The sequence below is a fragment of the Ascaphus truei genome, chromosome 11 (genome assembly GCF_040206685.1).
Source record: "Ascaphus truei isolate aAscTru1 chromosome 11, aAscTru1.hap1, whole genome shotgun sequence".
NCBI classification, from domain to species: domain Eukaryota; kingdom Metazoa; phylum Chordata; class Amphibia; order Anura; family Ascaphidae; genus Ascaphus; species Ascaphus truei.
This window is the reverse complement of record NC_134493.1, coordinates 57,930,464-58,057,963: the sequence shown is the minus strand read 5'-3', so window position 1 is coordinate 58,057,963 and position 127,500 is coordinate 57,930,464. Positions and strand designations below refer to the sequence as shown.

The window sequence follows — 127,500 nt, the reverse complement described above, 5'->3', positions numbered from 1 at the left end:
TTAAATGTCACAGGTGGGGGATGTGGTGGATATAAAATACGCCTTAAGCCTGGAACAGGGGAGATGCAGAATCGGGGGTTCAAGGGAATGTGAATGTGGGACAGATATCAAAGGGAAGTTACAAGCAAAGGGTGGGACAGTACTCTATAAGGATGACTATCAGGGCACACATACTCTTTTTGGGGGTAATTGGGGCTCACAGCCACATTTTCCTCCTGTGTCTCTAAACATCATTAAGGGTTACAGCAGGGGGGCGCAAACTTTTTTCCCTGCGCCCTCCTGCCGGCGGTCCCCTCACCTCCGCGCCCCCCCCTCATCCCCGCTCCGGCGTTATGACGTCAACGTGAAGTCACATGACCTTGCGGCGTCATTTGCCGCGTTGCCATGGCGACTCGTGTGAGAAGCCGCCGGAGCCAAGCAAGGTAAGTAAAGGTTTACAGAGGCCCTGCAGCTCCCCCGGCACTTAATTTAAGCGCCTTCGGGAAGCGCGCGGGGCCTCTGTAAACCCCGCGCCCCCCCGCAGGCAGTCTCGCACCCCCCTGGGGGTCACGCCCCACAGTTTGCGCACCACTGGGTTACAGTATGTACCAACTTAAACTGCAAAACTGTCCCAATATGTAATGTTTCTGTATGATAAATGTGGGGCTTTCTCTACCCCAATGTATAAAACAATGTGTAGTCTGTTTCTCTGTGTGTGACACAATGTCATTTTAGTTGTGTTGATAGGAGGAAGTAGGGAGAAGAAATAGATGCAGAAAATATTACAAGATGTATCACAGTCTGTGTCTGAGAACATCACCACAATCCCAGCTCTCCCTGTGACTTCTTTTCCTTAAATATCCATGTATTACATGTTAGTTTTTGTATCACTAATAAAACAAGCAGTAAGGTAGTCAGTCACAATGTCTTTCTACATAGAGAATGTGTGTGCAAGTATGTCCGTGTGTATCCATTTGTGTGTACACGCATGTGTGTTCATCACTATCTGTGTATGTGTGCATGTGTTTGTGTGCATGTGTGTGCATGTGTGTGCATGTGTGTGCATGTGCGTGCATGTGTTTGTGTGCATGTGTGTGCATGTGTGTGCATGTGTGTGCATGTGCGTGCATGTGTTTGTGTGCATGTGTGTGCATGGCTGCAGACAGTCTTCCCAGGGCCCAGGACTAGAGTTACATCCGCCCCCCCCCCCCCCGTGTCTGCGGTATTGCGAGCCCCCTACCCCCATTTCACACCTCACGAGCCCCCACTATTCCCCCTCTTCCCATGTCTTTCTCTCCCTCACCGCCTCTCACTCTCCCCCTCCCTCGCGTGTATCCCCCCCCCTGTGCAGAGGCGTAGCTATAGCCCGGGCCGCCGACATGCATGGGGGGACAGCCAGGTCTGCTGTCCCAGGCCCAGTGTGTTTAGGGGGTCCGGCCCCGGCTGCAGCCCACACATTGCGGGGCCTGACATGCAGTAGGAAGGACAGAGGGGAATCCCTTCCTCTGCGCAGCCTCCATAGGTGGGCGGGGCCTGGTACAGGGGGCGGGGCCTCAAGTAGTGCAGAGTGGGGCCTGAGCTGCAGTCTGAGAGACAGGCTGGGAAAGGGTTAAATCATGGGGGATAAATACAGACATGAAAAGGAAAGAACACAGAAAGGGAGAGAGACACCAAGAGAAAATGAAGAAAAAGAGAGAAATACATGAGGGGGAGAAAAGAAAGAGCGACATGAGGGGGAGCAAAGAGAGAGACATGAGGGGGAGCAAAGAGAGAGCGGCATGAGGGGGAGCAAAGAGAGAGCGACATGAGGGGGAGCAAAGAGAGAGAGACATGAGGGGGAGAAAAGAAAGAGTGACATGAGGGGGAGCAAAGAGAGAGCGACATGAGGGGGAGCAAAGAGAGAGAGACATGAGGGGAAGAAAAGAAAGAGCGACATGAGGGGGAGCAAAGAGAGAGACACGAGGGGGAGCAAAGAGAGAGCGGCATTAGGGGGAGCAAAGAGAGAGACATGAGGGGGAGCAAAGAGAGAGACATGAGGGGGAGCAAAGAGAGACCGGCATGAGGGGGAGCAAAGAGAGAGCGACATGAGGGGGAGCAAAGAGAGAGAGAGCCATGAGGGGAAGAAAAGAAAGAGCGACATGAAGGGGAGCAAAGAGAGAGACATGAGGGGGAGCAAAGAGAGAGCGGCATGAGGGGGAGCAAAGAGAGAGCGACATGAGGGGGAGCAAAGAGAGAGAGAGAGAGAGACATGAGGGGGAGCAAAGAGAGAGAGCGACATGAGGGGGAGCAAAGAGAGAGACACGAGGGGGAGCAAAGAGAGCGCAGCATGAGGGGGAGCAAAGAGAGAGAGCGGCATGAGGGGGAGCAAAGAGAGAGCGGCATGAGGGGGAGCAAAGAGAGAGACATGAGGGGGAGCAAAGAGAGAGACATGAGGGGGAGCAAAGAGAGAGAGCGGCATGAGGGGGAGCAGAGAGAGAGAGAGACATGAAGGGGAGCAAAGAGAGAGAGAGCGGCATGAGGGGGAGCAAAGAGAGAGACAAGAGGGGGAGCAAAGAAAGAGCGACATGAGGGGGAGCAAAGAGAGAGACATGAGGGGGAGCAAAGAGAGAGAGAGCGGCATGAGGGGGAGCAAAGAGTGACATGAGGGGGAGCAAAGAGAGAGACACGAGGGGGAGCAAAGAGAGAGCGGCATGAGGGGGAGCAAAGAGAGAGAGCGGCATGAGGGGGAGCAAAGAGAGAGAGCGGCATGGGGGGGAGCAAAAAGAGAGACATGAGGGGGAGCAAAGAGAGAGACATGAGGGGGAGCAAAGAGAGAGAGCGGCATGAGGGGGAGCAAAGAGAGAGAGCGGCATGAGGGGGAGCAAAGAGAGAGCGACATGAGGGGGAGCAAAGAGAGAGAGCGGCATGAGGGGGAGCAAAGAGAGAGCGACATGAGGGGGAGCAAAGAGACACGAGGGGGAGCAAAGAGAGAGCGGCATGAGGTGGAGCAAAGAGAGAGCGGCATGAGGGGGAGCAAAGAGAGAGAGCGGCATGAGGGGGAGCAAAGAGAGAGAGCGGCATGAAGGGGAGCAAAGAGAGAGTGCGGCATGAGGGGGAGCAAGGAGAGAGCGGCATGAGGGGGAGCAAGCAGAGAGCGGCATGAGGGGGAGCAAAGAGAGAGAGAGACATGAGGGGGAGCAAAGAGAGAGAGAGACATGAGGGGGAGCAAAGAGAGAGAGGTATGAGGTGTCACGGTAGCTTGCGACAGGCTGTAATTTACACCAAAAACTATATATAAATATATATATACCTGGGTTTGAACTGGGACGAGACTTAGATATGATAAATAGAATTTATTCCTTGATAAAGGTGAACACAACAGATTATACAATAACAGGCAAAATATAGACACTTACTTAAAGATTATGGCAAGAAAGTCAGCAGGATTACAGACTGCCACCTCTCCCATAATTCCGTTGACATCTCAGCAAAGCAGGCAGGTCATAAAAGACACAGGCCTGATGACATGCAGACATCAAGACATTTGCATCAAGACAATGAACAGCATGAACACCTGGGTAAAGGGTGGCTTTGACTTATATATCATTTTAACCTCCTCTTTCCCAGTTTACGGCCCCGTGCCGTCTAGTAAAATCCTCTTTGAAGCTTTTGAAGCTAGGTGGTCCGTGTGAAAAGTTCCACTTCCTCTGGTTAATTCCTTTTGTCCGTTGGGCCAAGCATAAGCAATTAGCCACTTAGTCTTTGATGATCAGGTTTGTAAATTCTAGCCTTTCCTGCTCATCACCACAGGGGTTCCTCAGACTTAACCAAAATTTCATATTTACTGCAAATCATTGCATAACTTCCGTTCCGTAATACACACAGTCAGGTGAGATATATTAATAGGGCCGGTGACACCTGACGCTCGCAGGAAGACCAAAAATTACATTGTAATATGAACATTAATAGAGATATTAATATCTGGCATTTAGCAGCAGGTACCTATACAGGGTTTAGACTCCCCAAGATCGGCTGACTCCCGCCAATACACTTATGTAATTCTTAGCCGGTTCAGCCAAGGACATCTCATAATATTCTTATATTTAATAAAGGTTAACACAGGTACCCAGCAAGCTCAAACTCCCACACCCACCACAAAGTGAATATATATTTATGTCAACCAGAGAGCTACTGAGCGTGGCAATTGTATATAACAAGAGACAGGGGGTGCCCAATGCTGCATCCAATTGACAAAACATATAAAGTAAAATACTTCAATAATAATAATTGGTTATTTAGTTAACCCTTTGGCCAAAGGCGTCATAAGCCTGCATACCAACGTCAAGGTATAAGGTTTTGTCAATTGGATGCAGCATTGGGCACCCCCTGTCTCTTGTTATATTTAATAAAGTTACTCACTTTTGATATCCTGTTGGGGTAGCCCCCCCCTGCCCCCATCAATAAAACCTTTTGAAGTGGGCTTTTGCTTCTCGCATAACCAATTAGGTCAGTTACCTATTGATCAGGGCGATGTATCACACCTCTCTGTTGATATACACTTCCAGTGAATAGACTCACGTGAATACTCATATGAGGCACCATTTGGTTCCTTACGCATTACAAAGACAGGCATTCTGCCTGTACATTAGCACACCATTAGCATTCTGCCTGTGTATTTCAAAAACTGCAAAAAGTCACTTTATCAAAAATATATGTCCCTCTTATGACAAAGTTATGTTTTTAATATGTGTGTACTTGGGGGGTGACCCGGAGGCTGTACCCCAAGGCTCAGAATACCTTGCTGGCAGGCAAGACAGGTTAAAATATTCCCCTCATGTTCCAGACATCCCTGCCCTGCAGCTATTCCTCATAAGAGGCCACCCATACAAGGCAATCCACTTACACGCTGACACAGGCAGTTGCAGGCCCATGAGGCAAAGGGAATACACAGATAACGCATTAACTAGCCCACTGGGTTTACACCATTAACCCCTGATGACCCAGTGTGTGTGTTATGCAGGTACTGATTAACCCAGACATTACAATGGGACAGGGACACAGGGGAGAATACATTTACAGGTTATAACAAGGGTAAAATCACATTTCTGGGCCTCAGCCCAGTTAACCCCTTGTCTCCCTGGCGATGTTAGAGGGGGGCCCTTGGGGGGTAACCCCGTTAATCCCGGGCCAAACCCTCCCTACCGCCACATGAGGGTGAGCAGAGAGAGACAGAGATATATGTGGGGGAGCAAAGAGAGAGAGGTATGAGGGGGAGCAAAGAGAGAGAAAGACACACACACACAAGGGGGAGAAAAGAAAGGGAGACATTAAGGGAAAAGAGGGACATGTGGGGGAGCAAAGAGAGAGAGAGAGAGGCATGAGGGGGAGCAAAGAGAGAGAGAGAGAGGCATGAGGGGGAGCAAAGAGAGAGAGAGGCATGAGGGGGAGCAAAGAGAGAGAGGCATGAGGGGGAGCAAAGAGAGAGAGGGAGGCATGAGGGGGAGCAAAGAGAGAGAGAGACATGAGGGGGAGCAAAGAGAGAGAGGGAGGCATGAGGGAGAGAGACACAAAGGGGAGAAAAAAAGGGAGACATGAAGGGAAAAGAGAGACAGACATGAGGGGGAGAAAAGAGAGACATGAGGGGAGAAAAAAGAGAGAGATATGAGGGGGAGAAGAGAGAGAGACAGAGACATGATGTAGGGGGAGGAGAGAAAGATTCTGTGTTGGTAGCATAGAGAAATACATGCTGGGGGGAGGAGAGAGACATGCTGGGGGGGAGAGGAGAGAGACATGCTGGGGGGAGAGGAGAGAGACATGCTGGCGGGACAGGAGAGAGACCTGCTGGGGGAAGAGAGATATGCTGTGGGTGGAGAGAGACATGTGGGGGGGATGGGAGACATGCTGGGGGAGGGAGAGGAGAGAAAGTGAAGTGGGGGAAGAGGGGGAGAGATGAGGAGGAGGAGAGATGATGAGGAGGAGAGGGAGAGATGATGGGGGGGGGAGAGGTGGGGAGAGGGAGAGATGATGGAGAGGGGGAGAGATGGAAACAAGGTATGGGAGGGATGAGAAGGTTTGTGTGTTTCAGGTAGTAGCAGAGCAGCGGTAACATCAGTGAATGGCAAGAAATGGCTGACACCCTTTGGCTTCTGGTTTTTGTGTGACTTATTTGTTCTCATCTCAAAGAGTCCTGAGGGGAAGTGATAGCAGCTGAGCAGGAAACCCACCCTCCCAGCACAAATGCACGGGGAGCAGGTGACTATCTACAGGTTTTTTAAGTTATGTTTTAAGCTGACAGCTGTCTGTCCTTTCTTGTTTAAAGTAACCCTGTCCATGCCACTTCTGTCAATCTCTGTCTCTCTCCCACACACACTTCTCTCTCAAACACACACTTCTCTCTCTCAAACACACACATACACACAGAGAAATTACCTTACACACACACATTTTTCTCTCAAAACCACCTACACATTTATTTCTATCTCTCTCAAACTGATTTGTCTCCCCCCCCCCTCTGCTGCGGTTCCCCCCTCTCTGCTACGATTCCCCCATCTCTGCTGCTGTTTTCCCCCCCTCTCTGCTGCTGTTTCCCCCCTTTCCCCTTTCTGCTGCTGTTCCCCCCTCTTTGCTGCTGTCCCCCCCCTATCTGCTGCTGTTTCCCTTTCCCCTTTCTGCTGCTGTTCCCCCCCCTCTGCTGCTGTTTCCCTTTCCCCTCTCTGCTGCAGTCCCCCCCACCCTCTGCTGCTGTCCCCCCCACCCTCTGCTGCTGTTCCCCCCCTCTCTGCTGCTGTTTCCCTTTCCCCTCTCTGCTGCTGTTTCCCTTTCCTCTCTCTGCTGCTGTTCCCCCCTCCCCTCTGCTGCTCCCCCCTCTATGGGGGGGGGGGGGGAACTATTCAATTCTATGAAACTCTATATAATGGGGAGAAGGTCACACACAATGTAAAGGGGAAGCAGGCTCTGAGAGACTTTCTGTCGGACTCGGATCTTCCTATATTGGGCAGAGAGGAGAAGGGCGACAACAGGATTTCACTAGAGAAGAATTAACATAAGTAATTAAGGAACTAAAACCATCAAAAGCACCAGGCCCTGATGGATTCTCTAATTTATACTATACACAAAAGTATAACATTTCTAGCCCCCACCTCCTGCAGTATGCAGTACAATGCAGTGCTGGAGGGGGCTTCGTTCCCGGAGCAGATGCTGCAAGCTTCTCTCTCATTACTCTCCCTCCACGGTGACTGGAGGGCTTCCGTGACTGCTGTGGTGCTGCTGTGACCCGCGTCTCTCCACACGGCTAACTGGGCTACTCACGCAAATGCTGCAGTGGTTCTATGACCCACCTATGCCCCTCACGTCTCCCCACACATCTGTCAAGGGGGTCCTCTGTGTCACGAGGTTTCAGTGGGGTGCTGCAGTGATGCTGCTGATGAGAAAAGAGAAAACTATCCCAAATTATTGCGAACCCTGAGAGGGGGACATTCAAACTTGGTCCAAATATAATATCTCGTGGATAGGTATGATCTATTGCATCAAGATGAATTTACTTCCCCACATCCTGTACCTATTCCAAACTCTCCCAGTACCGCTAGTGGGGAAGAACATACTTTCGCTACAATCCTTAATAATAAAGTTCATCTTAATTATAAAAGACCAAGTGAGGAGGAAGACCAACATTAGCAGGCGGACTAGCGGTAGCTTGCTTGTTAGCATACTACAAAGCGGCCCAATCATGTCACATTGCACAGTGGCATGGCGATCCTGCACTTAAACGTTGGGTGGCAGTAGACAGGGATATGTGTGCCCCTCTGGAGCATCATGATCTAATCTGGCTACCCAAACAGAACCATGAGTCCATACAAGAACCGCTCTCCTCTATGACCATTAGCAGTTTGAAATGAAAGTGCACATACCCAGCGCGACGCGCGCGCCCACAGACAGGAACTGCAGGGCGGCAGACCAGGATAACAGACCAGTCCCCTCTGGCTGCCTCCCGCCTGCAGATCACATGCCCCTTTGCCAGATCGCATTCATGTCACCAAAACGCACACCCATCATGAGCTGGTTTAATCGGAGCTTTAGTTCAATGCTAGCTCTGCCGACCTGGATGGCAGTGTTGTGGGTTTTAATCCTCTTGGGTCTGACACTGGTAATAATAGCGTGTTATTGTATAGCGCTGCTAGTTTTACATAGCGCTTTACAGAGACATTTTGCAGGCGCAGATCCCTGCCCCATGGAGCTTACAATCTGTGTTTGTGGTGCCTGAGGCACAGGGAGATAAAGTGACTTGCCCAAGGTCACAAGGAGCCGACACCAGGAGTTGAACCAGGTTCCCCTGCTTCACACTCAGTGCCAGTCAGTGTCTTTACTCACGGAGCTGCTCCTTCTCCCAGGTTCCCCTGATTCACACTCAGTGCCAGTCAGTGTCTTTACTCACGGAGCTGCTCCTTCTCCCAGGTTCCCCTGATTCACACTCAGTGCCAGTCAGTGTCTTTACTCACTGAGTCGCTCCTTCTCCCAGCTTCCCCTGCTTCACACTCAGTGCCAGTCAGTGTCTTTTTTTTTTTTTTTTTCAAAATTTTTTTATTAGGCAGTAGTAATTGTTAACAAATTGGCAAAAAACAGATCATATGTGGCCTAATACAGTTTTCATCATTTTTAGGAGAAAGAGAGATAGAGACTCCGCGTCCCCCTGTTCCTCCAGGGTCGATTGGGGTGGCGCGGAGTTGAAACAGAAAGAGGGTAGAAGGGAAGGAGAAGAGTGGGGGGGGGGGCGGGAGGTGGTTGTGTCACCCCCTTGTCCTGGTTTGTTCAAGCAGTTGTCGTCTCCTGTTAGGACCTCCCAGTCTATCTTCAGAAGGTAGTTCTATTGGCCTGGGTCATACGTGTATACCACGGATCCCAGGTTTTGTTGAAAGCGGTGGTGGACCTCTTCACGAATGCAGACAGTCTCTCCATGTCTTTGACTTCATTAATCCTGTTTATAACCGTCTGTCTGGAGGGGGGGATACTTTCTTCCAGGCGGCCGCCACCGCACATCTCGCCGCCGTTAGGATCAAGGAGACTAATTTGCCTGTTGGTCGGTCCAGTTTCTCTAAGGGCCTGGCCAATAGGTAGGTCAGCGGTTCAATCGGGATTGTGAGGTCTGTGACCTCTTTTATTAGATTATGTATTATTTCCCAGTATTTTTGGATTTCTGGACATGACCACCAGATGTGGGCCATGTCCCCCCGATGACCGCATCCTCTCCAGCATAGGTCGGAGGCCAGTGGGTAGATTTGGCTAATTTTAGCTGGGGTAAGATACCAGCGGAACAGGATTTTATAAATGTTCTCTTTTATTGTGGTGCATATGGAAGTTCCTGAGGCTGTTTCCCAAATACTTTCCCAATCCTCTCGGTCTATATCAATGCCCAATTCTGCTGCCCAATGCTGCATATAGTCATGTGTTGGAGCTTCTGAGGCTCTCTCCAGCTCTGCACATATTTGTGTTATGAGACCTTTCTGATGGTCAGGCTCCCTGCAGAGCCTTTCAAAGCCAGTGAGAGGGGGAAATTCCAACGTTGGGGATAATGTTTGAATAAAGTGCCGAATTTGTAGATATTTGAAGACGTTTAGGTCTCTTAGTTCATATTAGGTTCGTAGATTTTGAAAACTCAGGAACTTCCCAAAGCTCAGGAAGTCGGCAATTGCTCTAATGTTTTTGGTTTCAAATTGGTCAAGTTGTCTGGGCTCACAGCCAGGTGGGAATTTTGGGTTTTTGTGAATTGGTGTAAGTTGGGAGTGTGGTGATGTGAGCTTAAATTTATGTCTGCATTTCGTCCAAGTTTCCCAAGTGTGTCTCATCGGGCCTAATTGTAATTTGCTACTTGGCATGTCCTCCTTACTCATGGACCAAAGGCAAGCTGGTAGTGAAGGCGTCCCGGCATAATATGTTTCTATACCTAGCCAACAGTATTGTTTTGGGTTAGTGTTCCAGACCACTGCCTGTCGTAGTTGTGCGGCCAGGTAGTATTTTGACACGTCTGGAACTCCCATTCCTCATCTCCCCCTTGGGGCCAGAAGAACCGTTTTGGCGACTCTAGGTTTTTTACCTTGCCAAATAAAATGGAAAATTGATTTTTGAATATTCTTTAATTCTGAGCCAGGGATGTGGACCGGGAGTGTCTGGAAGTAATATAGTAACCTAGGGAGTATGTTCATTTTAACCAAAACCATCCTCCCGATCCATGATATTTGGTATTCTCCCCACTTGTCTAGGTCTTGTTTAATTTTTTTGAACAGGGCCGGATAGTTATGTTGGTATAGAGTTTGGTAGGTCCTCGATATCTTAACTCCCAAGTATTTGATACAGGAGGAGCTCCAACGGTAGTTAAAGTTTAATTGGAGGAGTTTCACCTCTGGCTCTGGCAGGCTTAGAATCAGGGCCTCCGATTTGTCTTGGTTTATCTTATAACCTGAAATTTGTCCAAAATCGTGGAGTTCTTTGTGAAGGTTGGGAAGGGAAATTTGGGGTTTGGAGAGGGTTAATATGACATCATCTGCAAATAAGGATAGCTTGTGCTGCCTTTGTCCAATTTCTATGCCTTGGATGTCACTATTGAGTCGTATTGCTGATGCCAATGGTTCTATGGTTAATGCAAAGAGGAGAGGAGATAAGGGGCACCCCTGTCGAGTACCATTTGTGATCTCGAACCTCTGGTTATTGCCGCCTGGTAATTTTACCGTTGCTGATGGGTTATGGTATAATCTACGGACCCCCTCTAAATATGCGTCTTTGAATCCGAATTTACGCATAGTTTGGTCCAGGAATTGCCAGTTTATTCTATCGAACGCCTTCTCTGCATCTAGGCTTAACAAGAGTGCTTTGGTCCCTGAGAGATGGACATGCTCAATTATATTGATTATCTTCCGAGTGTTATCTGAGGCTTGTCTGCCCATGACGAATCCGACTTGATCTATGTTTATTAGTCTCGGTAAGATGGGATTTAATCTGTTCGCTAAGATTTTACTGTATAGTTTGAGATCACTATTGAGTAGGGAGATTGGACGATAGCTTCCACACTGCATCGGATCTCTGCCTTCCTTATGAATGATGGCCAGATTAGCTAGAGACATTGATGCGGGAATCTGGTTCCCCTCCATGAAATGGTTAAATGTTGCTAGGAGGTGTTTGGATAGTGTGGGTAGGAATCTTTTATAGTAGACATTGGTGAAACCGTCAGGGCCGGGAGACTTGGTAATCTTTAGTGATTTGACCGCTATTTCCAGTTCCTCTTTTGTTATCTCAGCATTGAGGACTGTGTTTTCCTCCTCCGTTAAGGTGGGGAGTTGACATTTATTCAAATATTGTGTTATATTGTCTATAGTTATTGGCGTGGAGCGGTCATTCTTAGATCTAAGGTTATATAACTCCGTGTAGTATTTAGTAAATTCCTCTGCAATTTTATTATCACTATAGTGTATCTCACCAGACTTGCTTTTGATAGCCGTTATTTGGGATCGCTTTTGCACCCCTCTTAGTTTACTTGCTAAGAGTCTATCCGCCTTGTTCCCCTTGTCATAATATAATTGGTTTGTCCATTTAAGGGCTTTTTCCACATCCTCCAGCTGAATCTGCCTAAGTTTTGATCTAGCTGTTGTCAGCATTTTATATAATTTCTTAGTAGGGTCGGCCTTATGGGCTTGTTCTAGCGTTTTAATACTATCGGTTAGTTCCTTGATTTGTGTTAGGCGGGCTTTTTTCCTATAGGAGGCGATGGAGATGATTTTTCCTCTGATGTTTGCCTTATGGGCTTCCCATAGGATTGCTGGAGAGGAGACCGTACCTGTGTTGAAAAAGAAATAGTCCTTAAGTGAGGTTCTTATTTCCCTTTTTATCTCTGGGTGGTTCAATAGCGAATCGTTAAGTCTCCAGGAGTAGTTTATCGTTTTTTCAAAGGGGAGTGATAATGTCAAGGTGATTGGGGCGTGATTCGACCAGGTGATCGAGCCAATGTCTGATTCTATAGTTGCCGCCAGTACGTTTTTTGTGGTCAGGAAATAGTCTATTCGAGAGTAAGTCTGGTGAGGAGCTGAGTAAAAAGTATAGTCTCTCTGGCCCTGATGTTGGGATCTCCATGTGTCCACCAATGAAAATTCGTTTAGAATACCCCTGAACCTTTTCCCCTTGATCTGGGATTGGGTTGTACGGGGGGGACCCATTGTGGTTGATCTATCCTCGGCGGGATTCAATACCATGTTTAGGTCTCCTCCCACTATCATCGAGGATAGATATCCCGGGTCAACGCCCTCGAGAACTGTCTGCAGGAATTCATTTTGGTTTTCGTTCGGGGCGTATACATTGATCAGGGCAATTGTCGAGCCCGCTAGGGAGCCATACACCACTAGAAATCTACCCTCTGGGTCCGCTGTTGTTTTGATATGATTGAATGGGGTGCCTTGTCTGATCAGGATAGCTACACCCCTTTTCTTACTACTGAATGAAGCAAAAAAGCTTATTGGGAACATTTTTTTGAATAAATTTGGGGGGTCCTGAGATGTGAAGTGGGTCTCCTGCAGGAATATAATGTCCCCCCCTGTTTTTTTCATGTCCTGAAGGGCCAATCGTCGCTTTCTATTATTTTGTAGTCCTTTTACGTTTAAGGATCTAACTCTAATTGGGGCTGTCGTTGCCATTTTAATGTTTTAATTTTGTAGTGCGTAGGCCTGAGGTCTCGGCTTTCCCATTAGGCGAGACCTTGCTTCCATTTTTTGGCGAAATGGTGCGTTTGGGTGTATAGATCTTTTGAGTAGGGGGTATGGTTTCAGTATCTTTCTTTGGTTGCTTGTGTTCGGGCTGTTCAGGCGAGGGGGTGGTTGGGATAGGTTGGAGGGGAGGGGGATAGATCTGCTGGGACAGGATCAGCAGATAGAGGAGAAGAGAGAGTAGGCCTTGGAAGGGTCCTAGTGTGGTTTTGCCTTGTCTCCTGGAGACCGGCATCCGGGTAGGTTTACCCATTCTGGGGTGGGTTCGGGGCCCTAGGTCAGGGGTGCAACAGTGAGGTCCTGGCCCTCTGTTGTTTGTATGGCCCTTCGGCCCCTCGACCTTTGATTATAGGTATGTGGGGAGGGGGGGAAGGGATGGGGGTGGGTTACTCGGGGTGGGGGGGGTGGGAGGGGAGGGGGGGAGGGGGGGAGGGGGGTTGGCCGGGGTATGGAGGAAGGGGGAGGAAAGGAGCTGGTAAGATAGAAGAAGAAAATATAAGGCATGGTCTGTTATTGATCAGTAAAGCATAGTATGATACTGTTACGTCATCCTTTGCACCGTTATAAGACATGGTACATATTTTGATACCAACAATGCAGACGTTAATATGAACATGGGGAGCAACTTTTCACTTCAACATTTTGTAGTCCCGAGTTCCTCTGACTTTGCCTCGTCTGTGGCGTAAGTACCCTGTGGATTGATTCTAATGTGTCAGGGAGGTCACACTTCGTGTTTGGCGCGGCGCTAGTCATCTTATGCCTAATTTGCACCTCTTAAGGGTAATCAGCGTGTAGGGTAAGGCTTGTTTGAGGCGTGCGGTGGTTGTAGTTTGGTACTTGGTACATACCTGAGTGCGTTTTTAAGATATTTGTAGTGTTTAGGTGCTTTATTCAGAAGTGTTATAGTATCTTTAGGGTGGGAAATTGTACTTTTCGTATATTTACGCACACTCAGTTCTGTCATATAATATTTTACCTTTGGGCAGGTTCGGGTCCGCCATACATTGTTCCATGTTTATTCATGCTCACATCAGGGGGAGGTAGGCTAGAGTCTGTAAATGGTCAGCAGTGGTCCCTAAGGTTCTGTTGCCACATCGTTTGCATAGGTATGATATATGGTTTGCTATTTGGTTACAGCAGTACATTTGTTGACATAGCTAAGAGGATTCACTTTACAGTTTCACATTTGGTAGTGCAGGTTTCCTTGTTACACATGGTATATGCATTCTGTGGGTTAAGTCTTATGTGTTGAGGGGGTTGGAATTATGCCAGCTCCTATCTGGTCCCTCAGCACATAGTTAAACAGTTTCCAAAACAGTCACGATACGTTCAGCAATATACATTACAGTACTTCTGCCTTGTGGTTGTGGGTTTTAACCTTTAGGGTATACATTTGTTTATTGCATTTAATTTCTTTGTGTGGGAACAGCGGGACACTTTTGAGATGTACCAGTGAGATCGGGTAGGTTCACTTATGTTATCCTGGTCGTTATGGTTAGGGGCTAGCGCACCGGGGGTTGGGGGGTTAGTAGTTGGGGGGGGAGGGGAGGACAACTCCGGTGGGGGTGAGTGGGGTGAGGGAGGGGGCTGCCGTTCAGGTGAGAGGCTGACGGTGGGGACAGTTATATCAGCGTTGCTGGTGCCTTGTTTAGTTAACCCGCAGTGTGTGTATGTGTGATTGCAGTGTGGTATGTTGTTATACAGGTTACAGTCAGTTTCCTAAGACCCAGTGGGTCTGGTGTGTGTTTCTCTGACGCAGCGCTGTCTTTTTGTCGGCTGGTTGGTGTCCTCATAGGTGAGGCTGAGCTCTTGGGTCCGCGGGTCCAAGTACGTGTTTATTTAGGTTAGTAAGGGAGGGGGGGAGGGGAACAGTTGGATTGGGAGGGGGGGAGGGGAACAATTGGATTGGGAGGGGGGGGGGGGCCCATCGGGGGCTGACTGGGGGGAGTGGGGGCGAGGGGAGACGGGGTTGGAATGGGGTGAGGGAAACATTACTATTAACTCCTAATAACTGTTAACTTTTGGGGATTGGGAATTAGCACTTGTCACTTTCATTGCTGTCCTTACATTGAGCCTTGAGGCTTATAGCGGTTAGCACGGAGGGTGCGTATACCGCCAGCGCAGGTGGGGGTCACTCCGGTATGCATAGTAGTCATTGTTATAGCGGTACTGTACTCACGGTTGATGAGGGGGGGGGGGGCGGCGGCCCGAGCAGGCGGGTCCGTGTGGGGGCTCCGACAGACAGGACCCCATGAATGGGAAACCCACCCCCCCCCACCCGCCACTGCAAGTCCCCCCCCCCTCCCAACCCCAAAGGGAGCCTTATCGCAGGACTGGATGTTAAGCCGCGTGTTGGTCTCGTGGCTCTTCCTGGATGCGTGGGTGGCTCTTCCTGGATGCTTGTGCTGCATTCCGTGTTGGTCCCTCCGGTCCCGATGGTCGGTCTCCTCTCCGCGCTGGCTCGGGTTGGTATGGCGCCCCCTTCTGTCTCCTTCGGTGCGGTCTTCGCTTAGGCAGTGTTTGGGTTGGCATGCTGTCCCGTAAGGCATTTCGTGACGGTGCGGTGCTGGAACTGGGAGAACAGAGAGGTATTTTTTTTTAAATCTTTATTGTCTCTGTTTGCGGCCTGCCAGGCGTTCAGATGCCCTCACTGCCGGGCCATCATTCTCCTGCTCCCGGTTGTCCTCTGGATCGATGTTCCATGATGGAGGGGGGGATAGGCCCAGTGCTTTCGCCGTTTTTGTCATTTCAGTGGGGTGCCTGGTGATGTGGGTTCTCCCATTCCTGGTAACGACCAACTTAAATGGGAACCCCCATTTATACCGAATTCCGTTGTCTCTAAGGAGAACGGTTAGGGGTTTGAGTGCCATTCTTTTAAGGATGGTTTGTTTGGCCAGGTCGTTGTAGATTTCCAACAGGTCGTCCTGATATGTGAGGGTGTCTTTTTTTCTGCATGCAGTCATCAGCTTCTCCTTTGTGAGGAAATGGTGCATGCGGACTATTGTGTCCCTTGCTTTGTGTGGGTCCTCCGATCTGGGTCCAAGGGCCCGATGGGCTCTGTCCATTTCCAGTTCCTTGCTGTCTAAGTCTGGAGACAGGAATGAGAAAATCCCTAGAAGGTAAGTCTGGAGTTGCTCCGGCAGGACTGCTTCTGGGATACCGCGGATCCTCAGATTTTGCCTCCTCTCGCGGTTTTCTTGATCTTCTAAATTGTCTCTCAGGAAGCAAATTTCCCTTCCCAGCCGGAAGATTTCGTTGTCTGTTGTGGTTTGAGTTTGGAGGGATTCCTCCATCTTGGCTTCCAGCGTCGCCGTTCGTTCCGCTAGGCCTGAGATTTCCGTTCTTAATTCCGACACTGCGGCTTTTAAATCTTGCTGGATGGAGGCATGAAGTTTATCCAACATGCCTGCCATCAGTTCCTGCATAAACTGCCTTGTAGGGATGGTTTCTGGGGCTCGTGCTTGCTCCCGTTGCTCCTTTGCCGCGGCCTGCTGTTTGGGGCCTCGTGTTGTTGCTGGCCCGCCGCCATCTTGATTTTTCGGGGAGAGCTCCGAGCCCCGCTGCGATTGCGGGAAAAAGTTGATTGCTCCTTGGCCCGGTGGTGCTTTTTGCTTAGTTGCCATAACGGTGGGTTTATCTTGGTAGGAGTTAAGTTTTTTAGGGTCGGGGGGGGGATTAAAGGGTGTTTGTTTGCTAAGTTATTCGCGTGGGCCTGTGGAGCTCAGTTCTCACACGTCCATCTTCCTCAGCGTGCCGGACACGCCCCCGCCAGTCAGTGTCTTTAATCACTGAGCCGCTCCTTCTCCCAGGTTCCCCTGCTCCACACTCAGTGCCAGTCAGTGTCTTTACTCACTGAGTCGCTCCTTCTCCCAGGTTCCCCTGCTTCACACTCAGTGCCAGTCAGTGTCTTTACTCACTGAGCCGCTCCTTCTCCCAGGCTCCCCTGCTTCACACTCAGTGCCAGTCAGTGTCTTTACTCACTGAGCCGCTCCTTCTCCCAGGTTCTCCTGCTTCACACTCAGTGCCAGTCAGTGTCTTTACTCACTGAGCCGCTCCTTCTCCCAGGTTCCCCTGCTTCACACTCAGTGCCAGTCAGTGTCTTTACTCACTGAGCCGCTCTGTATCTCCTTCATCACAAGGGTCTTTAAACTGATTGGTCTTAAGGATATATTTTTGGATGAGTGACTCAATTCAATATACTTTGCATAGATATTAGCATATCTCCCATGGTACCTCAGGCATATTCATTTCTCAGCACAGGCATCTCTCCCTAATTTATTTGGAGAGAGGTTTGAACATCTGGAGATACTATTAGGTTAGGAAGTCCTCCTCCTCAACCAACACCGCCACCCTGCAAAAGCCCTATTCCAGTCTATGGAGGGAAATCGCACCTTCAGGTCATTTCGCTTATAAAGGAAGTAGGACATCATGCGGTTTGTCACGTTTTATATTTGCAATAGAGAATACCGTTTTTTCACACATATACCGTGAGTTCTGAACATGCGACCGTGACAAATTCAAAGTTACTAGAATAAGGCCCGAAGCGCGTTTGAGTTAAAATTTCAGATTGAGATGGTAATGAAATGTTTCTTTATATTTTCTGCGATATACTGTATTTCTTTAGTGTATATAAATATAATTATAGAACAGCTGATACACAAATCTAATATAGAACACATTTTTAGAGTACACATAAATTTATCCGGTGTCATTTTTTTTTTTAAAGAAATTACGTGTGTTATAAATACATACCAATTAACCAGCCATCACCTATTACACTGGAAGGTACGTGTGTTATAAATACATACTAATTAACCAGCCATCACCTATTACACTGGAAGGTACGTGTGTTATAAATACATACCAATTAACCAGCCATCACCTATTACACTGGAAGGTACGTGTGTTATAAATACATACTAATTAACCAGCCATCACCTATTACACTGGAAGGTACGTGTGTTATAAATACATACTAATTAACCAGCCATCACCTATTACACTGGAAGGCACGTGTGTTATAAATACATACTAATTAACCAGCCATCACCTATTACACTGGAAGGTACGTGTGTTATAAATACATACCAATTAACCAGCCATCACCTATTACACTGGAAGGTACGTGTGTTATAAATACATACTAATTAACCAGCCATCACCTATTACACTGGAAGGTACGTGTGTTATAAATACATACCAATTAACCAGCCATCACCTATTACACTGGAAGGTACGTGTGTTATAAATACATACCAATTAACCAGCCATCACCTATTACACTGGAAGGTACGTGTGTTATAAATACATACCAATTAACCAGCCATCACCTATTACACTGGAAGGTACGTGTGTTATAAATACATACCAATTAACCAGCCATCACCTATTACACTGGAAGGTACGTGTGTTATAAATACATACTAATTAACCAGCCATCACCTATTACACTGGAAGGCACGTGTGTTATAAATACATACTAATTAACCAGCCATCACCTATTACTGTACACTGGAAGGTACGTGTGTTATAAATACATACCAATTAACCAGCCATCACCTATTACACTGGAAGGTACGTGTGTTATAAATACATACTAATTAACCAGCCATCACCTATTACACTGGAAGGTACGTGTGTTATAAATACATACTAATTAACCAGCCATCACCTATTACACTGGAAGGCACGTGTGTTATAAATACATACTAATTAACCAGCCATCACCTATTACTGTACACTGGAAGGTACGTGTGTTATAAATACATACCAATTAACCAGCCATCACCTATTACACTGGAAGGTACGTGTGTTATAAATACATACCAATTAACCAGCCATCACCTATTACACTGGAAGGTACGTGTGTTATAAATACATACCAATTAACCAGCCATCACCTATTACACTGGAAGGTACGTGTGTTATAAATACATACCAATTAACCAGCCATCACCTATTACACTGGAAGGTACGTGTGTTATAAATACATACCAATTAACCAGCCATCACCTATTACACTGGAAGGCACGTGTGTTATAAATACATACCAATTAACCAGCCATCACCTATTACACTGGAAGGTACGTGTGTTATAAATACATACCAATTAACCAGCCATCACCTATTACACTGGAAGGTACGTGTGTTATAAATACATACCAATTAACCAGCCATCACCTATTACACTGGAAGGTACGTGTGTTATAAATACATACCAATTTACCAGCCATCACCTATTACACTGGAAGGTACGTGTGTTATAAATACATACCAATTAACCAGCCATCACCTATTACACTGGAAGGCACGTGTGTTATAAATACATACCAATTAACCAGCCATCACCTATTACACTGGAAGGTACGTGTGTTATAAATACATACCAATTAACCAGCCATCACCTATTACACTGGAAGGTACGTGTGTTATAAATACATACCAATTAACCAGCCATCACCTATTACACTGGAAGGTACGTGTGTTATAAATACATACCAATTAACCAGCCATCACCTATTACACTGGAAGGCACGTGTGTTATAAATACATACCAATTAACCAGCCATCACCTATTACACTGGAAGGTACGTGTGTTATAAATACATACCAATTAACCAGCCATCACCTATTACACTGGAAGGTACGTGTGTTATAAATACATACCAATTAACCAGCCATCACCTATTACACTGGAAGGCACGTGTGTTATAAATACATACCAATTAACCAGCCATCACCTATTACACTGGAAGGCACGTGTGTTATAAATACATACCAATTAACCAGCCATCACCTATTACACTGGAAGGTACGTGTGTTATAAATACATACTAATTAACCAGCCATCACCTATTACACTGGAAGGTACGTGTGTTATAAATACATACCAATTAACCAGCCATCACCTATTACACTGGAAGGTACGTGTGTTATAAATACATACTAATTAACCAGCCATCACCTATTACACTGGAAGGTACGTGTGTTATAAATACATACTAATTAACCAGCCATCACCTATTACACTGGAAGGCACGTGTGTTATAAATACATACTAATTAACCAGCCATCACCTATTACACTGGAAGGTACGTGTGTTATAAATACATACCAATTAACCAGCCATCACCTATTACACTGGAAGGTACGTGTGTTATAAATACATACTAATTAACCAGCCATCACCTATTACACTGGAAGGTACGTGTGTTATAAATACATACCAATTAACCAGCCATCACCTATTACACTGGAAGGCACGTGTGTTATAAATACATACCAATTAACCAGCCATCACCTATTACACTGGAAGGTACGTGTGTTATAAATACATACTAATTAACCAGCCATCACCTATTACACTGGAAGGTACGTGTGTTATAAATACATACCAATTAACCAGCCATCACCTATTACACTGGAAGGTACGTGTGTTATAAATACATACCAATTTACCAGCCATCACCTATTACACTGGAAGGTACGTGTGTTATAAATACATACCAATTAACCAGCCATCACCTATTACACTGGAAGGCACGTGTGTTATAAATACATACCAATTAACCAGCCATCACCTATTACACTGGAAGGTACGTGTGTTATAAATACATACTAATTAACCAGCCATCACCTATTACACTGGAAGGTACGTGTGTTATAAATACATACCAATTAACCAGCCATCACCTATTACACTGGAAGGTACGTGTGTTATAAATACATACCAATTAACCAGCCATCACCTATTACACTGGAAGGCACGTGTGTTATAAATACATACCAATTAACCAGCCATCACCTATTACACTGGAAGGTACGTGTGTTATAAATACATACCAATTAACCAGCCATCACCTATTACACTGGAAGGTACGTGTGTTATAAATACATACCAATTAACCAGCCATCACCTATTACACTGGAAGGTACGTGTGTTATAAATACATACCAATTAACCAGCCATCACCTATTACACTGGAAGGTACGTGTGTTATAAATACATACCAATTAACCAGCCATCACCTATTACACTGGAAGGTACGTGTGTTATAAATACATACTAATTAACCAGCCATCACCTATTACACTGGAAGGTACGTGTGTTATAAATACATACCAATTAACCAGCCATCACCTATTACACTGGAAGGTACGTGTGTTATAAATACATACCAATTAACCAGCCATCACCTATTACACTGGAAGGTACGTGTGTTATAAATACATACCAATTAACCAGCCATCACCTATTACACTGGAAGGTACGTGTGTTATAAATACATACCAATTAACCAGCCATCACCTATTACACTGGAAGGTACGTGTGTTATAAATACATACCAATTAACCAGCCATCACCTATTACACTGGAAGGTACGTGTGTTATAAATACATACCAATTAACCAGCCATCACCTATTACACTGGAAGGTACGTGTGTTATAAATACATACTAATTAACCAGCCATCACCTATTACACTGGAAGGTACGTGTGTTATAAATACATACCAATTAACCAGCCATCACCTATTACACTGGAAGGTACGTGTTATAAATACATACTAATTAACCAGCCATCACCTATTACACTGGAAGGTACGTGTGTTATAAATACATACTAATTAACCAGCCATCGCCTATTACACTGGAAGGTACGTGTGTTATAAATACATACCAATTAACCAGCCATCGCCTATTACACTGGAAGGTACGTGTGTTATAAATACATACCAATTAACCAGCTATCACCTATTACACTGGAAGGTACGTGTGTTATAAATACATACCAATTAACTAGCCATCACCTATTACACTGGAAGGCACGTGTGTTATAAATACATACCAATTAACTAGCCATCACCTATTACACTGGAAGGTACGTGTGTTATAAATACATACCAATTAACCAGCCATCACCTATTACACTGGAAGGTACGTGTGTTATAAATACATACCAATTAACCAGCCATCACCTATTACACTGGAAGGCACGTGTGTTATAAATACATACCAATTAACCAGCCATCACCTATTACACTGGAAGGTACGTGTGTTATAAATACATACCAATTAACCAGCTATCACCTATTACACTGGAAGGTACGTGTGTTATAAATACATACCAATTAACCAGCCATCACCTATTACACTGGAAGGTACGTGTGTTATAAATACATACCAATTAACCAGCTATCACCTATTACACTGGAAGGTACGTGTGTTATAAATACATACCAATTAACCAGCCATCACCTATTACACTGGAAGGTACGTGTGTTATAAATACATACCAAATAACCAGCCATCACCTATTACACTGGAAGGTACGTGTGTTATAAATACATACCAATTAACCAGCCATCACCTATTACACTGGAAGGTACGTGTGTTATAAATACATACCAATTAACCAGCCATCACCTATTACACTGGAAGGTACGTGTGTTATAAATACATACTAATTAACCAGCCATCACCTATTACACTGGAAGGTACGTGTGTTATAAATACATACCAATTAACCAGCCATCACCTATTACACTGGAAGGTACGTGTGTTATAAATACATACCAATTAACCAGCCATCACCTATTACACTGGAAGGTACGTGTGTTATAAATACATACTAATTAACCAGCCATCACCTATTACACTGGAAGGTACGTGTGTTATAAATACATACCAATTAACCAGCCATCACCTATTACACTGGAAGGTACGTGTGTTATAAATACATACCAATTAACCAGCCATCACCTATTACATTGGAAGGTACGTGTGTTATAAATACATACCAATTAACCAGCCATCACCTATTACACTGGAAGGTACGTGTGTTATAAATACATACCAATTAACCAGCCATCACCTATTACACTGGAAGGTACGTGTGTTATAAATACATACCAATTAACCAGCCATCACCTATTACACTGGAAGGTACGTGTGTTATAAATACATACCAATTAACCAGCCATCACCTATTACACTGGAAGGTACGTGTGTTATAAATACATACTAATTAACCAGCCATCACCTATTACACTGGAAGGTACGTGTGTTATAAATACATACCAATTAACCAGCCATCACCTATTACACTGGAAGGTACGTGTGTTATAAATACATACCAATTAACCAGCCATCACCTATTACACTGGAAGGTACGTGTGTTATAAATACATACCAATTAACCAGCCATCACCTATTACACTGGAAGGTACGTGTGTTATAAATACATACCAATTAACCAGCCATCACCTATTACACTGGAAGGTACGTGTGTTATAAATACATACCAATTAACCAGCCATCACCTATTACACTGGAAGGTACGTGTGTTATAAATACATACCAATTAACCAGCCATCACCTATTACACTGGAAGGTACGTGTGTTATAAATACATACCAATTAACCAGCCATCACCTATTACACTGAAAGGTACGTGTGTTATAAATACATACCAATTAACCAGCCATCACCTATTACACTGGAAGGCACGTGTGTTATAAATACATACCAATTAACCAGCCATCACCTATTACACTGGAAGGTACGTGTGTTATAAATACATACCAATTAACCAGCCATCACCTATTACACTGGAAGGTACGTGTGTTATAAATACATACCAATTAACCAGCCATCACCTATTACACTGGAAGGTACGTGTGTTATAAATACATACCAATTAACCAGCTATCACCTATTACACTGGAAGGCACGTGTGTTATAAATACATACCAATTAACCAGCCATCACCTATTACACTGGAAGGCACGTGTGTTATAAATACATACCAATTAACCAGCCATCACCTATTACACTGGAAGGTACGTGTGTTATAAATACATACCAATTAACCAGCCATCACCTATTACACTGGAAGGTACGTGTGTTATAAATACATACCAATTAACCAGCCATCACCTATTACACTGGAAGGTACGTGTGTTATAAATACATACCAATTAACCAGCTATCACCTATTACACTGGAAGGCACGTGTGTTATAAATACATACCAATTAACCAGCCATCACCTATTACACTGGAAGGTACGTGTGTTATAAATACATACCAATTAACCAGCTATCACCTATTACACTGGAAGGTACGTGTGTTATAAATACATACCAATTAACCAGCCATCACCTATTACACTGGAAGGTACGTGTGTTATAAATACATACCAATTAACCAGCTATCACCTATTACACTGGAAGGTACGTGTGTTATAAATACATACCAATTAACCAGCCATCACCTATTACACTGGAAGGTACGTGTGTTATAAATACATACCAATTAACCAGCCATCACCTATTACACTGGAAGGTACGTGTGTTATAAATACATACCAATTAACCAGCCATCACCTATTACACTGGAAGGTACGTGTGTTATAAATACATACCAATTAACCAGCCATCACCTATTACACTGGAAGGTACGTGTGTTATAAATACATACCAATTAACCAGCCATCACCTATTACACTGGAAGGTACGTGTGTTATAAATACATACCAATTAACCAGCCATCACCTATTACACTGGAAGGCACGTGTGTTATAAATACATACTAATTAACCAGCCATCACCTATTACACTGGAAGGCACGTGTGTTATAAATACATACCAATTAACCAGCCATCACCTATTACACTGGAAGGTACGTGTGTTATAAATACATACCAATTAACCAGCCATCACCTATTACACTGGAAGGTACGTGTGTTATAAATACATACCAATTAACCAGCCATCACCTATTACACTGGAAGGTACGTGTGTTATAAATACATACCAATTAACCAGCCATCACCTATTACACTGGAAGGCACGTGTGTTATAAATACATACCAATTAACCAGCCATCACCTATTACACTGGAAGGTACGTGTGTTATAAATACATACCAATTAACCAGCCATCACCTATTACACTGGAAGGTACGTGTGTTATAAATACATACCAATTAACCAGCCATCACCTATTACACTGGAAGGCACGTGTGTTATAAATACATACCAATTAACCAGCCATCACCTATTACACTGGAAGGTACGTGTGTTATAAATACATACCAATTAACCAGCCATCACCTATTACACTGGAAGGCACGTGTGTTATAAATACATACCAATTAACCAGCCATCACCTATTACACTGGAAGGTACGTGTGTTATAAATACATACCAATTAACCAGCCATCACCTATTACACTGGAAGGTACGTGTGTTATAAATACATACCAATTAACCAGCCATCACCTATTACACTGGAAGGTACGTGTGTTATAAATACATACTAATTAACCAGCCATCACCTATTACACTGGAAGGTACGTGTGTTATAAATACATACCAATTAACCAGCCATCACCTATTACACTGGAAGGTACGTGTGTTATAAATACATACTAATTAACCAGCCATCACCTATTACACTGGAAGGTACGTGTGTTATAAATACATACCAATTAACCAGCCATCACCTATTACACTGGAAGGTACGTGTGTTATAAATACATACCAATTAACCAGCCATCACCTATTACACTGGAAGGCACGTGTGTTATAAATACATACCAATTAACCAGCCATCACCTATTACACTGGAAGGTACGTGTGTTATAAATACATACCAATTAACCAGCCATCACCTATTACACTGGAAGGTACGTGTGTTATAAATACATACTAATTAACCAGCCATCACCTATTACACTGGAAGGTACGTGTGTTATAAATACATACCAATTAACCAGCCATCACCTATTACACTGGAAGGTACGTGTGTTATAAATACATACCAATTAACCAGCTATCACCTATTACACTGGAAGGCACGTGTGTTATAAATACATACCAATTAACCAGCCATCACCTATTACACTGGAAGGTACGTGTGTTATAAATACATACTAATTAACCAGCCATCACCTATTACACTGGAAGGTACGTGTGTTATAAATACATACCAATTAACCAGCCATCACCTATTACACTGGAAGGTACGTGTGTTATAAATACATACCAATTAACCAGCCATCACCTATTACACTGGAAGGTACGTGTGTTATATATACATACCAATTAACCAGCCATCACCTATTACACTGGAAGGTACGTGTGTTATAAATACATACCAATTAACCAGCCATCACCTATTACACTGGAAGGCACGTGTGTTATAAATACATACCAATTAACCAGCCATCACCTATTACACTGGAAGGTACGTGTGTTATAAATACATACCAATTAACCAGCCATCACCTATTACACTGGAAGGCACGTGTGTTATAAATACATACCAATTAACCAGCCATCACCTATTACACTGGAAGTAAATGTATCTCAGTTTATCGTAAAATATAAGAATGTGGTGGTGACCCAGGCAAAAGAGCAACTAAATCTATCATCTTACATGTACTGCAACTGAACTAACAACCTGTACATATCACGAGTGGAACATTGTCCAATTATGATACAAGTATTCCCTTCCTGCAAGTAGACACAATGCTACATAAGAATCCCCCATATGTGGAGCGTGCATCGGAACCTGGTCACGGTGTTATGTGAGCAGAAGAACGGGCGTTCTGAATTTCCCCACTCTACAAGTTGCTTATATTTGCCATTGTATTTATGCTTCACATTTTAATGGACACGGACTGTCTGTTATATTGTGGTTTTTCCCCACTATGCACTTCTGTGATGATTATTAATATTTTAATTTGTTTATGATGTGTAGTCTTGTAATGGGGTAAAGGTGGTGACTATGTGAGTGTTCTGGCTTAATTATTTAGAAATAAATTGTCATTTTCTAGATTTTAGGAGATGGTTTTTCATTATTTTTTGGGGAAGGTGAGTACTTAATAACATTTTAACTTTTGTTTCTGATAAATAAAAAGCCATTACTAGTATTTTTTTTTGTATTATTTTATTTAGCAGTTTGAGTAATACAGGACATCTATTCTGTAGCATGTCCACAAAGCTGCATTTGGTACTTACGTATACAGTAATGGTATATATATCCGTACATATTTCAGGTTCCAGCACAGATCAATAGGCTAATAAACAAAAGTATATTAAAATAAAGGAAGTGTAAATACAAGTTTTAACATTTTCTATAACATTTTGGGTGATTTAAGAAACCCAAATCTGACTGGAGTTCTCCTTATAGTCCCCATCGTTCCTCGCCCACTTTGAATTATTAGATATCCCACACCAAATGAACAGGACTGGACCTGTTTAGAAACTCCGTCGGTCTTCATAACAATATCTAATTATTCCTCCTTGCTTTTTCTTTCTGCAGTTTTTCCATCTCATCCTTTTTCCCTGCTCTCTCCCGATCACGTATAAATTTGAGCAGAAACATCTTCCTATCAGCACGTTCTTTCTCCGGGTTTCTTTCCTGCTCCATCCAAAAGCTGACATCTTCCAAAACATGCTGAAGAAACTGTAGGATCCCAGTGTGTCTCTTTCTGGTTTTCATTTGGTCCTCTTGAGTGTAATTCTCCAAAGCAAACACCACCTCTGCCCCCAAGCATCTGAACTTCTCTTCTATCTTAAAGTAATTTCCACTTGTTTTGTTGGTGAGGACAATGATGGGGAAGACTCCTGAGAGGATAAAAGTAATTGTTAAATTTACATGTAATCGCCCTCATAGAAACCGTGACAGCAGGATTTGAACCAGGAAGCTTATCTGCACCTTTTCATGACTAATTCTAAGTCCTAAGACCCTATTTGATCCGAGATTTCTGTTTTTATTAAATTTCTCTGCAGATTTCCATTCCAAAAAAAGTGCATATGCTTTTACAGGAATCTCATGCTAAGTCTTCCATACTGCGCACATTCTTCTAAGTATAACACATTATGGGGCTCATATTAGTAGGTTTGGTAACTAACTCATCGAGCATTTTGAGCACTTCTCGAACGAGTTGGCATAGGTAGCTATTCAAAAAGCTTGAATAACATGCCAAACTCGCTTGAGAAGTGCTTCTTCCCGATCAGTAGTTCTCCCGCTCAGACAAACCACGAGGGAGCTAAAATAAATGCTCAAACTCGCATTTTTAAGAAACCTAGTTATTCAGGTAGCTTCGATAATCACACCGCGGCTGCAACTCGCAGTTCTCATGGCCGCGGGCATCTGCGCAGGGCTGCGGGCCTCTGCGCATGCGCGCCACCAAAGAGAGGACGGACGGAGGGGGAGGAGAGGAGCTGGGAACAACGGGCAGAGAGAGTCGCGCCCCCTGAGATTTCGGTGTTGAAACAGACAAAGTAACACACACAGAGTCACTCAAACACCCAGAGTTACACACACTCAGAGACACACACAGTTACATCCAGAGACACACACACACACACACGAGGAATTCACAGTTAGTATAAATATATTAGTGCAAATAGCTAAAACGGCCAGTGGCCAGTAGTTAGAATTTTTTAAGTGAAACTTCTTTAGTGGCACCTATGAGATGAGAAAAATTCCCTGGCAGTAAATGAACAGCATGGTGACTTAAGTGACGTCACTGCTGGCAGAAGAGGTCATCAGCAACGTCGGCTTCCAACACCAGCAGTCATCTGAGAGGAGGAAGGCAGCGCAGGGAGGGAGGGGGCACACACACAATCCGGCCGCCGTCTCCGTACCTACGCCGGCAGGATGGGGGGGGGGGGGGTTGTGGGGGGGAGGAGGAGAGTGGGGGCTGATCCGGGCCGGGGGACTCAGACAGACCCTCTCTGTGTCCGCAGCTCCGCCGGGGGGAGACAGTGTGGGCTGCTCCGGGCTGGGGGACTCCAACAGACCCCCTCCATGTCTGCAACTCCGCTGGGGGGGGGAGGAAAGAAGGGGGGCTGGCTCGGTGTGCCTGCACAGAAGGCACCAGCAGCAGGACACAGAATAACACACACACCACACAAAGAGAGACACACTGACTGACACACACACACACACACACACACTGACTGACACTCACACACACACACACACACACACAAACACACACACACAAACACACACAGACACACACTGACTCACACACACACACACACACACACTGACTGACACACACACACACACACACACTGACTCACACACTGACACACACACACACACTGACTGACACACACACACACACACACACACACTGACTGACACAAACACAAGGAATTCAGTTACTATAAATATAGAAGTGTAAATAGCTAAACACACGTTCTAAGTCAAACGTCATTACGTTTTGGCACTGAAATTGTGTTTTGATTTTGAATGAAAAACAGCACCATTACAAATACAATTTCTGTGACAAAACAGTGACAAAAGACAAAGAAGTTTCACTTAAAATGCGCATGCTCGGCACAGACACTTTTTTTTATTGTAATGTTGCTGCACACTGAGGACGAGGAGGACACAGAGGAAGACCAGGGCGGCCTTCATCCTGGCAGGGGTAGGCAGAACTTTAATTTACTTTATGCAGGCTGGCTACTGTTTTATTTTTAATGGGCAAATGAGCTATTATCCAGATCTGTATGTGTTGGGGGAGGGAGGTGGGTAGTATGGTGTAATGTTTCTTGGGGGTAGAGGGGGTGGGTGAAGGGGGTAGTTGCCCCAGAGTGGGTGGTTAGGCCTCTCGGGTAGGTAGCGGGTTTAACCCCTTCATTAAAATAGCGGTTACCACAACGCCTCCTGCAAACTTCCTGGTAGGCCAAACCACCCACCCTGGGGCAACTGGCCCCTTCACCCGCCCCCTCTACTCCCAATAAACCAGTTACTTTGGCTTAACCCCTTCATTACCGTAGCGGCTAGCTACTAAGGTAATGAAGCTGTTTTCATTTTATTTTAAAAACACATTATTGAAGCAGGGGGTCTCCAGAGCTGAACCGGATTAATTTCAGCCTTGGGGACACCCTGCTTCCCGAGTTACAGGCCCCGGTATGGGGTGTCAGTATTTCCCTGCGTTGTTTAAATCTCCTGCATCACCAGGAGATTTAAACGCACAGGAAATACCGGCACCCCATTCCAGGGCTTGTAACTTGGGAAGCAGGGGTCCCCGGACCTGAAATTAATGTGGTTCAGCTCGAGACACCCTGCTACAATACTCTGTTTAATGTAACTAAAAACAATGTGATCGCCTGCAAGAGCTGTGCAGGGAGACGAAGCTCTCTCTCTCTGTGCAGTTCTTACAGACTGCAGGCAGATCGCACAGGCAGAGATAAGGTCCCTGCTATCCCGAGCTGTGCAGGGAGACGAAGCTCTCTCTCTCTGTGCAGTTCTTACAGACTGCAGGCAGATCGCACAGGCAGAGATAAGGTCCCTGCTATCCCGAGCTGTGCAGGGAGACGAAGCTCTCTCTCTCTGTGCAGTTCTTACAGACTGCAGGCAGATCGCACAGGCAGAGATAAGGTCCCTGCTATCCTGAGCTGTGCAGGGAGACGAAGCTCTCTCTCTCTGTGCAGTTCTTACAGACTGCAGGCAGATCGCACAGGCAGAGATAAGGTCACTGCTATCCCGAGCTGTGCAGGGAGACAAAGCTCTCTCTCTCTGTGCAGTTCTTACAGACTGCAGGAAGATCGCACAGGCAGAGATAAGGTCACTGCTATCCCGAGCTGTGCAGGAAGACGAAGCTCTCTCTCTCTGTGCAGTTCTTACAGACTGCAGGCAGATCGCACAGGCAGAGATAAGGTCCCTGCTATCCCGAGCTGTGCAGGGAGACGAAGCTCTCTCTCTCTGTGCAGTTCTTACAGACTGCAGGAAGATCGCACAGGCAGAGATAAGGTCACTGCTATCCCGAGCTGTGCAGGAAGACGAAGCTCTCTCTCTCTGTGCAGTTCTTACAGACTGCAGGCAGATTGCACAGGCAGAGATAAGGTCACTGCTATCCCGAGCTGTGCAGGGAGACAAAGCTCTCTCTCTCTGTGCAGTTCTTACAGACTGCAGGCAGATCGCACAGGCAGAGATAAGGTCACTGCTATCCTGAGCGGTATTGGCATTTTCCTATCTCACGGTTTGTGACATGCAATAATTCTTCTTAATTCTTTCCCAATACCGTGAAAACATAAATGTAATACCGTGAGGTAGGGTCATGCCAAACCGTTCCATTTGGCAGTGATTTTATCGAAGCTACTAGAATGAGCCACTATGTATCCTATAGTGTGAAGTGCCGAATTAGTGGGTTTAAGGTCTACTCTTTCTCTGTCGTTTTATAGTACATTGCAGAGAAGGGAGGACCTGATAGAGGCAGAGTTTCCTGTATATAAAGCACATATACCTGCGGGACACTTTGCTACCCTGTAAAGGACTGGGCAGACAGTGGGTTTATAGCTCTTCTCTCTCATTTTACTATATTACAATATACTTGACAGGCCTGATTTGTTGGGACAGTCGTTCTTTGAACTTATCGCTGTGAGCAGTACATCTTCTGGACTATGAATGATTTTGTCCTTGTCACTGTGTTCTCCTGCATTGGGAGGGATAGACTTGAAACCCTACAAGGGAGACGTGAGGATTTTCGTACTGTATGTTTGCTTTCCTTGCATAAAGGAAGCAGATACTATTCTTCTGTTATACAGTTTGGGGACCAATAATTCCCAGTGTATTCTTTCTTTTGCAGGAAATATTTACCTGTTAGGTCTCGGCAATTCTTAAAGATAGTTTTGAATTCTGCCTGTTCCCACTCTGCGATACGCACACATTCCCGCACGCTGCACAAGTGAAAATAAACCAGTATTAATAGATGGAAGGAAGCAGCATTTATTAGGAGAAGCTCGTTGTTCTCACATTAAGAAGCTATTTCAGTTAAATGAGACTTTAATATTCTCTTGTCATATGTTTCTTCAGCATCATCTTTGGCCTCATGCTCCTCTTACACATCCATTCTTCCTTCTAATAAATGCTAAGCTATTCAGATGGCTCCTGTACATGTGGGAGTGTGGTCCCCTCGCTTACCATCGCTTATCTCAGGAATACATGAGAGCAGATATTTCTTCAGCTTCTACTACTATCTATGCACCAAGTGATAAATGGGACAGAAACATTAGTCTAACACAGAACCCCCCTATTTGTGGATCAATTTGCAGTATCTACGGTTGGGCACTTTCATTCATGTCTTGGTTTGCCTTTTTTATTGGGGGCTAACAATAGATATTATAAGACGCTTCGGATGGTTCTCACTCTCCCTCAGGTCAGAAATAAGTATACAATAATAGAAACAGTTAGGACACTAAAGTAGCATAACTGCAAAACCCTATTTTTTTTTTAAATATGGCATGAATCACCTGCAGAAGGACGCTGGGTCTTCTGTTTTGGTTTGAAATCAATTTTAAGATTTTATTTTGGCTCTAAGGGGCCTATTCACTAAACTTTGATAAGCTCAGTGCATCGCCGAGCGATTTTGCAAGTTCTTACCGCACTTTAAAAAATGTGTGTCACAGCGGTATTCACCAAGAAAAATCACCATTTTTTTCAAGTTTGATTAAAAAAATGCAAGATTGCATCACTTGTTGTTTTATTTTTAGCCAAGTCTTATCGCACTGAAATTGTTTGCTTAAACTGCAGCCTGGAAGAGCTGCACAGAGAGAGCTACATCTCCCTGCTCAGCTCTTACAGGCGATCTCCCTGAAAGGGGGGGGGGGGGGGGGTGTGTGTGTGTGTGTGTGTGTGTGTGTGTGTGTGTGTGTGTGTGTGTGTGTAGAATAAATTATTTATTAACATTGTGCAACTTTGATAAATATAATCAAACACATACATCACACACACAAACACACACACATATACACACACACACACACACACCTCTGTGCTGCCTCTACTCTGGTGGCTCTGCTCACAGTAGGGAAAAAAGGCTGCAGCCCCATTGGATGGGAGCGGTCACGTGACCGCTCCTCCGCTCCCCTAAGCGGCAAAATGTCAAACTCTCCTGTCTCCTCTGATTTTCTCAGCCTCCGCACGCATCAGCACGCATGCGGAGGTAGAAACTATAGCCGCGCTGATTACAGATGCAGGGGCTTTCAGCTCAGCCCGGCTCAGCGACGCTGATTTCACTATGTCCTGGGCCTTACAGGCAATCTCCCTGCACACAGAGCTGCATCTCCCTGCACAGCTCTTACAGGCGATCTCCCTGCACAGAGAGAAGCTGCATCTCCCTGCACAGCTCTTACAGGCGATCTCCCTGCACAGAGAGAGCTGTGTCTCCCTGCACAGCTCTTACAGGCGATCTCCCTGCACAGAGAGCGCTGCATCTCCCTGCACAGCTCTTACATGCGATCTCCCTGCACAGAGAGAGCTGCATCTCCCTGCACAGCTCTTACAGGCAATCTCCCTGCACAGCTCTTACAGGCAATCTCCCTGCACAGAGAGAGCTGCATCTCCCTGCACAGCTCTTACAGGCGATCTCCCTGCACAGAGAGAGCTGCATCTCCCTGCACAGCTCTTACAGGCAATCTCCCTGCACAGCTCTTACAGGCAATCTCCCTGCACAGAGAGAGCTGCATCTCCCTGCACAGCTCTTACAGGCGATCTCCCTGCACAGAGAGAGCTGCATCTCCCTGCACAGCTCTTACAGGTGATCTCCCTGCACAGAGAGAGCTGCATCTCCCTGCACAGCTCTTACAGGCGATCTCCATGCACAGAGAGAGCTGCATCTCCCTGCACAGCTCTTACAGGCGATCTCCCTGCACAGAGAGAGCTGCATCTCCCTGCACAGCTCTTACAGGCAATCTCCCTGCACAGAGAGACACTGCATCTCCCTGCACAGCTCTTACAGGCGATCTCCCTGCACGGTGAGCTGCGTCTCTGTGCAAGGCTCTTACAGGTGATCGTGCAGTTTTAATGTTAATTTGAATAATAGGAGTCATAAAGCAGGGGGTCTCCAGAGCTAAACCGCAATAATTTCAGCCCCCACTGCCCCCCAAGTTACAGACCCCGGTATGGGGTGCCGTTATCTCCTCTGCATTTAAAATCTCCTGGTCATGTGATGTGGGAGATTTAAACATTGCAGGGATACCGGCACCCCATACCGGGGCCTGTAACTCGGGAAGGAGGGGGTCCTCGGGGATGAAATTAATGCGTTAAAAAAAAAAAACTTCATTCACACAGCTAGCTGCGTGGCTGTTTTTTTTAGCTTGCCCATTCATTGTCAGTGTGGTAATCCATGCCCATATTGGTGATTAAGGTGATTAAGGGGTTAGTGGCTTGTTTGTAGTTTGTTGTTTATTGTAATTTTGCTGCCCACAGAGGACGGGGAGGAAGACGAGGAAGGGCAGGGGTTAGTGTAATTTTAATTACCTTTATGTTGGCTGGGTAATGTTTTATTTGTATCCATATCTGGATAATAGGAATTGTGCCCATTACTGTACTGTATGTGTTGGGGGGAGGGGGTTGTATTTATTGTATTGCACTGTACAGGCATACCCCGCATTAACGTACGCAATGGGACCGGAGCATGTATGTAAAGCGAAAAAGTACTTAAAGTGAAGCACTACCTTTTCCCCACTTATCTATGCATATACTGTATCGTCATATATGTGCAGAACTGATGTAAATAACATGTGTAAAGGCTCTAGTGTCTCCCCGCTTGCACACAGCTTCGGTACAGGTAGGGAGACAGTATTGCTGTTCAGGACGTGCAGACAGGCGCATGCGCGAGCTGCCGTTTGCCTATTGAGCTAGATGTCCTTACTCACGGGTGTACTTAAAGTGAGTGTCCTTAAACCGGGGTTTAAGGAATTGTGATGGCTTTTTTGTGAATGGGGAAAGCACTATTAGCCATCTCTGGTTACTAGCACTTTTACCGGTGTAGTTGTGTTGGTACAAGGGTGAAACGTGTCGTTGCCCTAAGATGTGTTAGGCCTTGCGGGAGGGGAGAGCCCCTTCATTACCTTAGCTGTTGTAACCGCTACAGTAATGAAGGGGTTAACTTCTACTGCCACTCTCCCGCAAGACCTAAACCCTGGGGCAAATACAAGCTTCACCCATACCAACAACTATTGCTATTTCCCTTTCATTACCTTAGCATTACCGCCAAGGTAATGAAGCTGGCTGCTATTTTATTTTTAATGCATAGGGCCCCCAGTATAAAGCCTATGCAGTAAAGATAAAGAAACTCCTTTTATGCATATTGCTATTCCTTTAGCTGGCGAGTAAAGATTGCACGTTTGTATATTGTACATATAGTTTGTATATATATAATATATTGTAATATGTATTGTATAGTTTGCATATCGGACTTTAGTGAAAAGCAGTTTCTGGCAAAAAATCACACGGCTTGATTTAGCCAAAGTCTTATAATAAACTGTTTTAGTTATCGGAGCTGTGAATAGCTACACAGGTAATATCGCACTATCAGCATTATATTACTTTAAGTCACTTATCACATTTGAGTGAATCTTACGGATTGTGTTTTTGTTCTGTTTATGAAAGATTTTGGTTGATTGTTCACACAGTGTTGCCCATTTCTAACTTTAACTACTTTGATAGGGCAGAACACAAATAATATATCACCGTGCCGCTGCCTCTCCGCCGCCGGTGAGAGAGGGGGCAGTAATATACCTGTCACTGCACTAAACATTCAGCTCCCGCGTTACAAGTTACATTGCTCTGACCTTTGGACATATACTGGAACAATAAAGTCTGTGTAATTGGGTTCAGCATTTTCCAGCCTGCGGACCATCTCTACAGATGTGCTTTGCCGACGCACGTTCTCATTCAGAGGGACGAAGTTACCTGAAAATGATTCATACCAGTTTGTAATGTCTAGTTATCTATATATATATATATATAAAACTGAACGGTTGGTTGTGTTGGGTTTGTGAGGTTGCTCATTGGTTGCAGCGGCTCACGTGCTTGGCGGTGGCTCACGCTGTGATTGGCCTGACGTCAGAAACACACATATACACGCCCTCAACTTCACAGGCTCCTCACACCGCGTGAGAGCCTCACCGCGCCTCACCTCCAGCCGCCTCACACCCTCCACCCTCCCGCGTCCCCCCCGCTCCCAACATGGGACGGAGGGGAAGCGCCAACAACGCATGCCCCAAGCGCACCTCCTGCCAGAGACTGGCAGTCTCGCTCCCAACGTGGGACAGAGGGGAAGCGGTCCCGCACACGCCTCCTGCCACAGGCCGCCACTCTCGCCCCCCCCCCCCCCCCCACCCGTCAACTTCCCGCGCGCCCCTCCACCGAGCCCACCTCCTGCCCCAGGCTTCTCCCGTGGGGATATCAGGTGTCTAGAGGCAGGAAGCAGCACCCACCCGGTCAAGGTAAGTCACCCACCCCACCCAGTCACTGTCGCCCACCCAGTCACTGCCTCCCACCCACCCAGTCACTAACCCACCCAGTCACCCACCTTAGTCACCCACTCACTTAGTCACCCACCCACAGAGTCACTGTCACCCAGGCAGTCACCTGTCTTTTGTGGAAAATATAAAAATAAACAGGTTGCTGTAAATAGGTTGTAATGTTTTTATCACAATAAGAAAACAGTTAAGTAAAAGTTGCGCGCTAAAAAATATTTTTTCGTTGTAGGTTATGGGTTTGGGGGGCGCTGTGGGTTCGGGGGGGCGCTTTGGGTTCGGGGGGGCGCTTTGGGTTTGGGGGGCGTTGTGGGTTCGGGGGGCGTTGTGGGTTCGGGGGGCGCTGTGGGTTCGGGGGGGCGTTGTGGGTTCGGGGGGGCGTTGTGGGTTCGGGGGGGCGTTGTGGGTTCGGGGGGGCGTTGTGGGTTCGGGGGGGCGTTGTGGGTTCGGGGGGCGCTGTGGGTTCGGGGGACGTTATGGGTTCGGGGGCGCAATGGGTTTGGGGGGCGCTATGGGTTTGGGGGGGCGCTGTGGGTTTGGGGGGGCGCTGTGGGTTCGGGGGGGCGCTATGGGTTGGGGGGGCGCTATGGGTTGGCGGGGCGCTGTGGGTTCGGGGGGCGCTGTGGGTTCGGGGGGCGCTGTGGGTTCGGGGGGCGCTATGGGTTCGGGGGGCGCTATGGGTTCGGGGGGGCGTTGTGGGTTCGGGGAGCGTTGTGGGTTCGGGGGGCGTTGTGGGTTCAGGGGGGCGTTGTGGGTTCGGGGGGCGTTGTGGGTTCGGGGGGCGCTGTGGGTTCGGGGGGCGCAATGGGTTCGGGGGGCGTTATGGGTTCGGGGGGCGTTATAGGTTCGGGGGCGCAATGGGTTTGGGGGCGCTATGGGTTTGGGGGGCGCTGTGGGTTGGGGGGGCGCTATGGGTTCGGGGGGCGCTATGGGTTCGGGGGCGCTGTGGGTTCGGGGGGCGCTGTGGGTTCGGGGGGCGTTGTGGGTTCGGGGGGCGCTGTGGGTTCGGGGGGCGTTGTGGGTTCGGGGGGGGTGCTCCTTTCATTTGTCCTGGGCCCCAGGATTTCTGTTGGCGACCCTGCTCCCAACCGCCCCTGCAGCGGACAGCCCGCCCCACAGTAAGTCGGCTGCCGCCACCCACCCCCGTCACACACCGCACCCAAAGTCAGCCGCCGCCCCCCCTCACTAACCCCCCAGCCCCCGCTGTGAGCCGCCGTCGCACAACACGTGAGCCGTCACCGGACAGCTCTCAGGGGGGGGAAGGGAAATCACAACCCTCCCGCCCCCCAGAGAGCTGCCGCCGCCGAGCTCTGAAGGGGGGATTACAACCCTCACGCCCGCCCCCCCCAATGAGCCGCCGCCTGGCTGTGAAGGGGGGGGGGGGGGTAATTGGACATGTGAAGGGGGGGTGGGGGGGAATGAAGCTGTGAAGGGGGGGTGGGGGGGAATGGAGCTGTGAAGGGGGGGTGGGGGGGAATGGAGCTGTGAAGGGGGGGTGGGGGGGAATGGAGCTGTGAAGGGGGGGTGGGGGGGAATGGAGCTGTGAAGGGGGGGTGGGGGGAATGGAGCTGTGAATGGGGGGGTGGGGGGGAATGGAGCTGTGAAGGGGGGGTGGGGGGGAATGGAGCTGTGAAGGGGGGGTGGGGGGGAATGGAGCTGTGAAGGGGGGTGGGGGGAAATGGAGCTGTGAAGGGGGGGTGGGGGGGAATGGAGCTGTGAAGGGGGGGTGGGGGGGAATGGAGCTGTGAAGGGGGGGTGGGGGGAAATGGAGCTGTGAAGGGGGGGTGGGGGGAAATGGAGCTGTGAAGGGGGGGTGGGGGGGAAATGGAGCTGTGAAGGGGGGGTGGGGGGAAATGGAGCTGTGAAGGGGGGGTGGGGGGGAATGGAGCTGTGAAGGGGGGGTGGGGGGGAATGGAGCTGTGAAGGGGGGGTGGGAAAATTAAATCCTGGGCAACGCCGGGTATATCAGCTAGTTCTGAATAAAAAGTGCCCTGCAATAGACTGTAAAGCAATTAAACACAAACATTAATGAAGATACTCATATTCCATGTATAATGCCATAAATATGCCTTTGCTGGGAATGCCTCTCACACTGAGGGTCACTGCTTATGTTGGTATAGTTGGGTGTGAGTCTCACACTGAGGGTCACTGCTTATGTTGGTATAGTTGGGTGTGAGTCTCACACTGAGGGTCACTGCTTATGTTGGTATAGTTGGGTGTGAGTCTCACACTGAGGGTCACTGCTTATGTTGGTATAGTTGGGTATGAGTCTCACACTGAGGGTCACTGCTTATGTTGGTATAGTTGGGTGTGAGTCTCACACTGAGGGTCACTGCTTATGTTGGTATAGTTGGGTGTGAGTCTCACACTGAGGGTCACTGCTTATGTTGGTATAGTTGGGTGTGAGTCTCACACTGAGGGTCACTGCTTATGTTGGTATAGTTGGGTGTGAGTCTCACACTGAGGGTCACTGCTTATGTTGGTATAGTTGGGTGTGAGTCTCACACTGAGGGTCACTGCTTATGTTGGTATAGTTGGGTATGAGTCTCACACTGAGGGTCACTGCTTATGTTGGTATAGTTGGGTATGAGTCTCACACTGAGGGTCACTGCTTATGTTGGTATAGTTGGGTGTGAGTCTCACACTGAGGGTCACTGCTTATGTTGGTATAGTTGGGTATGAGTCTCACACTGAGGGTCACTGCGTATGTTGGTATAGTTGGGTGTGAGTCTCACACTGAGGGTCACTGCTTATGTTGGTATAGTTGGGTGTGAGTCTCACACTGAGGGTCACTGCTTATGTTGGTATAGTTGGGTGTGAGTCTCACACTGAGGGTCACTGCTTATGTTGGTATAGTTGGGTGTGAGTCTCACACTGAGGGTCACTGCTTATGTTGGTATAGTTGGGTATGAGTCTCACACTGAGGGTCACTGCTTATGTTGGTATAGTTGGGTGTGAGTCTCACACTGAGGGTCACTGCTTATGTTGGTATAGTTGGGTGTGAGTCTCACACTGAGGGTCACTGCTTATGTTGGTATAGTTGGGTATGAGTCTCACACTGAGGGTCACTGCTTATGTTGGTATAGTTGGGTGTGAGTCTCACACTGAGGGTCACTGCTTATGTTGGTATAGTTGGGTATGAGTCTCACACTGAGGGTCACTGCTTATGTTGGTATAGTTGGGTATGAGTCTCACGCTGAGGGTCACTGCTTATGTTGGTATAGTTGGGTATGAGTCTCACACTGAGGGTCACTGCTTATGTTGGTATAGTTGGGTATGAGTCTCACACTGAGGGTCACTGCTTATGTATGTATAGTTGGGTATGAGTCTCACACTGAGGGTCACTGCTTATGTTGGTATAGTTGGGTATGAGTCTCACACTGAGGGTCACTGCTTATGTTGGTATAGTTGGGTGTGAGTCTCACACTGAGGGTCACTGCTTATGTTGGTATAGTTGGGTGTGAGTCTCACACTGAGGGTCACTGCTTATGTTGGTATAGTTGGGTGTGAGTCTCACACTGAGGGTCACTGCTTATGTTGGTATAGTTGGGTATGAGTCTCACACTGAGGGTCACTGCTTATGTTGGTATAGTTGGGTATGAGTCTCACACTGAGGGTCACTGCGTATGTTGGTATAGTTGGGTATGAGTCTCACACTGAGGGTCACTGCTTATGTTGGTATAGTTGGGTGTGAGTCTCACACTGAGGGTCACTGCTTATGTTGGTATAGTTTTGGGTATGAGTCTCACACTGAGGGTCACTGCTTATGTATGTATAGTTGGGTATGAGTCTCACACTGAGGGTCACTGCTTATGTTGGTATAGTTGGGTATGAGTCTCACACTGAGGGTCACTGCTTATGTTGGTATAGTTGGGTGTGAGTCTCACACTGAGGGTCACTGCTTATGTTGGTATAGTTGGGTATGAGTCTCACACTGAGGGTCACTGCTTATGTTGGTATAGTTGGGTATGAGTCTCACACTGAGGGTCACTGCTTATGTTGGTATAGTTGGGTATGAGTCTCACACTGAGGGTCACTGCTTATGTTAGTATAGTTGGGAATGAGTCTCACACTGAGGGTCACTGCTTATGTTGGTATAGTTGGGTATGAGTCTCACACTGTGAGGGTCACTGCTTATGTATGTATAGTTGGGTATGAGTCTCACACTGAGGGTCACTGCTTATGTTGGTATAGTTGGGTATGAGTCTCACACTGAGGGTCACTGCTTATGTTGGTATAGTTGGGTATGAGTCTCACACTGAGGGTCACTGCTTATGTTGGTATAGTTGGGTATGAGTCTCACACTGAGGGTCACTGCTTATGTTGGTATAGTTGGACGCATGCTACATGTATTCAGTATGAGGAGCGTCATGTCATTTCTGTGACAGGATTGTAATTATTTGCAATACATTGCTTTCCATAGTGTCAGAGCGCTCACATGTTGTGGCTATCTCTCACTCACACACATACTGCTCAATGTGTTCAGTTATTCAGTAGTTAGAATATTTTACCTGGAAATATTTCATCTGGATATACATATAATTCCCAGGGCACTATCTCAAGGGGGTTAAAAGTTGGTAAAATACCTGCGTTTATACTCAAAAACCAACCAAACAGGATTGTGTTCTTCTCTTACTCACCGAGCTGGGCATAAACCTCTCCCATCTTAGCGTTGTCCATGGTACACGGTCTGTTGTCCACTATGGTGATGGTGTCAGTAAGGGGATAGGCTCTTCTCTCCATGGTGACTGAACTATGCCCTGCATTAGCCTCTGCATGCATTACATACTCTCTGTCCTCCAGGACGTACTTACAGGAGTTGATGAAGGAGGACTTGCCATGACCGGTGCACCCAAACAGCTGCAGGAGGACCCGGTTATAGCCCTGGTTCCCCAGAGCACAGTTATCAAAGCTGAATCTACGGATCTCCTCTCGGAGCCGTTTCGTTTCCTTTGCCGATGATTTCTCTTCCACATTTTCCATTGACGGTTTCTCTTTCATTGGCGATTTCTCTTCCACATTTTCCATTGGCGATTTCTCTTCTATTGACAATTTCTCTTCCATATTTTCCACTGTGGATTTCTCTTCCATATTTTCCACTGTGGATTTCTCTTCCATATTTTCCACTGGTGATTTCTCTTCCATATTTTCCACTGTGGATTTCTCTTCCACATTTTCCATTGTAGCTTCTCTCTCTTACACTCTCTCTTGTAGGATTAATCTTTCTCTCCCTCTCCTAAACTCTCTTCTCAGGTGTCTCCTTTTAAAACGTTTCCTTATCTCCCCCTCTAGCTTTGTTCTGAAGTCAGTCTCTCATTTCAGTCTTTCAAAGCTCTCTCTCCCTCCCACTATGTGTGTCTCTCCCCCACTGTCTCTCTCTCCCTCTCTCTCTCCCACTATGTGTGTCTCTCCTTCTGTCTCTCCCCCCCCCACTGTCTCTCTCCCCCACTATTTGTGTCTCTCTCTCCCCCCCTCTCTCCTCCAGTATTTGTGTCTCTCTCTCCCACTATGTGTCACTCTCCCCCCCACTGTCTCTCTCTCTCTCCCCCACTGTCTCTCTCTCCCTCTCCCACTATGTGTCTCTCCTTCTGTCTCTCCCCCCCCCCACTGTCTCTCTCCCCCACTATTTGTGTCTCTCTCTCCCCCCCCTCTCTCTCCTTCAGTATTTGTGTCTCTCTCTCCCACTATGTGTCACTCTGCCCCCACTGTGTGTCTCTCTCTCCCCCACTGTCTCTCTCTCCCTCTCCCACTATGTGTCTCTCCTTCTGTCTCTCTCCCACTATTTGTGTCTCTCTCTCCCCCCCCTCTCTCTCTCTGCCCTTTGTCTCTCTCCTCCAGTATTTGTCTCTCTCTCTCCTATCTCTCTCCCACTATGTGTCACTCTCCCCCCCCCACTGTCTCTCTCCCACTATGTGTGTCTCTCTCACCTTCTGTCTCTCTCCCACTATCTGTGTCCCTCTGTCTCTCCTTCTGTCTCTCCCCCACTATTTGTATCTCTCTCTTCCCCCTCTCTGTCTCTGCCCTCTGTCTCTCTCCTCCAGTATTTGTGTCTCTCTCTCTTCCTCCTCTGTCTCTCTCTCCAACTGTCTCTTTCCCCCCCTCTCCCACCTCTGTCCCTCTGCCTCTCTCTATGCTTCCTCTGTTTCTCTCTCTCTTTCCCCCTCTGTCTCTTTCCCCCTCTGTCTCTTTCCCCGTCTCTCTCTCCCCCTCTTGTCTCTCCCCACCTGTCTCTCTCTCCCCCTCTTGTCTCTCCCCACCTGTCTCTCTCTCCCCCTCTTGTCTCTCCCCACCTGTCTCTCTCTCCCCCTCTGTCCCTCCCCACCTGTCTCTCCTCCCCTGTCTCTCTCTCTCTCCCCCCCTGTCTCTCTCTCTCTCTCTCTCCCCCTCTGTCTCTCTCTCTGCCCCCCTCTGTCTCCAGTAACGGATTAAAAAAAAAAAAAAAAAAAAAACGGCCAGCGTAGCTCGCGCATGCGTAGCAACAAACGGCTAGCGTAGCTCGCGCATGCGTAGCAACAAACGGCCAGCATGGCTCGCGCATGCGTTGCAATAAACGGCCAGCGTGGCTCGCGCATGCGTAGAAAGAAACGGGTGGCGGCGCTCGCGCCTGCACAGAAACGGCTGTCGTTCGCGCCTGCGCAGAAACGGCTGTCGTTCGCGCATGCGCACAAGATGGCATTGTGTTACTACTGTCTTCAGTAGCTAGGAGCAGTAAGTCATTAATACACCCGGGTAACTCCTTGTATTGCAGAGCACACAGCAGTGTCTGTTCCTTGTATTGCAGAGCACACAGCAGTGTCTGTTCCTTGTATTGCAGAGCACACAGCAGTGTCTGTTCCTTGTATTGCAGAGCACACAGCAGTGTCTGTTCCCTGTATTGCAGAGCGCACAGCAGTGTTATGTTCTTTGTATTGCAGAGCACACAGCAGTGTCTGTTCCTTGTATTGCAGAGCACACAGCATTGTATGTTCCTTGTATTGCAGAGCACACAGCAGTGTCTGTTCCCTGTATTGCAGAGCACACAGCATTGTATGTTCCTTGTATTGCAGAGCGCACAGCATTGTATGTTCCTTGTATTGCAGAGCACACAGCATTGTATGTTCCTTGTATTGCAGAGCGCACAGCAGTGTCTGTTCCTTGTATTGCAGAGCACACAGCAGTGTCTGTTCCTTGTATTGCAGAGCACACAGCAGTGTTATGTTCCCTGTATTGCAGAGCACACAGCAGTGTCTGTTCCCTGTATTGCAGAGCACACAGCAGTGTTATGTTCCCTGTATTGCAGAGCACACAGCAGTGTTATGTTCCCTGTATTGCAGAGCACACAGCAGTGTCTGTTCCTTGTATTGCAGAGCACACAGCAGTGTTATGTTCCCTGTATTGCAGAGCACACAGCAGTGTATGTTCCTTGTATTGCAGAGCACACAGCAGTGTATGTTCCCTGTATTGCAGAGCACACAGCAGTGTCTGTTCCCTGTATTGCAGAGCACACAGCAGTGTCTGTTCCTTGTATTGCAGAGCACACAGCAGTGTCTGTCGCCTGTATTGCAGAGCACACAGCAGTGTCTGTTCCCTGTATTGCAGAGCACACAGCAGTGTCTGTTCCTTGTATTGCAGAGCACACAGCAGTGTTATGTTCCCTGTATTGCAGAGCACACAGCAGTGTCTGTCGCCTGTATTGCAGAGCACACAGCAGTGTCTGTTCCCTGTATTGCAGAGCACACAGCAGTGTCTGTTCCTTGTATTGCAGAGCACACAGCAGTGTTATGTTCCCTGTATTGCAGAGCACACAGCAGTGTCTGTTCCTTGTATTGCAGAGCACACAGCAGTGTTATGTTCCCTGTATTGCAGAGCACACAGCAGTGTCTGTTCCTTGCAGAGCACACAGCAGTGTCTGTTCCCTGTATTGCAGAGCACACAGCAGTGTTATGTTCTTTGTATTGCAGAGCACACAGCAGTGTTATGTTCCCTGTATTGCAGAGCACACAGCAGTGTCTGTCGCCTGTATTGCAGAGCACACAGCAGTGTCTGTTCCCTGTATTGCAGAGCACACAGCAGTGTCTGTTCCTTGTATTGCAGAGCACACAGCAGTGTTATGTTCCCTGTATTGCAGAGCACACAGCAGTGTCTGTCGCCTGTATTGCAGAGCACACAGCAGTGTCTGTTCCCTGTATTGCAGAGCACACAGCAGTGTTATGTTCCCTGTATTGCAGAGCACACAGCAGTGTTATGTTCCCTGTATTGCAGAGCACACAGCAGTGTCTGTTCCTTGTATTGCAGAGCACACAGCAGTGTTATGTTCCCTGTATTGCAGAGCACACAGCAGTGTCTGTTCCTTGCAGAGCACACAGCAGTGTCTGTTCCCTGTATTGCAGAGCGCACAGCAGTGTCTGTTCCTTGTATTGCAGAGCACACAGCAGTGTCTGTTCCTTGTATTGCAGAGCACACAGCAGTGTCTGTTCCTTGTATTGCAGAGCACACAGCAGTGTCTGTTCCCTGTATTGCAGAGCACACAGCAGTGTTATGTTCCCTGTATTGCAGAGCGCACAGCAGTGTTATGTTCTTTGTATTGCAGAGCACACAGCAGTGTTATGTTCTTTGTATTGCAGAGCACACAGCAGTGTTATGTTCCCTGTATTGCAGAGCGCACAGCAGTGTTATGTTCTTTGTATTGCAGAGCACACAGCAGTGTTATGTTCTTTGTATTGCAGAGCGCACAGCAGTGTTATGTTCTTTGTATTGCAGAGCACACAGCAGTGTCTGTTCCTTGTATTGCAGAGCACACAGCAGTGTCTGTTCCTTGTATTGCAGAGCACACAGCAGTGTCTGTTCCCTGTATTGCAGAGCGCACAGCAGTGTCTGTTCCTTGTATTGCAGAGCACACAGCAGTGTCTGTTCCTTGTATTGCAGAGCACACAGCAGTGTCTGTTCCTTGTATTGCAGAGCACACAGCAGTGTCTGTTCCTTGTATTGCAGAGCACACCGCAGTGTTATGTTCCCTGTATTGCAGAGCGCACAGCAGTGTTATGTTCTTTGTATTGCAGAGCACACAGCAGTGTCTGTTCCTTGTATTGCAGAGCGCACAGCAGTGTCTGTTCCTTGTATTGCAGAGCACACAGCAGTGTCTGTTCCCTGTATTGCAGAGCACACAGCAGTGTCTGTTCCTTGTATTGCAGAGCACACAGCAGTGTATGTTCCTTGTATTGCAGAGCACACAGCAGTGTCTGTTCCTTGTATTGCAGAGCACACAGCAGTGTATGTTCCTTGTATTGCAGAGCGCACAGCAGTGTCTGTTCCCTGTATTGCAGAGCACACAGCAGTGTATGTTCCTTGTATTGCAGAGCGCACAGCAGTGTCTGTTCCTTGTATTGCAGAGCACACAGCAGTGTATGTTCCTTGTATTGCAGAGCGCACAGCAGTGTCTGTTCCTTGTATTGCAGAGCACACAGCAGTGTCTGTTCCTTGTATTGCAGAGCACACAGCAGTGTCTGTTCCTTGTATTGCAGAGCGCACAGCAGTGTCTGTTCCCTGTATTGCAGAGCGCACAGCAGTGTTATGTTCCCTGTATTGCAGAGCACACAGCAGTGTCTGTTCCTTGTATTGCAGAGCACACAGCAGTGTCTGTTCCCTGTATTGCAGAGCACACAGCAGTGTTATGTTCTTTGTATTGCAGAGCACACAGCAGTGTCTGTTCCTTGTATTGCAGGGTGCACAGCAGTGTCTGTTCCTGGCTGCTGCCCTTACACCAGTGAAGTAATCTATCTATATATTTCTGAAAGTGTTGTATGCGTGTCTGGTTGTCCTGTGTCAAGGGGCAATCACATTGGATCTTTGGCCCGTCACTCCGCCTCAGGCCAATGAGATTGCTCCCTTGGCCCACCCGCCCCCGCACACCTCTCATCACCCCCCCTCCCCGATGCTCCACTCACTCCCCCCCCCCTCCCCGATGCTCCACTCACCTCTCCCCCCCCTCCTCGATGCTCCACTCACCTCCCCCCCCCACCCCGATGCTCCACTCACCTCCCCCCCCTCCCCGATGCTCCACTCACCCCCCCCCCTCCCCGATGCTCCACTCACCTCCCCCCCTCCCCGATGCTCCACTCACCCCCCTCCCCGATGCTCCACTCACCTCCCCCCCCCTCCCCGATGCTCCACTCACCTCCCCCCCTCCCCGGCGGGGGGACAGGCAGCCTGCAGCTGCCACGTGGCACCTAAGATGGCGGCGCACGGAAGGAACCCCTTCCTCCCTCGCGGAGTAACTAAGATGGCGGCGGCCGGAACGAGAGGTGACGTGTGTGTGTGTTACTGTGTGTCACTGTGTGTCACTGTGTGTGTGTGTGTGTGTGTGACAGTGTGTGTGACACTGTGTGTGTGTGACACTGTATGTGTGTGTGGGACACGGTGTGTGTGTGTGTGTATGTGTGTGTGTGTGTGTGTGGGACACTGTGTGTGTTTCACTGTGTGTGTGTCAGGCACTGTAGGTTGGGGACCGGAGCTACGGGGGGGGGGGATCAGGAGCGGAGAGAGAGGGGGGAGCGGAGAAACATACAGGGGGAGTGGAGAGGAGGGACCCGGAAATTTTAAGCAACCTACCCCCCCTCCTGTCCACTGCCCCCCCTCCTGTCGACTGTCCCCCTCTCCTGTCCACTGTCCCCCCCCCTCCTGTCCACTGTCCACCCCCTCCTGTCCACTGTCCCCCCCTCCTGTCCACTGTCCCCCCCTCCTGTCCACTGTGTCCCCCCTCCTGTCCACTGTGTCCCCCCTCCTGTCCACTGTCACCCCCCCTCCTGTCCTCTGTCACCCCCCCTCCTGTCCTCTGTCACCCCCCCCTCCTGTCCTCTGTCACCCTCCCTCCTGTCCACTGTCACCCCCCCTCCTGTCCACTGTCACCCCCCCCTCCTGTCCACTGTCACCCCCTCCCCTCCTGTCCACTGTCACCCCCTCCCCTCCTGTCCACTGTCACCCCCCCTCCTGTCCACTGTCACCCCCCCTCCTGTCCACTGTCACCCCCCCTCCTGTCCACTGTCACCCCCCCTCCTGTCCACTGTCACCCCCCCTCCTGTCCACTTTCACCCCCCCCTCCTGTCCACTGTCCTGCCCCCCTCCTGTCCACTGTCCCCCCTCCTGTCCACTGTCCCCCCCTCCTGTCCACTGTCACCCCCCCTCCTGTCCACTGTCACCCCCCCTCCTGTCCACTTTCACTCCCCCTACTATCCACTTTCACCCTCCCTCCTGTCCACTGTCCCGCCCCCCTCCTGTCCACTGTCCCCCCCTCCTGTCCACTGTCCCCCCCCTCCTGTCCACTGTCACCCCCCCTCCTGTCCACTGTCCCGTCCCCCTCCTGTCCACTGTCCCCGTCCCCTCCTGTCCACTGTCCCCGTCCCCTCCTGTCTACTGTCCCCGTCCCCTCCTGTCCACTGTCCCCGTCCCCTCCTGTCCACTGTCCCCGTCCCCTCCTGTCCACTGTCCCCGTCCCCTCCTGTCCCCGTCCCCTCCTGTCCACTGTCCCCATCCCCTCCTGTCCCCGTCCCCTCCTGTCCACTGTCCCCGTCCCCTCCTGTCCACTGTCCCCATCCCCTCCTGTCCACTGCCCCCCCCTCCTGTCCACTGTCCCGTCCCCTCCTGTCCACTGTCTCCCCCCCTCCTGTCCACTGTCTCCCCCCCTCCTGTCCACTGTTTCCCCCCCCTCCTGTCCACTGTCTCCCCCCCCCATTCTGTCCACTGTCTCCCCCCCTCCAGTCCACTATCTCCCCCCCTCCTGTCCACTGCCCCCCCACCCCCCTGTCCACTGTCCCCCCCCGTCCACTGTCCCCCCTCCTGTCCACTGTCCCCCCCTCCCCTTCCCCCCCCTTTTCCCCCCCTCTCCTCCCCCCCCTTTCCTAGCGGGAAATTTAACTCACGGGCAACGCCGGGTCTCTCAGCTAGTGACTAGTAAAATGTACCTGCCCTTGTACTATACTGTGTAACTGGGACCCATGTCTGCATCCTCCAACCTGAACACCATGTCCTTGTGTGTCTGTGTAACTGGGACCCATGTCTGTGTAAGGTCCGGGGGAACAGCTCTCTCTAAGGGGGTTCCTCCCGCGACTTTACCTACCCGACACGCTCCGTCTCTGCCATATCGCCGCCGCGAGCAGGATCCTCCTTCCCCTTCGCTCCCCGCGGTGGTTGCTGAACGCACGCATGCGCGTGCACGACCTAGGACTTTTACGTCCTCCCACAGGAGGAGTTCCCGCCCCCAGCTCAGGCCGCGCGTACCTGTCTTGCGCGGCGCACACGCCTGATGCGCGTGCACCGCCCACAAGCCTCGCATCAAGCGCAGCTGTGGCAATCTTTTCCTCACCAATTCCTATCTTCCATGGGGCCGCTCCCTCGTCACTCCCCCTCTTCCTATTGGTCCTTCCTCCTATTTATACCTTGCTCAGCCATTCCTTCTTTGGCTGAGCATAGCTTTGTGTGACCTGTGTTACCCACGGTCGTGCCTGTCTTAGCCCTTGTCTCTTTGTCTTCCCTAGTGATCTTTTGTGTACCGAACCGGCTTGGCTGTGGACCCGCTCTGGACTTCGACCCTTGGCTTGCCCTCTGACCTCCTGAACTCTCCGAACCTTTACCTCGGCTTACGGACTCCAACCAACCTCCCGGCTCTGGACCCCAGGCTCTCTGTACCAACTATCCTTCTGGAACCTCCCTCTTCGTCCGGCGAGTATCTAACTTCTTCTTATACTCCTGTACGGTTCCAGACGCCTATTTTCCACTTTCCAGGCGTGTCCCCGTAGCTGTGGGTGCAGGTATTACCCTTCTCACCTCAGTTTCGGGGTCCCTCCTTGTCCGTGGTGAGCACAGCGTAACAGTCTGCATCCTCCAACCTGAACACCATGTCCTTGTGTTTCTGTGTAACTGGGATCCATGTCCTCATGTTTCTGTGTAACTGGGACCCATGTCTGCTTCCTCCAACCTGAACACCATGTCCTCGTGTTTCTGTGTAACTGGGATCCATGTCTGCATCCTCCAACCTGAACACCATGTCCTTGTGTTTCTGTGTAACTGGGACCCATGTCTGCATCCTCCAACCTGAACACAAAGTCCTTGTGTTTCTGTGTAACTGGGATCCATGTTTGCATCCTCCAACCTGAACACCATGTCCTCGTGTTTCTGTGTAACCTGGACCCATGTCTGCATCCTCCAACCTGAACACCATGTCCTCATGTTTCTGTGTAACTGGGACCCATGTCTGCTTCCTCCAACCTGAACACCATGTTCTCGTGTGTCTGTGTAACTGGGACCCATGTCTGCATCCTCCAACCTGAACACCATGTCATCGTGTTTCTCTGTAACTGGGATCCATGTCCTCATGTTTCTGTGTAACTGGGACCCATGTCTGCATCCTCCAACCTGAACACCATGTCCTTGTGTTTCTGTGTAACTGGGACGCATGTCTGCTTCCTCTAACCTGAACACCATGTCCTCATGTTTCTTTGTTACTGGGGTCCATGTCTGCATCCTCCAACCTGAACACCATGTCCTTGTGTTTCTGTGTAACTGGGACTCATGTCTGCATCCTCCAACCTGAACACCATGTCCTCATGTTTCTGTGTAACTTGGACTCATGTCTGCATCCTCCAACCTGAACTCCATGTCCGCGTGTTTCTGTGTGACTGGGATCCATGTCTGCATCCTCCAACCTGAACACCATGTCCTCGTGTTTCTCGGTCCTCCACTCCACCTTTTCATTAAGAGGGCGGTAGTTACCAGGAAATAAGGATTCCTATCCGTTGGTAATATTAAGGCATTATAGACAGTTGCATATGATGCAATGTAAAGTAATTGTATGTATGGATGCACGTAATGATTCTTTGAAAAAAATCAGGTTTTATTAAGGATCTCCAAATATTGACTGCTCACTCAGCAGGTTTAATTAACTGTCAGCTCCTTATAAATCACCTCCAAATACCAATATTAACATCCCCATGGGGGTGAAGGACTCATGTTTGTTTCTTATTTATCTTTATTTGATTAAGAAAGAGATATAGTAACTGCTCTAATTCTAACTGATGGGATATTGACTGTGAAGGGGTTAACATCTGCATTTAACATCACAAACAAACAGGCTTGTGTTCTCCTCACTCACCCAGCTGGGCATAAACTTCTCCGTCTCAAAGCTATTCAGTGTTGGTTATCCTCTGACTGTTATCCACTATGGTGATGGTGTCAGTAAGGGGATAGGCTCTTCTCCCCATGGTGACTGCACTATGCCCTGCATTAGCCTCTGAATGCATTACATACTCTCTGTCCTCCAGGACGTACTTACAGGAGTTGATGAAGGAGGACTTGCCATGACCGATACATCCTAACAGCTGCAGGAGGACCCGGTTATAGCCCTGGTTGCCCAGAGCACAGTTATCAAGGTAAATTTAAGGATGTATTCTGTGAGTTGAATTGGATCCATTGTTGATGATTCTCTCTCTCTCTCTCTCTTCATGCTTATTAACGTTATATATATAATTTCACTTACTTAGCGCACTGCTTTCAATCTTTTTCAGAATGTAAAGTAATGCTGCGTATACTGAGCTTTTCTTTATATAACTGAGGCATTAGGATTCTACAAAATGTATTATGAATCTACTCTCTCACTTGGTGATGTTACATTGGTTTCCCTGATATAAGGATACAGAAGGGGGGGGGGGTTATTTATCAAACCTCCGGGCTCCAGATCTGGGGCAAACACAGGATTCATAAAGTAATATTTTCCTTCAGTAAATCCCATCGTGTCCGGCTCACGTACGGCGTGTCTAGGGCTGGAGCTTTGGGTCACCGATATTTACCTAGTTCTCCAAAGGGGCCACATCAGAAAACATTTATTTAAGTAGAAGGGTCACAAGCGTATTGTGATGTAATGTATTATTATAGTTCAACATGTTGCAAGTATTTATAACATCTGTATCTGCACCATATATATTTATATTCCCTTCCTTTACTAATGAGTGTAAGCTGTTTTAGCCAGGGATGAGCAGACTTTTTACGTTGAGCCCCCTTTTTTAATATTAGTCGCCCCCCCTGCAAATCACATGAGAGAATTTTTTTATTAATCGATATACAATATAAATGTGAATCCAAATACGGAAAAATACTTGCATATTTCAACATTTTTAAAACAGCAAAACATGGCAAATGATAAATGTTTTTTTTTAAATAAATCAGTAGAGTAGGACTCCCGTTTCTCCCCCCACTCATATCTTCTCCCCACCCCCCATTAATCCCTCACCTTATCCTCTCTCCCTCCTCCACATCCACTCTCTCCATTCTCCTCCTCACCCCTCTTCCTCTCGTATCCCGTTTCCCTTCCCTCACCCCTCTCCTCCACCTTCTCTCTCACCTCTACCCTCTCACATCTCTACTCCTCCTTCTCTCACCCCTATCCTCCTCTCTTATCCCCTCTGCTTCCCCTCTCTCATTCCTATGCTCCTCCTCTCATCACCTATCCTCATCCTCTCAGCCCCTCTCCTCCGCTCACCCCATTAACAATGCCTACCTGGCTTCGGAGGAGTGTGGGGGAAGAGGACCCAGGGAGTGGAGCAGGGCAGTGGCAGAGGAGGGCAGCTCCCACCTTTCAACGCCTCTGCCCACCCTTTTCCGCTCCCACCATCCTCCTCGGCCACCACACTGCTCCACACCACCATCCTTCTCTTCTGGCGCCTCCTTGAAAAATCTTGCAGCCCCCAGTTTGCGCACCCCTGGTCTAAGCAACTGGTATGAAATGTGTATGACATTAGTCCTGCTGTGTATTGTAATTTACATTTCAGTTCTATACTGTATCAGTGTGTGACTGGGTTTAGACTGTAGGTATCATTATATTTGTGTGTTAATGTGTGTATTAGGGAGTTAAAAGTCTGCCATAGGCATATCAGGCCACACCTAAACTTATCAAACAGTACAGATTAATACTTTAAATTACTAGTGAAATATTAATGAATAAAAAGTGAATGTTTGGTAAAATACAACTCAAATAATACTTAAAGATCTCCTTTGTAACCCAACGTATATATCTCCAGCACAATAAGTTTTTAATGATCATTAATTAAAAAGTATATTATTGATAAAAATAACATAAGGAGAAAAATCAATTCCTTCCTGACTCCAGTATATTTATTTTCCCTTTATTATTTAATTCATAAAGAAATATGGTTGGTTTCAGGCTGCTGTGAGGTTTGGAAAGCTCAGTACACTACAATGTCGTCTATGCATCTAGTCCTTTCAAATGTTTTCTCCCCGGTCCATACGACTACTAGAACTTTAAGCTACATTCATGAAATAAGAAAACAATAAGTGTATGGGTCAGATTACGGTCACAATACCTGATACAGGATCCTGTATCTTGCTTTGTACATATTTCTGTCTACTCAGCCATTTGCACCATGTTCAGTAGCTTTTATTTGTTGTATTTATTTCCCCCTTTTTTCTATTTAATAAATAAGGATATAAGGTCTGTTTCAGATGCATTTACAGATTATTTTTCTCTGCATAGATCCCGCTGTAACTCTAATGGGGCTTTAAAACCAATTTACTTTGATTGTGCGTTACCATACACAGAGATATTATACAGCTTGCGAAACCTTGAAATGGACCAAGATAAGAGTTTGTAGATGAAACTATAATGTACAGAGCTTTCCAAGTCTCTTCTTCAAGTGCATTAGCTTGAGACCCTTTGAGGTTTGGAAAGCTCAGTACACTATAATGTCGTCTATGTATCTAGTACTTTCATAAGTGTTCCCCCTGCCCATACAATGACTAGCACTTTAAGCTGCATTCATGAAATAAGAAAACAATAAGTGCTGTTTATATAATGGTTTATTTTCCATGAATTACTGAGAGCTGGCTACAAAGCTCATTACGAGGCAGTTATGGAAGGTCATAGGTTTCCAGGACAATGCAGCATCCTTAATAATGCAGATTTCTACATATCATCCCATGTAAGGATGTCCTTCCTCCCGCTCTTCACGTGTTCCCCGATTTCCAAACGATTATTGTTTGGTATCCCTGTTGTGTACAAATTTAAGTAGGAATTTCTTCCGTTCAGCGCGTTCCTTTCTTGGGTTCCTTTCCTCTTGCATACGGAAGTTGACATCTTCCAAGACTTTATGTATGAGTTTCAGGAACTGCATGTGTCTCCCCCGTGTTTTTACATGGTCCTCCTCTGTGTAATTCTCCACTGCTAATATCTCCTCGGCTCCCAGACCTTCAAATATATCCCGGAGCCTGGAGAAGTTCCCACTTGTTTTGTTGGTGAGGACGATAATGGGGTAGATTCCTGGGGGGGAGAGAATTGAACACTTATCAGTCTAAGGCCCTGATTCAATGTGCCGTGAAGTCACTTCCCCGTGCCAGAGAAGAGATGGGTTCTATTCATACGAGTGGGACTAACATCGTATGCAGCACGGAGAAGCGACTTCACCGGATAATGTATAAGGGCCTAAATCTATGTGCATCTCTGTGCCTCTCCCTCCTCCTGGGATTATTTTCACTTGGTAAAAAAAAACAAAAAACATCTCGTCTGTGTATTTGCAGTGTCCCGAAAACAAGGGTAATCCGGGCACTCCGGTATAATGATGCAACAAGAGAAATGCCTGTGCTCAGTGCTGCTGAAGGCTACCCAGAAATACCTCCAAACTAGCAGTACTCTATAGCAGAGTGTGCAAACTATTGGAGCTGCCCCCCCCCCCCTCCGCTTGCTCCCTCTGGTGCTTGTGCCCGCCTTACCTCGATTTCCAGCGTCAAATGATGCCGCGGGGTCATGTGTCATCATGTGACACTGCAGCGTCATTTGACGCCGCGTTGCCATGGCCACGTATCACACCACGCATCTGAATCCCAGTAAGTGAGTTACAGGGGCCTCACGTGATGGGGAAGAGCGCTTGGCCTTGGCAACCGCCCGCGCGCCCACCCCCCAGTAACATCTCTGCGCCCCCCAGTTTGCGCACCCCTGCTCTATAGGAGGTGATGGTACTGTACAACGGGCTTGAAAAAGATGAGTTTAATGAGTCAACAAATCCACTGTATGCAGACATATACACCTGTATGCAGACATACACACCTGTGTGCAGACATACACACCTGTGTGCAGACATACACACCTGTGTGCAGACATACACACCTGTGTGCAGACATACACACCTGTGTGCAGACATACACACCTGTGTGCAGACATACACACACACATACACCTGTATGCAGACATACACACACACATACACCTGTATGCAGACATACACACACACATACACCTGTATGCAGACATACACACCTGTATGCAGACATACACACCTGTATGCAGACATACACACCTGTATGCAGACATACACACCTGTATGCAGACATACACACCTGTGTGCAGACATACACATCTGTGTGCAGACATACACACACACATACACCTGTATGCAGACATACACACACACATACACCTGTATGCAGACATACACACCTGTATGCAGACATACACACACACACACACACACCTGTATGCAGACATACACACACACACCTGTATGCAGACATATACAGATCACCTTTGCCTAATAGAAACTAACCCTTATATATTGCAGCAAATGCATATCACACTCATGAAGAAATGTTACTAACCCGTGTGTTTTTTTTACTATTAACTAGATTTATAAAAGGAAAATATTAACAAGGATATTGGTTTAGTAATAATGTATTCATTTAGAGCTACAGATGTTTGTGACTATGACGAGTAAATATTGTTGACTAATGACCACTGTATGTAATGAATGGTCTACATTCATCATGTAATGTATTTTTACTTTTATTAATGTAGGCTTTATTTTGCCTTAGCAAAAATACATGTGTGTTTCCTAATATTTAAAAAATAATCTCAGTTTTGGTAACACTGCTAATACTTTTTGGAATTGTATTGAGCTATTTATTGTAATTAGTTAATATAATGAAGACAATGATGTAATAGGAAATATGCATACTCTTCCATAGAGCTTCACCCTCAAACATAGTATGACTGGATTGTGAATGAGTTCAGAATAAAGCTTGGAATAATTTAGCACTGTATGTACAGATGCTGTCTGTCCTATCCAGCAAGCGTCCGCGGGCATGGGACGGAGCGCACTGTGGAAATCGGGGACACTCTGCAGGACAGTCCATAGCAGTCCATAAAATAAAAGCAGCTTCACTACCTTAGCAGATAGCCACTAAGGCAATGAAGGGGTTAAGCCTGAGTAACTTGGCGTATTGGGGGTAGAGGGGGTGGATGATGGGGGTAGTTACCCGAGTGTGGGTGGTTAGGTCTATCGGGAAGGTTGCGGGAGGAGTTAACCCCTAGTAGTAACCACTATGGTAATGAAAGGGTTAACTCCTCCCACTACCAACCCGAGGCCAAACCACCCACCCCGGGGCAACTACCCCCTTCACCAACCCCTCTACGCCCAATAAGCATAAGCTTCATTTGTTTAACCCCTTCAGGACATTTTCACATATTTCACACAGTTTAGTCCACAGGAGCTAGTCAGTCCCGATTGCACAGGGATAGGCGCTCTGTTTGTAAGCAAATATTGCAAGTTCAATACAGTAAATGAAATGAATAAATATACTCCAAATGACAAGCATTACAACGCTCACTGCGGTGTGAGTGACGAAGCTGACCCAGAAGTTCTCTATGGTGAGAGGAACATTTGAACAGCAGAGAGGTGTGTGCATCCTGCTTCCGAGATACAGAGCGTTTACCGCGATCATCTGGTCCCTCCTGCACAGTGACAGGACAGTACCTACTCCGGAGTTTCATCTGAGCTCCTGCTACAGCTGTTGGCGATTGAGACAATATCTCATTCATGTGATTTTTATTCATCCGTTTGTGAGTGCGCAGTTTATATTTTATTCCAGTCCCATATAAAATTGTTAACCTTACTACACTATGAGTGCGCCTGTTTTCTGTTTGTTTTTCCTTTAGATATCTTCAAGGGAGTGGTGTTCCCCTCAAACAGGCTACAAAGACTCTGGAGGACAGTGTTCTGGGACTGGTTTTAGTATCGTCTATTTTTATATTCAATTTTTTTTTTTATACATTGTTTTTATATTTATTTTATTTTTTTTAAATATATATTTTTTAGTAGTTGATATTTATATTGTGTTCATATACTCCCCAACCTTTTTTTTGTGGTTTACTAGTTCATCACAGTCATTGCCTATTATATTTTGTCAGTTTAGCCATCAGTAGGCACCACTTCTTTGTCTCCTTTTTTGTAGAGATATATATATAGCAAATGGAAATATTACTGTATGCTCATTTGCATGTCTTTGGCAGGTCTGCAACCCTGCCTTTCACCATTATCACACAGCACTTCCACTGCAGCAAGGGATTCTGGGAAATTACATGCAAATGAGCACACAGTGCCACTTTTTGCTTCAAAAACCATTTTATACAGGGAACCATGTATAGAGTATATTTACATTTGCTATATGCTTGGCTGTGGAGGGTTTTTGTCACTTTTTTTACTCACCATAACTTAACTCAGTATATATACACACACACACACACACACACACGTGTGGTGCGGTAATATGTACAAATATATATGTATATATATATCACATACACGTGGTGCGGTAATATGTACAGATATATATATATATATATATATATATATATATATACATATGCACGTGGTGCGGTAATATGTACAGATATATATATACATATGCACGTGGTGCGGTAATATGTACAGATATATATATACACATCCACGTGGTGCGGTAATATGTACAGATATATATATATATATATATACATATGCACGTGGTGCGGTAATATGTACAGATATATATATACACATACACGTGATGCGGTAATATGTACAGATATATATATATGACTAAAAAGGAGGGAGAGTAGGGTCAAAAAGGTGCACTCAAATGCTGAATTATGAAAAATAGAAATGGACTTTATTAACAAAGAGTATAAAAAACACAAAAGACAGACCCACACAAATCACATGTCAGATCGCTATGCGACACAACGTAAAAACATCAAAGAGGTACAATTGGTCTGATAAGAGCCAAAGCAGGGTAACAGTATATCATTACAAATATAACATAACAGAACTAGGGGAAAAATATTTCTCCCCAAGTAATGTTTACTAAGATCGGCCGATCCAGAACAAGAGTAGCAATGAATATAAATGGTAAGTAGATACAGACCACAAGAGAAAGATTGGATATATATTGTAGTAAATATACATAAACCTCTTAATGATGATGAGAGATAATTAGGCACATAGCTAGAAATACATAAAATTGAGCCCTTTAAGAGTGTTTGTTTATGCTGACACTGTATGCTCCCGGAAGAAGCCTTTTTGGCGAAACGGCCGTAGGAGCAGAACTGTGACAGCACCCCTCCATCCTGTGACCCGTGTGCCTTACCATACTGCGTGAGACTTTCCTCCGTTTTACTGCTGATGTCCCACTGCAAGACTTTGGTCTTTATCATCTGATTCTCCTGCTGCCTGACTGAGTAACGCTGGTATTTATCACTGGATTTCCTCAGTGCTCTGTGCACACCACACACAGCAGTGCTCTATGTCCCTGTGTTATTCACACACCACCACTGCTCATTATTTTTGAGCTCTGTATCTCAGGGGACTTTATACTGTATGAGCGCTACCAGTGCACTTTATAGATTTACCACTGCTGCTACTTTTTTTACATGTGCAGCTCAATTTGGGCATCACTTTATTCAGCTGATTTACAGCACGTTTAAGGGTCACAATTTTATGTATTTCTAGCTATGTGCCTAATTATCTCTCATCATCATTAAGAGGTTTATGTATATTTACTACAATATATATCCAATCTTTCTCTTGTGGTCTGTATCTACTTACCATTTATATTCATTGCTACTCTTGTTCTGGATCGGCCGATCTTAGTAAACATTACTTGGGGAGAAATATTTTTCCCCTAGTTCTGTTATGTTATATTTGTAATGATATACTGTTACCCTGCTTTGGCTATTATCAGACCAATTGTACCTCTTTGATGTTTTTACGTTGTGTCGCATAGCGATCTGACATGTGATTTGTGTGGGTCTGTCTTTTGTGTTTTTTATACTCTTTGTTAATAAAGTCCATTTCTATTTTTCATAATTCAACATATGAGTGCACCTTTTTGACCCTACTCTCCCTCCTTTTTAGTCATATTATTCCCTTGGGTCGGTAGCACCACCAGAGGGTTACCTTTTACCCTGACCTCTGGTTAACTGATTATTTAATCACACAAGGGTGATTTGATTGCGGCATCTATTGTGTGTTCCAGATATATATATATATATATATATATATATATATATATATATATATATATATATATACACATACACGTGGTGCGGTAATATGTACAGATATATATATATATATATATATATATACATATGCACGTGGTGCGGTAATATGTACAGATATATACATATGCACGTGGTGCGGTAATATGTACTGTCTCCCAGAAATGATTTATTACCTGTTAAATCCCGGCAGTTTTTAAAGATTGTTTTCATTTCCTCTACTTCTTTGTCTGCAACGTCCTTTCTAGCGCTGCTTAAAGGGAACACAGATTATGAGATGCACAGATCCACCTGCGGGAGCACTTATTGGGTTTAGTTTAGAAAACAAAAACCCCCAAAATATTTCTCCTGCTTCACTGTTTACAAACGAATCATGTTATCGGGAGCAGTGAAGTCGGACACATTGGTACTACTTCCATTGTAAGAGGAACCATTGAAACGTTTCTTTCATCACACAGTAAGGACACTGATTCTTATTGATGGTATTCTATAAACTTCAAGTAAAAGTACTCTTTTCAGTTGTTTTTAGACAAGTATTGACACCTTTTCACTTCTACTTCCTACATCCACCAAAAACTTGGATCCTCCTTTTCTATAAATGGATTACCTCCATATCGTTTCATGGAGCTCAGTCCATAACATCCCAGATATCCACTGGAGAGAGATCCAGTCTCTCAGAGTTACTATTTCTTCAATTTAACCAAATGTCACAACTTTAATGAAAAATAAATGGATAGTGCTCCAATCTCTCAAACGTTATTGTCCGGTGGAACCATTGCAGGGCTGGAGTCCAGTGGCTGGGACAGGCTAGCAGGTGGGTAGCGATGGTCAGTGGACAGGCAGTGGTCAAAGGCAGGCATGTAGCAATGGTCAGGAATGGGGCAGGGGTCAGAGGCAGATGGCAAGCAGGTGGTAATGGTCAGGAAACAGAGGTCAGAACAGCAGAGGAACAACGAGTAAGATCCAAATACAGTCTGGTACGCAGCAACAGTAAATGAAACAAACAGGCAGTGAGCTTGTTTACTGAGGGAACCACAATCAACATGCAACAGGAAGCAGTAAGGGTAACGTCTTGGGCCTCGTTCAGGGTGCCGGCTTCGGAGGGAGGGCGTGCTTATGTGCGAGCTGCCGTCGGACACAATGTATTCAAATTAAATTGTGGTTGTCAGGGTAGCAGCTGCCCTGTCTCCGAAGTACGGAGTTGACGCTGGCTACAGTTTCAATAACAACCAAGGTTGTTTTTTGAAGTTGCAGCAGCGTCACTGGGACCTCGGCAGCCAATGAAATCATTCCTGAGAATGATTTCATGACTGCCACTTGGATCCCTAAGCTGAGGTCTGTAGCCCCCTCCCCCTCCCCCTCTGTAGCCCCCTCCCCCTCTGTAGCCCCGCCCCCTCAACTCTTGAAAAAGTCTGCTGGGGAGGATGTGCACACATCGCCCAGCAGACAGCCGCTCGCACACGCGTACGCCCGCCCTCCAACTGCTGCCTCTGGCACCCTGAACGAGGCCTTATAAAGGGCAAGCTGGAGGTGACGGACAGGTGCTGAGCATTAGACAATCAGGAGCTTTCAGGGAGTTCCCTTCAGGAATAATCAGCAGTCCCAGAAGTAGACGAGGAGAACTCCAGGCTGGGAGTGAGAGACCAGGGGTCAGGGACACACCTGACACGTGTAATATTGAGACACTAAAAGGCTGTCTCTTTCTCTGTACAACACTCACGCACCGCACTAACACCAAGTGGCTTATACATATAGAGAACCACCATGAACAGGCACGGCTTTTGGCATTGTTTACACAGATAACTGACTCTGTGGGCTGTGTTACCGATATAGGCACAATACTACTAACTTGTGTGTACAATACTCACGCACCATACTAACATCAGTGGTTTTTGTACATAGAGATCCACCACCAACAGGCATGGCTTTTGGCATTAATTACACAGATAAACTGACTCTGTGTGCTGTGTTACTGATATAGGTACAATACCACCAACCTGTACAAGTAACCAGCTATACCTGTATACTGCTACGTGTATGTGTGTGTACAACACTCACGCACCGCACTAACACCAGGTGGCTTATACTTACAGAGAACCACCATAAACAGGCACGGCTTTTTGGCATTGTTTACACAGATAACTGACTGTGGGCTGTGCTAGCGATATAGGTACAATACCACTAACTTGTGTGTACAATACTCACGCACCATACTAACATCAAGTGGCTTTTGTACATAGAGATCCACCACCAACAGGCATGGCTTTTGGCATTATTTACACAGATAACTGACTCTGTGTGCTGTGTTACTGATATAGGTACAATACCACTAACCTGTACAAGTAACCAGCTATACCTATATACTGCTACAGTCAGCGTTGATATCGACATGCTGATTTATGCCATACGACAGTACAAACTAGACACTTACCGTTACCTGTTTTGACCTATAACCATCCTTTGGATCTACTCTACACCACTAGTGTTATCGTGCGGCCATATCCCAGACTCTGGGTTTACAGTACAGAGGTTATTGTGGTTTGCTTTGCTCATTTTTAATATTAATTCACTGTACACTGGCTATCATTAGTATATTACTTGACCTATAGTGTTCCCCATATTATTTTATATTTAGAGTTAAGACTCAATTAAAGTTTCTGGTTTTAATTAATTCATTACTCACCCACCTTACTAGGTTCTGATACATTTTGGCTACACATTGGTAGAGTGCTCTCCTTGGGGTTCTACCTCTCTCTGTTTTTTCTATTTGACATTACCCCTGATAGTAGCACCTCCACATAGACACATCCAGCAAGCAGTAGCGAGGGTATTCCTTCCCCCTCCACTTCCCCTTTTCCCCTCCTTGTGTTTGGATCTTTCTCTGACTTATAAGGTAATGGGATTGGGGTTACAGAGCTCTCCACCCCTACACTGACCACATGAATAAATTAAGGAAGAACCAGATCTCCCTCTCACCTGTAGACAAATATTGGGACAATGAAGTCGGTGAAGTTTGGCTCCACGTCGGCGTCCTCCAGCTGACATATCATGTCCTCGTATTCCTTTGTCCACTCTACCTGCTCATTCAGTGGGAGGAAGTTACCTGCAAACATGAGTCATATCAGAGATTTAACATCCCAACTAATACCAACAAATTATTTTTCAATAATAAAATACAAGTCCAACAAACACAGAAGGAATTGTTTTCTTTCTAGACCAAGTGTGGCTGGAACGTTATCCAGTTGTAATTGGTTCGTTAATTACAGCTGGACAATTAGAAAAAAATACTAAAAAAAACATCCCATTTGTCACCTTTTATAGCCAATATCCATATGGACCACGTGGTTTCTCATTGTTAATGTACATCAAAGCGCGTGGAAGTTACTAGTTGGAATGAAGTTGACATGCAGATGTAGCAGATGCCAGCAGCACATCCCGACATGCGGGAAGGGGAAGTGGCCAATGTTGTAAATCAGCCACGTGTGAGGAGGAGGTGGAACAAGAAGTGGCCTCACACGTGGCACCGGGAGAAAGAACGACGGCAACATTTGTAGATTAAATAATAGTTTTAAACACAACCTTGGGAAACATTAGAAAGTAAAGAGATCAAACGTGAAGAAGTGGTTTGAAATTAGAAGACAACATGTTATTGATCCTAACAATGAGGTTACCATTTCAATGTATAATTGTCATGTAATAACAACATTTCCAGTGACACTACGTATTTTTCTGAATGAAAATCATTTTACAAGCTTTGCTTTGTTTCCTTACTCATTCTGACTGTATATTTGTACAGTCCAGATATATTATACTTGTATCTTATGTGTATATTATCAGATGTAAGTATAAGGCCCCGGACATGTTTCCTGCGTGCGTGCTGAAGCGTGCTGACGCGCGCTCCCGCTCAACACTGAGCTCCTACAGCCGCAATTAGAGCGGCTTTAGCAGGGGCTCACCTGCGCTTCCGCGCGCTTGCGGAAGCGCAGGTCTTGGGGGAATTTAAAATTCCCCCGCTTGCCGGCGCGCAGGGCCGGTCACGTGAGCGGTTCGCCCAATGAGGGCGAACCAGCTCCGTGACGTCACTGGCCCGCCCTCGGCCAGTGACGCGCCCGCCCCCGGACGGCCCCCTGACGGCTGCTGGGAGCGCTTGCGGTAAGCAACCGCAAGGCCAAGGAAAGCACCCGCTTTCCCTGCGCCTCAGCACGCCAGCAGGGACCATGGACTCGGCCTAAGAATACACTTTCACTGACCCCCAATCTCTGGATGGGTTTGTGGTATTATAATGAGACCTTTCAGTAACAGAGAGACAGGGTTATCCTTCAGAACCTCAGCAGATCCTGGTAGAACCTCAGCAGATCCTGGTAGAACCTCAGCAGATCCTGGTAGAACCTCAGCAGATCCTGGTAGAACCTCAGCAGATCCTGGTAGAACCTCAGCAGATCCTGGTAGAACCTCAGCAGATCCTGGTAGAACCTCAGCAGATCCTTCAGAACCTCAGCAGATCCTGGTAGAACCTCAGCAGATCCTGGTAGAACCTCAGCGGATCCTGGTAGAACCTCAGCAGATCCTTCAGAACCTCGGCGGATCCATCAGAACTTCAGCAGATCCTGGTAGAACTGATAAGGGAATGACAGCCCCCATTCTGATTGTCCCCGCGGTAACTCACCCAGCTGGGCGTAAACTTCTCCCATCTCAAAGCTGTTCATTGTGGAGCAGCCTCTGTTGTCCACCATGGTGATGGTGTCTGTGAGGGGATAGGCTCTTCTCTCCATGGTGAGACCCCCATCAGCAGGTGCAGCCTGAGCACACGGGGTATACGCCTTATCACCTAAGACATATTTACAGGAGTTGATCAGAGAGGATTTGCCGTGTCCCAGAAAGCCAAAGAGCTGCATGAGGACCCGGGTGTAGCCCTGGCTCCCCCGCACACAGTTATTAAGGCTGTAACTCGTGATGTATTCCTTCAGCTTATCCACCTCCATGTCTGGCAATTATTCTCCTGTCTCTGAACTGAAACCTCTTCCTCTTCCCGGGGCTTTTAGGGGAGTGTTAGAAACGTCATCTGGCTGAAAGGAAACCACGTATACAGTGATCCCCCTGCAGTGGCACACAGACAGAGCAGGGGGGGGGGGGCATGGCACACAGAGCAGGGAGGGGCATTGCACATAGACAGAGCAGGGGGGGGACATGGCACACAGACAGAGCAGGGGGGGGGGCATGGCACACAGACAGAGCAGGGGGGGGACATGGCACACAGAGCAGGGAGGGGCATTGCACATAGACAGAGCAGGGGGGGGACGTGGCACACAGACAGAGCAGGGGGGGGACATTGCACACAGACAGAGCAGGGAGGGAGGGGACTTTGCACACAGACAGAGCAGGGGGGGACTTTGCACACAGACAGAGCAGGGGGGGACTTTGCACTCAGAGCAGGGAGGGGGGGGACTTTGCACACAGACAGGGAGGGAGGGGACACTGCACACAGACAGAGCAGGGAGGGGGGGGGACATTGCACACAGACAGAGCAGGGGGGGGACATTGCACACAGACAGAGCGAGGGGGGACACTGCACACAGACAGAGCAGGGGGGGACATTGCACACAGACAGAGCAGGGGGGACATTGCACACAGACAGAGCAGGGGGGGGGACATTGCACACAGACAGAGCAGGGGGGGACATTGCACACAGACAGAGCAGGGGGGGCATGGCACACAGACAGCAGGGGGGGGGACATTGCACACAGACAGAGCGAGGGGGGACACTGCACACAGACAGAGCAGGGGGGGACATTGCACACAGACAGAGCAGGGGGGGACATTGCACACAGACAGAGCAGGGGGGGGGACATTGCACACAGACAGAGCAGGGGGGGACATTGCACACAGACAGAGCAGGGGAGGACATTGCACACAGACAGAGCAGGGGGGGGACATTGCACACAGACAGAGGAGGGGGGGACATTGCACACAGACAGAGCAGGGGGGGACATTGCACACAGACAGAGCAGGGGGGGACATGTCACACAGACAGAGCAGGGGGGGCATGGCACACAGACAGCAGGGGGGGGACATTGCACACAGACAGAGCGAGGGGGGGACACTGCACACAGACAGAGCAGGGGGGGACATTGCACACAGACAGAGCAGGGGGGGACATTGCACACAGGCAGAGCAGGGGGGGGACATTGCACACAGACAGAGCAGGGGGGGACATTGCACACAGACAGAGCAGGGGGGGACATTGCACACAGACAGAGCGAGGGGGGACACTGCACACAGACAGAGCAGGGGGGGACATTGCACACAGACAGAGCAGGGGGGGGACATGGCACACAGACAGCAGGGAGGGTGGGGACATTGCACACAGAGAGCAGGGAGGGGGGGACATTGCACACAGACAGAGCAGGGGGGGACATTGCACACAGACAGCAGGGGGGGGGACATTGCACACAGACAGAGCAGGGGGGGACATTGCACACAGACAGAGCAGGGGGGGACATTGCACACAGACAGAGCAGGGGGGGACATTGCACACAGACAGAGCAGGGGGGGACATGGCACACAGACAGAGCAGGGAGGGTGGGGACATTGCACACAGACAGAGCAGGGGGGGGGACATGGCACACAGAGCAGGGAGGGGCATTGCACATAGACAGAGCAGGAGGGGGACGTGGCACACAGACAGAGCAGGGGGGGGACATTGCACACAGACAGAGCAGGGAGGGAGGGGACTTTGCACACAGACAGAGCAGGGGGGGACTTTGCACACAGACAGAGCAGGGGGGGACTTTGCACTCAGAGCAGGGAGGGGGGGGACTTTGCACACAGACAGGGAGGGAGGGGACACTGCACACAGACAGAGCAGGGAGGGGGGGACATTGCACACAGACAGAGCAGGGGGGGGACATTGCACACAGAGAGCAGGGGGGGACATGTCACACAGACAGAGCAGGGGGGGACATGTCACACAGACAGAGCAGGGGGGGCATGGCACACAGACAGCAGGGGGGGGGGGACATTGCACACAGACAGAGCGAGGGGGGGACACTGCACACAGACAGAGCAGGGGGGACATTGCACACACACAGAGCAGGGGGGGACATTGCACACAGACAGAGCAGGGGGGGGGGACATTGCACACAGACAGAGCAGGGGGGGACATTGCACACAGACAGAGCAGGGGAGGACATTGCACACAGACAGAGCAGGGGGGGGGGACATTGCACACAGACAGAGCAGGGGGGGACATTGCACACAGACAGAGCAGGGGGGGACATTGCACACAGACAGAGCAGGGGGGGACATGTCACACAGACAGAGCAGGGGGGGCATGGCACACAGACAGCAGGGGGGGACATTGCACACAGACAGAGCGAGGGGGGGACACTGCACACAGACAGAGCAGGGGGGACATTGCACACAGACAGAGCAGGGGGGGGACATGGCACACAGACAGCAGGGAGGGTGGGGACATTGCACACAGAGAGCAGGGAGGGGGGGATATTGCACACAGACAGAGCAGGGGGGGACATTGCACACAGACAGAGCAGGGGGGGACATTGCACACAGACAGAGCAGGGGGGGACATTGCACACAGACAGAGCGAGGGGGGACACTGCACACAGACAGAGCAGGGGGGGACATTGCACACAGACAGAGCAGGGGGGGGACATGGCACACAGACAGCAGGGAGGGGGGGACATTGCACACAGACAGAGCAGGGGGGGGACATTGCACACAGAGAGCAGGGGGGGACATGTCACACAGACAGAGCAGGGGGGGACATGTCACACAGACAGAGCAGGGGGGGCATGGCACACAGACAGCAGGGGGGGGGACATTGCACACAGACAGAGCGAGGGGGGGACACTGCACACAGACAGAGCAGGGGGGACATTGCACACAGACAGAGCAGGGGGGGACATTGCACACAGACAGAGCAGGGGGGGGGGACATTGCACACAGACAGAGCAGGGGGGGACATTGCACACAGACAGAGCAGGGGAGGACATTGCACACAGACAGAGCAGGGGGAGGACATTGCACACAGACAGAGCAGGGGGGGACATTGCACACAGACAGAGCAGGGGGGGACATTGCACACAGACAGAGCAGGGGGGGGACATGGCACACAGACAGAGCAGGGGGGGCATGGCACACAGACAGCAGGGGGGGACATTGCACACAGACAGAGCGAGGGGGGGACACTGCACACAGACAGAACAGGGGGGGACATTGCACACAGACAGAGCAGGGGGGGGACATGGCACACAGACAGCAGGGAGGGTGGGGACATTGCACACAGAGAGCAGGGAGGGGGGGACATTGCACACAGACAGAGCAGGGGGGGACATTGCACACAGACAGAGCAGGGGGGGACATTGCACACAGACAGAGCAGGGGGGGACATTGCACACAGACAGAGCGAGGGGGGACACTGCACACAGACAGAGCAGGGGGGGACATTGCACACAGACAGAGCAGGGGGGGGGACATGGCACACAGACAGCAGGGAGGGTGGGGACATTGCACACAGAGAGCAGGGAGGGGGGGACATTGCACACAGACAGAGCAGGGGGGGACATTGCACACAGACAGAGCAGGGGGGGGACATTGCACACAGACAGAGCAGGGGGGGACATTGCACACAGACAGAGCAGGGGGGGGACATTGCACACAGACAGAGCAGGGGGGGACATTGCACACAGACAGAGCGAGGGGGGACACTGCACACAGACAGAGCAGGGGGGGACATGGCACACAGACAGAGCAGGGAGGGTGGGGACATTGCACACAGAGAGCAGGGAGGGGGGGACATTGCACACAGACAGAGCAGGGGGGGGGACATTGCACACAGACAGAGCAGGGGGGGACATTGCACACAGACAGAGCAGGGGGGGACATTGCACACAGAGAGCAGGGAGGGGGGGACATTGCACACAGAGAGCAGGGAGGGGGGGACATTTCACAACTACAGAGCAGGGGGGGACACTGCACACAGACAGAGCAGGGGGGGGACATTGCACACACGCACACACGTATACATATATGTAAATATTTTAGATAGATATATTGTAATCATAATATTTGCAAGGCCTGCACACCATTTTCTGTTAAAAAAAATGTGTACATGTAATAAATAAAAACTCTTGGCCCCAAGGTTTTTTTGTTTTTTTTTACAGTTTTTGAAAGACATGAGCAGGGGGGGGGACATTGCACACAGAAAGAGCAGGGAGGGGCATGGCACACAGAAAGAGCAGGGAGGGACATGGCACACAGAAAGAGCAGGGAGGGACATGGCACACAGAAAGAGCAGGGGGGGACATTGCACACAGAAAGAGCAGGGAGGGGCATGGCACACAGAAAGAGCAGGGAGGGACATGGCACACAGAAAGAGCAGGGAGGGGCATGGCACACAGAAAGAGCAGGGAGGGGCATTGCACACAGACAGAGCAGGGGGGACATTGCACACAGACAGAGCAGGGGGGGACATTGCACACAGAAAGAGCAGGGGGGGGACATTGCACACAGAAAGAGTAGGGGGGGGGACATTGCACACAGACAGAGCAGGGGGGGGGACATTGCACACAGAAAGAGCAGGGAGGGGCATGGCACACAGAAAGAGCAGGGAGGGACATGGCACACAGAAAGAGCAGGGAGGGGCATGGCACACAGACAGAGCAGGGGGGACATTGCACACAGACAGAGCAGGGGGGGACATTGCACACAGAAAGAGCAGGGGGGGGGACATTGCACACAGAAAGAGCAGGGGGGGGGACATTGCACACAGAAAGAGCAGGGGGGGACATTGCACACAGACATAGCAGGGGGGACATGGCACACAGACAGAGCAGGGGGGGACATTGCACACAGAAAGAGCAGGGAGGGGCATTGCACACAGACAGAGCAGGGGGGGACGTTGCACACAGAGCAGGGAGGGAGGGGACACTGCACACAGACAGAGCAGGGGGGGGACATGGCACACAGACAGAGCAGGGAGGGAGGGGACACTGCACACAGACACAGCAGGGAGGGAGGGAGGGGATTTTGCACACAGACAGAGCAGGGGGGGACTTTGCACACAGACAGAGCAGGGAGGGAGGGGACTTTGCACACAGACAGAGCAGGGAGGGGGGGAGGACTTTGCACACACCTCCATGCTGCCAAAGACAGAGGTCATTACACTCTGCTCATACTACTCGACCTCTGCAGCATTTGACACCGTGGACCACCCTCTTCTCCTCCACATTCTCCATACACTTTGTATTCGGAACAAAGCTCTATCCTGGATCTCATCCTACCTCTCCCATCGTACTTTCAGTGTCTCTTCTGCTACCACCTCCTCCTCCTCTATTGATCTCTCTGTGGGGTACCCCAGGGCTCTGTCCTGGGACCTCTTCTCTTTTCTCTGTACACACTCTAGGTGACCTAATCACATCTCTTGGATTTAAATATCACCTCTGTGCTGACGACACACACATTTACCTTTCAACCCCTGACCTTACACCTGCTTTACAGACCAACGTTTCTGAATGTCTCTCTGGAATATCATCCTGGATGGCCCTCCGCCGACTGAAACTTAACATGTCTAAAACAGAGCTCCTTATACTTCCTCCCAAACCTGGCCCTACTACCTCCTTCCACATTACTGTTGGAACTACGATCATTCACCCAGTAGCCCAAGCACGCTGCCTAGGGGTCACACTCGACTCCTCTCTCACATTCTCCCCTCACATTCAAAACGTCTCTAAAACCTGTCGCTTTTTCCTCCGCAATATAACAAAGATACACCCATTCCTCTGTTACTCGACTGCTAAAACTCTGACTCAGGCCCTCATTCTCTCCCGTCTCGATTACTGCAACCTCCTGCTGTCCGGCCTTCCTGCCTCTCACCTGTCTCCCCTACAATCTATCCTAAACACTGCTGCCAGAATCACTCTACTCTTTCCTAGATCTGTCTCAGCGTCTCCCCTCATGAAATCTCTCTCCTGGCTTCCGCTCAAATCCCGCATCTCACACTCAATTCTCCTCCTCACTTTTAAAGCTTTACACTCTTCTGCCCCTCCTTACATCTCAGCCCTAATTTCTCGCTATGCACCATCCCGACTCATGCGTTCTGCTCAAGGATGTCTTCTTTCTGCCCCCTTTGTATCTAAAGCCCTCTCCCGCCTTAAACCTTTCTCACTTTCTGCCCCGCACCTCTGGAATGCCTTCCCCTCAATACCCGACTAGCCCCCTCGCTATCCACCTTTAGGACCCACCTTAAGACACACTTGCTTAAAGAAGCATATGAATAGCACTGTGGTTATTCTGAACACATGATACATAAAGCTCGGCCCCCTGCAGACGCACTTACCAGAACTCCCTCCTACTGTCTCTGTATGTTCCCCTACCTACCAATTAGACTGTAAGCTCCTCGGAGCAGGAACTCCTCTTCCAAAATGTTACGTTTGTCTGAAGCACTTATTCCCATGATCTGTTATTTATATTATTTGTTATTTATATGATTACTACATGTATCTCTACTGTGAAGCGCTATGTACATTTATGGCGCTATATAAATAAAGACATACAATAGTAGAGTATCAAAGACAGAGAACAGTCGGCGTGGGTTAGACTTGTGCATGTTGATTAGTGCAGAAAAGTAGGCTTGTTTAGCTTGCGAGAGGGCAGAGTTGAAACAGGACAGCATAAATTTGTAGTGAAGGAGTCTGCGAGAGTGTGAGATTTCCTCCAGAGGCGTTCAGAGGAACGAGTGGAGGAACACAGCATGCGCGTGTGGGAATTTAGCCAGGGTCTGGGGTTAGAAGGGCGAGTGCATTATATTATTTGTTATTTATATGATTACTACATGTATCACTACTGTGAGTGCTATGTACTTTTATGGCGCTATATAAATAAAGACATACAATACAACATTTGTTATTTCCCTGATTCCAGGAAATGAGCCGCTTACCAGAAAACGAAACTGAACATTCATAAACTTGACTGCTTGCCAAGGAGATAGTTGGGGGGTGGGAGGGGGGGGTGGGGGGGGGGGAAGGGAAACATTTATTAACCCTTCCTGTTGCAGACCTGGTGCAGAATAAAACACCACTTTTATAAACACCCAATATTATAAAATCCCGTTGTTTCCAATGTGGGCTTTTTATCATAGTGTCTGCAAGAAGCAAAATATGAATTCATAAAGTCATATTTGTATTTAGTAATTGAGTAAATCCAATGCTGTCCTGCTCATTTAAAGTGTGCATCGTTATATTATCACCGTAGATATGAGTGTGTCTATATGTAGAGGTTATTATTATATCTGTGTGCTGTGACAGCGTCGCTGGGTCGGTATGCTGGAGTGGACGGCACAATAATAAAAAATTGAGTGTGCGCGGTCCCAACAATTCTTGTGTGTCCCAAACAGTGTGTAAGCAGTCTCCCTGCAGCTCCTCACCCTCCCGTGAGCAGGGGGGCAAACAAATGAAAAGGCAGAGCAGGGGGATGGGGGGCAGACCAGGGGGGCGGGGGGGACATGGCACACAGACAGAGCAGGGGGGGGCATGGCACACAGACAGAGCAGGGGGGGCATGGCACACAGACAGAGCAGGGGGGGGCATGGCACACAGACAGAGCAGTGGGGGAATGGCACACAGACAGAGCAGTGGGGGAATGGCACACAGACAGAGCAGGGGGGCATGGCACACAGACAGAGCAGGGGGGGGCATGGCACACAGACAGAGCAGGGGGGGGCATGGCACACAGACAGAGCAGGGGGGGACATGGCACACAGACAGAGCAGGGGGGGCATGGCACACAGACAGAGCAGGGGGGGGCATGGCACACAGACAGAGCAGTGGGGGAATGGCACACAGACAGAGCAGTGGGGGAATGGCACACAGACAGAGCAGGGGGGCATGGCACACAGACAGAGCAGGGGGGGCATGGCACACAGACAGAGCAGGGGGGGGCATGGCACACAGACAGAGCAGTGGGGGAATGGCACACAGACAGAGCAGTGGGGGAATGGCACACAGACAGAGCAGGGGGGGCATGGCACACAGACAAAGCAGGGGGGGGCATGGCACACAGACAGAGCAGGGGGGGAATGGCACACAGACAGAGCAGGGGGGGGCATGGCACACAGACAGAGCAGGGGGGGGGACAGAGCAGGGGGGCGGGGGGGACATGGCACACAGACAGCAGGGGGGGGGCATGGCACACAGAAAAAGCAGGGAGGGAGGGAGGGGCATTGCACACAGACAGAGCAGGGGGGGACATGGCACACAGACAGAGCGGGGGGGGACATTGCACACAGAAAGAGCAGGGAGGGAGGGGCATTGCACACAGACAAAGCAGGGGGGGGGAAATGGCACACAGACAGAGCAGGGGGGGACATTGCACACAGACAGGGCAGGGGGAGGGACATGGCACACAGACAGAGCAGGGGGGAGGGGACACTGCACACAGCCAGGGCAGGGGGGAGGGGACACTGCACACAGACAGGGCAGGGGGGAGGGGACATGGCACAAAGACTGGGCAGGGGGGAGGGGACATTGCATACAGACAGAGCAGAGAGGGGGGACATTGCACAGAGACAGAGAAGGGGGGGAGGGGACATTGCACACAGACAGAGCAGGGGGGGGGGCATTGCACACAGACAGAGAAGGGGGGGGGGACTTTGCACACAGACCGAGCAGGGAGGGAGGGGACTTTGCACACAGACAGAGCAGGGGGGGGGACTTTGCACACAGACAGATCAGGGAGGGAGGGGACACTGCACACAGACAGAGCAGGGAGGGAGGGGACACTGCACACAGACAGAGCAGGGGGGGACTTTGCAGACAGACAGAGCAGGGAGGGGGGGGGACTTTGCACACAGAGAGCAGGGAGGGTGGGGACACTGCACAGAGACAGAGAAGGGGGAGGGGACTTTGCACACAGACAGAGCAGGGGGGGACTTTGCACACAGACAGAGCAGGGAGGGAGGGGACTTTGCACACAGACAGAGCAGGGAGGGGGGGACTTTGCACACACCTCCATGCTGCCAAAGACAGAGGTCATTACACTCTGCTCATATTACTCGACCTCTCTGCAGCATTTGACACCGTGGACCACCCTCTTCTCCTCCATATTCTCCATACTCTTGGTATTCGGAACAAAGCTCTATCCTGGATCTCATCCTACCTCTCCCATCGTACTTTCAGTGTCTCTTCTGCTACCACCTCCTCCTCCTCTATTGATCTCTCTGTGGGGTACCCCAGGGCTCTGTCCTGGGACCTCTTCTCTTTTCTCTGTACACACTCTAGGTGACCTAATCACATCTCTTGGATTTAATTATCACCTCTATGCTGACGACACACACATTTACCTTTCAACCCCTGACCTTACACCTGCTGTACAGACCAACGTTTCTGAATGTCTCTCTGGAATATCATCCTGGATGGCCATCCGCCGACTGAAACTTAACATGGCAAAAACAGAGCTCCTCATACTTCCTCCCAAACCTGGCCCTACTACCTCCTTCCACATTACTGTTGGAACTACGATCATTCACCCAGTAGCCCAAGCACGCTGCCTAGGGGTCACACTCGACTCCTCTCACATTCTCCTCTCACATTCAAAACGTTTCTAAAACCTGTCGCTTTTTCCTCCGCAATATAACAAAGATACACCCATTCCTCTGTTACTCGACTGCTAAAACTCTGACTCAGGCCCTCATTCTCTCCCGTCTCGATTACTGCAACCTCCTGCTGTCCGCAGGACACATACAAATGAACACAATCACTGGATGTGAAATAGCAAAGGGCTTTACTGAACATAACATATATCTTACACACTTATACTCTAACGCTCATATAACCTTAGTGGCTCGGCCACCCTCATCAGGAGTAACGTCTCCGTCCCCTCACCGCGTGCCCCACACACCGTGTCCATGTATAGTACTATATTGGTATAGGCTCGGTTCTTTAACCACTCGCTCAGTGTCCCTAAAGAGTTACGCCTAAGGCGGGATCAGCGCCTGTTGACCGGTGTTGGTGCACTTGATGTAATAATACCTTCCGGTCACGGCGGTGACCGGCAACAACTTCGCAAAGGGTCAGGTGAATAAGCGGCCTGCCCCCTGGGTCTCAATGTCCAGCCGCCTGGTCCCAAACGACTCGCCACAACCGCAACTCTGTGCTTTGTCCCTAACTGGTACTCAGTAAGGGTGATGCTCGCTACCACTATAGGCCGTCCCTGCAGCACAGCAAACTTCGGTGACTTCAGGGAACACTCCTAGGGGCCTACGGGGTAGCCTGGCCTATGCAGGTGGGTCACTGACCCCCTGCACCCACACTACCTCTCCCTTCACCTCCCGGATCCCCTCTTACTAACTCAACCTAAACCTGCAGCAAACACACTGCACTCACACAGTACCTGCAGCAACCGCACTGCACTCAACCTGGTACCTGCAGCAACCGCACTGCACTCAACCTGGTACCTGCAGCAACCGCATTGTACTCAACCTGGTACCTGCAGCAACCGCACTGCACTCAACCTGGTACCTGCAGCAACCGCACTGTACTCAACCTGGTACCTGCAGCAACCGCACTGCACTCAACCTGGTACCTGCAGCAACCGCACTGCACTCAACCTGGTACCTGCAGCAACCGCACTGCACTCAACCTGGTACCTGCAGCAACCGCACTGCACTCAACCTGGTACCTGCAGCCACACTGCACCTTCTTGTCAGCGCTTACAGCACTGACAGCCGTGACACTGACAAGACTGCACACTCACACCTAAGGGCAGGGTTCCTACCTTAGGGGCCGTCCCTCAGTACCTACCCACTACCCTAACAGGGATTGGGGCCTGCCTGGGACCTGGGGATCTACCTTACCTGGTGTAGGAGCCACTTGCTCCTTACACCCTGCCTCCCCCTTCCTGCTTCCAGGTCCCCGCAACATTGTAGCCTTCCTCCACAGGAGAAGCTGCAAAACCCTATTTGCTGGCTGGCTGCACATGATGTGGGGGAGAGGGCAATCCCCAGAGGCTGCTGGGAATTGTAGTCCACTCAGGATCTCTGTAGCATTAGGACCATGTGCGCGCTCTTTACTGCGCACGCGCGATCCCGTAATGGCTACCGCGGTGGTAAGGGGGCTAGGGGGAAGCCTGCTACACTCGACTGCTAAAACTCTGACTCAGGCCCTCATTCTCTCCCGTCTCGATTACTGCAACCTCCTGCTGTCCGGCCTTCCTGCCTCTCACCTGTCTCCCCTACACTCTATCCTAAACGCTGCTGCCAGAATCACTCTACTCTTTCCTAGATCTGTCTCAGCATCTCCCCTCATGAAATCCCTCTCCTGGCTTCCGATCAAATCCCGCATCTCACACTCCATTCTTCTCCTCACTTTTAAAGCTTTACACTCTTCTGCCCCTCCTTACATCTCCCCTTAATATCTCACTATACCCCCCTCTGCCCCTCCTTACATCTCACCCTAATCTCTCACTATACACCCCTCTGCCCCTCCTTATATCTCACCCTAATTTCTCGCTAGGCACCATCCCGACTCTTGCGTTCTTCTCAAGGATGTCTTCTTTCTACCCCCTTTGTATCCAAAGCCCTCTCCCGCCTTAAACCTTTCTCACTGACTGCCCCACACCTCTGGAATGCCCTTCCCCTCAATACCCGACTAGCACCCTCTCTATCCACCTTTAAGACCCAACTTAAGACACATTTGCTTAAAGAAGCATATGAATAGCACTGTGGATATTCTGAACACATGATACATAAAGCTTGGCCCCCTGCAGACGCACTTACCAGAACTCCCTCCTACTGTCTCTGTACGTTCTCCCTGCCTACCAATTAGACTGTAAGCTCATCGGAGCAGGAACTCCTTTTCCTAAATGTTACGTTTGTCTGAAGCACTTATTCCCATGACCTGTTATTTATATTATTTGTTATTTATATGATTACTACATGTATCTCTACTGTGAAGCGCTATGTACATTTATGGCGCTATATAAATAAAGACATACAATAGTAGAGTATCAAAGACAGAACAGTCAGCGTGGGTTAGACTTGTGCATGTTGATTAGTGCAGAAAAGTACAGTAGGCTTGTTTAGCTTGCGAGAGGGCAGAGGTGAAACAGGACAGCATAAATTTGTAGTGAAGGAGTCTGCGAGAGTGTGAGATTTCCTCCAGAGGCGTTCAGAGGAACGAGTGGAGGAACACAGCATGCGCGTGTGGGAATTTAGCCAGGGTCTGGGGTTAGAAGGGCGACTGCATTATATTATTTGTTATTTATATGATTACTACATGTATCACCACTGTGAGTGCTATGTACATTTATGGTGCTATATAAATAAAGACATACAATACAACATTTGTTATTTCCCTGATTCCAGGAAATGAGCCGCTTACCAGAAAACGAAACTGAACATTCATAAACTTGACTGCTTGCCAAGGAGATAGTTGGGGGGTGGGGGGGGGGGAAGGGAAACATTTATTAACCCTTCCTGCTGCAGACCTGGTGCAGAATAAAGCACCACTTTTATAAACACCCAATATAATAAAATCCCGTTGTTTCCAATGTGCGCTTTTTATCATAGTGTCGCTGGCGTAAAAAATCTGCAAGGAGCAAAATATGAATTCATAAAGTCATATTGGTATTTAGTAATTGAGTAAATCCAATGCTGTCCTGCTCATTTAAAGTGTGCATCGTTATATTATCACCGTAGATATGAGTGTGTCTATATGTAGAGGTTATTATTGTATCTGTGTGTTGTGACAGCGTCGCTGGGTCGGTATGCTGGAGTGGACGGCACAATAATAAAAAAATGAGTGCGCGCGGTCCCAACAATTCTTGTGTGTCCCAAACAGTGTGTAAGCAGTCTCCCTGCAGCTCCTCACCCTCCCGTGAGCAGGGGGGCAAACAGATGAAAAGGCATATCTGTGCTTTCCAGCACTCAACCAGTTAACCTCCTCCTGGAGAGGCTAGGTTCAGCTGGAGCATTTAAGCCAGCACTCCTAAATGAACAGGAGAGTTAAGGGGCAGAGAGAGCTGCCAGAGAGGGCGACTGTGATTTTCCCCAGGAAAGGGGAGATGGGACTTTTCCCAGCCAGGAGAGGCTGGGTTTTGAACTGGTTTCCTAGGCCGGCAGGGAGCACAGTCTGCTGGGACCAATCGAATAATAATGCAGTTAACCTATCATCTCAAATGGAAAAAGAAAGACGGGAAAGAAAGAAATAGAAGAAAAAGAAAGGAAGGGGAGCGGGGGGAAGAGGGGAGAGGGGGGGGAGGAAGGAGGAGGGGCTGGAAAGGGGAAGAGGAGAGGGAAGGGGGGAAAGGAGGGAAGGGGAAAGAGAAGGGAAAGAAAGAAAAGGGGAAAGGGACAGAAAGGGAAAGAGAGGAAGAAGGGAAAAGAAAAGAAAGGACAAGGGATAAGACCACTTGAAGTGAACGTCAATAAATTGAAAATCACAGGAAATTACTAAGGTCCCAGTCCGCATTTAGACCTAATGGGACCCTTGTGCAAAGGGTAAAGATCCAGTGCATTTCCCTTCTATCCAATTTGTTATCTCTGTCTCCTCCCCTAATAAGGAGAGAGATATGTTTGATACCTTTGAAGGAAAATGAACTTGCCTGACCCTTTGGACACATTGTAGCATGTTTAGAGACCGGATGATTAAGGTCTCCCTTCCTGATCTCATCCAAGTAGGCCGCGGCATATGCCCTATGGGGTCGTAGCACTTTGTCCATTAACCTTTGGAACGTGGCTGGAGCCCCATGTAACCCAAACAGGATAGTGACGAATTGGTATAAACCGAGAGGGGTGGCGAAGGCAGTTTTGCATTTGGCTTCTTCTGCTAAAGTTATCTGCCAATATCCTTTTGTGAGGTCCAGGGTGGAGATATACTCCGCTTTACCAAGGGAGTCAAGCAATTCATCCACCCTCGGCATTGGGTATGCATTGAATTTGGATATGACATTTAGCTTTCGGAGGTCCACGCAAAACCTCACCTTCCCATCTGGTTTAGGGACCAACACTATAGGGCTACACCATTCGCTGTGGGACTCCTCGATCACGTCCAATTCCAACATGTCTATTATCTCCCTCTCTACCAGGTCTTTTCGGCCCTCTGGCAATCTATAAGGACGGGATCGTACTTTTAAGCCAGGTTCTGTCTCAATCCTATGGGACACTAAATCCGTCTGCCCTGGCAGCTCAGAAAAAATATCTGGAAACTGGTCACATAATTCCAGCAGGTCTGCCCTTTGTTCTGTGGTTAACTGACCTCCCATAGGGACCTGGCGGTCATTATAAGTGCCACCCTTTGGTTTGGAGGCTGTGGACCCAAATCCGTCTCTCCTTCCCGAGGGTGGATGAACAGCGATCTCATCGTTTTCCAGGGTTTCAGGAGGTTTACGTGGTAGATTTGTCTACCCTTCCTGGACCCTGGTTGAGAGATCTCATAGTTCACCTCCCCGGTGCGGCGGAGAACTTGGAAAGGACCCTGCCACTTTGCAATGAGTTTACTCTCTGAAGTCGGTAATAGCAGCATCACTTGGTCCCCAGGTTGGAAGACCCGTATACGGGCATTTTGGTTGTACTGCCTCTCTTGACGTTCTTGATAAGATTTGAGGTTTTCCTTAGCAAACCGACCTATCATGTCTAGGCGGTTTCTAAGGTCTATGACATACTGAAGGGTATTCTTGGAGGGGGAGGGCTCCTCCCAGGATTCCTTCAGTAGGTCGAGAATACCCCGAGGTTGGCGTCCATATAGGAGCTCAAACGGGGAGAAGCCTGTGGAGACTTGGGGAACTTCTCGTACCGCAAATAGGAAAGGGAGAAGTTCATCCCAAGCTCGCTTTTCAGTGTCCACAAACTTCCTAAGCATGGTTTTTAAAGTTCAGTTAAACCTCTGTACCAATCCATCAGTCTGAAACAGAAAATCCTATACAGTACATTACCACATGCTATGGATTTTTCCCAGAGAGGCACTGGTTCAGAAGATGAGGTCTGCTATGCTTTCCAAGCATGCCCCTGGTCAGATCTGCCTGGTAACAATCTCCCCCAGACTTAGATACAATACTTTCTTAAGGCACCATCATAAGCCCACCCCTTTCTACAGAATACTTTGAAGGTGCTCTTCTTTGATTAAAACAATTGACACCTTGAGTGGGCTATCCAGGATGGACCCCCGCCCCAAGTAAGTTCCTGTGAAATTCAGAGCAGACAGAAACAGTCCTGACCAGTTTCAAACCCAGCATTTGGTATTTTGTTACACAAGTGTAGCTCATTAACCCCTCAAGCACCAAAGGGAATTAAACGACCTAGTAGCTCATGATATCATGACACTCTGTGTCAGTGTATAGTGCGGTCAGGTTATATACTCTGTGTCAGTGTATAGTGCGGTCAGGTTATATACTCTGTGTCAGTGTATAGTGCGGTCAGGTTATATACTCTGTGACAGTGTATAGTGCGGTCAGGTTATATACTCTGTGTCAGTGTATAATGAGGTCAGGTTATACTCTGTGTCAGTGTATAGTACGGTCAGGTTATATACTCTGTGTCAGTGTATAGTGAGGTCAGGTTATATACTCTGTGTCAGTGTATAATGCGGTCAGGTTATACACTCTGTGTCAGTGTATAGTGCGGTCAGGTTATATACTCTGTGTCAGTGTATAGTGCGGTCAGGTTATATACTCTGTGTTAGTGTATATATAGTGAGGTCAGGTTATATACTCTGTGTCAGTGTATAGTGAGGTCAGGTTATATACTCTGTGCCAGTGTATAGTGAGGTCAGGTTATATACTCTGTGCCAGTGTATAGTGAGGTCAGGTTATATACTCTGTGTCAATGTATATATAGTGCGGTCAGGTTATATACTCTGTGTCAGTGTATAGTGAGGTCAGGTTATATACTCTGTGTCAGTGTATAGTGAGGTCAGGTTATACTCTGTGTCAGTGTATAGTGCGGTCAGGTTATACTCTGTGTCAGTGTATAGTGCGGTCAGGTTATATACTCTGTGTCAGTGTATAGTGCGGTCAGGTTATATACTCTGTGTCAGTGTATAGTGCGGTCAGGTTATATACTCTGTGTTAGTGTATATATAGTGAGGTCAGGTTATATACTCTGTGTCAGTGTATAGTGAGGTCAGGTTATATACTCTGTGTCAGTGTATAGTGAGGTCAGGTTATACACTCTGTGTCAGTGTATAGTGCGGTCAGGTTATATACTCTGTGCCAGTGTATAGTGAGGTCAGGTTATATACTCTGTGTCAGTGTATATATAGTGCGGTCAGGTTATATACTCTGTGTCAGTGTATAGTGAGGTCAGGTTATATACTCTGTGTCAGTGTATAGTGCGGTCAGGTTATATACTCTGTGTCAGTGTATAGTGCGGTCAGGTTATATACTATGTGTCAGTGTATAGTGCGGTCAGGTTATATACTCTGTGTCAGTGTATAGTGCGGTCAGGTTATATACTCTGTGTCAGTGTATAGTGAGGTCAGTTTATATACTCTGTGTCAGTGTATAGTGAGGTCAGGTTATATACTCTGTCAGTGTATAGTGCGGTCAGGTTATACTCTGTGTCAGTGTATATATAGTGAGGTCAAGTTATATACTCTGTGTCAGTGTATAATGAGGTCCGGTTATATACTCTCTGTCAGTGTATATATAGTGAGGTCAGGTTATACTCTGTGTCAGTGTATAGTGAGGTCAGGTTATATACTCTGTGTCAGTGTATAGTGACGTCAGGTTATATACTCTGTGTCAGTGTATAGTGAGGTCAGGTTATATACTCTGTGTCAGTGTATAATGAGGTCCGGTTATATACTCTCTGTCAGTGTATATATAGTGTGGTCAGGTTACATACTCTGTGTCAGTGTATAGTGCGGTCAGGTTATATACTCTGTGACAGTGTATAGTGCGGTCAGGTTATATACTCTGTGTCAGTGTATAGTGCGGTCAGGTTATATACTCTGTGTCAGTGTATAGTGCGGTCAGGTTATATACTCTGTGTCAGTGTATAATGAGGTCAGGTTATATACTCTGTGTCAGTGTATAGTGCGGTCAGGTTATATACTCTGTGTCAGTGTATAGTGCGGTCAGGTTATTTACTCTGTGTCAGTGTATAGTGAGGTCAGGTTATATACTCTGTGTCAGTGTATAGTGCGGTCAGGTTATATACTCTGTGTCAGTGTATAGTGCGGTCAGGTTATATATTCTGTGTCAGTGTATAGTGAGGTCAGGTTATATACTCTGTGTCAGTGTATATATAGTGCGGTCAGGTTATATACTCTGTGTCCGTGTATAGTGAGGTCAGGTTATATACTCTGTGTCAGTGTATATATAGTGAGGTCAGGTTAAATACTTTGTGTCGGTGTATAGTGCGGTCAGGTTATATACTCTGTGTCAGTGTATATATAGTGAGGTCAGGTTATATACTCTGTGTCAGTGTATAGTGCGGTCAGGTTATATACTCTGTGTCAGTGTATAGTGCGGTCAGGTTATATACTCTGTGTCAGTGTATAGTGCGGTCAGGTTACAGTATATCTCTGCCTGTGTACAGTGAGGTCAGGTTATATACTCTGTGTCCGTGTATAGTGAGGTCAGGTTATATACTCTGTGTCAGTGTATATATAGTGAGGTCAGGTTAAATACTTTGTGTCGGTGTATAGTGCGGTCAGGTTATATACTCTGTGTCAGTGTATATATAGTGAGGTCAGGTTATATACTCTGTGTCAGTGTATAGTGCGGTCAGGTTATATACTCTGTGTCAGTGTATAGTGCGGTCAGGTTATATACTCTGTGTCAGTGTATAGTGCGGTCAGGTTACAGTATATACTCTGCCTGTGTATAGTGAGGTCAGGTTATATACTCTTTCTGTGTATACACTGACACAGAGTATAACCTGCCTGTATTGTCGCATTGCCCGGTTAGCACAGTCCATGCTACGCCCCTGGATATATTTATTATAATGAGGTGGGGCCAGCTCTTACATACACTAGAGTTCAGTTAGCCGGCCCCCAGAGCAGGGAGACACCGAGACTCGCACACAGACACACAAACTGCTCATACACACACTGCTCATACAGACACACAGCTCACACACACAGACACACAGCTCACACACACACACACACACACACACACACACACACACACACACACACACACACACACACACACACACACACACACACACACACACACACACAGACTGAAGCAGGGCTTTTATTAACTGAGGCAGTGAGAGCAGGAAATCGCGTGTTCTCTACACGTTAACGCTGCTGTTAGATTTGCTTCTCATTTCCTTGTCCGTTTGTGAGCAGGAATCTGTTATGTGAAAGTGATACGCAGAAGTGCGCTGAGCACAACGTCCTGCGGATCCATTCTTCTGGGAGAGGAATCAGTCACGTGGAAGACACCACAGAGACCATGAGTTTTTATCTACAGGAAACGTGAACTTCTGATTATCCAGGACAGGATCACACAGTCCTGGGTGTATATGTAATGTAGGGTAACCCCTGACTGCAGAGTATCAGGGACAGGCTCACACAGTCCTGGGTGTATATGTAATGGAGGGTATTTTTTTATTTATAAAAAACAAAACATATTTACAAACATCAATACAAAAGCAACAAACTTAAAATAAAATATACAATTTTTTCAGAATATTTACACTGTATACAGAAAGTATTTCCACGCTTATATCTGACACCCGCCCATCTTCTCCCCCAGGACTTTGTATCCCCCCCCCGCCCATCTCCTCTCCCCCAGGACTTCGTATCCCACCTGCCTCTCTCCCCCTGCTTTATTTTCTTTACCTGCTCTATAACCGGTTCCCCTGCACAGGTAACAGGCACGAGATCCCGCTCTGCGGAGAGGAGACTGCGGTGACCCACAGCCTGTATTTCACAGGTGCATTGATTCACACCACTGTGCTCCCGCTGTAACCCTGCAAGTGATCCCTAAACACACCGTACACTATCTCACAATAGTTTTGACCCTTTAAATCTGGGATCCGTAATGAGGCGACCATGCCTTCCCATATTTCCAATGCATAGGGGCACTCCAGGAGGAGGTGCTCCATCGTCTCCAGGATCCCAGCACAGGAACCTCGGGGGCAGTTCCTATCCGCTACGTTTTTATATTTTACATTTGCTCTTACATAAAGACGCCCAGGGAACGTCACCCAGACGGTATCCTGAATCCCAAGAGGGATCCTCGGGTCTAATAGATTCTGTAAGGCCTCTTTCTGGTCCTCTATATCGCAGTGTTTCAGATCTAATTGTGTGACACATATTCTGCTCAATACTACCCAGTACTGTGTATTCCTGGGAACAGAAGTAATTTCCAGAGCAGTTATTTTACATATATTTAAGAATTTGTACATAATCCTCATATATTCTGGCATATATACATCTTTTACAATAATTCTTTTAACAGGTTTGCCATCTAGCCCGTTTTTAAGGGGGGGGACCCACTTCCTAATATATATGCCACAACTGGTCATCTCTGTTGAGAAAATTCTGCAAATTAAAACATACAAAAATGAGAGAAAATAATAATACAGTGTCATGGATTACACAGTGTGTCATTACACAGGATCCCTGGCTTCCAGAATATACAGGGTTCACCATTCCCAAACCGCCTTTCTCTCTCGGCAAATAAGTGATGTCTCGCTTTAACACGTTCAAACGGTTTCCCCAGAGCAGTTGGAAAAAAAGGCTATATAAAGTAACAGTAATTTCCGCAGGGGGAGGAAATACAAAACTTAAATACACAAAAATAGGTATCAAAAAGATCTTAATCATTTTAACTTTTTCTCTAGAAGAGAATTTCCACTTCTCCCACCGTCCCACCTTTCCCACCGTCCCCACCGTCCCACCTTTCCCACGTCCCACCTTTCCCACCGTCCCACCTTTCCCACCTTTCCCACCGTCCCCACCGTTCCCACCGTCCCACCTTTCCCACCGTCCCACCTTTCCCACCGTCCCACCTTTCCCACCTTTCCCACCGTCCCACCTTTCCCACCGTCCCACCTTTCCCACCGTCCCACCTTTCCCACCGTCCCACCTTTCCCACCGTCCCACCTTTCCCACCGTCCCACCTTTCCCACCGTCCCCACCGTCCCACCTTCCCACCTTTTCCACCGTCCCACTTCTCCCACTTCTCCCACCGTCCCACCTCTCCCACTTCTCCCACCGTCCCCACCATCCCACCTCTCCCACCGTCCCACTTCTCCCACCTTTCCCACCGTCCCACCTTTCCCACCTTTCCCTTACAGACGTTCCGTGTCTCCTTCCAGGTGGGAACACCGGGATTCTCCTTTCCAAAATAAGTCCCTAAAACTTTACAAGAGGCATCGTCTATCTCAGGCCTGGGACACCCCGTGCGGGCCCCGGGACACCCCGTGCGGCCCCCGGGACACCCCGTGCGGGCCGCGGGACACCCCGTGCGGGCCGCGGGACACCCCGTGCGGGCCCCGGGACACCCCGTGCGGGCCGCTGGGACACCCCGTGCGGGCCGCTGGGACACCCCGTGCGGGCCGCGGGACACCCCGTGCGGCCCCCGGGACACCCCGTGTGCTGGGACACCCCGTGCGGGCCGCTGGGACACCCCGTGCGGGCCGCTGGGACACCCCGTGCGGCCCCCGGGACACCCCGTGCGCTGGGACACCCCGTGCGGGCCGCTGGGACACCCCGTGCGGGCCGCGGGACACCCCGTGCGGCCCCCGGGACACCCCGTGCGCTGGGACACCCCGTGCGGGCCGCTGGGACACCCGTGCGGCCCCCGGGACACCCCGTGCGGGCCGCTGGGACACCCCGTGCGGGCCGCTGGGACACCCCGTGCGGGCCCCGGGACACCCCGTGCGCTGGGACACCCCGTGCGGGCCGCGGGACACCCCGTGCGGGCCGCTTGGACACCCTATGCGGCCCGCGACGGCTCCCCCTCCTGGTAGGGAAGGAAGGAGCGCGCGCCAGCAGTGTGTGACAGGCAGTGCAGGCGGGGGCGGGAGGAGCACTCGTGAGTCTGTGCAGCCTGTCCCTGATTGGCTCTCCGCTCCTCCAATCAGAGGACTGCGGGGGCGGAACCCACACCCCAGCGGCCCAGAGAAGTGTATCCTTCCTGTCATTAAGGTAAGATGGTGACAGGATGGGGGGAGCCAGGGTGAGAGGATGGGGGGGGGGGGGGAGGCCAGGGTGAGAGGATGGGGGGGGGGGAGGCCAGGGTGAGAGGATGGGGGGGGGGGAGGCCAGGGTGAGAGGATGGGGGGGGGAGGCCAGGGTGAGAGGATGGGGGGGGGGGGGAGGCCAGGGTGAGAGGATGGGGGGGGGGGGAGGCCAGGGTGAGAGGATGGGGGGGGGGAGGCCAGGGTGAGAGGATGGGGGGGGGGGAGAGGCCAGGGTGAGAGGATGGGGGGGGGGGGAGGCCAGGGTGAGAGGATGGGGGGGGGGGAGGCCAGGGTTAGAGGATGGGGGGGGGGAGGCCAGGGTTAGAGGATGGGGGGGGGGAGGCCAGGGTGAGAGGATGGGGGGGGGGGGAGGCCAGGGTGAGAGGATGGGGGGGGGGGGAGGCCAGGGTGAGAGGATGGGGGGGGGGAGGCCAGGGTGAGAGGATGGGGGGGGGGAGGCCAGGGTGAGAGGATGGGGGGGGGGAGGCCAGGGTGAGAGGATGGGGGGGGGGAGGCCAGGGTGAGAGGATGGGGGGGGGAGGCCAGGGTGAGAGGATGGGGGGGGGGAGGCCAGGGTGAGAGGATGGGGGGGGGGAGGCCAGGGTGAGAGGATGGGGGGGGGGGAGGCCAGGGTGAGAGGATGGGGGGGGGGAGGCCAGGGTGAGAGGATGGGGGGGGGAGGCCAGGGTGAGAGGATGGGGGGGGAGGCCAGGGTGAGAGGATGGGGGGGGGGAGGCCAGGGTGAGAGGATGGGGGGGGGGGAGGCCAGGGTGAGAGGATGGGGGGGGGGAGGCCAGGGTGAGAGGATGGGGGGGGGGAGGCCAGGGTGAGAGGATGGGGGGGGGGAGGCCAGGGTGAGAGGATGGGGGGGGAGGCCAGGGTGAGAGGATGGGGGGGGGGAGGCCAGGGTGAGAGGATGGGGGGGGGAGCCAGGGTGAGAGGATGGGGGGGGGAGCCAGGGTGAGAGGATGGGGGGAGCCAGGGTGAGAGGATGGGGGGAGCCAGGGTGAGAGGATGGGGGGGGGGGGAGGCCAGGGTGAGATGGTGAGAGGATGGGGGGGCCTGAGTGAGATGGTGACAGGATGGGGTGAGAGGATGGGGGGGGGGGGGGAACAGGGTGAAAGGGATGGGGGGGGGGACAGGGTGAGAGGGATGGAGGGGACAGGGTGAGAGGGATGGGGGGGACAGGGTGAGAGGGATGGGGGGGACAGGGTGAGAGGGATGGGGGGGACAGGGTGAGAGGGATGGGACAGGGTGAGAGGGATGGGGGGGAACAGGGTGAGAGGGATGGGGGGGAACAGGGTGAGAGGGATGGGGGGGAACAGGGTGAGAGGGATGGGGGGGGACAGGGTGAGAGGGATGGGGGGGACAGGGTGAGAGGGATGGGGGGACAGGGTGAGAGGGATGGGGGGGCAGGGTGAGAGGGATGGGGGGGGCAGGGTGAGAGGGATGGGGGGGGGTCAGGGTGAGAGGGATGGGGGGGACGGTGAGAGGGATGGGGGGGACAGGGTGAGAGGGATGGGGGGGCAGGGTGAGAGGGATGGGGGGGGCAGGGTGAGAGGGATGGGGGGGGCAGGGTGAGAGGGATGGGGGGGGCAGGGTGAGAGGGATGGGGGGGGACAGGGTGAGAGGGATGGGGGGGGCAGGGTGAGAGGGATGGGGGGGGACACGGTGAGAGGGATGGGGTGGACACGGTGAGAGGGATGGGGGGGCCAGGGTGAGAGGGATGGGGGGACAGGGTGAGAGGGATGGGGGGGACAGGGTGAGAGGGATGGGGGGGACAGGGTGAGAGGGATGGGGGGGACAGGGTGAGAGGGATGGAGGGGACAGGGTGAGAGGGATGGGGGGGACAGGGTGAGAGGGATGGGGGGGACAGGGTGAGAGGGATGGGGGGGCAGGGTGAGAGGGATGGGGGGGAGAGGGATGGGGGGACAGGGTGAGAGGGATGGGGGGACAGGGTGAGAGGGATGGGGGGACAGGGTGAGAGGGATGGGGGGGCAGAGTGAGAGGGATGGGGGGGGGCAGGGTGAGAGGGATGGAGGGGCAGGGTGAGAGGGATGGGGGGGCAGAGTGAGAGGGATGGGGGGGCAGGGTGAGAGGGATGGGGGCAGGGTGAGAGGGATGGGGGGGGCAGGGTGAGAGGGATGGGGGGGGCAGGGTGAGAGGGATGGGGGGGCAGGGTGAGAGGGATGGGAGGGGGCAGGGTGAGAGGGATGGGGGGACACAGGGTGAGAGGGATGGGGGGGACATAGGGTGAGAGGGATGGGGGGACACACAGGGTGAGAGGGATGGGGGGGACAGGGTGAGAGGGATGGAGAGGGACAGGGTGAGAGGGATGGAGAGGGACAGTGTGAGAGGGATGGAGAGGGACAGTGTGAGAGGGATGGGAGGGACAGGGTGAGAGGGATGGGAGGGACAGGGTGAGAGGGATGTGGTTGACAGGGTGAGAGGGATAGGGAGGACAGGGTGAGAGGGATAGGGAGGACAGGGTGAGAGGGATGGGGGGGACAGGGTGAGGGATGGGGGGGACAGGGTGAGAGGGATGGGGGGGACAGGGTGAGAGGGATGGGGGGGACAGGGTGAGAGGGATGGGGGGGGACAGGGTGAGAGGGATGGGGGGGACAGGGTGAGAGGGATGGAGGGGACAGGGTGAGAGGGATGGGGGGGACAGGGTGAGAGGGATGGGGGGGACAGGGTGAGAGGGATGGGGGGACAGGGTGAGAGGGATGGGGGGGACAGGGTGAGAGGGATGGGGGGACAGGGTGAGAGGGATGGGGGGGACAGGGTGAGAGGGATGGGGGGGGACAGGGTGAGAGGTATGGGGGGGGCAGGGTGAGAGGGATGGGGGGGACAGGGTGATATTTTAAATGTATTGGGGGGGTATATTTAAAATGTATTGGGGGGGTATATTTAAAATGTATTGGGGGGGGTATATTTAAAATGTATTGGGGAGTTGGGGGTATATTTTAAATGTATTGGGGAGTTGGGGGTATATTTTAAATGTATTGGGGAGGTGGGGGTATTTTAAAATGTATTCGGGGCGTGGGGTATTTTTAAAATGTATTTGTGGGGCGTGGGGGTATTTTTTAAATGTATTGGGGAGGTGGCGGTATTTTTTATATGTGTGTTCGGGGGGGGGGGGGAGTGTCCAGTATTTTTGGACAAGACCCTGCCCCCCTCTCCCGCTCTAGCAGTGTAGCGCGACCCAGAACTTCCGGGGTCTGCTGCTGCCGCCGCCATCAGGTAACATAGGGGGGTAGTTCATCCATGAGGGGTTGGGGGGGCTGCTGAAATGGGCGGGGGGGCTGCTGAAATGGGCTGGGGGGCTGCTGAAATGGGCTGGGGGGGCTGCTGAAATGGGTTGGGGGAGAGATGTGAGGTGCAGGGGGGGGAGAGATGTGAGGTGCAGGGGGGGAGAGAGATGTGAGGTGCAGGTGGGGAGAGAGATGTGAGGTGCAGGGGGAGAGAGATGTGAGGTGCAGGGGGGGAGAGAGATGTGAGGTGCAGGGGGGGAGAGAGATGTGAGGTGCAGGGGGGGAGAGAGATGTGAGGTGCAGGGGGGAAGAGAGATGTGAGGTGCAGGGGGGGAGAGAGATGTGAGGTGCAGGGGGGGAGAGAGATGTGAGGTGCAGGGGGGAGAGAGATGTGAGGTGCAGGGGGGTGGGATGTGTGTGGTGTGCAGGGGGTATTATGTGTATGGGTGAGGGGGAGAGATGGGGGGTATGAGAGATCGATGGTGAGTCTCGCAAAGGTTGATGATGAGGGTTTTTGGGGGAGATGTGAGGATGATGATGAAGGGTGCTGGGGTAGATATATGATGATGATGAGGATTTTACCCGTGTGGCCCCAAACTTTTTTCCTTGTAGCAGTTCGGCCCTTCTCACTGTACAAGTTGTGCAGGCCTGGTCTATCTGAATATCCTCAGGTAGACTAAAGGGGTTTCCTCTTTTCCTAACCAGCAGGCCACAGACTTATCCTGGTTCACCCGGGAGTTGGAAACATTTGAGTATTTATTTATTTCCTGGTTAATACCTTCAAATGAACTTTTTGAGGCAACATAAATACAAAGGCCGCCTGCATACGCTCGGCACTTAACTCGCCCGGCACTTAACTCGCCCGGCACTTAACTCGCCCCTCGTGTTGGGAACCCTCACAGGGTACGGCGGGGATGTGACTGTTCTGCTCCAGGTGTCTTAAAAAGGGGTCTATGGAGAAGATGTATAATAGGGGGCTCAGCGGGCAGCCCTGTCTAACACCCGACTTTATGGGAAAAGATTCCCCTACCCAGCCATTAATGACCGGTCTTCCATAAGCTCCTTCATACAGCAGAGCCAGTTTCTCCACAAAGGTATCTGGGAAACCAGATCTTCCCAGAGTTTTAAAAAGATAATCATGATCCACCCTATCGAAGGCTTTGGCCTGGTCAAGATTTAACAGGTACCCCGATAGACCTCCAGTCCTGCCCATCTCAAACATCTCCCTGATGTTAATTAAGTTATTAGCGATGTTCCTTCCCTTAATGGCACAGGATTGGGAACTCGTTATCACCTTCTCAGCGATGTTACTCATCCGATTTATAAGGATCTTCGCTAAGATTTTATAATCATTGTTTAGTAAGGCTATTGGTCGCCAACTTTTTAATTCTTTCGGATCCCCTTTCTTATATAATAAGGCTAACAGGGATTCACGCTGGGAGAGAGAGAGACCTATCCCTCCCAGAGAGGCATTATAAACGTTTGCCAATATTTCAGTTAAAACCTCACGGAAAACTTTATAAAATTGAGCAGTGATTCCATCCGCCCCGGGGGTTTTATTACCGGAGAGGGTCTTAATTGCGTTAGACACGTCCCTTGCTGTGATTGGGGAGTCTAAGCCTATCAGGTCATCCTCAGGAACTGATGGGACATTGACAGAATCCAAATAACTGCCCATTTCTACAGGATCAATGGGTTTTTTGCTAAAAAAACTCTGCATAATATTCAGTGACAACGTTAAGCATCTCATCTTTACTAGTTACGCACACACCCTGTGCATCTTTACTAGTCACACACACCCTGTGCATCTTTACTAGTTACACACACACACCCTGTGCATCTTTACTAGTCACACACACACCCTATGCATCTTTACTAGTTACACACACACACCCTGTGCATCTTTACTAGTTACACACACACCCTGTGCATCTTTACTAGTTACACACACACCCTGTGCATCTTTACTGGTTACACACACACCCTGTGCATCTTTACTAGTTACACACACACCCTGTGCATCTTTACTGGTTACACACATACCCTGTGCATTTTTACTAGTTACACACACACCCTGTGCATCTTTACTAGTTACATACACACCCTGTGCATCTTTACTAGTTACACACACACCCTGTGCATCTTTTAGGCCACATATAACCTTCTTTTTAGTTCTGGTTTTACAATTTTCAAAGGGATCTGGAGAATAAATCCCACAGTCACCAAAATGCTTCTCATTTGTTAAAGAGGATAATCTTTCATATTGTAATAACCTCATACTTTCCTTAACACACCTATACTGCTCAGAAGTCACTTCTTGACCATTCTGCATTCTCGTATATAATTGCAGCAATTTAGAGCGGAGGGCCAAATATTTCTTGTACCTCGCCTGGTTTGTTAGACCTGAGGTTTTCTTAAAAAATCTTTTAATGTCTTTTTTAGTGACCTCCCACCAATGCACTATATTGGGATACAGAACTTGTGTGGATACGCAGTCCTTGAAGAACTGTAGGAAACTTTCTCTTACAGTCTCCTCCTGTAACATGGAGGAGTTCAGCTTCCAAACACTGCGACCTAGAATCACAGAGGAGTCTAAGTGTAGGGTTATCTGTAGAATAGCATGGTCAGAATATTCCACAGGTGACAATCTGCAGCTAGCAGTATTTATGTTGCTCCTTACATATAACCTGTCCATTCTGGTTATTCTCTCCCCACATACATATGTGTACCCTGGAGTATTTGAGTTATGAAGTCTATACACATCGCTTAATTCAGCCTGTTTACACATAGTTAGGAACACTATATCATATTCCAATACTTCTCTACCGCTGCCACGGTCTACAGTAGATTCGAGGTCACACAATTAAAATCACCCCCTAGAATGAGACATTTGGATGTAAATAAAAAAGGTTTAACCAAACCAAACAAATCCCTTCTTTGCTTTTTTGTTTGGTAGCCATACACATTAATTAATCTGTGCTTGACATTCTGGAATGACACATCTAGGATAAGACATCGGCCTGGGCTCAGGTCAATCACTTTTTCACACTGGAAGTCATATCCCTTGAATAGAAACCCCACCCCATCACACAGGTCAGGGCCGTAGGACCAAAAAGATGCACCGCTTGTCCATTCCGCGGAAACTGACGAAATTTCCCTAAGGGACGAGAGTCTGGTTTCCTGCAGGAATAAAATGTCAAAATCAAGTTGAAGGCGTTATATGTCAGCGATCGTCTCTTCCTGGTTTTTATGGAGTTGACATTTAAAGACCCTACTTTTAGAGGGGTGAGGGAGGGATGTGTCATTCTGAGTTGATGTTGTTACACTCCACATGTCCTCTATTTGTGCTTTTTCCCCTTCGTTTTCCTTTTGCCAGGCGATGACCCTCTTTTGTTGGAAGGCGGCTTCATCTCCACGTCCTGTGAAGCTATAGGTTTATCACTTTTTCTGTCCGTCTTTGGGGTAACGGTTGTACCTATGACAGTGGATCCTGCAGGTTGTTCCACCTCCATCCTGTTGATGTTTTGAGGAGATGGTTCCTCCTGGAATTCCTCATTGCTTCTGCATCTGGGGCTTCGTGGATACTCGGTTCCTCTTTTTCCTGCTGTTCCTCTTCTTCCTGATCTTCCACCCTATCAGCCCAGGATTTTTGTAGCGGCTGAAACATGTTCCGTATCTCTAGGCGGTCAATCACTGCAGTAAGGTAACTTTTTTTTAATTCTTGGACAAGCTCAACTGCACGAGGGTTGTCCTTACTTGCTGACTTTGCAGCTGTGGGAATTTTCTTCCGGGACTTTTGAACCTCCCATGTGGATCCTCCTGCTTCCTCACCATTAGCCACTGCTTCTAGATGTTCTGGAGCAGGGAGTGCCTTCTGAATTTGTTCTTTTGTGCTTTCAAGGGGCATCTCCATCTCACGCCTCTCCTGGTGCACTGGTCCCTCTTGGGAGTCTTTGTTCTGTGCGGTCTGAGAAGAGAGGGGATTACTTCTGGTGTCCTCTCTTTCTACTGTGATTGAACTGCGAATTTCCTTTAAAACCTCCTCAATCGGACGCAAACCCATGGAGTCCCTCCTCTCTGCAGCTGGCCTCTGTGCCTCGGAGTGCAGGTCTTTGTCCACCTTTGTTGTAGGGTGCTGCAGGACATACTCTTGTGCTTGATTGTGTTGGACATGGGGACACACATTGTATGAATGCCCACTTCTTGAGCACAAGTTGCACAAAATGTTGTTCTTACATTCATTTCGGTGGTGCCCCAAATCTTTGCATAGGCTGCATCTGATCTTGTTACACCCTGATGAAAAGTGTGATCTGGATCCGCACTTAAAGCAACATTTGGGCTGCCCACGGTAGAAACACCTTCCTCTTTCATTTCCAATGTATAGGAAGTTTGGTACGTGTGTCACAGTGTTGTCTGCACACACCAGTTTCACCTCAAACTGATATCCTCCATTCCAGTATTCACCATTGTAGAGTTTCCTTGGTCCTTTGAGTATGTCACACTGGCGCTTCAGCCAGAACTCAATGTCAGCCACTGGGATAGATTCGTGGTCAAAGATAATATTCACTATCACAGTCTCAGGCTTAGATATCGCTGTGGCCTCAAAAGACTTCCACTCAGGGCTGCTACTCACTGCTTTGTATCTCTCCCAGAATTTCTCAAGCTGGGTGGAGGTTTTAAAACTGATATCATAGTATGGTGAATAAGGGCCATGCAGGAGGGCTTAAACATCCTCTGGGTCAAAGCGCAAAGATTTCTTTATTAGTGTACAGTATTCCCCACATAATCAAAACCTGGATCTTTCTCTCTTGGTCCAGAAATGTCAGTCTCACCACATTCCTTCTTCTTAAAGGGTTTCTTATGGGAATAGTGGGAAAGAATCTCAAACCTTTCAGTGATTTCCATGCGTTTTGCTGTGAATCACTGGGTTTTGCTGGTTCTGTATTTTCCTGGCAGTCTGAGCCCCCAGCAGCTGAAACCTGATCCAGACTATCAGTGCTGATTGCAGGCACCAGGTACAGCTGATTGTCCTCTCTCAGTGAGGTTTCCCCTCTCTGGCAATCTGACTCCCCTGCAGCCTCTGTGTGTGTCTCCCTGCGGCCTCTGTGTGTTTCCCTGCGGCCTCTGTGTGTCTCCCTGCGGCCTCTGTGTGTCTCCCTGCGGCCTCTGTGTGTCTCCCTGCAGCCTCTGCGTGTCTCCCTGCAGCCTCTGCGTGTCTCCCTGCAGCCTCTGCGTGTCTCCCTGCAGCCTCTGCGTGTCTCCCTGCAGCTGAGAGCTGTTCCAGGTTAGCAGTGCTGGTTTCAGGTATCTGTGTATCTGTCAGGGCGTTAACCCTTTCTGGCTCACAGTTTAGCTCCATTGCCTCTTCAGAGTTTATTGCAATGGGCTCCGATTGAGAAGAAAGTTTCTCAGGGTCTCTTTCCATTGTTTCTGCCTCCGCTGCTGTCTGCAATGTACCTGTGTTTGCCTCCTGACTGACTCCTGCTGCAATCCCCTCATGTAGGAGGCTTTCAGCCTCAGTTTCCATGTGCTGAGGACTCTCGGCCTCAGTTTCCATGTGCTGAGGACTCTCAGCCTCAGTTTCCATGTGCTGAGGACTCTCAGCCTCGGTTTCCATGTGCTGAGGACTCGGCCTCAGTTTCCATGTGCTGAAGACTCTCAGCCTCGGTTTCCATGTGCTGAGGACTCTCAGCCTCGGTTTCCATGTGCTGAGGACTCTCGGCCTCAGTTTCCATGTGCTGAGGACTCTCTGCCTCAGTTTCCACGTGCTGAGGACTCTCGGCCTCAGTTTCCACGTGCTGAGGACTCTCGGCCTCAGTTTCCACGTGCTGAGGACTCTCGGCCTCAGTTTCCATGTGCTGAGGACTCTCGGCCTCAGTTTCCATGTGCTGAGGACTCTCGGCCTCAGTTTCCACGTGCTGAGGACTCTCGGCCTCAGTTTCCACGTGCTGAGGACTCTCGGCCTCAGTTTCCACGTGCTGAGGACTCTCGGCCTCAGTTTCCACGTGCTGAGGACTCTCGGCCTCAGTTTCCATGTGCTGAGGACTCTCGGCCTCAGTTTCCATGTGCTGAGGACTCTCAGCCTCTCTTCCCTTGGCACATTCAGCCTCTGCATTGGGTTTGGGCACTTTGCTATAAGGCTTGTTTGTCTGCCTGCAATCTCTTGCCGCCCGCCTCCTCTCTTCCAGCTCAGTCTCTCTCTTCTTTTTGCCCTCTGTATGACATTACTTTGCTGCTGGGATTTACTGCTCTGGGTTTGTATGTTACTTTCCCCGGACTGAACCAGCACCTCACCCGTTCCTTGTGTCTCTTCCTCCGTTCCTTCCTGCTCAGCAATCTCTTTCTCTCTTGTCTTTTCTCTCTGAATTCTCCTCAATTCTCTCTCCGTTTGCAAAAGATCCTCAGTGTCAGTAACATCCAGGCCACAGCCCCTGGGGTTCCCAGGTTCACCTGCCCCAGCACCACCACCCCCTCCTGGGTCTGAGGCCACGCTGAGCCCCTAGTGGGAGCTCAAACAGACACAGCCTCTCTCTGCAAGGGTGACATCCTGAGTGCAGAGTATCAGGGACAGGCTCACACAGTCCCGGGTATATTTGTAATGTATGGTATTTTTTTTTATCCAAAAAAAGATTTTTTTTACAAACATATGTAGCCATGTGTAAAATTGGTGTTACATATCTCTCTTTCTGGCAGTAATCCTGGTAAGTATGCAGGGTTGCCAGTAGTCATCATGGAGGTTTGCCCTCAAACCCAGTGATGTGTCATATGTAGCAAAGGAAGTGACAGCATGCTTTTTGCCCACTGTTAGTGACACAGAGGTGGGTCTTTCTCAAGCCTATATATTGCACAGAACTTCCTAAAGTTAGTAGTGCAAGTCTGGTGTTCAAGGTTGAGTCAAGGCTGGGTCAAGTGTCTGCAGCAGTTCCAGTCTGTCTGTCAGAGAGGCACGTGGCAAAGTGACCGGCTGATTACACCCTGTGTCCAGGGCTCTGGCACAGCTGGTGGTCTCCCTTAGGGGAGAGGTGGAAAGACAACTTGATTAGAGATACAGAAGGAACCTTCCTGGAGATGGGCAACCTGATAATGTGCGGCTAAGTGTCGGCCGCTGTGATGGGCAGTCTGCCATATTCCTTGTAAATAAAGATGGCCGTGTTCAAGAGACCCTTCTCACCTGTGAGTGGAGTTACTCAGGGAGAAGGTGCACCCAGGAGTTCTCTTCCGGAAACTCCTCCCTGCTATCGTGGGGACCTGGATGGGATGGAGGCGCTGTACCAACTGTGAGTAGAACTCAGCACTACCTCATACGCCTGTCATGGTGAAATCCCCAACAACATCAAGCGGGAGACTCAGGAGTACTGTGAGCCAGCAGGTGCACCACACTGACATGTAACTGGGGCAGTTTCTCACATAGGGGTCAGGATCAGAAGGGCCCAGAGGGAAAAACCCTTACACATATCAATACAAAAGCAACAAACTTAACATGAAAATATACAATTGTACCTGTGGTTTACACTATATACAGAAAATATTTACACACTTACATCTGAACACCCGCCCATCTTCTCTCCCAGGACTTTATATCCCACCTGTCTCGTAGGGTATCCCCCTGACTGCAGAGTATCAGGGACAGGCTCAGACAGTCCCGTGTGTATATGTAATGTAGGGTGACCTCCTGAGTGCAGAGTATCAGGGACAGGCTCAGACAGTCCTGGGATTCAACATTGTGATCACTATTTATCTAAGTCTCTAAGTTTAATACTAACACTTTAATACTAACACTTTAATACTAACACTTTAATACTAACACTTTAATACTAACACTTTAATACACTTTTAATACTAACACTTTAATACACTTTTAATACTAATGTGCACTAGATTTATTAATGAAAATAATATATTTTTTTCTGTCTTTAGTAAATGTAAAGCAGTGTTTTCCCTATTTTGCTATAGTTATGCTAAATATACATCCAGGATTGCCTTCTAATATTTACCTTTTATTAGATGTAGGTATATTAAAATGACATATATTTATATATGGATCCAATGTTGTTAGATAAATATGCCCCTTTGATTTAAGTCTCGATCTTACTATCCAAGATAACTCTTCTAAACAGGATGACAGAGCAATAATGATCATTTCTAAACTTTATTAAATCCTGTTTATCATTTACAACATGTGCAGATTTAATGATAACTGTTGTAAGATTCAAAGTGGGCCCTGGTAGACAATTGATTGAGGAAAGAAAAGAAGACTTTAGTAGGGCGGAGGGTGATGGGCGGAGGGTGATGGGCGGAGGGTGGTGGGCGGAGGGTGATGGGCGGAGGGTGATGGGCGGAGGGTGGTGGGCGGAGGGTGATGGGCGGAGGGTGGTGGGCGGAGGGTGATGGGCGGAGGGTGATGGGCGGAGGGTGGTGGGCGGAGGGTGGTGGGCGGAGGGTGATGGGCGGAGGGTGGTGGGCGGAGGGTGGTGGGCGGAGGGTGATGGGCGGAGGGTGGTGGGCGGAGGGTGATGGGCGGAGGGTGGTGGGCGGAGGGTGGTGGGCGGAGGGTGATGGGCGGAGGGTGATGGGCGGAGGGTGGTGGGCGGAGGGTGGTGGGCGGAGGGTGGTGGGCGGAGGGTGATGGGCGGAGGGTGATGGGCGGAGGGTGGTGGGCGGAGGGTGGTGGGCGGAGGGTGGTGGGCGGAGGGTGGTGGGCGGAGGGTGGTGGGCGGAGGGTGATGGGCGGAGGGTGGTGGGCGGAGGGTGGTGGGCGGAGGGTGGTGGGCGGAGGGTGGTGGGCGGAGGGTGGTGGGCGGAGGGTGATGGGCGGAGGGTGATGGGCGGAGGGTGATGGGCGGAGGGTGATGGGCGGAGGGTGGTGGGCGGAGGGTGGTGGGCGGAGGGTGATGGGCGGAGGGTGATGGGCGGAGGGTGGTGGGCGGAGGGTGGTGGGCGGAGGGTGGTGGGCGGAGGGTGATGGGCGGAGGGTGGTGGGCGGAGGGTGATGGGCGGAGGGTGGTGGGCGGAGGGTGGTGGGCGGAGGGTGGTGGGCGGAGGGTGATGGGCGGAGGGTGGTGGGCGGAGGGTGGTGGGCGGAGGGTGGTGGGCGGAGGGTGGTGGGCGGAGGGTGATGGGCGGAGGGTGGTGGGCGGAGGGTGATGGGCGGAGGGTGATGGGCGGAGGGTGGTGGGCGGAGGGTGGTGGGCGGAGGGTGATGATGGACGATGATTGATGATGCTGGGAGTGGAGACTTCTTTTCAGTGACTTGAACCCGTTGAATAGATTATATATGCACAATTAGTTACTGTACATATACCCCAAGCTGAGGGGTCAGGCATAACAGAAATAGTTACTGTACGTATACCCCACAGCTGAGGGGTCAGACATAACAGAAATAGTTACTGTACGTATACCCCACAGCTGAGGGGTCAGACATAACAGGAATAGTTACTGTACATATACCCCACAGCTGAGGGGTCAGGCATAACAGGAATAGTTACTGTACATATACCCCACAGCTGAGGGGTCAGACATAACAGGAATAGTTACTGTACGTATACCCCACAGCTGAGGGGTCAGGCATAACAGGAATAGTTACTGTACATATACCCCACAGCTGAGGGGTCAGGCATAACAGGAATAGTTACTGTACGTATACCCCACAGCTGAGGGGTCAGGCATAACAGGAATAGTTACTGTACATATACCCCACAGCTGAGGGGTCAGGCATAACAGGAATAGTTACTGTACGTATACCCCACAGCTGAGGGGTCAGGCATAACAGGAATAGTTACTGTACGTATACCCCACAGCTGAGGGGTCAGGCATAACAGGAATAGTTACTGTACATATACCCCACAGCTGAGGGGTCAGACATAACAGGAATAGTTACTGTACGTATACCCCACAGCTGAGGGGTCAGACATAACAGGAATAGTTACTGTACATATACCCCACAGCTGAGGGGTCAGGCATAACAGGAATAGTTACTGTACATATACCCCACAGCTGAGGGGTCAGACATAACAGGAATAGTTACTGTACATATACCCCACAGCTGAGGGGTCAGGCATAACAGGAATAGTTACTGTACATATACCCCACAGCTGAGGGGTCAGACATAACAGGAATAGTTACTGTACATATACCCCACAGCTGAGGGGTCAGACATAACAGGAATAGTTACTGTACATACCCCACAGCTGAGGGCTCAGGCACAACAGGAATAGTTACTGTACATATACCCCACAGCTGAGGGGTCAGGCATAACAGGAATAGTTACTGTACATATACCCCACAGCTGAGGGGTCAGACATAACAGGAATAGTTACTGTACATATACCCCACAGCTGAGGGGTCGGGCATAACAGGAATAGTTACTGTGCATATACCCCACAGCTGAGGGCTCAGACATAACAGAAATAGTTACTTTCAATATCCTCTTTGTTTTTCTCTTTCTCAAGTTTGCTATTTTGCCAACTGTCTGGAGCGAGATTTATTCCATTTTCCCACACGGCAAAACTGGCGCTTGAATTGTTATTTATGAAAATATATACAGCATACCCCGCATTAACGTACGCAATGGGTCCAGAGCATGTATGTAACACAGGCATACCCCGCATTAACGTACGCAATGGGACCGGAGCATGTATGTAAAGCAAAAATGTACTTAAAGTGAAGCACTACCATTTTCCCACTTATCGATGCATGTACTGTACTGCAACCGTTATATACGTGCATAACTGATGTAAATAACACGTGTAACAGGCTCTATAGTCTCCCCGCTTGCTCACAGCTTCGGTACAGGTAGGGAGCCGGTATTGCTGTTCAGGACGTGCTGACAGGCGCATGCGCGAGCTGCCGTTTGCCTATTGGGCGATATGTCCTTACTCGCCAGTGTACTTAAAGTGAGTGTCCTTAAACCGGGGTATGCCTGTATATATATTTTTTTGTTTAATGCAATAAGATAAATGTTTTCATAAACCTGGTGCTGTTTTTACACTAATTTTGCAGCTTGTAGAATCTGAGAGCTAGTCTCCAATGTCTTCTCCTGCAGGTGAAGTGATGGCGACAGCAAGGACTGTAGGGATCTTCTCAAGAGATGTAGAGAACTCAAAGTGGTTAGAACAGCTGCTGAAGTCAGAACCTTTCCATAAGAGAGGGATAGATATCCGACCCGTGTACATCTCCAACGATGGTTCCCAGTTCAGAGGGGAGGTCTCCCACTGCACATTCGCCATCCTGTACCACACCAAGAATCGAGGGATGGTCAATGTCACCAATGTGACAGACTCGCTGTATGATACGGAGCTGGATCATCTATACAATGTACTGGGTAAAATATGCCTTTATATATGTATCTTCCCCTAACCAAAGCACAGTGACACACCAACAGAGCCACATGTTCACCAAAACTCATATTCCCCATGGCCGGATAACCATGCCCTTGTACACGTAGCAAGACTCTGTGTCTCCGGAGCCAGGGTCTAAGGTGTAAAGTCAGCGGTCCTGGGGACAGTATATGACGTGATGTAGCTGTGCGCGGGGGTCCAAGCGTCTGAATGGGACCCCCCAGTGTTAATCCTCTGGGGGGCCGCAACCACTGCAGTCACGTAATAGCAGCACTGAAGGCCCTTAGTCTTGCTACATCTGTATATACTGCGCACCTGGTCCTGTATCCGTCTCCTGTAACAAGCTTCTTGGCTCATAGGGTTTTTTGTGTCGGTCATTGCACAGATTATTTATATATATTTTCTATTATATTGACACTCATTTGCGCCTGATTTCTGCAAACAAAAAACCCCAGTGACATATCATCCAATGATATCTCAGAAATGGGGGGAAATAAATTTCTGTATACCTTTCCTGTCTTTGGATGTAGCACTGAGCTCTGTCTATGTTTCATGTTCTGTCTCTGGTTTTAAACACCTTTCCTTTCTAACAAGATGTCCAACCTTCTTTTTTTTTAACATATCTATTGTATCAGCCATCACAGCCTCCATGGGTAATACATTCTCATATTGGAAGTCCAGACTCCGGAAGAGTCAAATATTCAGTATAGGTCTGTATACTCACATTCTGAAAATGTATCCTGAGCCCTGGTTGTGGGGTAAAAGGCTGACCATATTGTGTTCATGAAACCAATTTATGGTGCTCAAAATATTAACAATTTATTCCCCAGCCAAATATATATGTATTGTTAAATGATGCGATATGATTTGTTTTCACTTACAGTACACAATACTTTAAGAAGCATTTTGAATTTTCAAAGCAGAAACACATGGTCTTTATTGTCCTTACTGGGAGAGACCTCCTTCTTCATAGGACCTTTACCCGGCTTAAGAGATTGACGATCTATATGTGAAAAGGGGTATACTCGTGTAACAGATCATTCCATGTGCTGTGTAGGGAAGCCCAACGTCATTGTGGTGATTGATGACCTGGAGGACAGCAGCTCTGAGAAGAAGAATGATATCCTCCAGAATCAGAGCAGCATCAAGGAACAGGCCCGTGAGCTGTTTCTCTTCAGCACGGAGGAGAAGGACAACCATACAATCACTTCAATGAAGGAGAAAATAAAAACAATGAAAGAAATCCTGTGTGAAGGTAATTTGGTGCAGACCTATACCTCATCTTCCAACATCCATCGCCCACCTGCTGTTATCAGGAAACGTGTCATGTATAACCGACCTCGAACTCACATTTGTGTCTTTCTAACCTACCAAGCACCCATCTCTCCACCTCATTTCAATCTCATTTAAAGGGTAGTCCCACTCTTGACACCAAAGCGAACCAATGGTAGGCACCTATATAATAGCCTATACATTCTCTGATAACTATTCATATTCTTTTTGAACAACAACCTCTTCATTTCCATAGAGACCTGCACATTTATGACCATAATATAGTTTTACACCCAAAGATCTAAAGTGAGAGGAGTCGCGTTACTTTTTTAGGTTATTTTTTTTTTTTTAGAAGAAGAAGAATGTGACAATAAACAAAATCCCCCTGAAATAAGCTCTATATTGTTCTCTTCACATTCATCTGATTCTTGTTGGGCAGATTTCATTCCCTATAACATTTGTTATGCCAAATACAAGGAAGGGGAGGGAATAATCCAGAGACAGCCAGACACATGTTGAGAGAGACATATCATCTGGGGAAGAGCCTTTACCCTCCATGGGGGGGGGGGGGGGGGTCATGGCATTCGGAATGGCTAATATTTGTGGGGATTTCAGCGTTTGAGTCTCTTCCGTCCAATGGGACTGTGGTTCCTTTAGCTATGAGTTCTGAGGCTCAATCACCACCGGAGCTGCACCAGTGCTGAACCCAACTCAACTGCTTTCTGCCCGAATCCTACTCCCAGTACCCCCAGAGCACCCCGCCTGTCCCTCTTGTGTGCAGTGCTGAATGACGAATGTCGTGCCTTGTGTGAATGACCCATATCAAATGAACTATTTGCTGATTCCTTCTGTTTGATGACGGTAACAGTGTTGATCAAAAAAGAGAATTTTGATCAGAAAGGCAACCCTTTATACACAGCACTCTAATCATATGTAGTATATTTGTGGACATATAGGATTTGTCCTGCAAAATTACTGCGTCAGCAGGTAAGTGCTGTCAGAATCACCGTAGAAATCAAAAATCAATAACATTTTATTATGTCTATATTGACGTTAAAAACACAGATGCAATATTAAAAATCCCCATATTGATGTGGCTGATATGAATAGTAAGATAACAAGGTAAGTATATTAGGTCAATATTAAACTATTCATATCCAATCATCCAGATAAGTAAGTATACAGTGATGAGCTGCAGAGATAGGCTATAGTTGTATCAGAGACAAATGCCCATGTCTATGTAAGTTGGATTGGTTATAATAAATCAGCAAACAAAGAAAGGCTTTCAAATAGTCAGATGCTACCTTGAAAACCCTTTTGGAAAAGGTGTTTCCAGCTTTAATTAACTCTCATATGTGTAGATTGAGAGGCAATGCTGTGCATCTATGCTGCTGTTATAACATTGGGATATGTAGCAGAGTGTTATACAATATAACAGCACAATGTCTGCTATGTAACCATAAACAAGTAGCAGTAGAGTGATTATTTGCTCGCTGATGACTAGAAGAATTCAAAACACTTTTGAGGTTAATAGTGTTTGTTGGTCACTGGCAGTATATATAAGTGCTGACTCTCTGAAACACAGCCGCATCACACGCACTATCGGGATGAATATATCATCTCTACTTGGCTCTAGTAGTGTATAGCATAGGTGGTTTCTAGGTAACACAATAATCAAACCTATTATACCTAAGTCATGCACTTTTGTGGAATAGATTATATATGCAAAGATCAAAGAGGAGGCAACTGGGACCAACGACTATTACAACAGGAATGTCGTTGGATATTCCAACTTCAAACCCTGGCCCCTAATGGACTCAATGAAGGGTTCATATTTACACCGTTTATCTAAACAATTTACAGTTATGGTGGTAGAGTGATGCTTAGATCTTGTACACTGTACCTATCACATATCAATCACATATACGAATCTGATTTGCTGTAATTTATAGGAGCAGATTTTCACAATATACACTTTTATTGGCACCTGATTTTTTATATTTATATAAATATGTTTCACTAATATTCAGTATCACGGTTAAAAGATATATTCACATTTTGTGTTGTGGTTTGATTATACCCATATATTTGGGTTAAGGAATACACCACTCGATCCTATACCTGTACATTACACTTATCATATATCAGTTACAAATTATATTAAATTGACCTGCATTGACCATTAAGGGCAGGTCTTCTATATTTCAACTAACACTCCTACACACTTACACTTTAGTTTTGGGTTCTAATGCAATTACACACTACAAATATACACACATTTTACTAATTTTATATACATATGTTCTATTAATATTTTACATCACAGTAATAAGATATATTTACATTTTGTGTTGTGGGTTATTATACTATATATTTGGTTAAAGGAATACACCACTCAATCCTATTCCTGTACATTACACCTATCACATATTAGTTACAAATTATACTAATATGACCTGCATTGACCATTAAGGGCAGGTCCTTTATAATTCAATTCACATTCCTACACACTCTAACCTTTGTTTTGGGTTTTTAGTAATAATACACTATAAAGGTATACACACATTATTTATTTTATTATTATCATTTTATTATTTTATCATTTCCTTATTTCTTTATACAATATTATTTTCATTAGTTATTTGTCTATTTAGTATATGAACACATCATTTTCCTTTCCTCCCTCCCCCCCTTTTTTTCGGTTTGTTTTATTTCCAATAACCATACACAATGATTACACACAAATATACCCTTTATTTATTTTATTTCGATTCATAGTCCATTAACTGCATATCTTGTCCACAAACACACTCTTTGCATATTTTGCTCAGATGTCATTTCACAATACCTATGTTATGATCTGAATTCGTATGGGTAATCAAATAATGATCTGAACTCGTGGGGTTAATAAAATCCTGAGACACTGTTGTAGTCCAATTCCACTCTCCTTGTGGACTGGACCGCTCCTTCAGGTCTGACTCCGCCTATTTTAGGTTGGAGGATGTACCTCAAAGGAGTATTTAAATGACTCACCCAAGGATCAAACTCCTATCCCTCCTCCCCCTGATGAAGCGTGTGTAACACGCGAAACGGCGTCGGGGAACGTAGGGCGTCACGGCGGTGACGTCACTCTAAGTGGCAACACCCAGATCGAGGCAGAGAAGCAGGCCTGTATTGTGTAGCGGCAATATTTGAACTAATGCTTTACTAAATGATAATCGCTGCATATTTCCAAAGTGTTTTTGGCATAATAGGTTTGATTATTGTGTTACCTAGAAACCACCAATGCTATACACTACTAGAGCCAAGTAGAGATGATATATTCATCCCGATAGTGCGTGTGATGCGGCTGTGTTTCAGAGAGTCAGCACTTATATATACTGCCAGTTACTAACAAACACTATTAACCTCAAAAGTGTTTTGAATTCTTCTGGTCATCAGCGAGCAAATAATCACTCTACTGCTACTTGTTTATGGTTACATAGCAGACATTGTGCTGTTATATTGTATAACACTCTGCTACATATCCCAATGTTATAACAGCAGCATAGATGCACAGCATTGCCTCTCAATCTACACATATGAGAGTTAATTAAAGCTGGAAACACCTTTTCCAAAAGTTTTTTCAAGGTAGCATCTGACTATTTAAAAGCCTTTCTTTGTTTGCTGATTTATTATAACCAATCCAACTTACATAGACATGGGCATTTGTCTCTGATACAACTATAGCCTATCTCTGCAGCTCATCACTGTATACTTACTTATCTGGATGATTGGATATGAATAGTTTAATATTGACCTAATATACTTACCTTGTTATCTTACTATTCATATCAGCCACATCAATATGGGGATTTTTAATATTGCATCTGTGTTTTTAACGTCAATATAGACATAATAAAATGTTATTGATTTTTGATTTCTACGGTGATTCTGACAGCACTTACCTGCTGACGCAGTAATTTTGCAGGACAAATCCTATATGTCCACAAATATACTACATATGATTAGAGTGCTGTGTATAAAGGGTTGCCTTTCTGATCAAAATTCTCTTTTTTGATCAACACTGTTAATATCATATATTAACCCTTTGAGCACCAGTCATATATTTCCACTCTACAAATACATATTGGTGAATGCGGTTTCAGTTACATATTCTGTTTGATGACGGGTAAGATCGGGTGGGGTTATGGTCGAATAATATGTATTGTTTATTCCTTTTACAGGCAGAGCCGGTGCAGGGAAGCCAGACCAGGTAATGCATTCTCTTTACTTTGCACGATGTAGAATTTGTCTCCCCTGAGATCAGCAGCACATGGGTCACACAGGACATTTAAGCATTCGGATGAAGCGTATACAGCACATATATATATATATAGGATGTATAAAGATCGTGTGGGTCCCATTCATTCATCTTTCTAGCTCCGTACAGTAAGTATCCGGGTTACACCTGACCGCGCGATGGAAAGGACTCGTCATGTAAATCTATTTGCTTGCCAGGAATCTAAAGACAAAAACACGAAGGAAAAGAAATCGGATGTCTTTAAAGAGAGAACATCACAAGCATCGGGATTGGAAGATAAAGCAATAGGGCTCTATGTATAACAGGGAATAGTGGGTTTGAAGCATTGCTCCGTGTTTTTTTTTATAGCAGAATTGCGGTGTAAGTAAGAACAGTTTCTTACCTCTGATGCAGAAATTTAGATATTAATGCCACTTCAGATATAAAGGATTTTTTAGGGCAAATAAGAAATGAAAGAATGGGGAAGAGAGAAGCAGACTGTGATACATCTCATTATACAGTAATAAGCGCACCATGTAAGTGCTCCCAAACTCCTCCAACTGACGCCCCCCACGGTGCAAGCTGGGGCAGAGACGCAGAATGTGATGCATCTCATTATAATCTGTGCACCATGTAACTCCCCCAACTCCTCCTACTGACTCTCCCCAAGGTGCAAGCTGCGGCAGAGACACAGAATGTGATACATCTCATTATAATCTGTGCACCATGTAACTCCCCCAACTCCTCCTACTGACTCTCCCCAAGATGCAAGCTGGGGCAGAGACGCAGAATGGGATACATCTCATTATAATCTGTGCACCATGTAACTCCCCCCAACTCCTCCTACTGACTCTCCCCAAGATGCAAGCTGGGGCAGAGACGCAGAATGTGATACATCTCATTATAATCTGTGCCCCATGTAACTCCCCCCAACTCCTCCTACTGACTCCCCCCAAGGTGCATGCTGGGGCAGAGACACAGAATGTGATACATCTCATTATAATCTGTGCCCCATGTAACTCCCCCCCAACTCCTCCTACTGACTCCCCAAGGTGCAAGCTGGGGCAGAGACGCAGAATGTGATACATCCCATTATAATCTGTGCACCATGTAACTCCCCCCAACTCCTCCTACTGACTCTCCCCAAGGTGCAAGCTGGGACAGAGACGCAGAATGGGATACATCTCATTATAATCTGTGCACCATGTAACTCCTCCTACTGACTCTCCCCAAGGTGCAAGCTGGGGCAGAGACGCAGAATGACATACTGTACATCTCATTATAATCTATGCACCATGTAATTCCTCCCAACTCCTCCTACTGACTCTCCCCAAGGTGCAAGCTGGGGCAAAGATACACCATGTTACTCTCCCCACGTCACAAGCCATGTCAGACGGGGTTTAAAACTTTGATACTTCGGGGCTTGATGAAAGCTCCCCCAGTTTCCCCACTAAATTACCTTGATACATAAACCCCACAGCTTTCGTCTCACCCTCAGGGTTATATGGAGAATGTAGGAATTGGATGAGGGGTATATTATTTTGTCCATGTGTATATCTCACTTGCTTTTAAGCTGCAGGGCTGCTTTTTGCTTCTGCTATTAATCTGTTTCCTTCCCAGGATCCTAATGACATGAATGGAAGAGAAGGCAACTCCGGAAAAGCTGTCACATCACAACCAAAGTCTGTACAGCAGGGGGTACGGAGCACGGTAACTCAACGCTTATTAATCTTCCTAGAGAGACTGACACTGAAACGGAAACATTCTCACGTGCACGTTATCTCCCTCATCGTGGGAGCCTCCCCCTCATTTTTATGGCGCCTTCCCTCTTATCCCTACGCCCTGTACCCTCCTATAATATCTTCCGCTTAGTTATTAGGCCCATGTTTACTAAGCGGTAGAGATGGGAGAATCCGCTTCCCGGATTTTCTCGCATGTTCTCCCCAGAATCCGTTTTGCGGTGTACAATCTACAGCAGGGTGTGGTCAGTTTTAATCTGTGCGGATTTATCCAAAATCGCCGTTGGGTACAACCTGTAGACGGGTTTCCCGAATTTCTGGCTTCTCTTCCTTCTCCTTCTTCCCTTTGCCGCCCACTATAAAGGCCAGTGGGATGTTACCCACAAGGAGATTGCTGCTTCCTAAACCTCCCCCTTCCCCAGGACTTACTTACACTGACGGATACCGTATCTCTACACTTAATATTTGGGAAGGTAGAAATGTCAACAAAAGACAAAGATACCCAGTGCTACGTGCTGTGACGTGGCTGCACACTGGTCACGCCGTGACGTGGCTGCATACTGGTCACGCCATGACGTGGCTGCATACTGGTCATGCCGTGACGTGGCTGCATGCTGGTCATGCCGTGACGTGGCTGCATACTGGTCATTCCGTGACGTGGCTGCATACTGGTCATGCCGTGACGTGGCTGCATACTGGTCATGCCGTGACGTGGCTGCATACTGGTCACGCCGTGACGTGGCTGCATACTGGTCACGCCGTGACGTGGCTGCATACTGGTCAAGCCGTGACGTGGCTGCATGCTGGTCATGCCGTGACGTGGCTGCATGCTGGTCATGCCGTGACGTGGCTGCATACTGGGCATGCCGTGACGTGGCTGCATACTGGGCATGCCGTGACGTGGCTGCATACTGGGCATGCCGTGACGTGGCTGCATACTGGGCATGCCGTGACGTGGCTGCATACTGGGCATGCCGTGACGTGGCTGCATACTGGGCATGCCGTGACGTGGCTGCATACTGGGCATGCCGTGACGTGGCTGCATGCTGGTCATGCCGTGACGTGGCTGCATGCTGGTCATGCCGTGACGTGGCTGCATGCTGGTCATGCCGTGACGTGGCTGCATGCTGGTCCGTGACGTGGCTGCATGCTGGTCACGCCGTGACGTGGCTGCATGCTGGTCACGCCGTGACGTGGCTGCATACTGGTCACGCCGTGACGTGGCTGCATACTGGTCATGCCGTGACGTGGCTGCATGCTGGTCATGCCGTGACGTGGCTGCATGCTGGTCATGCCGTGACGTGGCTGCATGCTGGTCATGCCGTGACGTGGCTGCATGCTGGTCATGCCGTGACGTGGCTGCATACTGGTCACGCCGTGACGTGGCTGCGTACTGGTCACGCCGTGACGTGGCTGCATGCTGGTCACGCCGTGACGTGGCTGCATACTGGTCACGCCGTGACGTGGCTGCATACTGGTCATGCCGTGACGTGGCTGCATGCTGGTCATGCCGTGACGTGGCTGCATGCTGGTCATGCCGTGACGTGGCTGCATACTGGTCATGCCGTGACGTGGCTGCATGCTGGTCATGCCGTGACGTGGCTGCATACTGGTCATGCCGTGACGTGGCTGCATGCTGGTCATGCCGTGACGTGGCTGCATACTGGTCATGCCGTGACGTGGCTGCATGCTGGGCATGCCGTAACGTGGCTGCAGGTTTATAACGCTTTGGCCAAAGGGTTAAACTAAAGGACCCTTATTCATGAGAATACTAACATTGAAGTATTTAACTGTGTCTTGTCACATTGGATGTAGCATTAAGTATCTGTGTCTTTTGTTGTATATATATTTGGCCACGTTCAGTAGCACTCCTTTTGACACACACACACACACACACACACACACACACACACACACACACACACACACACACACACACACACACACACACACACACACACACACACACACACACACACACACACACACACACACACACACACACACACACACACACACACACACACACCGGACTCGTTTATTTCCTGAACAGGAAGAAAGCAGGAACTGGAAGATAAACCCGTACATTTTATCTTCTTCTCATTCACCTCCATTAATATTAGTGCAAGGTGCAGCGACGTACAATCACTCTCTTCATCTGAGCCCGTCCTGCACCACGGTGTGAAGGGCCAAACTGCTCCAAGGTAAAAAGATCCGGCCCGCACAGGTACATCTTTAACGCACCCCACCTCGTCAGCAGTATGGCCCCCCATGTCACACCTCGTGAACCCCCTATTGTTCCCTCCCTCTTCATATGTATTTCTCTCTCCCCTCAATTATCCCACTCACTCAATCCCCCTCCTCACACTCACTCAATCCCCCTCCTCACACTCACTCAATCCCCCTCCTCACACTCACTCAATCCCCCTCCTCACACTCACTCAATCCCCCTCCTCACACTCACTCAATCCCCCTCCTCACACTCACTCAATCCCCCTCCTCACACTCACTCAATCCCCCTCCTCACACTCACTCAATCCCCCTCCTCACACTCACTCAATCCCCCTCCTCACACTCATTTCCTCCCCCTTCACAAAATATATTTTAAAAAAACACACCCCCCATACAAAAAACCTTCCGACCCCCAAATACGTACAAGAAAATCCCCCCCCCCCCCAAATATATACAAAAAAACACCTCCCAATACATATATACAAATACAAATACAGCTCAACCCCTTTATAACGCGATGCAAGCGTGGCTCCCAATTTTCGTAGTTATGAATACTTTACGACACGATTATTGGTGTCTTAAATACTTTATTGTACAATGCATACAATCGTACATAATTTCTAACGCGATCCGCTTATAGCGCCATGTGATTCTTAGGACCCCAAGCAAAGCGTTATCAGGGGGTTGAGCTGTACATATAAAAACAAAACAATACATATATAAAAAAAAAAAAACAATACATATATAAAAAAAAAAAAACAATACATATATAAAAAAAAAAAAACAATACATATATAAAAAAAAAAAAACAATACATATATAAAAAAAAAAAACAATACATATAAACCCCCAATATATATATATAAAAAAACAAATACATATACTGTACAGTAAAAGCCCCAAATGCATATACAATTCCTAAAATACATAGAAAAGCACCAAAAACATATAAAAAGCTCCAAATTCACATAAAAAAAACTAAATACCTATAAAAATAACCAAATACATATTTAAAAAAACAAACACGTATATAACACAGACTTACCTTGGGGGCGGTCTCAGGCCCGGGAGCTGCGGCTGCCTGTCTTCTAGCTGCCACGGGCCCTGGCTCTCACCAGCTGCAGGCTTCTCCTTCCTCACGGACTGTCCCACTCCGAGCTTCTGCCGGGCATCTGTCAGCTCGCTGAGCTTCTGGTGCGCGCCGGGCATCTGTCAGCTCGCTGAGCTTCTGGTGCGCGCCCCGGGCATCTGTCAGCACGCTGAGCTTCTGGCGCGCGCCGGGCATCTGTCAGCACGCTGAGCTTCTGGCGCGCCCCGGGCATCTGTCAGCACGCTGAGCTTCTGGCGCGCCCCGGGCATCTGTCAGCACGCTGAGCTTCTGGCGCGCCCCGGGCATCTGTCAGCACGCTGAGCTTCTGGTGCGCCCCGGGCATCTGTCAGCACGCTGAGCTTCTGGCGCGCGCCGGGCATCTGTCAGCACGCTGAGCTTCTGGCGCGCGCCGGGCATCTGTCAGCACGCTGAGCTTCTGGCGCGCGCCGGGCATCTGTCAGCACGCTGAGCTTCTGGCGCGCGCCGGGCATCTGTCAGCACGCTGAGCTTCTGGCGCGCGCTGGGCATCTGTCAGCACGCTGAGCTTCTGGCGCGCGCCGGGCATCTGTCAGCACGCTGAGCTTCTGGCGCGCGCCGGGCATCTGTCAGCACGCTGAGCTTCTGGCGCGCGCCGGGCATCTGTCAGCACGCTGAGCTTCTGGCGCGCGCCGGGCATCTGTCAGCACGCTGAGCTTCTGGCGCGCGCCGGGCATCTGTCAGCACGCTGAGCTTCTGGCGCGCGCCGGGCATCTGTCAGCACGCTGAGCTTCTGGTGCGCGCCGGGCATCTGTCAGCACGCTGAGCTTCTGGTGCGCGCCCCGGGCATCTGTCAGCACGCTGAGCTTCTGGTGCGCGCCCCGGGCATCTGTCAGCACGCTGAGCTTCTGGTGCGCGCCGGGCATCTGTCAGCACGCTGAGCTTCTGGTGCGCGCCGGGCATCTGTCAGCACGCTGAGCTTCTGGCGCGCGCCGGGCATCTGTCAGCACGCTGAGCTTCTGGTGCGCGCCGGGCATCTGTCAGCACGCTGAGCTTCTGGTGCGCCCCGGGCATCTGTCAGCACGCTGAGCTTCTGGTGCGCGCCGGGCATCTGTCAGCACGCTGAGCTTCTGGTGCGCGCCGGGCATCTGTCAGCACGCTGAGCTTCTGGCGCGCCCCGGGCATCTGTCAGCACGCTGAGCTTCTGGTGCACGCCGGGCATCTGTCAGCACGCTGAGCTTCTGGCGCGCCCCGGGCATCTGTCAGCACGCTGAGCTTCTGGTGCGCGCCGGGCATCTGTCAGCACGCTGAGCTTCTGGTGCGCCCCGGGCATCTGTCAGCACGCTGAGCTTCTGGTGCGCGCCGGGCATCTGTCAGCACGCTGAGCTTCTGGTGCGCGCCGGGCATCTGTCAGCACGCTGAGCTTCTGGTGCGCGCCGGGCATCTGTCAGCACGCTGAGCTTCTGGTGCGCGCCGGGCATCTGTCAGCACGCTGAGCTTCTGGTGCCCCGGGCATCTGTCAGCACGCTGAGCTTCTGGTGCGCCCCGGGCATCTGTCAGCACGCTGAGCTTCTGGTGCGCGCCGGGCATCTGTCAGCACGCTGAGCTTCTGGTGCGCGCCGGGCATCTGTCAGCACGCTGAGCTTCTGGCGCGCGCCGGGCATCTGTCAGCACGCTGAGCTTCTGGTGCACGCCGGGCATCTGTCAGCACGCTGAGCTTCTGGTGCGCCCCGGGCATCTGTCAGCACGCTGAGCTTCTGGTGCGCGCCGGGCATCTGTCAGCACGCTGAGCTTCTGGCGCCCCGGGCATCTGTCAGCACGCTGAGCTTCTGGTGCGCCCCGGGCATCTGTCAGCACGCTGAGCTTCTGGTGCGCGCCGGGCATCTGTCAGCACGCTGAGCTTCTGGCGCGCCCCGGGCATCTGTCAGCACGCTGAGCTTCTGGTGCACGCCGGGCATCTGTCAGCACGCTGAGCTTCTGGTGCGCGCCGGGCATCTGTCAGCACGCTGAGCTTCTGGTGCACGCCGGGCATCTGTCAGCACGCTGAGCTTCTGGTGCGCGCCGGGCATCTGTCAGCACGCTGAGCTTCTGGTGCACGCCCCGGGCATCTGTCAGCACGCTGAGCTTCTGGTGCGCCCCGGGCATCTGTCAGCACGCTGAGCTTCTTGCGCGCCCCGGGCATCTGTCAGCACGCTGAGCTTCTGGCGCGCCCCGGGCATCTGTCAGCACGCTGAGCTTCTGGTGCGCGCCCCGGGCATCTGTCAGCACGCTGAGATTCTGGTGCGCGCCGGGCATCTGTCAGCACGCTGAGCTTCTGGTGCCCCGGGCATCTGTCAGCACGCTGAGCTTCTGGTGCGCGCCGGGCATCTGTCAGCACGCTGAGCTTCTGGTGCGCGCCGGGCATCTGTCAGCACGCTGAGCTTCTGGCGCGCCCCGGGCATCTGTCAGCACGCTGAGCTTCTGGTGCGCGCCCCGGGCATCTGTCAGCACGCTGAGCTTCTGGTGCGCGCCGGGCATCTGTCAGCACGCTGAGCTTCTGGTGCGCGCCGGGCATCTGTCAGCTCGCTGAGCTTCTGGTGCGCGCCGGGCATCTGTCAGCTCGCTGAGCTTCTGGTGCGCGCCGGGCATCTGTCAGCACGCTGAGCTTCTGGTGCGCGCCGGGCATCTGTCAGCACGCTGAGCTTCTGGTGCGCGCCGGGCATCTGTCAGCACGCTGAGCTTCTGGTGCCCCGGGCATCTGTCAGCACGCTGAGCTTCTGGTGCGCGCCGGGCATCTGTCAGCACGCTGTGCTTCTGGTGCCCCGGGCATCTGTCAGCACGCTGAGCTTCTGGTGCCCCGGGCATCTGTCAGCACGCTGAGCTTCTGGTGCCCCGGGCATCTGTCAGCACGCTGAGCTTCTGGTGCCCCGGGCATCTGTCAGCACGCTGAGCTTCTGGTGCCCCGGGCATCTGTCAGCACGCTGAGCTTCTGGCGCGCCCCGGGCATCTGTCAGCACGCTGAGCTTCTGGTGCCCCGGGCATCTGTCAGCACGCTGAGCTTCTGGTGCCCCGGGCATCTGTCAGCACGCTTAGCTTCTGGTGCACGCCGGGCATCTGTCAGCACGCTGAGCTTCTGGTGCCCCGGGCATCTGTCAGCACGCTGAGCTTCTGGTGCGCGCCGGGCATCTGTCAGCACGCTGAGCTTCTGGTGCCCCGGGCATCTGTCAGCACGCTGAGCTTCTGGTGCCCCGGGCATCTGTCAGCACGCTGAGCTTCTGGTGTGCGCCGGGCATCTGTCAGCACGCTGAGCTTCTGGTGCGCGCCGGGCATCTGTCAGCACGCTGAGCTTCTGGTGCGCGCCGGGCATCTGTCAGCACGCTGAGCTTCTGGTGCCCCGGGCATCTGTCAGCACGCTGAGCTTCTGGTGCGCGCCCCGGGCATCTGTCAGCACGCTGAGCTTCTGGCGCGCCCCGGGTATCTGTCAGCACGCTGAGCTTCTGGCGCGCCGGGCATCTGTCAGCACGCTGAGCTTCTGGTGCGCGCCCCGGGCATCTGTCAGCACGCTGAGCTTCTGGTGCGCGCCCCGGGCATCTGTCAGCACGCTGAGCTTCTGGTGCGCGCCTGGCATCTGTCAGCACGCTGAGCTTCTGGTGCGCCTCGGGCATCTGTCAGCACGCTGAGCTTCTGGCGCGCCCCGGGCATCTGTCAGCTCGCTGAGCTTCTGGTGCGCCCCGGGCATCTGTCAGCACGCTGAGCTTCTGGCGCGCCCCGGGCATCTGTCAGCACGCTGAGCTTCTGGCGCACCCCGGGCATCTGTCAGCTCGCTGAGCTTCTGGTGCGCCCCGGGCATCTGTCAGCACGCTGAGCTTCTGGCGCGCGCCGGGCATCTGTCAGCACGCTGAGCTTCTGGCGCGCCCCGGGCATCTGTCAGCACGCTGAGCTTCTGGCGCGCCGGGCATCTGTCAGCACGCTGAGCTTCTGGTGCGCGCCGGGCATCTGTCAGCACGCTGAGCTTCTGGCGCACCCCGGGCATCTGTCAGCTCGCTGAGCTTCTGGTGCGCCCCGGGCATCTGTCAGCACGCTGAGCTTCTGGTGCGCGCCGGGCATCTGTCAGCACGCTGAGCTTCTGGTGCGCGCCGGGCATCTGTCAGCACGCTGAGCTTCTGGCGCGCGCCGGGCATCTGTCATCTCGCTGAGCTTCTGGTGCGCGCCCCGGGCATCTGTCAGCACGCTGAGCTTCTGGTGCGCGCCGGGCATCTGTCAGCACGCTGAGCTTCTGGTGCGCGCCGGGCATCTGTCAGCACGCTGAGCTTCTGGTGCGCGCCGGGCATCTGTCAGCACGCTGAGCTTCTGGCGCGCCCCGGGCATCTGTCAGCACGCTGAGCTTCTGGCGCGCGCCGGGCATCTGTCAGCACGCTGAGCTTCTGGTGCGCGCCGGGCATCTGTCAGCACGCTGAGCTTCTGGTGCGCCCCGGGCATCTGTCAGCACGCTGAGCTTCTGGCGCGCGCCGGGCATCTGTCAGCACGCTGAGCTTCTGGCGCGCGCCGGGCATCTGTCAGCACGCTGAGCTTCTGGTGCGCGCCGGGCATCTGTCAGCACGCTGAGCTTCTGGTGCGCGCCTGGCATCTGTCAGCACGCTGAGCTTCTGGTGCGCACCGGGCATCTGTCAGCACGCTGAGCTTCTGGTGCGCGCCGGGCATCTGTCAGCACGCTGAGCTTCTTGCGCGCACCGGGCATCTGTCAGCACGCTGAGCTTCTGGCGCGCGCCGGGCATCTGTCAGCACGCTGAGCTTCTGGTGCGCGCCGGGCATCTGTCAGCTCGCTGAGCTTCTGGCGCGCGCCGGGCATCTGTCAGCACGCTGAGCTTCTTGCGCGCACCGGGCATCTCTGTCAACACGCCGAGCGGGAGCTCAAACACACGCCGAGCGGGAGCTCAAACACACGCCGAGCGGGAGCTCAAACACGCCGAGAGCGGGAGCTCAAACACGCCGAGAGCGGGAGCTCAAACACGCCGAGAGCGGGAGCTCAAACACGCCGAGAGCGGGAGCTCAAACACACAGAGAGCGGGAGCTCAAACACACAGAGAGCGGGAGCTCAAACACACAGAGAGCGGGAGCTCAAACACACAGAGAGCGGGAGCTCAAACACACAGAGAGCGGGAGCTCAAACACACAGAGAGCGGGAGCTCAAACACACAGAGAGCGGGAGCTCAAACACACAGAGAGCGGGAGCTCAAACACACAGAGAGCGGGAGCTCAAACACACAGAGAGCGGGAGCTCAAACACACAGAGAGCGGGAGCTCAAACACACGCCGAGCGGGAGCTCAAACACACGCCGAGCGGGAGCTCAAACACACGCCGAGCGGGAGCTCAAACACGCCGAGAGCGGGAGCTCAAATACACAGAGAGCGGGAGCTCAAACACGCCGAGAGCGGGAGCTCAAACACGCCGAGAGCGGGAGCTCAAACACACAGGGAGCGGGAGCTCAAACACACAGGGAGCGGGAGCTCAAACACACAGAGAGCGGGAGCTCAAACACACAGAGAGCGGGAGCTCAAACACACAGAGAGCGGGAGCTCAAACACGCCGAGAGCGGGAGCTCAAACACACAGAGAGCGGGAGCTCAAACGCACCGCTCTAACCCGCATTGTTTGAGAAATCGCCCTATTCTAGTAGTTCCAATGAGATAATCGAGGCTCTCACCCAGCGAGCAACTCGCCAATTTCATCTCGCTACCCCGAGGAGGAAAAATGGGATTTGTGAGTAGGACTTAGAAAAAAATCCATATTTTGTGCAGGGAGATTGCCTGTAAGAGCTGTGCAGGGAGATGCAGCTCTCTCTGTGCAGGGAGATCGCCTGTAAGAGCTGTGTAGGGAGATGCAGCTCTCTGTGCAGGGAGATCGCCTGTAAGAGCTGTGCAGGGAGATGCAGCTCTCTCTGTGCAGGGAGATGCAGCTTCTCTCTGTGCAGGGAGATCGCCTGTAAGAGCTGTGCAGAGAGATGCAGCTCTCTGTGCAGGGAGATCGCCTGTAAGAGCTGTGCAGGGAGATGCAGCTCTCTCTGTGCAGGGAGATCGCTTGTAAGAGCTGTGCAGGGAGATGCAGCTTCTCTCTGTGCAGGGAGATCGCCTGTAAGAGCTGTGCAGGGAGATGCAGCTTCTCTCTGTGCAGGGAGATCGCCTGTAAGAGCTGTGCGGGGAGATGCAGCTTCTCTCTGTGCAGGGAGATCGCCTGTAAGAGCTGTGCAGGGAGATGCAGCTCTCTGTGCAGGGAGATCGCCTGTAAGAGCTGTGCGGGGAGATGCAGCTTCTCTCTGTGCAGGGAGATCGCCTGTAAGAGCTGTGCAGGGAGATGCAGCTCTCTGTGCAGGGAGATCGCCTGTAAGAGTTGTGCAGGGAGATGCAGCTCTCTCTGTGCAGGGAGATCGCCTGTAAGAGCTGTGCAGAGAGATGCTGCTCTCTCTGTGCAGGGAGATCGTCTGTAAGAGCTGTGCAGGGAGATTGCCTGTAAGAGCTGTGCAGGGAGATGCAGCTCTCTCTGTGCAGGGAGATCGCCTGTAAGAGCTGTGCAGGGAGATGCAGCTCTCTCTGTGCAGGGAGATCTCCTGTAAGAGCTGTGCTGGGAGATGCAGCTCTCTCTGTGCAGGGAGATCTCCTGTAAGAGCTGTGCAGGGAGATGCAGCTCTCTGTGCAGGGAGATCGCCTGTAAGAGCTGTGCAGGGAGATGCAGCTCTCTCTGTGCAGGGAGATGCAGCTTCTCTCTGTGCAGGGAGAGCGCCTGTAAGAGCTGTGCAGAGAGATGCAGCTCTCTGTGCAGGGAGATCGCCTGTAAGAGCTGTGCAGGGAGAGGCGTCTCTCTCTGTGCAGGGAAATCACCTGTAAGAGCTGTGCAGGGAGATGCAACTGTTTCTGTGCAGGGAGATCGCCTGTAAGAGCTGTGCAGGGAGTTGCAGCTCTCTCTGTGCAGGGAGATTGCCTGTAAGAGCTGTGCAGGGAGTTGCAGCTCTCTCTGTGCAGGGAGATCGCCTGTAAGAGCTGTGCAGGGAGATGCAGCTCTCTCTGTGCAGGGAGATCGCCTGTAAGAGCTGTGCAGGGAGATGCAGCTCTCTGTGCAGGGAGATCGCCTGTAAGAGATGGCAGTGTGTCACAGACCCTTGCACTCACCTCCTTCCCCTACCGCGATAACACAAATGACAAACCGTTCCCAGCGGTCCTGCCAAACCGTTGGGTGCGGTCCTGCCAAACCGTTCGCTGCGGTCCTGCCAAACCGTTCGGTGCGGTCCTGCCAAACCGTTCCCAGCGGTCCTGCCAAACCGTTCGGTGCGGTCCTGCCAAACCGTTCGGTGCGGTCCTGCCAAACCATTCGCTGCGGTCCTGCCAAACCGTTGGGTGCGGTCCTGCCAAACCATTCGCTGCGGTCCTGCCAAACCGTTCGCTGGCAGGACTGCGGTCCTGCCAAACCGTTCGGTGCGGTCCTGCCAAACCATTCGCTGCGGTCCTGCCAAACCGTTCGGTGCGGTCCTGCCAAACCATTCGCTGGCAGGACTGCGGTCCTGCCAAACCGTTCGCTGCGGTCCTGCCAAACCGTTCGCAGCGGTCCTGCCAAACCGTTCGCAGCGGTCCTGCCAAACCGTTCGGTGCGGTCCTGCCAAACCGTTCGGGATGGAAGCAATTGTATCAAAGCTACCTGGATCTCTTTAAGCTTATGCCTGCTGCATAAACTGTGCATGCTCATCTGCATGTCATTACCCAGAATCCCGGGCTGAATTGCAAGTATTGTATGCTAAGAGATAATGGGGAAGGGCGGGGTTGGAGACGCGTGAATGTGCGCACATGTGGAATTGTTATTCCATAATCTAATAACTCATTTGTTCTCTGTTTAGACTCCCCCCTCGCCCGACGATGCGGCGTGCTGCCTGTGCCCGGCGCGCTGCCTGAGTGAAGATAACGAAGCTTAGGAGCGGCGTTCTCTTAACGAGCTGCTGTTTTTACCAGATTTACTTCAATAATTCATCTCTCTTTTTTCTCGGGAACGCCCACGCGGCGTCTGACAGGCGATGTCCAGGGGGCTCGCAGCTTCTGAGGCGCAGAAAGCAATAATGTTTCCAACTAACATATCACTATAAAAAGAAACACAGACACAAATTCCGGCTCTCTAAACGTGTGTGTGTGTGTGTGTGTGTGTGTGTGTGTGTGTGTGTGTGTGTGTGTGTGTGTGTGTGTGTGCGCTCTCCTTTGCTATTCTGTAAGATATATTTGTATCAGGGTAGTGACACCAACCAATCAGATTGCTCCATTTAATAGCCCTCAGACGGCGCTTCTCATTGGTTCCCTGAATCTCTCCCGTGCTGAATATATCGCGACTGCTCCGTTCATGCAGAAGAGGTACACGCCTACGGTACGCGCCTACTGTACACGCCTACGGCCGGAGTGACTGTGTTCATTTTGTCATTTGAAGCGTGTTGCTGCAGTTGTTACATGTTCACAACATGCTACTTGTGTCCTGCGTAGAAGAGCGCGTCTTACACGGAACAAGCAAACGCCACCGTATAAAAGGAGAACTGTTGGTCTAATGCAGGGGGCGTCCAACTCCAGTCCTCAGGGGCCACCTACAGGTCAGGGTTAAAGAACTCCCTGCTTCAGCACAGGTGGGGCAGTTGATTGAGCCACCTGCTGAAGAAGGGATATCCCAGAAACCTGACCTATTGGAGGCCCTTGAGGACCGGAGTTGGCCACGCCTGGTCTAACGCAGCGGTGCGAACACTGGGGGGCGTGCCCCCAGGGGGGGGGGGCGCAAGATTATTCAGGGGGGGCGTGGTGGTTGCAGAGGCCCCGCGCTCTTCCCCCCAAGGCATTTAAGTTAATGCTGGGGGATCGCGTGAGGCCTCTGCAACTTCACTTGCCTTCTCTTCGGCGACATGTTGCCATGGAAACGTGGCGTCAAATGACGCTACAGGGTCATGTGACATCACGTTGACCCCATGGTGTCATTTGACGCCGGAGAGAAGGTAAGGGGGGGGGGGGGGTGCAAGCACGGAGGGACGGAGGAAGGGGGTGCAGCAGGGAAAGAGTGCGCACCCCTGTTCTAATGCATTGTTCCTGTATCAACTGTCTCTATGCGGGCTGTCTGTTTCTATGCGGGCTGTCTGTTTCTATGCGGGCTGTCTGTTTCTATGCGGGCTGTCTGTTTCTATGCGGGCTGTCTGTTTCTATGCGGGCTGTCTGTTTCTATGCGGGCTGTCTGTTTCTATGCGGGCTGTCTGTTTCTATGCGGGCTGTCTGTTTCTATGCGGGCTGTCTGTTTCTATGCGGGCTGTCTGTTTCTATGCTGTCTGTTTCTATGCGGGCTGTCTGTTTCTATGCGGGCTGTCTGTTTCTATGCGGGCTGTCTGTTTCTATGCGGGCTGTCTGTTTCTATGCGGGCTGTCTGTTTCTATGCGGGCTGTCTGTTTCTATGCGGGCTGTCTGTTTCTATACTGGCTGCCTGTTTCTATGCTGTCTGTTGTTCTTCTTACACTTTGGAGATGACTAAGCTCTATTAAGGGTTAATAAGGCTGATCTGATGTTACCTTTAATGGGAGTTACCCATGAATGTGTGAGGTCAGCGCGTCGCCCCCATTGTTACCCCAGAATGTGTGAGGTCAGCGTGTCGCCCCCATTGTTACCCCAGAATGTGTGAGGTCAGTGTGTTGCCCGCATTGTTACCCCAGAATGTGTGAGGTCAGCGTGTCGCCCCCATTGTTACGCTGTTCTTAACGTTCCAAGAGAATAAAGGAATGAAATAAAAAATAAACAAATGTTCTCCGGGTTTAATACAGGACGTGGCTGCTTTTCATTTTCGCCTCATTTCAATCAGCGTTGGAATACTGGACCTGATTAACGCAAAGCCCCAACATCATCAAACTGCAAAACCCGTGCGCCACCCGGGATCAGCGCCACCCGGGATCAGCCTCGCCAACCCAATCTACTGATGTGACCCAACATGTCTTCTTAACTCTAAACTCCCATTACCTCTCACCCTCCTCACCCTCATATCTGTCATCCTGCCTTAGCCTCCTCCCTGCACACTTTTATACCCTCCCCTATCACTATCAGCCAACCCCCCTGTGACGGGAGCTTTGTGACAGGCTATAATAATACACCAAATATCTGGGTTGAACTGAACGAAGCTTAGATATAATAAAGTATATTTATTCCTTAAATAGGTGAACACAGCAATATAGTACAGTAACAGGCAAGAAGTAGCACTTACTTGGGGGATGGGGAATGAGAAGTATATCGAATAGCAATTCTCCAGCAATCAGGTACAATCAATATGGTATTGAAGACAATGGATGTATGGGTTACCACAGTTTATATATCTTTTGTAACCCTATCCTTCACATTAAGTACAGGTGATTGGATAGCAATTACCTGTAGCCAATCTTTAACGTGGGAACACATTTTAATCCAAGCCCCCCAGCTAGTTGGCTCATGCGCACTAGGACTCTGGGGTCTTATTTCTGTAGCCCCACATTTGCATCAGGAATGCCAGCCAGTCTACCAGATGGGAGTTCTGGCAGGATACTCTTTGTTGGAAGGTGTCAAATGTGACACACAGACTGCTCTGGTTTGAGTCGTCTCCGCCCTCAGGTAAACAGTGGAGGTGATAAAATCCTTTGAACAGCACTTAAATTCTAGACAGTTGGACGCCTCTCCGGCCATCTGCTGCCCTTTGTCCAAAGGAATTTCCTCTGGTTTCTGTCCCTGCCTTGGGATCCAGTATTAAAGATAAAATACAAAATTTTTAGAATGTCCGGTTCTGTTGGGTCTAGCGGGTCCAAACTTCCCAGTTCTCAATGCCGGAACTGGGACACCATATGGTCCAACTTTCAGCCCGCTACGACCTTCGGAACCAGAGTTACACAAATACAACTTAAACCGTTTCCTATTTTAATACAAAAATCTCCGCTGTAGATTAAATCACGGTTTTTCATTAAATCCCCATTGAAAACAACGGGCTCCGCCGCCATAGACTTTCAATGGCAAACCGCCGTCATTGGCGGCTATGGGAATCTGGCAGCGCCGCCGTTGAAGTTTATGGGGTTTTTCCGCCATAGCCGGTCAATGGAAATTGGCCGCCATTGGAGTCTATGAGAAAAGTCCCGAACCTTCAAGGGGGTCCATACGCCGTCGGGTTGGTCCGAGAGGGTCAAGGATGGTTCTGCAGCCATGCCGGAGCAGTGACTACAGGTACCCAAAACCCTGGCCCTCTGGACCCTCCGGAACCGGAGATATGGATTCATGGTTTTCAGCTTTTCACACTTAGTCAATTTCCTGAGCTGTTTCTGCCGCCGCCATTGGAACCTATGGCGCGACCCGCTCTCTCGGCACGACCCTTCTCGGGGGTCCAGGATTCGGGGACCCGGTGGTAGTCGAGTGGGGGGAGGTCTAGGAACTAGGGGCAAAAAGAATTTTATTCCTGGGTGCCCTAGAACTGTAGATTCCCACGCCACTTAACGTTGAACTTGACTAACAGTGATCAAAGCTCTTTTTCAGAAAAAGTATCCGCTTTGCGGTTTGGACGGCAGCCAACTCGTTCCTGGAAAGCGTCGTCGAGGAATCCCCATTTAAGTCAATGAGCCCATTGACTTACAATGGGAAACCGCCGCTCCTCCTCTCGGACGCCATCTGCTGGTCTTCGAGGGAAACAAGTCCAAAACAGCAGGATCCGCCATTGAAATGCATTGAGCTCTAATGGTGGCCTATGGGACTCAAAATGGTGCCTGAAAAGGCAGGAAAATTACACAAAGGGTGTCATGGAACAGGGATACCCCTGTCTGCCTCTTCCGTTTCGCCCCCCCCCCCTTTCCTTGCAGCCCTGCTTGTCAGCTTCTCAGTGCTAGCTGTATGTGTTTGGCTCTGTACACAAACACAGTGCTTGTGTGATAAATAGAGTGCCATTCCCTCTCTCCCAGCAGCTTGCTGTATTAGAGATGCAACATTATTGCTACATGTTGTAGCTCCCCCAGACACTCCTGTGAGTTGCCATAGCAGCCCCAGCCTTTCTCTCAAATGGGCTAGTCTGCTTTCTCCCCCTCTGCTCTGCCCACAGATGGTCTGTCCCCAGGCTATCTTACTACCCAGCATACATTGGCACTTCCTTTCCACCATACCTCTGGAAGGGTGAGTACCTCGCTGTAACTCCTGTAATGGTACTGCAGGATTATCTTTTCACCTCCCTTTACTCCTAAGCACACACAGAGATATTTAGTCCTACACCTCTACACAAGAGACTGTTTTTCCCTGCTTTCTACAAATAAAGTAAGAAAAGAAACAGACCTTGTCGTGCTTGGAAAAGAGGGCCGAGTTGACACTATCTGAGCTAAGTCATCTTACACGTGACCCCCTGGTTTCCAGAATAGTGAAAAGATATCGTGTGACTTACAGGAGCTGCTACTCCAGACTCCATGATAAAACAGAGCAGTCTTTGCAGACAAAGAAGCGCCAAGTAGCTCAAACTGCACACAGCCTGCAGCCTTAACAGACAAGCAGCAGCTTACACTGCACAGCAGCTTACACTGCACAAGCAACCTTGCACACGAGGCAGCAGCTTTGCAGACAAACAGTGCTCCTTACACAAAACCTAATTGCCTTTCTCTGTCTGAGGTCACCACCTGCACAGCCCCATAGTGAGGAGCCACCATCTCACCTACCCCTGCGCACGTCCCCACGGCTAGCGCCATCAAGGGCCACGCTACCGGACACCCGCCAGGACATGGGTCAGAGCCACCGGACACCTGTGAGTACAGCTACCCCTACGCTGCACGCCGCAGGACACCGCTCGGCATCATATGAGACAGACGCCCATCGCTGACAAGGTAAAAGACCGCACGCCACACGCACTGGCAAAAGGCCTACACACACCTACAGCATGGCAGAACTCAGAGCCTCACCAGACATCACGCAGGAGAGCGATCACTCAGACACAGACCGCTGCGCAACTGCAACAGGCACAGGCAGGCGCAAGGCCTAAACGGACAGTCACACTAACACAAAAGGCCCGCGAAAAATATGAGACTGACATTGAAGCGCACCGCGCTAAATTAGAGTTGGCCTGGGAAACAACCACACTTGGGATACGCAATGTCGCCGGCGCTGGCAATTATGTACAACAGCTCGAGCAGGCGATAACTCAATTAAAGATAAATCACGCACGCTACCAAGAGCTGTCAGAGGCATACGGCACTTACTTGGCCAGGGCTAACATCGGCGAAAGCCTGCAAGAAAGGGACCTACAGCATAACATTGACTTCACACGTGACAGCCGCGTGCGAACCTCTATCACGGAAGCCGAGAGTAAGAGGAAAGACTTTTTGTTGGAAATCGCATCACAGCGCTCAAGCACATCCAGGCACTCATCAAGGTCAGCAAGATCAGCGCAATCTAACGCGTCCAGCGCAAGCGCTACCAAGGCGCGAGCCACCGCAGAGGCCGCACGTGCCAGGGCCGAATATGGTCGGAGAGAGGCAGCCGTAAGAGCAGAAAGAGCGCGCATAGAAGAGGAGGAGCAGAACGCCGCCGCTGCCAATGCCGCTGCCGCCACTGCCAACGTCGCCGCTGCGCGTAGAAAGGCCAAATTGGACGCGGATCTAGAAGCTTTAAGCAAAGAGGAGGACGCCGCTGCCGCCATAGCCCAAGCCGAAGTGTTAGAAGCAGCCGCGCAACAGGACGGCGGGGAGCAACCGTACAGATGGATTGCCTCAGGGGATCCAGTTCAACGCACTGAAGACTACGTAAGGAGCCTCTTCAGCATAAATACCAGCGCACCATCTCAATGCGGAGGGAGTGACTCTACAGACACCGAAGACTTGCTAGGTCCACGAGGAGAAGACGCTGCTCCATCAATGGTGCATGCTGCCTGGGATAGCCACAGCCGCAACAGTGATCCATACGCCAGCGCGCACACGGATGCACTACAATGGGTTTGCAATCCAGGTACACCCACACGGGAGAACACAGTCCCTCACACTGACCAGCAGTCATCACGCGTCCACGCCAATGAAGAGGCGACCGCACGGACCCTCCCAGCAACTACCTCAGAACGGGACAAACACGCCGATGCCTCAGGCCTGACAGACATAGCCAAGTACATGATCCGGCGTGACCTGGTGCAAGCAGGACTCATCAGCTTCGACGACCACCCTGAGAACTACCGGACGTGGAAGTTCACGTTCAAAGACGCAATCCACAGCTTGGACTTCTCAGCAAGGGAAGAGCTCAACCTGCTATTCAAGTTCCTGGGGAACGAATCCAGGGAGCACGCGAAGAGACTTCGGGCGGCAAACGCGCACCAACCCCAAGTAGGTCTTGACCTAGTGTGGGAAAGGCTAGAAGAGTCCTATGGCAGCCCCGAAGCAGTCGAGGATTCGCTCTTCAAAAGAATCGACAGCTTCCCCAAGATCACAACTAAAGACTACTCGAAGTTACGAGAGCTCGGGGACCTGCTGCAAGAACTGGAGTTCGCAAGGAAAGACCATTCCTTAATAGGTCTCAACGCCCTAGACTCAGCTCGTGGAGTGAGACCCATCCTGGAGAAGCTACCCTTCAACCTCCAAGAAAAATGGATCTCACAAGGCTCCAAATACAAAAGGGAGAAGCAAGTCGTCTACCCCCCATTCTCATTCTTCGTGAGCTTCATCCGCGAAGCGGCAAGGAAAAGGAACGACCCCAGTTTCATCTTAGGTGCGCAAACCACATACAGTGCAAGCAGCCTGAGGAACGAGAGACCAGTGACGAGATATGGTAACCCCCAAACACCCATCTCGGTCCACAGGACGAACGTGCCTCCCACGACCCAAACTACTCCCGATCAGTCGGTCGCCAGAGACAAGGAACCAAGGGACCTTAACAAAGAGTGCCCTATACACAAAAGGCCGCATCCGCTAACGAGTGTATCGGATTCAGAATGAAACCCATAGAGGAGCGAAAGAACTTACTCAGAGAATGGGGAGCTTGTTTCAAATGTTGTGCTTCCACAACTCATTTATTCAAAGACTGTAAAGAAGATATCAAATGTACAGTGTGCGAAAGTGACAAGCACGTGACATCATTACACCCAGAGGCGCTGACATTCCATCAACTCAACAACCCATCCTCCGTAGCGGAGCATGGCGGGGAGAAAGAAGGAGAGTCAACATCCGTTACATCTCAGCGCACTGAGGTTTGCGGAAAGGAAGGTGACAAAATGTCCTGCTCCAAAATATGCCTTGTCGCAGTACACCCCCAGGGACAACCTGAGAAGGCTATTCGGATGTACGCAATCCTCGACGACAAGAGCAACCGATCGCTGGTCAGGTCAGAGTTCTTCGACATGTTTAACATACAAGACGGTGCTTCTCCTTACACTCTCAGAACATGCACAGGGCGAATGGAGACCACAGGGAGAAGAGTGAATGGCTACACCATATGCTCAATAGACGGCAAAGTGAACATGCCCCTTCCCACACTCATCGAGTGCAACCACATGGCCACAAACAGGGACGAGATTCCCACACCAGACGTGGCACGCCATTACCCCCACCTCAAAGGAATAGCCAACCACATCTGGCCGGTAGAACAAGGCGCCAAGATCTTGCTGCTGCTCGGCAGGGACATCATGAGGGTACATAAAGTCCGTAAACAGCATAACGAACCCCACAACGCGCCATACGCCCAAAGACTTGACCTAGGATGGGTGATAGTAGGCAACGCATGCACCAACAAAGAGCACGGGCAAGACTATGTTGATGCCCGCAGAACGGTGGTAACAGAATGTGTACACACATCTCTCTCTGAACCATGTCTTGGCCATCTCCAAGTGACCGAAGGGCCAAGTGAAGAGAAAAAACAAGGTCATACCCCTGAGATCGACAAAAACATCCTCACATCGGGGGGATGTGACAATGGCCTGGGATGCTCAGCAGTCCAGACAGCTAAGGACGATGAGTCGACTCCACCAAGTGAAGGAAGTAACCTCCCAAAGGTGACCGACAAAGGGATCGTCCAAAAGGCAATAGACGATCAAACAGTCCTCTCGCGAGCAATGGCACGACTAAGATGTACAGTTGTTCCTCTCCACAGAGTATCAAGTGACAAAACAACCAGCCGCCACGGCTGGCATAGCCGCAAAAGATTGCGCCCCACAGGTGAAGCCACAGTGTCAAAAAGACTGTCCTTTCACACGTCTAAAAAGAGACAGCCACAGAGACATTTTATAAAGGGATTTACTAGGGCAAAAGAGACTGTTCTTCGTCACGTCCAGGGAGACAATAACCTCCCGATGGCAGTCAACAAAGAGACACAAAAGCGTTTCACCAAACTACGTGGAGATGTTCTCGTGCAAGAGAAATGCACCGATGATCTACGGTGCACAGCGTTCCAGACAACAAGGGACGACGACGAACAAACACCATTGAGGGAAGATAGAGGATTCCCGAGGTTAACAGTCACGGAGCTCGTTAAAGATGGACCGGGCAGCCGGGTGAACCCGCTACTATTCCGTTCACCAAAAAGACGCCTCCTGAACAATAGAGAACCTGCCATCTCTAGGCTCACTTCGCTCCGCCGTAACCCACAAGGGGAGCCGGAGACCAAAAGCAACTTTGTGGCCTTCATCCAGAAGAGACTCCTTACCGGCCACGCAAAGCCAGCACCTCTAATGAAGGAAGGTGAAGAAGGCCGGTACCTCCAATCATCTAGGGCCTACCACCCTCAGGGACCTGATCAAATCCGGGTAGTGTTCAGCCCCAGCGTTCAGCTCCAGGGAGTCCCCCTGAACGACGCCCTCTTCACTGGGCTAGACTTGACAACCAGTCTTCCAGGAGTGTTGTCCCGCTTCCACAAGGAGCCAAAAGCCATCTCCTTCTGCCAAACGCCAGGTGATAGAGCGACAGGCTGGCATACCTACCAGGGGATGCACTCCGTGTGTGAAACTACAGAGACAAAAGGACTGTTCTCTCACAAGGCTAAAAGGAAACAGTGCCAGAGACCTTTACAAAAAGAAAGACTTTGCCAAGGGATTTCAACACCAGTGGTACCGAACGGTATCACCTCGTTACGTGGACATGGACTTTGCATTATTATGTTGTTATGTTGTATGCATTGCACATATGTTCCACATAGCCTGTCATATAGTGGTATCTACAGATACCAGACGGGGAGTGTCATGGAACAGGGATACCCCTGTCTGCCTCTTCCGTTTCGCCCCCCCCCCCCCTTTCCTCGCAGCCCTGCTTGTCAGCTTCTCAGTGCTAGCTGTATGTGTTTGGCTCTGTACACAAACACAGTGCTTGTGTGATAAATAGAGTGCCATTCCCTCTCTCCCAGCAGCTTGCTGTATTAGAGATGCAACATTATTGCTACATGTTGTAGCTCCCCCAGACACTCCTGTGAGTTGCCATAGCAGCCCCAGCCTTTCTCTCAAATGGGCTAGTCTGCTTTCTCCCCCTCTGCTCTGCCCACAGATGGTCTGTCCCCAGGCTATCTTACTACCCAGCATACATTGGCACTTCCTTTCCACCATACCTCTGGATGAGTGAGTACCTTGCTGTAACTCCTGTAATGGTACTGCAGGATTATCTTTTCACCTCCCTTTACTACTAAGCACACACAGAGATATTTAGACCTACACCTCTACACAAGAGACTGTTTTTCCCTGCTTTCTACAAATAAAGTAAGAAAAGAAACAGACCTTGTCGTGCTTGGAAAAGAGGGCGAGTTGACACTATCTGAGCTAAGTCATCTTACACGTGACCCCCTGGCTTCCAGAATAAAGGGCTATAATCACTAAAGAACTATTAACCCTTGCACTCCCGGATGGATC

At 49.6% G+C, this 127,500-nt stretch overlaps 4 protein-coding genes across 5 annotated transcripts in view; 2 read left to right on the top strand and 2 right to left on the bottom strand.

Annotated features, from left to right (window-relative positions):
* LOC142462894 (uncharacterized) overlaps positions 1 to 8,022 on the top strand; it is a 19,385-nt gene extending 11,363 nt beyond the window's left edge. The window contains exon 5 of the mRNA XM_075565109.1: positions 7,956 to 8,022. Within this exon, the coding sequence (XP_075421224.1) occupies positions 7,956 to 8,022 (67 nt within the window). The remainder of the gene's footprint in view (positions 1 to 7,955) is intronic.
* An 18,637-nt stretch (positions 8,023 to 26,659) lies between these two features.
* On the bottom strand, positions 26,660 to 41,412 carry LOC142463607 (uncharacterized). Its single transcript, XM_075566558.1, has 4 exons — positions 40,634 to 41,412; positions 35,304 to 35,424; positions 31,327 to 31,406; positions 26,660 to 27,332 (listed from the first exon to the last, which is right to left on the bottom strand). Exons 1-4 carry the CDS (start codon positions 41,172 to 41,174, stop codon positions 26,995 to 26,997), a joined length of 1,080 nt encoding a protein of 359 aa, XP_075422673.1. The 5' UTR covers positions 41,175 to 41,412; the 3' UTR covers positions 26,660 to 26,994.
* An 8,900-nt stretch (positions 41,413 to 50,312) lies between these two features.
* On the top strand, positions 50,313 to 117,803 carry LOC142463606 (uncharacterized). Its single transcript, XM_075566557.1, has 6 exons — positions 50,313 to 50,392; positions 98,795 to 99,073; positions 100,147 to 100,344; positions 104,588 to 104,616; positions 106,264 to 106,353; positions 117,542 to 117,803. The coding sequence occupies exons 2-6, from the start codon at positions 98,803 to 98,805 to the stop codon at positions 117,614 to 117,616; spliced, it is 663 nt and encodes a 220-aa protein (XP_075422672.1). The 5' UTR covers positions 50,313 to 50,392; positions 98,795 to 98,802; the 3' UTR covers positions 117,617 to 117,803.
* Positions 52,815 to 70,511, bottom strand: LOC142463605 (uncharacterized). Of its 2 annotated transcripts, none has more exons than XM_075566555.1 (4): positions 70,298 to 70,511; positions 61,318 to 61,444; positions 58,518 to 58,591; positions 52,815 to 53,292 (listed from the first exon to the last, which is right to left on the bottom strand). In XM_075566555.1, the coding sequence occupies exons 1-4, from the start codon at positions 70,494 to 70,496 to the stop codon at positions 53,006 to 53,008; spliced, it is 687 nt and encodes a 228-aa protein (XP_075422670.1). In that variant the 5' UTR covers positions 70,497 to 70,511; the 3' UTR covers positions 52,815 to 53,005. The 2 variants fall into 2 exon arrangements, with proteins under 2 accessions (XP_075422670.1, XP_075422669.1); XM_075566554.1 differs by lacking the exon at positions 70,298 to 70,511 and adding an exon at positions 63,008 to 63,452.
* Positions 117,804 to 127,500: the final 9,697 nt, after the last annotated feature.

Bases quoted from the DNA above. Each gene is read 5' to 3' on its own strand.
- LOC142463607 (XM_075566558.1), bottom strand. From the start codon at position 41,174: ATGGAAAATGTGGAAGAGAAATCCACAGTGGAAAATATGGAAGAGAAA. The intron at 35,425-40,633 runs GTGAGTAAGAGA...AATCATTTTCAG, and splicing joins AGAGGTTTATGCCCAGCTCG to GTAACTTCGTCCCTCTGAAT. The intron at 31,407-35,303 runs GTCAGAGCAATG...TCACTTGTGCAG, and splicing joins GTTCCAGTATATGTCCAAAG to CGTGCGGGAATGTGTGCGTA.
- LOC142463605 (XM_075566554.1), bottom strand. From the start codon at position 63,323: ATGGAGGTGGATAAGCTGAAGGAATACATCACGAGTTACAGCCTTAAT. The intron at 61,445-63,007 runs GTGAGTTACCGC...TCATGTTTGCAG, and splicing joins AGAAGTTTACGCCCAGCTGG to GTAACTTCCTCCCACTGAAT. The intron at 53,293-58,517 runs GTAATAAATCAT...TCTCCCCCCCAG, and splicing joins AAACTGCCGGGATTTAACAG to GAATCTACCCCATTATCGTC.
- LOC142463606 (XM_075566557.1), top strand. From the start codon at position 98,803: ATGGCGACAGCAAGGACTGTAGGGATCTTCTCAAGAGATGTAGAGAAC. The intron at 100,345-104,587 runs GTAATTTGGTGC...TTCCTTTTACAG, and splicing joins GAAAGAAATCCTGTGTGAAG to GCAGAGCCGGTGCAGGGAAG. The intron at 104,617-106,263 runs GTAATGCATTCT...TTTCCTTCCCAG, and splicing joins GTGCAGGGAAGCCAGACCAG to GATCCTAATGACATGAATGG.